Source organism: Callithrix jacchus, chromosome 22, assembly GCF_049354715.1.
Source record: "Callithrix jacchus isolate 240 chromosome 22, calJac240_pri, whole genome shotgun sequence".
NCBI lineage: Eukaryota > Metazoa > Chordata > Mammalia > Primates > Cebidae > Callithrix > Callithrix jacchus.
Window position 1 is genome coordinate 18,757,488 of NC_133523.1, and position 104,270 is coordinate 18,861,757.

Consider the following 104,270-nt stretch of genomic DNA (forward strand, 5'->3'; position numbering starts at 1 on the left):
TAACCATAAGAAAGTCCGGCCAGGCACGGTGGCTCACGCCTATAATCACAGCACTTTGGGAGGCCGAGGCGGGTGGATCACAAGGTCAAGAGATCGAGACCATCCTGGTCAACAAGGTGAAACCCCCGTCTCTACTAAAAATACAAAAATTAACTGGGCATGGTGGTGCACGCCTGTGGTCCCAGCGACTCGGGAGGCTGAGGCAGGAGAATTGCTTGAACCCAGAAGCGGAGGTTGCAGTGAGCCGAGATCGTGCCATTGCACTCCAGCCTGGGTAACAACAGCGAAACTCTATCTCAAAAAAAAAAAAAAAGAAAGAAAGAAAATTTATACTAGAGAGAAACTTGACTAACCTGAAGGATGTGACAATAATTTTGATAACACCTCACACTTACAACCGAAAAGTAATCATACTGGTGAGAAATTCTAGAAATGTGAAAAATGTGACAAAATTTTTAAATGGTTGTCACATTTGATTTTCGTTAAGATAAGTCATACTGAACCAAGCACCTATGTGTTCTGACTCTCATGCCTGGCCAAAGTCACAAGGGGCATTGTGACATATACCTGGGCCCAACACTTAGATGATGTGATTTTGTATCCTGAGCAGAGCCCACAGGGAATATTGTAACAGACACCTCAGCTCAGCATCTGTGTGAGGTGTATATATAACCTGAGCCAAGCCAACAAAAGACATTTTGAGAATATACCAGAGCTCAGCACCTAGATGATGTGTCTCTCTTACCTCGGACCTGCCTATAGAGGGGATTGTGACATACACATAGTTCAGTATAACTCTTCTGCCTGAGCCAAGGTCATAGGTGGGATTGTGATGTACAGTTAATTCCAGAAGCTAGGTGATGTAAATCTCCAACATAAGCCAAAGCAACAGGAGGGACTGTGACAGATACCAGGCCCAGTACCTAGGTGATGTGGTTTTCTTGCCTGAGACCTGCGGAACAGTGGATTGTAATATACTAGGTCCCAAACCTAGGTGATGTGACTCTTCTGCTGGGCCTCAACCATAGGAGACATTGTGACATACACATGGGCCAGCCTTCAGGTGATGTAGCTCTTCTGCCTGAGCCAAGACTACAGAAAAAATTATCAGATTTAAATGAACCCAGCGCACAGGCACAGTGATGACTCTCATACCCAATCTCAGTGAACAGGAGACATTCTGACTCTCACAGCTAGCCTTAAGGAAGTAGGTAAGGTAACGGATTTCATTCTTGTATAAAAGTCACAGAGAAGGCCGGGCGCGGTGGCTCAAGCCTATAATCCCAGCACTTTGGGAGGTGAAGGCAGGTGGATCACAAGGTCAAGAGATCAAGACCATCCTGGTCAACATGGTGAAACCCTGTCTCTACTAAAAATACAAAAATTAGCTGGGCATGGTGGCACGTGCCTGTAATCCCAGCTACTCAGGAGGCTGAGGCAGGAGAATTGCTTGAACCCAGGAGGTGGAGGTTGCAGTGAGCCTAGATTGTGCCATTGCAACTCAGCCTGGGTAACAAGAGCAAAACTCCGTCTCAAATAAAAAAAAAAAAAGAAACATTTTGACTCTTCTGTTGGACTAAGACCACAGGTAAGATCATGTGTCTATACCAGCATGAAGGTGTCAGGGAAGGTTTCAGCTCCCATGCATGGTGTATAAAACACTTGGTGGGTATATGGAGCATTATTAAACAACCCAGCACACAAGAAAAACTGCGGTTCTTGTATACACTCCAAGCCAAAAGTTAGAATCATCAACATCACACAGTGTCCGCACACTGACTTTTTATGAGTACAAAGCTGTGGGCAGGGTGGTTAGGGTGTGGCATTTGTGGTCGGTAGGGTCAAGTACATCACATGTCATATAGATAAGGGCCCAAGACTTTCTGGTAGCCGAGATGAGGTAAGGAGCATAATGCATCAGCGCTTTCCCATACTTGTCAAGAAAGAACAAAGACATTAAGATTTATATTACTTTTACTGATTATCTCTTCTAAGAAAAAAGGAACCAGGTGCAGAAACAGAACACAAGAGTGGACATGGAATGTGACCACTGAAGCAAAGCATCACATAGAGACAATTAAGACCCCAGATGTCTGCAGAACTACCTGACAGTTGTCAGCCTACCACAAGAGTTTGAGGGAACGAAGTTTTCTCCTAACTCCAGAAGGGAGGAGACACCTTAGCCATCTTGGATGTCTTCTTCCCTAACTGGCTAAACAGCAGGGGCTTTCCTAGCGCTGGTGCTGCCACAGATCCAAGGTGCCCTCCAGCAGCCCTTACACAGGCACGGGCCTGCATGAGAGAGGGCTTAAAGCATCTTGCCTTAGGGTTATTCCTTTAACTATGTCACCCCAGGTTTACACTTCAGAACCTGAAAGGCATTAGTAAAAGAACTAGAATCACCTATGAATAACTAAGATCACATTTGAATAACAAAGATAGGCTGAGGCTTCTGACTCGTGCCTTGGTCCTTATGGGGTCTTCCCCCCACAACTGCAGCTCTTGAGGTACAGCTAACCAGAGAAGTTTCTCCTCAAAAGCAGATGGTAACCTTGAGATAGACACCTTTTTTCACATGATCAAAAATGAAGACATCTCTGCTATCACGATACTCTCAGTTCACAGTTTTTGTTTTCGTTTTTTTGAGACGGAGTTTCGCTCTTGTTACCCAGGCTGGAGTGCAATGGCACGATCTCGGCTCCCTGCAACTTCTGCCTCCTGGGTTCAGGCAATTCTCCTGCCTCAGCCTCCCGAGTAGCTGGGATTACAGGCGCGCACAACCACGCCCAGCTAATTTTTGTATTTTTAGTAGAGACGGGGGTTTCACCTTGTTGACCAGGATGGTCTCGATCTCTTGACCTCGTGATCCACCTGCCTCAGCCTCCCAAAGTGCTGGGATTATAGGCTTGAACCACCGCGCCCGGTGGTCTACTGCTCTTAAAGCAATATTAAGTTAAAAAGAAACTTACTCACAATAGGTTACAGAGCATTGCCAGGAGGCCATTACTCTTCTGAGTGGCCATTATTTGTTAGGTCTGTTTTTTCAATGGCTTAGAGTGTTGTAATGGAGTGAGCATAGAAAGTCAGCACCGGCTGGGCACAGTGGCTCACGCCTATAATTCCAGCACTTTGGGAGGCCGAGGCGGGTGGATCACGAGGTCAAGAGATTGAGACCATCCTGGTTAACAAGGTGAAACCCCGTCTCTACTAAGAATACAAAAAAATTAGCTGGGCATGGTAGTGCGTGCCTGTAGTCCCAGCTACTTGGGAGGCTGAGGCAGGAGAATTGCTTGAACCCAGAAGGTGGAGGTTGAGGTGAGCCGAGATCGTGCCATTGCACTCCAGTCTGGGTAACAACAGTGAAACTCCGTCTCAAAAAAAAAAAAAAAGAAAAAAGAAAAAAAAAGAAAATCAACACCAAGACAGAAATATGCCAAATTGCAGGGTCTTTACTGCCTGCAGCCACAGAGGACTCCCGGCTCTCCAGCCCATGGCCCCCAAAGGAGGGTGTCAAGACCTTTTATACCTGTAAAACCACCTCGGGGTGAGGGTGAGGGGCAGGGGTAGGGGGTGAGGGATTTCAGACATTCTGAGGGCTAGTGGATTCTATAAATCACCTCCTACGCGGAGATGAGGGTGAGGGGCTCCGGACATTCCGAAGGCCAGGGGACTTTTGACATTCTGATTGTTACTTTTCTTTTTTTTTTTTTTTTTGAGACAGAGTTTCGCTCTTGTTACCCAGGCTGGAGTGCAATGGCGCGATCTCGGCTCATCGCAACCTCCGCCTCCTGGGTTCAGGCAATTCTCCTGCCTCAGCCTCCTGAGTAGCTGGGATTACAGGCACGTGCCACCATGCCCAGCTAATTTTATGTATCTTTAGTAGAGACGGGGTTTCACCATGTTGACCAGGATGGTCTCGATCTCTTGACCTCGTGATCCACCCACCTCGGCCTCCCAAAGTGCTGGAATTACAGGCTTGAGCCACCGCGCCCGGCCGTATATATACATTTTTTACAAAAACCCTAAGAGTAACTCTGTATTCTATCTTTCTAGCACATTGTAGTTCCGACCATTCTAGCTGCATTCCAGGAACGCAGGAGACACACATGGCCAACAGCTGCTACATTGAAGTGTAGCTCTGACGTGAAGCGGGTGGAGGGCCTGAACAGCCTGTTGCCCACCTTTCTTTCTTTTTCTTTTTTTTGAGACGGAGTTTCCCTGTTGTTACCCAGACTGGAGTGCAATGGCACAATCTCAGCTCACTGCAACCTCCGCCTTCTGGGTTCAAGCAATTCTCCTGCCCCAGTCTCCCGAGTAGCTGGGACTACAGGCGCGCACCATCATGCCCAGCTAATTTTTGTATTTTTAGCACAGACGGGGTTTCACCTTGTTGACCAGGATGGTCTCGATCTCTTGACCCCGTGATCCACCCGCCTCTGCCTCCCAAAGTGCTGGGATTATAGGCGTGAGCCACCGCGCCCGGCCCACCTTTCTTTCAGAGATCAGACAGCGAACAAATGATGTTGGGACCTCAGGAGAAGAAAACTGTTTTCATATCTGTTCAGCGATCTGTAATCCCAGCTACTCAAGAGGTTGAGGCAGAAGAATCGTTTGAAACGTGGCTCACATTTTATTTCAGAGGATTGCGTGCTCAAAGGAACAGAAACCATAAAGGTCACAAAATCTTAAATGTTAGAACAATTGTTGTTATTCTTTCTTCGTTGATAAATAGCTGTATAATATATTATGTTTGAATGTATATAACATGATACACAATGTTAAGGGCAAATATCCTCTGCGGTGAGCCTGGCTCAGCTCAGGGAGGAAGCCCTGTCTGAAAAGGCTGCAGCCTAGGCTGTCACTCTTTTCATTCAGCCCAGCCAGCATCTGAGCACATTTTCTGTCACTCAGGGCCTGAAAACACGGTGACTTAAATATTATCCAATCAGGAACGCTTGGCTGGGAACCGTCCAATCAAGCACGCAGCTGGAGCGGGGAAGGCGGTTTCCAGGAAGTGGCGGGTCCTTTGTCTGTAGCTGCCGCCGGAGTTCCAGGTCTTGTCCTCAGTTGTCTGTGTCTTTTGCTCCTAGAGGCCCAGCCTTGGCGGCCTGTGACCTGCAGGTATTCGGAGATCCACAGCGAAGACGCCGGGACCCCCTGCAAGCCTAGAAATGGTGAGAGTGCGTTGTCAACAACCCGAGAGGGGGAGGAGCTGATTGAAACCGGCGGGAAGCGGCTGTGGTGGGACTCAGGCCTCCCAGCAGGCAGCTCCGCACTCTGCACCCGGAGTTCTTGTTGCCCAGCTCGGCCTCAGTCCCCTTAACCCATAAGATGGCGGCTGTGCAGAAATCCGGGCCCAGGGCTCATGTCTCTTCCCTGCACAGTGACTGTGCCCTGGTCTGGAGCCCTCTCCGGGCAGCTCTGCACCGCAGTGCCCCGTCTCTCTCAGATTGTGCAGATATTTCGGGAAGGTAGTCAGGGGAGAATCCTGACTGGAGGTATGGATTAATGAATGGGAAGAGCTTCGGTCTTTGGGGTTCCCAGTTCCTCTTTGCCTGTGGGGTTTCCAGTTCCTTTTTTTTTTTTTTGTTGTTGTTGTTTTTTTAATTATAAACGTGTGGGGGCCACGCGCGGTGCCTCACGCCTGTAATCCCAGCACTTTGAGAGGCCGAGTTGGGTGGTTCATCTGAAGTCAGGTGTTTGAGACCATCCTGGCCAACGTGGTGAAACCCCATCTCTATTTAAAAAATACAAAAATTAGCCGAACGTGTGCCGCGCGCCTGTAATTTTAGCTATTCAGGAGGCTGAGGCAGGAAAATCGCTTGCACCAGGGAGGCGGAGGTTGCAGTGAGCCGAGATCGCACCACTGCTCTCCAGCGTGGGCAACAAAATTGAAAATGTCTCCAAAAAAAAAAAAAAAAAGTCACCGAATAGTATTAAAGCACTTAATCATAAAGTGGTTCAAGTACTGTAGAGCACTCAGCTATGGTTTGTAGTTTGTAGTCTATGGAAGGAGCTTGACTTTTATCAGGTGCATGAAGAAAATCAAATTTAGTAACTGGTTAGGTCAGTTACCTCGTCTCTTGATATATACGATCATGTTGGCAATTTTCTCCTTATATAATTGAAGTTTAATTGGCAGTTGGTTAAGTTGTTTAAGCCCAAATTTTGTTTTCTCTGATGTAGTATAATTTCAAAAAAAAAAAATACATATATATATATATATATATATAATGCTGTATTTTTTTTTTTTTTTGAGACGGAGTTTCGCTCTTGTTACCCAGGCTGGAGTGCAATGGCGCGATCTCGGCTCTCCGCAACCTCTGCCTCCTGGGTTCAGGCAATTCTCCTGCCTCAGCCTCCCGAGCAGCTGGGATTACAGGCATGCACCACCGTACCCAGCTAATTTTTTTTGTAATTTTAGTAGAGACGGGGTTTCACCATGTTGACCAGGATGGTCCCAATCCCTTGACCTCGTGATCCACCCGCCTTGGCCTCCCAAAGTGCTGGGATTACAGGCTTGAGCCACCGCGCCCGGCCTAGCATTTTATATATTTTTTTCAAACGGAGGACTGCAGGGACTAGAGCCACCTCAGTCTAATTAATTGTCTGCCACTGAATTATTTAATTTTTTCAATTGTTTTGAGACGGAGTTTCGCTGTTGTTACCCAGACTGCAGTGCAATGGCATGATCTCTGCTCACTGCCTTCTGGGTTCAAGCAATTCTCCTGCCTCAGCCTCCCGAGTAGCTGGGACTACAGGCGTGCACCACCATGCCGAGCTAATTTTTATATTTTTAGTAGAGACGGGGTTTCACCATGTTGACCAGGATGATCTGGATCTCTTGACCTCATGATCCACCCGCCTCGGCCTCCCAAAGTGTTGGGATTATAGGTGTGAGCCACCGCGCCCGGCCCACTGAATCATTTTCACGGTCTACAGGGACTTCTTTTTCCCTGCATTTTTCTTTTCTTTTCCTTTTTTTTTGAGACCCAGTTTCACTCTTGTTACCCAGGGTGGAGTGCAATGGCGCCATCTCGGCTCACCGCAACCTCCACCTCCTGGGTTCAGGCAATTCTCCTGCCTCAGCCTCCTGAGTAGCTGGGATTACAGGCACGTGCCACCATGCCCAGCTAATTTTTTGTATTTTTAGTAGAGATGGGGTTTCACCATGTTGACCAGGATGGTCTCAATCTCTTGACCTCGTGATCCACCTGCCTTGGCCTCCCAAAGTGCTGGGATTACAGGCGTGAGCCACCGCGCCCGGCTTCTTCTTTTTTTTTTAAATTTTATTTTTTTTGAGACAGAGTCTCACTATGTCGCCAGGCTCCAGGCTGGAGTGCAGTCGCACAATCTCGGCTTACTGCAACCTCCATCTCCTGGGTTCAAGCAATTCTCCTGCCTCAGCCTCTGAAGTAGCTGGGATTACAGGCACAGGCCAACACGCCCAGCTAATTTTTTTTGTATTTTTAGTAGAGACGGGGTTTCACCATGTTGGCCAGGATGGTCTCGATCTCTTGACCTCGTGATCCACCTGCCTTGGACTCCCAAAGTGCTGGGATTTCAGGCTTGAGCCACCGCGCCGGGCTTCCCTGCATTTTTCATACGTGTCCCCAAGCAGGGTCTCAAGTCTACCCCTTACTCCCTGTTCTTCCAGCTCAACTCTGATTTGCAATAAAATACTAAATTTCTAGTGGCTTTGACATTCCCAAATGCCAACTTTCCCTTTGTAGTACACATTATCAACTACTTATTTTATTGTCCATTTTATTAGATTCCAATTAATAATATTTTGACAAGCATTTGATGGCACTATTTTAAAAACTGTCTTCTGTTAGTGAATATTTCCTATGAGAATAAACCAAATAATAACTCGTGACACTGTATTACAAAAAAATCTCTGCCTCTTTTGCTTTTATCTTCCCTAGGCAGAGTTCTTATAGGAATATTGTTTAAAAATACATATATTGTTGGGTCAAGGTTTCCATTTGGTAACTTTATGGAGTGTTGGGTCATCAACCACTCTTCAGGTTTTTTTTCTGGTCCTGGGTTTCAGTACTGTCTGGGGAAAACCAAGATGCCCACCATGGTGGCTGTGTTGGCTAGAGTGTCTCATGAATATAGCTCTTGGCTCATTTTCTCTCATAGGACAACCTGAGGTATGATGTGTATCCTCCGAGGAAGCAGGTAGATACCCTGGGACTGAGTGCAATCTCCTGGTGTATTCTTTCTTTGAAAAGCTAGCTGCTTGAGACATTCAGATTGACTTCGCCTAACCCAGCTTCTGTTCCTTGGAGATGACACATTGCTGGTCAGCTGGTCAGATGTTGATATTGAAAGAAAAACAGAAATAATTTTTGCCCCCTGGATCCTCTAAGATTTGTGAAAGAAAAAATAGTATCCCACAAGACAGAAAAAAAGAAAGTCACCCCAGTGAGATGGTGCAAGAACTTGCAAAGTAAAATGAACTTGGGGCAGTTACCGGAGCATAATTGCAGTGTCTGTTGAGAGGTTGGACATTGAGAAGTTTAGTGAGCAGGATGGAGTGGGAGAATCTTTCAAGTGATTGAATGGCCTGACTTGACATATAGGTCAGACACATCTGTTTTCTAATCAGCACTGTCACTGTATGGGTTTGTCACCTTGTAAACATTTGTTCACTTATTTTGACTTTAGTTTCTTGTAACTGTAAATTGCATTTAATTAGTAACATTTAAAAGGCACAAAAATATTTGCAAAGGGCATAGAAGAAGAGGGTTTTAGAAAACAATTAAAATCTATTAATATATTCATTTCTTAAAAATTCTCATTTACCATTTTCTTTGTCAGAATGACTTGAAACATTTTTTCTCAGGTGTGTTTATGGCTGGGTGATTTTATTTTATTTTATTTTATTTATTTATTTTTTCCCGAGACGGAGTTTCGCTGTTGTTACCCAGGCTGGAGTGCAATGGTGCGATCTCGGCTCACCGAAACCTCCACCTCCTGGGTTCAAGCAATTCTCCTGCCTCAGCCTCCCGAGTAGCTGGGACTACAGGCGCGTGCCACCATGCCCAGCTAATTTTTGTAGTTTTAGTAGAGACGGGGTTTCACCTCGTTGACCACGATGGTCTCTATCTCTTGACCTCGTGATCCGCCCGCCTCGGCCTCCCAAAGTGCTGGGATTATAGGCGTGAGCCACCACACCTGGCCGAAGTTGTTATTGTTTTGAGACACTTTCTAGAGTTTATAAAATAAAAGTTAGACTTATGTAAAAAAATAATAATAATTGAATTCCAAAAAATATTGCAACAAGAATAAGTACCAACCATAAGATCTTTATGGCTTGTAAAGTATAGGCAGACAGAGACTCTTTCCTAGGGAGGAACAAACAAGATTAGAAAACAGGTGGGAGGGGAATGGCAAATGGAGGGTGATAAAATCAGATTTTAGACCAGAGAATGTTTTACAGTGAAGTCAGCACGTTCTTAGGAGGGTCATGAAATGGGGTTGTATGCTGGCTCACAGTGAGGGTAGCTCAACGTTCAGGATGCTGTGGGGAAAAAAAAATTAACTTCGGTAAACTTTGATTAAGTAACATTTTATGTAGAGCAGTGAAGACAAATTCTGCTGATTTTTAAAAATGAGAACAGGAAGAAAATGTGTAAAGTGTATATCTGCCTATGTGATATATAAGAAGAGAGAGCACCATTTAAGTTATAACAGAAAGGGTGTTTCTTGCCAGGTACGGTGGCTCATGCCTGTAATCCCAGCACTTTGAGAGGGCAAAATGGGTGGATCAAGAGTTCAGGAGTTCGAGACCAGCCTGGACAACATAGTGAAACCCCATCTCTACTAAAAATAGAAAAATTAGCCTGATGTGGTCGCATGTGCCTTTTTTCTCAGCTACTCAGGAGACTGAGACAGAAGAATTGCTTGAACTGTGAGGCAGAGGTTGCAGTGAGCCAAGATTGTGCCACTGCACTCCAGCCTGGGCTACAGGCTAAAACTCCATCTCAAAAAAAAAAAGGAAAAAACAAAGATGTTTCACACAAAGGATGAATATTATTAATCACAGCTATTTTCCAGTTTTTTTTTTTTTTAACAAGTAATATAAATTTAATTAAAGGATGTGGGAAAAGTCATACAGGCACACTAAAAATGAATTGGAATCCAGCATCTGACACTGATTAACATATTTAGCAGATTAGACGAGACCTACATTTCTGTAAACATCATTGAAAAGCAGAATTTAAAAAAAAAATTTTTTTTTTTATAAAGATGGGGTTTCCCTAAGTTGGTCAGGCTGGTCTTGAACTCCCGACCTCTGGTGATCCGCCCACCTTGGCCTCCCAATATTTTCCAGTGTTATCTATGGGTTTCATTTTTTGTCACCACTTTTCTTTGTTCTATACATTTCTTTCCTTTGACTATTTCTGGGTTGTATCTTTTATAATAAACTGGTAAACATAACTATGGTGTTTGCTCAGTTCTGTGAGTACCTTTATCAAATTATTGAACTAGAAGGAGGTTATAGAAATCCCTCAATTTTAAACAGTGGCTCAGAAGGTAGGTGAGCCTGTGGGGTTTGTGACTGCCATCTGCAGTGAGGACAATGTTGTGAGACTGAGCCCTGAATCAGGGTCTGTGCTGACCCTGGGTGGTGTCAGAATTTAAATGTTAGACTTTGAGTTGGTATTGGAGAATTTCTTCATGTTCAGCAAACTCTACAGGTTTGTTACCAGGAAAAAAAATCAGAGTCCTGGCCTGGAATGGAACTCTGGGTGTCTGGGAATGGGAGTCTCTGCTCTCTGTACACAGGCTGTCACACTGCCCATTGCCTGTGATTCCAGGTTTCTTCCCAGGGTGACTGCAGACTGAAAACTTAGAGGAAAGGACCTGTGATGACATATCCCTTTTCCCATAGTTGCCACCACAGGATTTCCACCCACTCACAAACACACACTAGGCATTGATATTTCCACACTGCTCCCAGGACTAGGCAACACCCTCAAGAACTTCACCAATAAAACAGCATTTTTTATTCTACTGTTTCTTGCCAAAAACCCACATTGTGTCTACAAGTCTCCTGGCATATCCCCATCCCCAGACACTGAATCTGCAGCAGGAACCTGCTTTTTCCACCACCCTAGGGTTCTAAACCAGCTGTTGATAACCTCTTCTGCCTGCATGGGCACAAAGAAATCAGAGTACAGCCCCACCAAGACCACTGTCTTTACCTCAAACCTGCAGCCCTTCCATGTACATTGCACACTACACCGCCCACTAAGTTTTTTTTTTTTAACTTTTATTTTTTGGTTCAGGGGTACAGGTACAGATTTGTTACATAGGTAAAATTGTGCCATGAGGGTTTGGTGTAGATTACATTGCTGCAAAGATACTAAGCCTCACACCAAGATAATATTTATTCTAATTCTCTCTGTCATCCCACCCTCCACTCTTACTAGGCCTCAGTGTCTCTTGTTTCTTTTTTGTATGTACATGTGTTCTTATTAAGCTCTTTTTTCTTTGTCTGTTTGTTTTTGTTTTTTGAGATAGAGTATCACTTTGTCACCCAGTCTGGGGTGCAGTGGTGTGATCTCGGCTCACTGTAACCTCTGCCTCCCAGGTTCGAGAGATTCTTCTGCCTCAGCCTCCCCAGTAGCTGGGAATATAGCTGTGGGCCACATTCTTGTCTAATTTCTGTATTATTAGTAGAGATGGGGTTTTACCATATTGGTGATGCTGGTCTCAAACTCCTAACCTTGTGATCCTCATGCCTCAGCCTCCCAAAGTGCTAGGATTACAGGTATGTGCCACTGCACATGGCCTATTTCTATTTCATTTACTTTGGTAAGTATATATATATATATATATTCTAGTAGACTTACCCTACAAAACCTTAAAATATTTCTGTAAATTGCTTATTAGTATATGTTATAAAATTGAGAGAGCAGTGGCTTATAAAGGTTAAAATTACACAAACTGAGATTTAAGTTTCTCCTTGGTAAGCTTAGAAAAAAGAACTGCATAGAGAATACCCCAGTCGCATAGAGAACAGAATTCTACATAGAGTCCTCTCCCTGTCTGAGTTCTGTTTAGATCTAATCTTTTTGGAGGCCTTATTTAGGTCTGGCCCCACACTGGTGTCTTGCCTCACACAATTTGTTAGAGGATATCAGAGTTTTGGGCCAGGCACGATGGCTTACGTCTGTAATCCCAGCACTTTGAGAGGTGAGGAGTTCAAGAGTACTTGCCAACATCGCAAAATTCCATCTACTAAAAAAAGTACAAAAATTACCAGGGTGTGGTGGTGTACACCTGTAATTCCAGCTACTCAGAAGGAGAATTGCAGGAGAATTGCTCAAACCTGGGAGGTGGAGGTTGCAGTGAGCTGAGATCATGTCATTGCAATCACTCCAGCCTGGGTTACGGAGGGAGACTCCATCTCAAAAGAAAAGAAAAGATCAGAATTTTGTCTGATGAATGTTGGTGCCTTTCTAGAGCTGGTGCTCACAATTTCCTAAAACCCCAAAGCAGATAAATGGTAAAAAGAAAATATGTATTTTGGCCGGGCGTGGTGGCTCACGCCTGTAATTGGAGGCCGAGGTGGGTGGATCACGAGGTCAAGAGATCGAGACCATCCTGGTAAACGAGGTGAAACCCCGTCTCTACTAAAAATGCAAAAATTAGCTGGGCATGGTGGTGCGTGCCTGTAGTCCCAGCTACTCCGGAGGCTGAGGCAGGAGAATTGCTTGAACCCAGGAGGCGGAGGTTGCGGTAAGCCGAGATTGTGCCATTGCACTCCAGTCTGGGTAACAACAGCGGAACTCTGTCTCTAAAAAAAAAAAAAAAGAAAAAGGAAATATGTATTTTAACATCTTAGTTTTAAATTTTTTTATTAAATCCAGTGCTTGGAGATTTAACAGCTTGTTTTCTATTTCTTCAAATTTGGTAGTTTGTCTACAAGTCACATAAAGTTAAACATAAACACGATGAAAACTTCCTTAAAGTACATTAAACTTTTTTCTGTATTTCTCTCATCTGTCTATATTTAGCTTTTATTCTATACAATTAAAAAAAAAATCAACGACAGAGTAACAGAAGAAATGGAAAGGCTGGGCCCTCTCTTTAAATCCTGAGAATTGTTAAACACCTAATACCAGCTTTCAGGGTGTTATGAGGATGAAATCACATAATGTGTTATTCCCAACGCAGTGCTCTAAAACATCCTCTTGAGCACATAGTTCCTGCTTAATAAACCTTGCATTAGTACCTGTGTACATGTTGCCAAATGCAGGCTAATTCCGATATTACTGCCTTCTGTTCCTCTGTAAACTTTAAGGAGAAAGCAAAGAATATGAAACTTCAGGATGGAGATGGGTGGTATGTATGTATGTATGCATGCATGCATACATGTATGTATTTGAGACAGTTTCACTCTTGTTGTCCAGGCTGGAGTGCAATGGCATGATCTCAGCTCATGCAACCTCTGTCTCTCGGGTTCAAGCAATTTTTCTGTCTCACTCTCCCAAGTAGCTGGGATTACAGGCATGCACCACCATTCCCGGCTAATTTTTTTTGTATTTTTAGCAGAGACAGGGTTTGTCCGTGTTGGTCAACTTGGTCTGAACTCCCAACCTCACATGATCTACCCACCTTAGCCTTTCAAAACCCTGAGATCACAGGCATGAGCCACTGAGCCGGGCAGAGATGAGTTGTCTTTATTTGAACCTGAAGCATTTGCGTTGTGACAAGGGTGCTGAGTGTTAGGGACTCTGTGCTGTGCCTGCTTTCTCTAACTAATGCTAATAATGAGTTCAGGGGGAGGAACAACAGGATTTACAGGGAACTTGTTTAAAACATTCATCCATGGACCCTTTCCAGATCTACAGAATCAGATGGCATAGAATGGAGCCAAAACTACCAAGTGATTTCTAATCTCATTAAAACTTGAGGCCAGGCTTGGTGGCTCACGCCTGTAATCCAAGCACTTTGGAGGCCAAGGTGGGAGGATCACCTGAGGCCGGGAGTTCAAGACCAGCCTGACCAACATGGGGAAACCCCGTCTTTATTAAAAAAACAAAAAACAAAAAAAAAAAAAACTTGAGAGGCAATGCTTAGCTAAGTGGTTATTAGCTCGGACTTCTCATTAAGATTCCATGGTTAATGTGCAGACATCTCTTTATTTGTGCCCTTTCCACAGATTCTGTTTATTGTTCTGGGTGGAGGCATCCATGCTGTTGTAATCAAGTGCCTCATGTGACTCTAAAGTGAGGTCAGAATTAAGTATGAGGTGTTCCAGGTACATTCGTTAGTTAAGCTCCACCTTTGTATTAAAAGGTGGCCACAGGACTGCTTCTGTTTAGGTTTGGTAGGAACAGGGCAATGTGACCCATATTTTCTTTTCTTTTTTCTCTTGCCAAGGCAGAATCTCACTCTGTTGACCAGGGTAACGTGCAATAATGCGATCTTGGCTCAATGCAACATCTGCCTGGGTTCAAGTGATTTACTGCCTCAAACTCCCAAGGATTTGGGACTGCAGGCACGTGCCATTTTACCGGGCTAATTTTTTTTTTTTTTTTGACTCGGAGTTCCGCTCTTGTTACCCAGGCTAGAGTGCAATGGCGCGATCTCTACTCACCGCGACCTCCGCCTCCTGGGTTCAGGCAATTCTCCTGCCTCGGCCTCCTGAGTAGCTGGGATTACAGGCACGCGCCACTATGCCCAGCTAATTTTTTGTATTTTTAGTGGAGGCGGGGTTTCACCATGTTGACCAGGATGGTCTGGATCTCTTGACCTCGTGATCCACCCTCCTCGGCCTCCCAAAGTGCTGGGATGACAGACGTGAGCCACCGCGCCCGGCTAATTTTTGTATTTTTAGTAGAGACAGGATTTCATCATGTTAGTCAAAATGGTCTCCATCTAATAACCTCTTGATCCACCAGCCTCGGCCTTCCAAAGTGCTGGGATTACAGGCAGGAGCCACCTTGCCCAGCTGCGGCCCATATTTTTATTACGGTAGCAGAAATTTGTGATGTTTGTAACAGGAAAGGGCCCCTGAGAAAAGGAAAGTGAAACATATTTAGATCTCCATGTGCTCAATTTTTCGTCTCTTTGTGCCACATTTTCAGCACATTGTTCGTGAGTCTTTTTTGCTTTAAAGGACAGAAATGAGTGAGCTTTTTCTGCAGGTCTTGGTCCTTCTGCCTGTGGGTCTGGTGGTAGCAGGCAAGCAGGTGGTGCTGACATCTTTTTTTTTTTTTTTTTGAGACGGAGTTTTACTCTTGTTACCCAGGCTGGAGTGCAATGGCGCGATCTCGGCTCACCGCAACCTCTGCCTCCTGGGTTCAAGCAATTCTCCTGCCTCAGCCTCCCGAGTAGCTGGGACTACAGGCGCGCACCACCATGCCCAGCTAATTTTTGTATTTTTAATAGAGACGGGGTTTCACCTCGTTTACCAGAATGGTCTCGATCTCTTGACCTCGTGATCCAGCCGCCTCGGCCTCCCAAAGTGCTGGGATTATAGGCGTGAGCCACCACACCCGGCCTTATTTTAACTACTTTTAAAAATTCTTATGATAATCAAGCTTCTATCAAAAATATTATTTTATATATACCAGAGCCTTTTCTACATTCTTTACACTGTGACTTCTTATACACCACACAGAATTTCTACCATGAATTTATAATCTGCAGTATTAAAAATGTTCCCTCTGTGGCTGTTGTACATGAAAGGTGTGGATACTTGAGATTCCTTTTGGGGAAAAGCTGGAGTAGTTTGTAAAGAAGGAAAACATGTAATGTTGAAGTTCCATCTGCGTTCTCCATTACCTCTGTGCAAAACAGGATTAAGCAAATGCTTAGTTAAATAAAATAAACTTTATTACGCAGAAAGTTTTTAAAAAATTATCAGGAGATACCTGCCCTCTAGGGCACTAAAGAGAGACCACTTAAAATTATTGTTACAAATTATAGAACAGAGAAGATATCTGTATCCTGAACTTTGCACGAAACTAATTTTTTGTGTTAAAATTCAGACTGTAATTCAGTTTTGGAGGGGCAATATCACAGTCATGATGCTGTGTGCATCAGCACATCATAAAACTTTGTCCTAGTGCAGTTGATGTTAATGATTCACTTGGTTAAAGAGCTCTCTGACAGATTTTGTCACTATAGAGTTAAGTATTTTTCTCTTCGTTGTTATCATAATGCAGCTAATGTGCATAAACCATCACAGTTAATCCAGCAGCTGCCTTTCTTAAATTAGGTTTTCTCTGCATATATCTGTCTTTGGAAAATGAAAGCTCTTATCTTTGTTTACAGGCCAGATACACTAGGAAAAACACAGGCTCTTCCCCTTACTGGATGTTTGATAAAATGTTCTTCTTGGCCAAAAAACATTGACATTCCTGTTGAGCTTGTTAGAAATTCAGACAATCAGACTTTATTCCAGATCATTTAAGAAAATAATCTTTATTAACAAGCTCTCCAGTTTATTGTTCACATTAAAATTTAAAAGGTACCTTCTAACTCAACATGTCTTTTCCATCTGAGGAATATGCACAACTCTTTCTATAGAATGCAAACATAGCACTCAAAAATATACCTTTTTATTCCCTGAATTTTATACTGTATCATCTAGAGAAGTATCATGTATACACTAATATTGTGAATCTTATGCCACTCTCTTAGAGTTAAAAAATACGTTAGGAAAGATTTCTGTATTAAATTACTTTATTTTATAATTTCAGTCACTCCTATTAAGTCAGAAACAATTCTCTTTACTCTCTCACTGCACCTTGACTCAAATTAAAAATGCTTTCTGTGACCACTTGGTAATTGTGTGTGTGTGTGTGTGTGTGTGTGTGTGTGTGTATTTTTCAGGGACCACTAACATTCAGTGACGTGGCCATAGAATTCTCCCTGGAGGAGTGGCAGTGCCTGGATGCTGCCCAGCAGAATTTATATAGAAACGTGATGTTAGAGAACTACAGAAACCTGGTCTTCCTGGGTGAGGAAAACTTCGATACGCAATTCTTAATATGTGCTAAAGATTTTATTTCTTTTCTTTCTGGAATGCTTTTTGGTAAAGTATGCTTTGCATAAATTAGTTTCAGATCCCTGTTTTGAAGAAATTCTTAGATGTTAATCCATGTAGAAGAGAATTACTCCACGATGTTTCATTTTGACCTTAACTGTCCACATTTCTGACCTGATCTAAATCCTTCAGTCTAGAGTAGTGGTAATTCCACAAATTTAGTGGCATAAAGTATTTTTGCCCACACTTTAAAATCTAATTGACAACACCAATTTTTGTTTCAATAGTCCTGGAGAGTAAAATTAAGAACCTACAAATCAAAAATGTTTCGTAGATATTTGGAAAAGTCTGTTATAAACTAGTATATTAGGTTTAATGCAGTAGCTGAGCACATTATTGAGTCGGTCATTGGAGAAGATGAGCAGGCTAAATGTTATTTATTTTTAATGAAACAGGTATTGCAGTCTGTAAGCCAGACCTGATCATTTCTTTGGAGCAAGAAAAAGAAGTCTGGAGTAGGAAGAGACAGGAGATCATGGTGGCCAAGCCCCCAGGTAGGTGAGAGTGAAAATGAATACAACAGACAACATAGATGAAGGTCAAAGAGAAAGTCTTTGACCTTCTCAAAAAAAAAAAACTGATTTGGGAAGCTCTGTTTCAAAGAAAATAGTTTCTGGGAAGCCTGAGTTTTTTTGTTTGTTTGTTTGCACTCACATTGCAGCATCTTCTGTCTTATGCTTTTATTTATTTATTTTTTGAGACGGAGTTTCACTCTTGTTACCCAGGCTGGAGTGCAATGGCACGATCTCGGCTCACCGCAACCTCCGCCTCCTGGGTTCAAGCAATTCTCCTGCCTCAGCCTCCCGAGTAACTGGGACTACAGGTGCACGCCACCATGCACAGTTAATTTTTGTATTTTTAGTAGAGATGGGGGTCTCACCTTTTTGACCAGGATGGTCTCGATATCTTGACCTCGTGATCCACCCGCCTCGGCCTCCCAAAGTGCTGGGATTACAGGCGTGAGCCACTGTGCCCGGCCCCAAATATATGTTTTATATATCAGAGGCTCTAACCATTTTCTTCTGTGTGTGTGTGTGTGTGTGTGTGTGTATGTGTATGTGTTTATATTTATCAATGTAAGGCTATTTGCTTCTAAAGTTGGATGGCAGCAGTTTCATTTTGTGTAAGAATAGCATATATTTAAAGAAAAATTTATCTCTGGTTTATTTTAAATGACTATAAAATATCACAATATTCTATTTATGCTTATACTGCATTTTCTCTGAAATGTTACTGCCGTATATTGACAGCCACTGCTTTCATGAGTACTCAGTCAAATGTTTTTATCTATACACATTCTTTCTTTCTTTCTTTTCTTTTTTGAGACAGAGTTTCGCTCTTGTTACCCAGGCTGGAGTGCAATGGCGCGATCTCGGCTCACCGCAACCTCCGCCTCCTGGGTTCAAGCAATTCTCCTGCCTGAGCCTCCTGAGTAGCTGGGATTACAGGCATGCACCCCCACGCCCAGCTAATTTTTTATATTTTTAGTAGAGACGGGGTTTCACCATGTTGACCAAGATGGTCTCAATCTCTTGACCTTGTGATTCACCCGCCTCGGCCTCCCAAAGTGCTGGGATTACAGGCGTGAGCCACCGCGCCCGGCCACTTAATTCATTTTTAAAATTTCCACAGATATATTTTACTCAGTAAGATTTGTAACATTTATATGTCTATGATGGATTTCAGGCCTGTGGAATTTTGCTATGTCATCAAACTCATGTAGTTTGCTTAATTGTATAGGTTATATTTGTAAAGTCTCTTTATCTAAGTCTCGCAAGTGTAATAATTTGTTATTTTTATTTGTTTCAGTTATGCATTCTCATTTTGCCCAAGACCTTTGGCCAGGGAAGAATATAAAAGCTTCTTTCCAAAAAGTGACACTGGAAAGATATGGAAAATGTAGACATGAGAATTTACCATTAACAAAAGGCTGTAGAAGTGTGTGTGAGTGTAAGGTGCACAAAGGAGGTTATAATGGACTCAACCAATGTTTGAGAACTACCCAGAGCAAAGTGTTTCAATGTGATAAATATGTGAAAGTCTTTCATAAGTTTTCAAATTCAAACAGACGTAAGAGAAGACATACTAAAAAGAAACCTTTCAAATGTAAAGAATGCAGCAAATCATTTTGCATGATTTCAGACCTAACTCGACATAGCAGAATTCATACTAGAGTAAATTTCTACAAATGTGAAGAATGTGGAAAAGCCTTTAACAGGCATTCAATTCTTACTTACCATAAGAGAATTCATACGGGAGAAAAACCCTATGAATGTGAAGAATGTGGCAAAGGTTTTAAATGGTCTTCCAACCTTTCTAAACATAAGAAAATTCATACTGAAGAGAAATTTTACAAATGTGAAGAATGTGGCAAAGGTTTTAAATGGTCCTCCAACCTTAATACCCATAAGAAAATTCATACTGGAGAGAAACCCTATGAATGTGAAGAATGTGGCAAAGCTTTTATCCATTCCATAAACCTTAGTAATCATAAGAAAATTCATACTGGAGAGAAACCTTACAAATGTGAAGATTGTGGCAAAGCCTTTAAGCAGTCCTCACACCTTATTAAACATAAGAAAATTCATACTCAAGAGAAAGCCCACAAATGTAAAGAATGTGGCAAATGTTTTAAATGGTCCTCCAGCCTTAATTCCCATAAGAAAATTCATACTGGAGAGAAGCCCTACAAATGTGAAGAATGTGGCAAAGGTTTTAAATGGTCCTCCAACTTTATTACTCATAAGAAAATTCATACTGGAGAGAAACCCTACGAATGTGAGGAATGTGGCAAAGCCTTTATCCGATCCTCAAAACTTACTGAACATAAGGAAATTCACACTGAAGGGAAATTTTACAAATGTGAAGAATGTGGCAAAGCCTTTACCCGGTCCTCAACACTTACTACTCATAAGAAAATTCATACTGGAGAGAAAGCTTACACATGTGAAGAATGTGGCAAAGCCTTTAACCAGTCCACACACCTTACTACTCATAAAAAAATTCATACTGGATTGAAAGCCTACAAATGTGAAGAATGTGGCAAAGCCTTTAATCAATCCTCAACACTTGCTACTCATAAGAAAATACATACCGGAAAGAAAGCCTACAAATGTGCAGAATGTGGCAAAGCCTTTACCCAGTCCTCAACACTTAGTACTCATAAGAAAATACATACTGCAGAGAAACCTTATAAATGTGAAGAATGTGGCACAGCCTATAAGCACTCCTCAACCCTTGCTACTCATAAGAAAATTCATATTGGAGAGAAAGCTTACAAATGTGAAGAATGTGGGAAAGCCTTTAACCTGTACGCAGGCCTTGCTTGTCATAAGAAAATTCACACTGGTGAGAAACCTTACAAATGTGAAGAATGTGGCAAGGCCTTTAACCGGTCCTCAACTCTTACTACTCATAAGAAAATTCATACTGGAGAGAGACCTTACAAATGTGAAGAATGTGGCAAAAGTTTTAAATGGTCCTCCAACCTTACTGCCCATAAGAAAATTCATACTGAAGAGAAACCTAACAAATAAGAACCAGTCTTCAAACCTTATTAAACATAAAAAAGTTCATAAAGGGGAGAAACCCTACGAACATGAGGAATGTGGCAAAATTTTGAACTGATCTTCAATGCTTACTAGCCATAAGATAATTCATACTTGAGAGAAACCCTACAAATGTAAAGAATGTGGCAAAGCTTTTAACCAATTCTCAAGTGTTACTGAACATAAGAAATTTCATACTGGAGAAAAACTATGAATGTGACAAAGCGTTTACCATTTGTCAAATCTTTCTAGACATAAGAAAAGTCATACTGAAGAGTAACCTTACAAATGTGAAGAATGTGGCAAAGCCTTTAACCAATTCGAAGATGTTACTAAATATAAGAATATTTAGGCCAGACGAGGTGGCTCACGCCTATAATCCCAGCACTTTGGGAGGCCGAGGAGGGTGGATCATGAGGTCAAGAGATCAAGACCATCCTGGTCAACATGGTGAAACCCCATCTCTACTAAAAATAGAAAAACATTAGCTGGACATGGGGGTGTGCGCCTGTAATCCCAGCTACTCAGGAGGCTGAGGCAGGAGAATTGCTTGAACCCAGGAGGTCTAGGTGGTGGTGAGCAGAGGTCGCACCATTGCACTCCAGCCTGGGTAACGAGCGAAACTCCGTCTCAAAAAAAAAAGAAAAGAAAATTTATACTGGAGAGCAACTAATAACCTGAAAGCTGTGGCAATAATTTTGACAACACCTCACACTTATAAGCATAAAAGTCATCATATTGGTGAGAAATTCTGGAAATGTGAAGAACGTGACCAAGTCTTTAAATAGCTGTCACACTTGACTATAGATAATTCATACTGGAACGAACTACAGGTATGAACAATGTGGCCAAACTTAATTTATGCTCATATCTCACTGCACAGAAAACCATGTATACTAAAGAAATACAAATATAAAGAATGTGGAAAAGCCATTAGTATCTGCTCACATCTTACTCAGCATTAGAAAGGTAGTACTTAAGAAAAGCATGATAAATGCAATTATTATCAAAAGAGCATTCAGAAAAAATAAGCCTTTAATCTGAAAAAGTAATCATTTTGAAGAAAAATATTACAAATGTAACAAGGTGCCGGGCGCGGTGGCTCACGCCCGTAATCCCAGCACTTTGGGAGGCCCAGGCGGGTGGATCATGAGGTCAAGAGATCAAGACCATCCTGGTCAACGAGGTGAAACCCCGTGTCTACTAAAAATACAAAAATTAGCTGGGCATGGTGGTGTGTGACTGTAGTCCCAGCTACTCGGGAGACTGAGGCAGGAGAATTGCTTGAACCCAGGAGGCAGAGGTTGCGGTGAGCCGAGATCGTGCCATTGCACTCCAGTCTGGGTAACAAGAGTGAAACCCCGTCTCAGAATAAATAAATAAATAAAATTTTAAAAAGCACACTATTTCTGTGTACCCTCCTGCCTGGGCAAAAGGGCTAGATTCCATCTCAATAGAAAAAAAGAAATAGAAAAAGACTAAGAACATTAAAATGGGCCAGGCGCGGTGGCTCACGCCTATAATCCCAGAACTTTGGGAGGCCATGGCAGGTGGATCACGAGGTCAAGAGATCGAGACTATCCTGGTCAACATGATGAAACCCCGTCTCTACTAAAAATACAAAAAAAAAAAATTAGTTGGGGCTGGTGGCCCGTACCTGTAATCCCAGCTACTCAGGAGGCTGAGGAAGGAGAATTCCCTGAACCCAGGAGGCGGAGGTTGCGGTGAGCCAAGATCGCGCCATTGCACTCCAGCCTGGGTAACGAGCTTAACTCCATCTCAAGAAACAAACAAAAAACATTAAAATGTGAGCTGTATGATGAAAATAGAAGTGGTGAGTCTCTTTGTGGTTAACATAGAATATTGGGTGATGTATCAGTTGTTCAGAGTAATATTCTGCATTATGGTAAAAAACATTCTTAATTTCAGTTACAATTGATTGAATTCATAATATATTGTTTTATGGAAGTAAAACCAGGTGCAGTGACTCACGTCTGTAATCCCAGCCATTTTGAGGGGCCCAGGCAGGCAGATCACCTGAGGTGAAGAGTCAAGACCAACCTGACGAACATGGAGAAATCCTGTCTACTAAAAATAGAAAAGTTTGCCAGGCATGGTGGTGCATGCCTGTAAGCCAAGCTACTCTGCAGGCTGAGGCAGGAGAATAGCTTGAAGCCTGGGAGTGGTGGTTGCAGTGATCCAAGATCATGCCATTGCACTCCAGCCTGAGTGAGGTGCAAGAGTGAGACTGTCTAAAAAAAGAAATATATATATATATACACAAACACACACACACACACACACATATAATTATACTAAGAATGTTTCTAGGCCGGGTGCGGTGGCTTATGCCTATAATCCCAGAACTTTGGGAGGCCAAGGTGGGTGGATCACAAGGTCAAGAGATCGAGACCATCCTGGTCAACAATGTGAAACCCCGTCTCTACTAAAAATACTTGGGAGGCTGAGGCAGGAGAATTGCTTGAACCAAGGAGGCGGAGGTTGCGGTGAGCCGAGATCGTGCCATTGCACTCCAGCCTGGGTAACAACAGCGAAACTCTGTCTCAAGAAAAAACATTTTGTGGGTTCATAGTATGTGTATATATTTATGCCATATATAGAGTATTTTGATACAGGCATACAATATGTAATAGTCACATCAGGGTAAGTGAAGTATCCATCACCTCCAGCATTTATCCTTTGCATGACAAATGTATACATTTAGTTATTTTGAAATGTGCAATTAAATTGTTACTGATTAATTCTTTACATTTCTGAATTTTCAACAAAGTTTAAAATTTATTCATATTTTTCCTTAAACATATGGTCTCTGCCTGTGAACACATACAGATTCTTTTTTTTTTGAGATGGAGTTTCACTCTTGTTACCCAGACTGGAGTGTAATGGCACAATCTTGGCTCACCGCAACCTCTGCCTCCTGGGTTCAAGCAATTCTCCTGCCTCAGCTTCCCGAGTAGCTGAGACTACAGTCTGCGCCACCATGCCTAGCTAATTTTTGTATTTTTAGTAGAGATGGGGTTTCACCTTGTTGACAGGATGGTCTCGATCTCTTGACCTGATGATCCACCCGCCTCGGCCTCCCAAAGTGCTGGGATTACAGGCGTGAGCCACCACGCCCGGCCAAGACATAATATGCTTTAAGTCAAGTACTACCATGAGACAAAGATTGGGATTATAGGTGTGAGCCACCGCACCCAGCCAGAAAAGACAATGTTTATACACTCTTGGTTTAAATACAAATTAACGTAGCCCCTGTAGAACACAGTTTGGGGATTTCCCAAATAACTAAAAATAGAATTGCCATTTGGTTCATCAATCCCATTAATGTGTATATACTCAAAGGAAAAGAAAGTATATTACCAAAAAGACACTGGCACTGAGATGTTTACTGCAGCACTGTTCACATACAAAGACAGGATTAAACTAGGTGAACTAGGTACTCATGTTAATTGTCTAATTGAATCCTCTGGCTCACTAACAGGGCATCTCTCTTGACTCAATGAAGTGATGAAAATGTTTTATTTATAACCTATAAATACCCTAAAACTCTCCAGTTAATGATTTTCACCACATTAAAAAATTCTTGCTGGGTGCAGTGGCTCATACTTGTAATCCCAGCACTTTGGGAGGCCGAGGTTGGCGGATCAGAAGTTCCAGAGATTGAGACCATCCTGGCCAACATGGTGAAACCTAGTCTCTTCTAAAAATACAAAAATTAGCTGGGCATGTGGCACATGCCTGTAGTTCCAGCTATTCAGGAGGCTGAGGCAGGAGAATTGTTTGAACCCAGGAGGCAGAGGTTTCAGTGAGCTGAGATTGCAGCACTGCACTCCAGCCTGGTGATAGAGCAAGAGTCCATCTCAAAAAAAATTTTTCAAACTTTCCATAGGGTTTTACAAAATACTGTGTAAAGTGACATAGGGTGGCTTGGGCAGTGAGAGCGCCGTAACCACAATACAGGCAAAGGGGTAGGACTGGGAAGCTTGTGCCGCTGTTGATGAACATAGAGACAGAAAGGAACTGGGAAACATCTAAAAATAAAAGCAGAATTCCTTTCTAAATTCAGAGAGAGTCAGCTATGCAGCCTGAGTTCAAGTGTTTTCTTCATATTAAGAATTGATGCTATTGTCTCACCCTGCATATTTTCTTTTTGAACACAGGGGACTTTATTGATTATAGATGACAAGGTGGGGCTTCCTAGGCCCCTCTCTCTTCAAGGGGTCTGCATGGAATCTATGAGGAGAGGCGATTCAGTGTGGTGGGGGACTCAGTGTGGCAGGGACTCTACAGCAGTGAGGGCCTCTCTTTCTCATGCTCTCATAGGGGTCTTACTCCTTGGAGGCCATGTGGGACATGAGGTCCACCACACTGTTGCTGTAGCCAAATTCATTGTCATGCCAGGAACTGAGCTTGAAAAGTGCTCATAGAGGGCAATGTCAGGGTGGGTGTTGCTGTTGAAGTCAGAGGAGACCACCTGGTGCTCAGTGTAGCCCAGGATGCCCTGGAGGGGGTCCTCTGACGCCTGCTTCACCACGATATCATATTTGGCAGGTTTTTCCAGACGGCAGGTCAGGTCTACCACTGACATGTTGGCAGTGGGGCACATTAGGCCATGCCAGTGAGCTTGTTCAGCTAAGGGATGACCTTGCCCATGGTCTTGGCAGCACCAGCAGAGGCAGGGATGATGTTCTGGAGAGCCCCACAGCCATCATACCACAGTTTTCCCAGAGGGGCCGTCCACAGTCTTCTAGGTGGCAGTGATGACGTGGACTGTGTCTTGAGTCCTTCCTCAATGCCAGAGTTGTCATGGATGATGTTTGCCAGGGGCGCTAAGCAGTTGGTGGTGCAGGAGGCATTGCTGACGATCTTGAGGCTGTTGTCCTACTTCTCATGTTCACGCCCATCACGAACTGAGGCCATCAGCAGAGGGAGCAGAGATGATGAACCTTTTGGCTCTCCCCTGCAAGTGAGCCCCAGCTTTCTCCATGGTGGTGAAGACACCAGTGGACTCCACCACGTACTCAGCGCCAGCATCGCCCCACTTGATTTGGGAGGGATCTCGCTCCTGGAAGATGGTGATGGGATTTCCATTGATGACAAGCTTCCCGTTCTCAGCCTTGACAGTGCCATGGAATTTGCCATGGGTGGAGTCATACTGGAACATGTAGACCATGTAGTTGAGGTCAATGAAGGGATGATTGAGGGTAACAGTATTCACTTTACCAGAGTTAAAAGCAGTCCTAGTGACCAGATGCCCAATACGACCAAATCCATTGACTCCGCCCTTCACCTTCCCCACGGTGTCTCAAGGACATGGCTGATGATATGAGACGTCGGACAGGAAGAGCAGACAGTCTCACCCTGAATATTTTCCATCTCCAACCTGGAGTCATACTCACTAAAACAGAAATGTTCATGAAGCTTCTATTATATTACAAGCACCAGCCTGTAATTGTTTATTTCTTTAACATGTTGAAACAACCTCATGATTTATGAAAGATTCACCTTGTTCATCTGAACGACTTGGTGCAATAAAGTCAATAAGCTGAATTATGTCAGTTATAGATAGGGAAAACAATAACAATCACTGAAGAGAAATAAGCTTATATAGGGTTCTCCAATTAAGGAGGAAAAGTGAAACGTACTTATTAAGCAAAATGTAAGTTTTTTGTTTTTTGTTTTTGAGACGGAGTTTCGCTCTTGTTACCCAGGCTGGAGTGCAATGGCGTGATCTCGGCTCACCGCAACCTCCCCTTCCTGGGTTCAGGCAATTCTGTCTCAGCCTCCCGAGTAGCTGGGACTACAGGCATGCGCCACCATGCCCAGCTAATTTTTTGTATTTTTAGTAGAGACAGGGTTTCACCATGTTGACCAGGATGGTCTTGATCTCTTGACCTTGTGATCCACCCGCCTCAGCCTCCCAAAGTGCTGGGATTACAGGCTTGAGCCACCGCGCCCGGCAAGCGAAATATAAGTTAATAACACTCCCTGTGAAGTTGTTCTTTTCAAATTTTTTGTGTGCACCGTTAAATTTCGTTAAAAAAATCAATCCTATAATCTCTCAGTAGGATACATTAAAATTCCTCATAAACTTTAAAATTAAACAATTATATGTGTTAGGTCCAGCAAGGGTAACAGGCATGTATAAAGAGGAGATTTGGGCCAGGCCCAGTGGCTCATGCCTATATCCCAGCACTTTGGAAGGCTAATGCTGGCGGATAACCTCAGGTCAGGAGTTCAAGACCAGTCTGATCAACATGAAGAAACCCTGTCCCTACTAAAAATACAAAAAATTAGCCAGGTGCAGTAGTGCACCTGTAATCCCAGCTGCACCAGAGGCTAAGGTAGGAGAATAACTTGAATTCAAAAGGCCAAAGTTGCAGGGAGCCATGATTGGGCCTTTGCACTCCAGCCTGGAAAACAAGAGTGAAACTGCATCTAAAAAAAAAAAAAAAAAAATGGCCAGGCACAGTGGCTCACATCTGTAATCCCAGCACTTTGGGAGGCCAAAGTGGGAGGATCACGAGGTCAAGAGTTCGAGACCATCCTGGCCAACATAGTGAAACCCTGTCTCTACTAAAATATAAAAAGTAGCTGGGCATGGTGACTTGTGTCTGTAGTCCAAGCTACTCGGGAAGCTGAGGCAGGAGAATTGCTTGAATCCGGGAGGCAGAGGTTGCAATGAGCCGAGACTGCACCACTGTACTCCAGCCTGGGGCCCGGTGACAGAACACAGAACAAGACTGTCTCAAAAAAAAAAAAAGCCTGGTGTCATGGCCAGTGCCTGTAATTTCAGCTACTCAGGAGGCTGAGGTAGGATAATTGCTAAAACCCTGGGGAAGGAGGTTGTAGTGAGCAAATATTGCAATCCAGCATGGGAGACAGAGTGAGACCCTTCTCAAAAAAAAAAGTCTGGATGTGGTGGCTCACACCTGTAATCCCAACACTTTGGGAGGCCAAGGCAGGCAGATCACCTGAGGTCGGGAGATCGAGACCAGCCTGACCAACATGGTGAAATCCCATCTCTACTAAAAATACAAAAATTAGTGGGCGTGGTGGCGTGCATGTGTAATCCCAAATACTCGGGAGGGTGAAGCAGAATCATCACTTGAACCTGGGAGGCAGAGGTTGCAGTGAGCTGAGATCATGCCACTGCACTTTAGCCTGAGTGACAGAGCCAGGTTCCATCTCAAAAAAGTAAATAGTTAAATGAATAAATAATAAAAAAGTTGTAAAACTGTTCAATAAGGTATTCCAGATATAACAGTATTGAGCAAAGCTAGCTAAATTTACTAGCCTCCTTTTGTAATACCAACTGACAATAGTCACATCCACTTAGACTGGAAAAAAATGTATTGACCTTATAAAATAGTCATTGGAGGCCGGGCGCGGTGGCTCACGCCTATAATCCCAGCACTTTGGGAGGCTGAGGCGGGTGGATCATGAGGTCAAGAGATCAAGACCATCTGGTCAACAAGGTGAAACCTCGTCTCTACTAAAAAATACAAAAATTAGCTGGGCATGGTGGTGCGTGCCTGTAGTCCCAGCTACTTGGGAGGCTGAGGCAGGAGAATTGCTTGAACCCAGAAGACGGAGGTTGCGGTGAGCCGAGAGAAAAAATTAATAAATAAATAAAATGGTCATTGGAAGGTCTATGCACCTAATAATAGGACCTCATGTATCATCTGCTACAGATGTCTAATATTACTAAATGTGACAAAGCTTTAATGCATTATGGCACACCATATGTTCACAAGGCAAAGAAGGCTTCTTTTTTTTTTTAATCATCTCATTCTGTCACCCAGGGTTTAGCTGTGTAATCTTGGCTAACTGCAACCTTTGCCTTCTAGGTTCAACAATCCTCAGGCCTCAGCCTTCTGAGTAGCTGGGAGGTGTGCACCACCACACTCTACAAATTTTTTTGTTTTTAGGCTAGACTGGTCTCATACTCCTGGTCTCAAGTGATCCACCTGCCTTGGCCTCCCAAAGTGCTGAGATTACAGGCATGAGCCACTGCATCCGGCCTGAAAAGCTTTCAATAGTCTACTGACTGGGAACAGGAAAATCTTTTATAGTCCTGAACAAAGAGATTGAATCTGCTTGTAATCTACACTGCAGCAAGACTTTGGGACTTTAAACCTTGGGTTCATAACCTTACAACTCAGTAAGGGTCTGCTAAAGTCTTGCAATCATATTGGAGATTTTTTTTTTTTTGAGACGAAGTTTCGCTCTTGTTACCCAGGCTGGAGGGCAATGGTGCGATCTCAGCTCCCTGCAACCTCCGCCTCCTGGGTTCAGGCAATTCTCTTGTCTCAGCCTCCTGAGTAGCTGGGATTACAGGCAAGCGCCACCATACCCAGCTAACTTTTTTGTATTTTTGATAGAGACAGGGTTTCACCATGTTGACCAGAATGGTCTCGATCTCTTGACCTCATGATCCACCTGCCTCGGCCTCCCAAAGTGCTGGGATTACAGGCTTGAGCCACCACACCTGACCCCATATTGGAAATCTTAATTGGAGATCTTGAGGTACAGCTAAGCAGAATTTTCTCATCAAAAGTAGACGGCAACCTTGATGTAGACAGCTTTTTCTACAGGATCAAAAATGAAAGACATCTCTGTTATCATAACACTCTTAGTTCACAGTTTGTTTTTTATGGCTCTACAAACAATGGAAATAAAAAAGGGATCTCTTGTGTGCACTCATGGGGTATACTTACGTATGTAAATAATATTGCAGCCAACCTTATATATGAACAGACTTATGTCTTGATAGACAAAAGATGAAGGGCCATTGTGGGTGAGAAATTTTAATGGGAAATTTGTTGCAGATGATATCAAAAACAGAATATATGTCACTTCTCTTGGAGCAATATTAAGTTAAAGAGAACTTATTCACAATAGGTTAAAGAGTGTTGCCAGGAGGCCATTACTCTTCTGAGTGGACATCATTTTTTAGGTCTGTTTTTTCTTTTTTCTTTATTTTTTTATTATTATTTTTAATTATTTATTTTTGTTGAGACGGAGTTTCGCTGTTGTTACCCAGACTGCAGTGCAATGGCACAATCTCGGCTCACCGCAACCTCCGCCTTCTGGGTTCAAGCAATTCTCCTGCCCCAGCCTCCCGAGTAGCTGGGACCACAGGCGTGCGCCACTATGCCCAGCTAATTTTTGTATTTTGAGTAGAGACAGGGTTTCACCATGTTGACCAGGATGGTCTCGATCTCTTGACCTTATGATCCACCCACTTTGGCCTCCCAAAGTGCTGGGATTATAGACGTGAGCCACCGCACCTGGCCTAATTTTTTAAATTTTCATTGCATTTTAGGTTTTGGGGTACCTGTGAAGAACATGCAAGATAGTTGCATAGGTACACACGTGGCAGTGTGATTTGCTGCCTTCTTCCCCTTCACCTATATCTGGCATTTCTCCCCATGATATCTCTCCCCAACTCCCCACCCCCCGCTGTCCCTCCCCTATTTCTCCCCAACAGACCCCAGTGTGTAGTGCTCCCCTCCCTGTGTCCATGTGTTCTCATTGTTCAACACCCGCCTATAAGTGAGAACATGCAGTGTTTGATTTTCTGTTCTTGTGTCAGTTTGCTGAGAATGATGGTTTCCAGGTTCATCGATGTCCCTACAAAGGACATGAACTCATTGTTTTTGATGGCTGCATAATATTCCATGGTGTATATGTGCCACATTTTCCTGTCCAGTCTATCATCGATGGGCATTTGGGTTGGTTCCAGGTCTTTGCTATTGTGAACAGTGCTGCAATGAACATTCATGTGCATGTGTCCTTATAGTGGAACGATTTATATAGTCCTTTGGATATATACCCAGTAATGGGATTGCTGGGTCAAATGGAATTTCTATTTCTAGGTCCTTGAGGAATCACCACACTGTCTTCCACAATGGTTGAACTAACTTACACTCCCACCAGCAGTGTAAAAGTGTTCCCATTTCTCCACATCCTCTACAGCATCTGTTGTCTCCAGATGTTTTTTTTTTTTTGAGATGGAGTTTCGCTGTTGTTACCCAGACTGGAGTGCAATGTCAGGATCTTGGCTCACCGCAATCTCCGCCTCCTGGGTTCAAGCAGTTCTCCTGCCTCAGCCTCTCAAGTAGCTGGGACTACAGGTGTGCACCACCCAGCTAATTTTTGTATTTTTAGTAGAGACGGGGTTTTACCTGGTTGACCAGGATGGTCTCGATCTCTTGACCTTGTGATCCACCTGCCTCAGCCTCCCAAAGTGCTGGGATTATAGGCGTGAGCCACCATGCTCGGCCTGTCTCCAGATTTTTTTTTTTTTGAGACGCAGTTTCACTCTTGTTACCCAGGCTGGAGTGCAATGGCACGATCTCGGCTCACTGCAACCTCCACCTCCTGGGTTCAGGCAATTCTGCCTCAGCCTCCTGAGTAGCTGGTATTACAGGCACATGCCACCATGCCCAGCTAATTTTTTGTATTTTTTTAGTAGAGGCAGGGTTTCACCATGTTGACCAGGATGGTTTCGATCTCTTGACCTCGTGATCCACCCGCCTCGGCCTCCCAAAGTGCTGGGATTACAGGCTTGAGCCACCGCACCTGGCCGTGTCTCCAGATTTTTTAATGATCGCCATTCTAACTGGCTTGAGATGGTATCTCAATGTAGTTTTGATTTGCATTTCTCTAATGACCAGTGATGATGAGCATTTTTTCATGTTTGTTGGCCTCATGTATGTCTTATTTTGTAAAGTGTCTATTCATATCCTTCGCCCACTTTTGAATGGGCTTGTTTGTTTTTTTCTTGTGAATCTGTTTTAGTTCTTTGTAAATTCTGGATATCAGCCCTTTGTCAGATGGACAGACTGCAAAAATTTTTTCCCATTCTGTTGGTCGCCAATTCACTCTAATGACTATTTCTTTTGCCGTGTAGAAGCTGTGGAGTTTGATTAGGTCCCATTTGTCTATTTTGGCTTTTGTTGCCAATGCTTTTGCTGTTTTGGTCATGAAGTCTTTGCCTATGCCTATGTCCTCAATGGTTTTGCCTAGATTTTCTTCTAGGGTTTTTTTTTTTTTTTTTGGAGATGGAGTTTCACTGTTGTTACCCAGACTGGAGTGCAATGGCACGATCTCGGCTCACTGCAACCTCTACCTTCTGGGTTCGAGCAATTCTCCTGCCTCAGTCTCCCAAGTAGCTGGGACTACAGGCATGCACCACCATGCCCAGCTAATTTTTGTATTTTTAGTAGAGATGGGGTTTCACCTTGTTGACCAGGATGATCTCGATGTCTTGATCTCATGATCCACCCGCCTTGGCCTCCCAAAGTGCTGGGATTTCTTCTAGGGTTTTGATGATGCTAGGTCTTATGTTTAAGTCTTTAATCCATCTTGAGTTAATTTTAGTGTAAGGTGTCAAGAAGGGGTCCAGTTTCTGCTTTCTGCACATGGCTATCCAGTTTTCCCAACACCATTTATTAAACAGGGAATCCTTTCCCCATTGCTTGTTTTTGTCAGGTTTGTCAAAGATCGGATGGTTGTAGATATTTTGTGTTGTCTCTGAGGCCTCTGTTCTGTTCCATTGGTCTATATCTCTGTTTTCATACCAGTACCATGCTGTTTTGATTATTGTGGCCTTGTAGTATAGTTTGAAGTCCAGTAGTGTGATGCCTCCCACTTTGTTCTTTTTGCTTATAATTGACTTGGCTATGTGGGCTCTCGTTGGTTCCATATGAAGTGTAAGGTGTTTTTTCCCAGTTCTGTGAAGAAGGTCATTGGTAGCTTGATGGGGATAGCATTGAATCTGTAAATTACTTTGGGCAGTATGGCCATTTTCACAATATCGATTCTTCCTAACCATGAACATGGAATGTTTCTCCATCTGTTTGTGTTCTCTCTTATTTCGTTGAGCAGTGGCTTGTAGTTCTCCTTGAAGAGGTCCCTTACGTTCCTTGTTAGTTGTATTCATAGGTATTTTATTCTCTTTGTAGCAGTTGTGAATGGTTCATTCTTGATTTGGCTCTCTTTAAGTCTGTTGTTGGTGTAAAGGAATGCTTGTGATTTCTGCACATTGATTTTGTATTCTGAGGCTTTGCTGAAGTTGCTTATCAGTTTCAGGAGATTTTGGGCTGAGGCGATGCGGTCTTCTAGATATACAATCATGTCGTCTGCAAATAGAGACAATTTGACTTCCTCCTTTCCTATTTGAATACCCTTTATTTCTTTTTCTTGCCTGGTTGCTCTGGCTTAGGTCTGCTTTTTTAATGGCTTAAAGTAAATGAGTCAATGATTAAAAATTCATTTTCCATAATAGGCTTTATAGCACATTCCATTGTAAAGTCTATGGTTACACAATAGACTTAATATATTTTGCTACAGTTGTGTTAAATATAAGAATTTATCTAATTTGCTCACTGAATAAACAGAGCAGTATCTGTGCAGGTGCTAGATATAACCATCCTGGTCAACGTGGTGAAACCCCGTCTCTACTAAAAATACAAAAAATTAGCTGGGCATGGTGGCGCGTGCCTGTAATCCCAGCTATTTAGGAGGCTGAGGCAGGAGAATTGCCTGAACCGGTGAGACGGAGGTTGCGGTGAGCCAAGTTCGCGCCATTGCACTCCAGCCTGGGTAACAAGAGCGAAACTTCGTCTCAAAAAAAAAAAAAATTATAGTATTTATAATTGCACATGGAGAAATACATCAAGTATTGCAGAGATTCAGTTGTAGGGAATTCATGAATAGGCTGCTTGGTTGAAATGAGTAGACTGTTGATTTGATCTGTTTTTTGTTTGTTTGTTTGTTTGAGACAGAGTTTCACTCTTGTTACCCAGGCTGGAGTGCAATGGCACGATCTCGGCTCACCACAACCTCCACCTCCTGGGTTCAGGCAATTCTCCTGCCTCAGCCTCCTGAGTAGCTGGTATTACAGGCGCGCACCACCATTCCCAGCTAATTTTTTTGTATTTTTAGTAGAGACGGGGTTTCACCATGTTGACCAGGATGGTCTCGATCTCTTGACCTTGTGATCCACCCGCCTCGGCCTCCCAAAGTGCTGGGATTACAGGCTTGAGCCACCGTGCCCGGCTGATTTGATCTTTTTAATCTTAGTTGGTTGGTTCATGGTTGAAATGAGTAGAGCATCTATCTGGTCTATTTAATCTTAGTTGGTTGGTTCATGGGAACCTTGGTTAAAAAGCATACTTTGGGCCAGGTGCAGTGGCTCATGCATGTAATCCCAGCACTTTGGGAGGCCAAGGCAGGTGGATCACCTGGGGTCAGAAGTTTGAGACCAGCCTGGCCAACATGGTGAAACCCATCTCTACTAAAAAAAAAAACCAAAAATTAGCCCAGTGCGGTGGCAAGAGCCTGTAATCCCGGATACCGTAGAGGCTGAGGCATGAGAGTCGCCCTGAGTTTTGGTTACACATTGACCTATGCAAAAACTTAATCAAAAGGAGGAAATTCTTTTTTTCTTTGAGACAGAGTCTCAATCTGTCACCCAGACTGTAGTGCCGTGGCACAATCTTGGCCCATTGAAACCTCCAACTCATGACTTCAAGCGATTCTCTTGCCTCAGCCTCCCCAGCTGCTGGGATTGCAGGCACATGCCACCATACCAGCTAATTGTTCTATTTTTAGTAGAAACAGGGTTTTGCCATGTTGGTCAGGCTGGTCTCGAAATCCTGACCTCTTTATCCTCCCACCTTGGCCTCCCAAAGTGCTGGAATTACAGGCGTGAACCACCTCACCAGCAAAAGGAGAAAAAATTTTAAAGAAAATTATTGGAGGCCATCATTCTGGACTGAGCTTGTTCACTAGGCCCACACACACCAAACCAAACCAAACCAAAATGGAGTCATGCATGGTAAATATAACATAGTCAAACCGAAAATGTAAAGAAATAGGAGATTCTGGCCGGATGCTGTGGCTCACGCCTGTAATCCTAGCACTTTGGGAGGCCGAGTTGGGTGGATCACCTGAGGTCAGGAGTTCAAGATCAGCCTGGCCATCATGGTGAAACCCCATCTTAAAAAAAATAAAATAAAATAAAATAAAAAATAAAGAAATAGGTAGATTCTAAAACTGTCAGGTCTTGTTTTCTTTTGTGAACGGCAGATTTCATTATAAGATCTTCTCTACTCTAATCCTTTTAAAACATAATAATCCGAAGTCCTTGTTTTCACTTCACAAACCCACAGTTCTGCTATTTTATAGTGACAAATTAATATCATTGTCTGTAGTGTTGATTTATTTCTCAAAGTTGAGAAGATAATAAAAAGGGAGTTATTGTTAAGTGAATTATAGCCTAAGTCTGACTCCTTTTATGTTTAATTTTGTTCAAAACGGGAAGGTGATCCGGGGAGAATCCTGACTGGAGTTGTAGATTCAGGAATGGGAAGAGCTTTGGTCTTTGGGTTTCCCAGTTTCTCTTGGTTTGTGGGGCTTCCAGTTCATTCATATATATATATATATATATATATATATATATATATATATATATATTTTTTTTTTTTTTTTTTTTTTTTTTAGACAGGGTTTCACTATGTTGGTCAGGCTGGTCTTGAACTCGCGACCTCAGGTGATCCACCCGCCATGGTCTCCAACGTGCTTGGATTATAGGCGTGAGCCACCACGCCTGGCCTCTTTTTTCTATTAAAAGCATATGAGGGCCAGGGGCAGTGGCTCACGCTTGTAATCCCAGCACTTCCGGAAGCCAAATCGGGCAGATCACCTTAGTTCAGGTGTTCAGGACCAGTCTGGCCAACATGGCGAAACCCCATGGCTATTAAACAAAAATACAAAAATTAGCCAGGAGTGGTGGCTTGTAATTCCAGCTACTTAGGAGGCTGAGGAATGAGAATCGCTTGAACCAGGGAGGCGGAGGTTATAGTGAGCTGGGATCGCGGGATCGCGCCACTGCACTCCAGCATGGGCAACAAGAGTGAAAGTCTACCTCAAAAAAAAAAAAAAGTATGGGAGTCACCGAATAATATTACAGCACTTAGTCATAAAGTGGTTCGAGTATTGTAGAGCACTCAGCTTTGGTTTGTAGTTTGTGGTCTATGGGACAAGCTTGAATGGAAGACTTTTATAAGATGCATGGTGAAAAAAATTAAATTTAGTATTTGGTTAGGTAAAGTTACCTAGTCTCTAATTTGTATGATCATGTTGGCAATTTTTTGGTTATGTAATCCGAGTTTAATTGGCAGTTTATACTTGGTTAAGCCCAACTTTTGTTTTCTCCAATGTAGTATAATTTACCAAAAAAATGCATTTTAGTTAGATTTTTTTCAAAAGGAGGGCTCCAGTTACTAGAGCCAGCTCAGTCTAATTGCCTGCCACTGAATTATTTTCAGAGTCCACAGGGGACTTCTTTTCCTCTGCATTTTTTATTTGTGTCCCATCAAGCTCTCAAGTCCACCCCTTCCTCCCTGGTCTTCGAGCTTAACTCTGATTTGCAGTAAGATACTAGATTTCCAGTGTCATTGACATTCCCAAATGCCAACTTCCCCTCCCTAATACACATTATCAACTATTTGTCCTTTATTGTACATTTGATTGTATTTCAATTAATAACTCTTCGACAAAGCATTGGATGGCACTATATTAATAACTGTCTTCTGTTTGTAAATATTTCCCATGAGAAGAAAGCAAATAATAATTCGTGACACTGTATCAGAAAAAAAAAATCTCTGTGCCTCTTTTCCTTTTATCTTCCTTAGGCACAGAGTTCTTATCAGAATATTGTTGGGTCAAGGTTTCCATTTGGTGAATTGATGGGGTGATGGGTCATCAGCCACTCTTCAGTTTTTTTCATGGTCCTGGGTTTCAGTACTGTCTGGGGATAGACCAAGATGCCCACCATGGTGGCTGTGTGAGCTGAGTGCTCTATGTGTGGGTGACTATCGGCTCCTGGCTCATTTTCTCTCATCGGACAACCTGAGGTTTGACGTGTATCCTCCGAGGAAGCAGGTAGATACCCTGGAACTGAGTGCAATCCCCTGGTGAACTCTTTCTTTGAAAAGCTAGCTGCTTGAGACATTAAGATTGACTTCGCCTAACCCAGCTTCTATTTCTTGGAGACACAGTGTGGGTCAGCAAAAAAGATGCTGGTATTGAAAGAAAAACATAGAAATATGTTTTGCCCCCAGATTCTCAAAGATTTTGTGAGTGGAAAAATATTATCTCATAAGATAGAAAAAAAAAAAAAAACTCACCTCAGTGAGATGGTGCAAGAACTTGCAAAGTAAAATGAGCTTGGGGCAGTTACTGGGGCATAATCGCAGTGTCTGTTGAGAGGTTGTCATTGAGAAGTTTAGTGAGCAGGATGGAGTGGAAGAATCTTTCAAGTGATTCTGGCCTGATTGACACATAGCTCAGACACATCTGATTTCTAATCAGCACTTTCAGTACGTGGGTTTGTCACCTTGAAACATTTGTTCATCTATTTTGACTTTAGCTTCTTTTAACTGTAAATTACATTTAATTAGTTAAATTAAAAAGGCAAAAAAAAAATTTGCACTGGGCATAAAAGAAGTGGGTTAAGCCAGGCGCGGTGGCTCATGCCTGTAAGTCCAGCACTTTGGGAGGCCGAGGCAGGTGGATCACGAGGTCAAGAGATGGAGAACATCCTGGTCAACAAGGTGAAACCTCTCTCTCTTAAAAATACAAAAATTAGCTGGGCATGGTGGTGCATACCTGTAGTCGCAGCTACTCGGGAGGCTGAGGGAGGAGAATATCCTGAACCCAGGAGGCGGAGGTTGCGGTGAGCCGAGATCGCGCGGTTGCCCTCCAGCATGGGTAAGGAGCGAAACTCCGTCTCAAAAAAAAAAAAAAAAAAAAAAAAAACAATTTAAATCACCAGGCACAGTGGCTCACACCTGTAATCCCAGCACTTTGGGAGGCTGAGGCAGAAAGATCACAAAGTCAGGAGTTTGAGATCAGCCTTACCAACATGGTGAAACCCCATCTCTACCAAAAATACAAAAATTAGCCAGCTGTGGTGGCAGATGCCTGTAATCCCAGTTAGTCAGGAGGCTGAGGCAGGAGAATCACTTGAACCTGGGAGGCAGAGGTTGCAATGAGTCGAGATCATGCCACTGCACTCCAGCCTGGGCAAGAGAGCGAGATCTAACTCAAAAAAGAAAAGAAAAGAAAAAAAAAAAAAGAAAACAATTAAAATTTTATTATATATATCATTCGTTAAGAATTCCCATTTACCGCTTCCTTTGTCAGAGTGACTTTAAACATTTCCTCATGTTTAAAGTGCTTATGGTGGGGAGATTTTATTTTATTTATTTGTTTATTTATTTTGAGACGGAGTTTCGCTCTTGTTACCCAGGCTGGAGTGCAATGGCGCAATCTCAGCTCGCCGCAACCTCCGCCTCCTGGGTTCAGGCAATTCTCCTGCCTCAGCCTCCTGAGTAGCTGGGATTACAGGCGTGAGCCACCACGCCCGGCCCTCGTGGAGAGATTTTAAACAGAATTTCACAGCTTAGCTTTTACAATGCTAACAAGGAAAAATTAGAAAAAAAAACACTCTTCCATTTTGGCTGTAGAAAATAGATACATTTCCAAGGAAAAATGTGGTAGATGATTGGTGAGTTATATAGATTCATCAAAATTCCAGTTTCTCTTTTTTCAGGGTAAAGTGGTGACTGTGAATATTTCTGTCCCATATTCTATGATCTTGAATTTTGAGTTTCTGCTAAGTATTATGAGATGAAACTGTACCTATTAGAAGTGTTTTCATATGACTAACTGTTAACTACATAATTTCTTTTTTTTTTTTTTTTGAGATGGAGTTTCACTGTTGTTACCCAGGCTGGAGTGCAATGGTGCGATCTCGGCTCACCGCAACCTCTGCCTCCTGGGTTCAAGCAATTCTCCTGCCTCAGCCTCCCGAGTAGCTGGGACTACAGGCGTGCACCATCATGCCCGGCTAATTTTTTGTATTGTTAGTAGAGACGGGGTTTCACCATGTTGACCAGGATGGTCTCGATCTTTTGACCTCGTGATCCAACTGCCTCGGCCTCCCAAAGTGTGGGGATTACAGGCGTGAGCCATCGCGCCCGGCTAACTACATAATTTCTTATAGAAATAATAAAATAGGGCCCGGTGCGGAGCCTGAAAAGCTGGGGACCCACAGGCTGGTGCAGTTTAGGTTAAGATGAATGGAAACTGGGAGCCTCTTACTGATGATGAAGTTGTTATTGTTTTGACGCACTTTCTAGACTTTATAAAATAAAAGTTAGATTTGTGTAAAAAAAAAAAAAAGAAGGGGGAATTCCAAAAAATATTGCAACAAGTACTAACCATAAGATCTTTATGGCTTGTGAAGTTTATGCAGACAGACTTTCTTTCCTAGGGAGGAGCAAACAAGATTAGAAAAAAGGTGGGAGGGGAACGGCAAACCTGACAAAATCAGATTTTAGACCAGAGAAGGTTTTACACTGCTCCCAGGACTGGGCACCACCCTCAGGAACTTCGCCACGGCATTTTTGATCCTAGTGTTTCTTGCCAAAAACCCACATGTGTGTCTACAAGTCTCCTGGCATATCCCCTCCTGCAGGCACTGAATCTGCTGCAGCAACCTGTGTTCTCCACCAACCTAAGGTTCTGGACCTCCTGATTATAATCCTGTTTATAATCTCATCTGCCTGTGTGCCCACAGAAATAAATCAGAGTACAGCCCCACCTGGGCCACATTCTGTAGCAAAAATGAATCCTTTCACCTACAGTTTACTCTCTTTCACTCCGGGATTTCATTTTGTTTATTTTTGTTTTGTTTTGTTTTTGGGGTGGATTTTATTTTTCTATTAGCTTTTATTATTGGTTTGAGGTACACATGTGGGTTTGTTTTACAGCTAAAATTATGTCATGGGGGTCTTGTGTGCAGATGATTTTGACACCGAGGTACTATCCATAGCACCAAACAGGTCTGTTTTCTGATTCTCTTAGTTTTCCCACCCTCCACTCTCAACTAGGCTTCAGTGTCTGTTGCTCTCCTTTTTGTGTTCATGTGTTTTTGTTATTTAGCTCTTTTTTTTTTTTTGAGACGGAGTTTCACTCTTGTTACCCAGGCTGGAGTGCAATGGCAGGATCTCGGGTCACCGCAACCTCTGCCTCCTGGGTTCAAGCAATTCTCCTGCCTCAGCCTCCTGAGTAGCTGGGACTACAGGCGCGCACCATCATGCCCAGCTAATTTTTTTTGTATTTTTAGTAGGGACAGGGTTTCACCTTTGTTGCATTGAACTTAGCACAGAAAGTCAACACCAGAACAAAAGAATGCCAAATTGCAGGGTTTATTGCCGGCGACCACGGAGGACTCACGTCTCTCCAACCCGTGGCAGAGAAAGAAGAGTGACAAGACCTTTTTATACCCACAAAACCACCTTGGGAGTGGGGGTGAGGAACGGAGATGGGAATGAAAGCTGTCAATCACCTCCTAGGCTGAGAGGAGGGTGAGGGGGCTCCAGATATTCCAAGGGCCAGGGGACTTTTGTCATTCCGATTGCCAACTAAGTGGTTTACAGAGGTCAAGATAAACATTAGTTTATACATTATTTGGACAGGTGTGGGGTCCACATAATTTTAGGTTACTTGGTGCCAGGATGGAATTATCTGGGGTTGCTTACTTTGGTAAACAAAGGCCAGCAATTCTGGCAGTTACAGATAAGGGAAAGTATGCAGCTTGTCCTCTCTTTGCATTTTGCAAGGTAATCTTAGTAGTTTACAGAAGCCATGGCTAGCAGTCATTGTGAGGAGAATGGAAACAGTTTTCCCATTTTAAAATGGCATTGTACTGGTTCTAATTCTAGGCCAGCTCTAACACACCTTGTTGACGAGGATGGTCTCGATCTCTTGACCTCGTGATCCACCCGCCTCGGCCTCTCAAAGTGCTGGGATTATAGGCGTGAGCCACCGTGCCTAGCCTATTATTTAGCTCTTATAAATAACGAGGCACATTTAGTTTTCTTTTTTGTTTTGAGACGGAGTTGTGCTCTTTTTGCCCAGGCTGGAGTGTAGTGGTGCAATATTGGCTCACTGCAACTGTAATAACCTAACTTGCACTAGTTTAACTGACTCCATCTTAGCTGCAAACCTGACAAGCTCTCTCGAGGCTCACCTTCCCTGCTGCAGCCCCTCAGGTGCATTATTGGGTCCCCTGCACTCAAAGCTTGAAACTGTTAAGAGTGGTTCACATCGTTCACAGTACCGGCCAGGCGCGGTGGCTCACGCCTGTAATCCCAGCACTTTGGGAGGCTGAGGCGGGTGGATCACGAGGTCAAGAGATCGAGACCATCCTGGTCAGCATGGTGAAACCCCGTCTCTACTAAAAATACAAAAAATTAGCTGGGCATGGTGGCGCGCACCTGTCCCAGCTACTCGGGAGGCTGAGGCAGGAGAATTGCTTGAACCCAGGAGGTGGAGATTGCGGTGACCCGACATCGCCATTGCACTCCAGCCTGGGTAACAAGAGTGAAACTCCGTCTCAAAGCAAAAAACAAAAAATATTGTTACCAGTACCTGTAACCATTGTAACCACATCCTGCTTGGGGAGTCTACCTGCTATTGTGAATCCCTTCCTTGGTGATTGATTGTATGGAAAGTTCCCCCTGCTACTCCCCTTCTTAGTGATTATATGGAAATACCCTTAGCAACCAACAATCCTGAGAACCTCCTGCCCCCTGGTTACCAGCTTCTCTAACTTGCTTGTTCAGCTTCCGTAAAATTCTGCTTCAGCTAGGCTCCCCCTCCCCTACCTAAATCAAAGTATAACAGGAAATCAAGCCCCTTCCTTGGGGCTGTGATATAGCTGGCCTAGAATTAGAACCAGTACAATGCCATTTTAAAATGGGAAAACTGTTTCCATTCTCCTCACAATGACTGCTAGCCATGGCTTCTGTAAACTACTAAGATTACCTTGCAAAATGCAAAGAGAGGACAAGCTGCATACTTTCCCTTATCTGTAACTGCCAGAATTGCTGGCCTTTGTTTACCAAAGTAAGCAACCCCAGATAATTCCATCCTGGCACCAAGTAACCTAAAATTATGTGGACCCCACACCTGTCCAAATAATGTATAAACTAATGTTTATCTTGACCTCTGTAAACCACTTAGTTGGCAATCGGAATGACAAAAGTCCCCTGGCCCTTGGAATATCTGGAGCCCCCTCACCCTCCTCTCAGCCTAGGAGGTGATTGACAGCTTTCATTCCCATCTCCGTTCCTCACCCCCACTCCCAAGGTGGTTTTGTGGGTATAAAAAGGTCTTGTCACTCTTCTTTCTCTGCCACGGGTTGGAGAGACGTGAGTCCTCCGTGGTCGCCGGCAATAAACCCTGCAATTTGGCATTCTTTTGTTCTGGTGTTGACTTTCTGTGCTAAGTTCAATGTAACAGGGCCAGGAGATTTTGAGCATGAGCTGACTCTCCGTAGCTGGCTAATAAAGGACTCTTAATTTGGAAAGCAGAGTGTGGGGCGTTCCTTCTGACTCACTTGGTTACAACATTTGGAGGTCCCAGCGAGATATTGTCACTATTGGGTGTGGACTGGACTCACTTCGAGTTCCCCCAGACGTAGTGGCAAACTATAGGTGAGGTGCCCCCCGAGACGTTCCAGGTCCCCAAAAGTCACCATCTTCCGGAGGAGATCGGATGGATCACTGGCTTGCCCACAAAATTATTCTTCTGAGTCCTCAGTCCTGTTCCGCAGAGAAGGTAAGTCAGGCCTGACCTGGTAATTCCTGGAAGTTAAGGAGTCATCCGATTACCGGGATGCTGGAAGTGACTGTGGTGACTCCTGGATTCTGATTTCCGCCTGGTTTCAGAAGTTGCTCCTGTATTCTCATTTTCGGACTCTGGGTTTTGATTCAGGGAGGGGCATTGGCCCTAATAAGGGCACCCCTCAGGGTCTTGCCAGCACTCCCAGATTCTGGAGTCCCAGTTCTCCTTGGCTCTTTGAGCTGTCACTGGTTTTCTAAGTGGCTCCAGTTTTGGTTTTGTCTGGATACTTATGTGCACACATGTGTGAGTGAGCTTCTCTGGGATCCTGGCTGCTTTACAAAAAGTGCAAAACCGTTATAACCTCTTGGTGCATGTGTGAGTCCATGGGGACCTTAGAGGCTTGTGTCTAAGGATCCAGTTTGTGGCTCCACGGTGAAAGCTACGGAGTCGAAGTTGGCCCTAACCTGCCAATCCATGGTTACGTCATATGGCTTAACAACAGCATCAGACTAGTTCTGATCTGAGTCTCAGGTTTATACCGACCCGCCTATGTCAAGAGGCACCTAAGTCCCTGTAAGGGGAGCGACCACGCCAGCATCTGAGTGATCCTGATATGGGACCCCCTTTCCCTTAGTTTGTCCTTGAAACTGCCATAGTCATTTATCTGCCTCAGTGCCTGATCTACCTCAGTGCCTGTTGTCCTGTTTTGTTGTCTTGTGTCTGTTGTCTTGTTTGTCTAGCGTTTGAATGTCCATGTCCTGTTGCCCTTATTGCCCTAGAGGATTGGGTGAAAACTTTTTCAAGGTCCTTGGTACAGACTTTCTATCTCAGGAAGTCAATCCCTCATTAGCCGTTTGTGCTGGCCATCTCAGTCCTGTCTTTTCTGTCAAACACAGGTCAGGGGTAGTTATGGGAAAGATGCTGCTAAGCATCCACCAGTCTGGAATTTCTGGCACCACAGAGGTTGGTGGCGCCTAGACTGTCACATCCGACACCCCAACAACTGGTCTGACCCCTCCTTGGCTGAGCCAGACTTCTCCTTTGCTCCGACCCTTAGCCTCCTGCTCCCCTGGGACTCCCCTGGTCTCCTCGTCCTCATCCCCTGTGGTCTCTCCGCCCATCACCTCCCAACTGCAGCCTTGGCCGGAGGAGAATGCCCCACTCCTTCCTTTAAGGGAGGCACCACCCCTGCCAGGTAGTAGGTAAGCTGTCCCATTTTTGGTTTATGTCCCTTTCTCTACTTCTGATCGGTACAACTGGAAGTCCCCCCCAAAAAAACCCACTTTTCTCTGAGAAACCTCAGGTCCTAACCTCACTGCTTGAGTCGATACTCCGGACTCACTGGCACACCTGGGATGATTGTCAGCGGCTTCTCCGGACCCTTTTTTTTACATCTGAAGGGACTGCATTCGAAGGGAGGCCAGAAAGTTTTTTCCTTAGTTCAGCCCGTATGCTGGAGGAGGGAGCCTGAGACCTCCTAGAGGAAGGTTTTCCTTCTACTTGTGCTGACTGGGACCCAAATACCTCTGTCTGGAGTAGAGGTTTGGACAGTTTCCACAGGTATCTCCTTGCAGGTATTGAAGGAGCTGCTCGAAAACCCATGAATCTATCTAAGACAACTGAAGTTGTCCAGTGGCCTGATGAGTCACGTGGAGTGTTTTTGGAAGGCCTCCAGGAGGATTTATACCCCATTTAATCCCGTGGCTCCCCAAAATAGCTGTGCTATAAATTTGGCATTTGTAGGCTCAAGCAGCTCCTGACATTTGAAAAATATTACAAAAACTTGAGGGATTTGCTGGGATAAATATCACTCAGCTCCTAGAAATAGCTCAGAAGGTTTTGATAATCGAGAACATGAGAAACAGAAATAGGCTGCACTGGCAGCTGAAAAGGCATCAGAAAGGCAGGTAGGGAGGGAGAGGCTCGAGAGAGCTTCTCAGGCTTGCAGCTAAGATGGAGTCAGTTAAGCTAGTGCAAGTTAGGTTATTATACAACCTCCGCTGCTTGGGTTCAAGCAATTTTCCTGCCTCAGCTTCTTGAGTAGCTGAAATGATCATTTCTAGCTAATTTGGTATTTTTAGTAGAGATGGGGTTTCTCCATGTTGGTCAGGCTGGTCTCAAACTCTCAACCTCAGATGATCCACCTGCCTCGACCTCCTAAAGTGCAGAGATTATAGGCATCAGACACCATGCCTGGCCTCTGCATTAGTTTTCTAAGAGTAATGGTGTCCAACTTCATCTATGTTATTGCAAAGGACATGATTCTTTTTTTAATGGCCACAGAGTGTTCCGTGACGTTTATGGACCATATGTTTTTACTAAATCTTTTATTTTGTTTTTGGAGACACTGTTTCACTTATTGCCCTGGCTAGAGTGTCATGGCATGATATTGGCTTACTTTAGCCTCAGCCTCCCAGGATCAAGGAATTCTCTCCTACTTCACCCTCCCAGGTAGCTGGGACTAAACATGTGTGTTACTACGCCTGGCCAATTTTTTTTTTTTTTTTTAATTTTGTAGAGGCAGTATTTTGTCATTTTGCCCAGGCTGGTCTCAATATTCTGAGCTCAAGCATCCCACCTACCTCAGCCTCCCAAAGTGCTGGGATTCCAGGCATGAGCCACCGCATTTGACCATGCCACGTTTTCTTTATGCAGTCTACCATTGATAGACATCTTGGTCCTATGTCTTTGCAATTCTGAATAGTGCTGCAATAAACATGCATGTGGATGTGTCTTTATTTCTTTGGGTACATAGCCAATTATGAGCTTCCTGGTCAAATAGTAATTCTGTTTTTAGTTCTGTGAGGAATCGCTACACTGTCTTTTTTTCATGAGATAGAGTTTTGCTCTTATTGCCCCAGATGGCATGCAATGGCACAATGTCAATTAACCGCAACCTCCGCCTCCTGGGTTCAAGCAATTCTCCTGCCTCAGCCTCCTGGGTAGCTGAAATGATGGCATGTGCCACCACTCCTGGCTAATTTTGTATTTTTAGTAAAGACGGAGTTTCTCCATATTGGTTGGGCTGGTCTTGAACTCCCGACCTCAGGAGATCTGCCCACCTCGGCCTCCCAAAGTGCTGTGATTACAAGCATGAGCCACAATACCTGGCATGCCACACTGCTTTTTAACAATTCTTGAACTAATTTAACTCCCAACAACAGAGTATAAGAATTCTTTTTTTTTTTTTTTTGAGATGGAGTTTCACTCTTGTTACCCAGGCTGGAGTGCAATGGCGCGATCTCGGCTCACGCAACCTCACCTCCTGGGTTCAAGCAATTCTCCTGCCTCAGCCTCCTGAGTAGCTGGGACTATGGGGCACGCCACCATACCCAGCTAATTTTTGTATTTTTAGTAGAGACGGGGTTTCACTGTGTTGACCAGGATGGTCTCGATCTCTTGACCTCGTGATCCACCTGCCTCGGCCTCCCAAAGTGCTGGGATTATAGGCGTGAGCCACCGCACCCGGACTGCCACCACCAATTTTTTATTGAGTAGTACCAGGTAGTAAAATTAAAAACCCACAAGCAGGGCTGGGCATGGTGGCTCAAGGCTGTAATCCCAGCATGACCAGGCAGGCAGATCACCTGAGGCAGGGACTTTGAGACAAGCCCGACCAACATGGTGTATCTTCATCTCTACCAAAAATACAAAATTAGCCAAGAATAGTGGAGCACACCTGTAATCACAGGTACTCTGGAAGCTGAGGCAGGGGAATTGCTTGAACCAGGGAGGCAGAGGTTATGGTGAGCCGAGATTGCACCATTGCACTCCAGCCTGGGCAACAAAAGCAAAACTTCGGCCAGGCGCGGTGGCTCACACCTGTAATCCCAGCACTTCGGGAGGCCAAGATGGATGGATCACCTGAGGTCAGGAGTTCGAGACCAGCCAGGTCAACATGGTGACACCCCATCTCTATGTTTAAAATTTTTTTTTTAAATTAAAAAATTAAAAAAAATGAAACTTTGTCACCCCCCAAAAAAAGACAACTACAAGTTGAAAGTATTTTCTAAGTATTTAGATATTTCTGTTATTGATTAGTATTAGTATTTTGGTATTAATTTACTAGAATATTTTATCACATCCTCTCTGAGCACATTACTAGCTTGTAAGTGGAGAATATGAGCCAGATTCATGTTATTTATTTTTAAGTAAAACAGGTATTGCTGTTTCTAAGCCAGACCTGATACCTGGCTGGAGCAGGGAAGAAAACCTTTGACTGTAAAGAGACATGAGATGATTGCCACAACCACAGGTAGGTGCCAGTGAAAATGAATACAACAAGACGACACTGTTTAGAGGTCCCAAGGTCAAAGAGAAGGCCAGCCCTTAAAATGTGAAATGGGAAGCTGTATGCCAAAGGAAACGCTTCTGGGCGGCTGATTTTTTTTTCAAATTTTGCTCTCGCAAAGGGACATTTTCTGTCTGGGCTTTTACATTCTCTAAAGATTCTACTTCTTTTGGTGGGCATCCTTCAAGGTTACAGTGAGAACCAAAGTCCTCTTCATGGTATATAAGTGACTGCATAATCTGCCTGCCTTTTTATTGTTCTGGGGACACACAAATATCTGCATGATTTTTAGAAACAAACTAGTTTTTAAGTCCTTATTTTGCATCAGGTCTGAAAAGTGTGAGAGCAGTAGTTTCTTTTTTTTTTTCAAGTCAGAGTTTCGCTGTTGTCACCCAGACTGGAATGCAATGGCACGATCTCGGCTCACCGCAACCTCCGCCTCCTGGGTTCAAGCAATTCTCCTTCCTCAGCCTCCCGAGTAGCTGGGACTACAGGCACGCACCACCATGCCCAGCTAATTTTTGTATTTTCAGTAGAGACGGGGTTTCACCTTGTTGACCAGGATGGTCTCGATCTCTTGACCTCGTGATCCACCCGCCTCGGCCTCCCAAAGTGCTGGGATTATAGGCGTGAGCCACCACGCCCGGCCTCGATTTGTTTTCTTTTTTAACTTCTAATTTTTCTTTATTTTATCAGACAGTTTTTTAAGTGTCTGAAAGCATACATATACTTGTATGTTAATTTTATATATTGCTAATTTACTGATTGTATTTATTGATTTAAACAGGTTTTAATATACTGTTTATTTTTTATATAAATTATATGATATAAAAACAGCAACTTTTTACTTATTTTTCTTCTGTTTCAATGTATCTTTTTATTTATTTAACTAATTCATCTGCCACATACCACCAATACTACATTAGAATAGAAACATTGACCCATGGGCACAATATAGTTTGTACTGGTGTCTGAATTTGATAACGCAAGCACCTCTTCATGTTTTTATAAACTGATTTTAGAAGGTAAAGGTCTTCTTTGGTTGGGCCCTTAGGGTGCTGAGATGCCCTCTGACTTTGCAGTGGAGAGGGGCTGTAGCTTGGTCACAAGGCTGCTGGGTCTGCACTAGGGTCCACCTTTAGTTGGCTTGTTACAGGAGCTTGCGTAGTTGTAATTTCCATTTTGTTTTTGGACAGACTGCATATCCTTCAGGACTTGGCTCCCTTGGGCAGACACTAGGGCATGTTTTGGCAGTTGGATTTGCATATGGTGGGCCTTGTATCAGGATGTGGATGAGCATGGTTTTCACTGAGTACCAGATAGCATTTCCTCAGGTAACTGTGTGGGTTTCTATATGGGCAGAACTGACCATAAACTGTGGCTCAGGTGACTGAAACTAAGTCATTGAACCACTTCAGGGACTACAGTAAAGGCCCTGGCCTGCAGGCCTGCCCCCATGGCTGTAGGTTGCTCTGTCACCCAGGCTGGATTCCAATGGCATGATTTTGGCTCACTGCAACCTCCACCTCCTGGGTTCAAGTGATTATTCTGACTTACTCTTCTGAGTAGCGGGGACTACAGGCGTTGGCCACCACACTCAGCTAATTTTGGGGGTTTTCTGGGTTTCACCATGTTGGTCAGGCTGATGTCTATCTTCTGATCTCAGGCAATCCACCCGCTTCAGCCTTCCAAAGCGCTGGGATTTAAAGGTGTGCGCCACCACGCCCGGACCCGTGTAGTCTTTTGTAGGACTGTGCTAGTGCTGATGAACACTCTCAACTTTTATTTTGGAAAGTCTTTATCTCTTTTTTGAAGTAAAATAATTTTGAATCAACTATTGCTGGTTAGAATTTTATGTTATTTTATTTTTTGTGTGTGTGGTGAGGTATGGTGGCTCAATCTGTAATCTCAGCACTTTGGGAGGCCAAAGCAGGTGGATCATCTGAGCTCAAGAGTTCAAGACCAACCTGAGCAACATAGAGCAACCCTGTCTCTACTAAAAATGCAAAATTGACAGACGTGGTGGCTCACGCCTATAATTCCAGCACTTTCGGGGGCTGAGGTGGGTGAATCACCTAAGATTAGGAGTTCAAGACCAGACTGAGCAACATGGTGAAACTCCTTCTCTACTAAAAATACCAAAGAGCCAGGTATGGTGGCAGTTGCCTGTGATCCCAGCTATTCAGCAGGCTGAGGCAAAAGAATCCCTTGAACCCTGGAGGAAGAATTTGCAGTGAGCTGAGATCACACCATTGCACTCAAGCCTGGGCGACAAGAGTGAAACTCTGTTTAAATAAATAAATAAACATATAAAAATACAAACTTAGCCAGGCGTGGTGGCCCATGCCTGTAATTCCAGCTACTCCAGAAGCTGAGGCAAGTTAATTCCTTGAACCAGGAGGTAAAGGTTGCAGTGAGCTGAGATCGTGCCACTGCACTCCACCCTGTGGGACAGAGTAAGACTCCATCTCAAAAAAAAAATAAACTTTTTTGTTACATTGTTTTGTTACATCAAAATTTGTGAAGTTCTTAGCTTTTTTTCATCTTCAAGTAACCTCTGCATTATTTTTTCCCTAAATTCTAAGATTTCTTTCATGAAAATATTGATTTACTTGATAGTATTCAGTAAGTTTTACATTCCATGTTTTAATTTTGTTTTGCAATTTTATATTTTTGGTTATGCCACATCACACCAGTTAACTGGGTTTTGATTTATTTATTCATTTATTTACTTTTATTTTTTTGATACAGAGTCCTGTTCTGTCCCCCAGTCTGTAGTGCGATGACGAAATCTCGCCTCACCGCAATCTCTGCCTTTAGGGTTCAAGCAATTCTCCTGCCTCAGCCTCCTGAGCAGCTGAGATTACAGGCATGTGCCACCATGCCCGGCTAATTTTTTGTATCTTTAGTAGAGATGGGGTTTTACCATTTTGGCCAGGCTGCTCTCGAACTCCTGACTCGTGATCCACCTGCCTTGGCCTCCCAAAGTGCTGGGATTACAGGTGTGAATCACTGCGCCTGGCTTTTTTTTTTTGAGATGGTGTTTTGCTCTTGTTTCCCAGGCTGGAGTGCAATGGCAGGATCTCAGCTCACCGAACCCTCCGCCTCCCAGGTTCAAGCAATTCCCCTGCCTCAGCCTCCTGAGTAGGTGGGATTAAAGGCACCTGCCACCATGCCCTGCTAATTTTGTAGTTTTAGTAGAGATGGAGTTTTTCCATGTTGGTCAGGGTGGTCTCGAACTCCCAACCTCATATGGTCCACCCGCCTCAGCCTCCCAAAGTGCTGAAGCGAAATTATAAATAAGCCATATATCTATTGTCAATATAATTATTTCTGTGTTTATTTGCCTGTACAAATTTCCCTATATTTTATGTCACTCGTGTATTTGTTCTGTAGGTTTGTTGTAACGGTTTTTATTTTTGAAATGGAGTTTCAAAACAACTAACTGTATTTTTGTGTCACTTGTATATTTGTTGCGTAAGTTTGTTTAAACAGTTTTTTTTTTTTTTTTTTTAGATGAAGTTTCACTAGGCTGGGAGCGGTGGCTCAGGCCTGTAATCCCAGCACTTTGGGAGGCCAAGGTGGGCAGATCACGAGGTCAAGAGATCAACACCATCCTGACCAACGTGGTGAAACCCCGTCTCTACTAAAATACAAAAATTAGCCGGGCGTAGTGGCATGCACCTCTGGTCCCAGCTACTCGATAGACTGAGGCAGAAGAATCGCTTGAATCCAAGAGGCAGAGATTGCAGTGATCCAAGATTCAGTCTCAAAAAAAAAAAAAAAGACGTTTCACTCTTGTTTACCAGGCTGGAGTACAATGGTGTGATCTCAGCTCACTGCAACTTCCGCCTCCCGGTCAAGTGATTTTCATGTCTCAGCCTTTTAAGAGGGGGTTTCACCATCTTGGTCAGGCTGGTCTCGAATTCCTGGCCTCAGGTGATCCGCCCGCCTCGGCCTCCCAAAGTGCTGGGATTACAGGCGTGAGCCACCGCGCCCGGCCTCTAACAGTTTTTTAGACCTGTCTTGGTGAGTAGTCATGAAAATTCTCCTAATTTCAACATCTATTTATTTGTGAACCTATATTATTTTTGTGTGAGAGAAAAACACTTTTGTATTTGAAGAGAATTTAAAATCTAAAATAATTCTGTATCACTCTTAGGTATTATTATTTTTACTTATGTGTTACGTGTCAAAAAAAACATAAAATGTGTTATGTGTCAAAACACAACAAAATTTATAATAAAATATTTCTATGCCAGGTACGGTGGCTCGCACGTGTAATCCTAACAGTTTGGGAGGTTGACTCGGGTGGATTATGAGCTCAGGAACTCAAGACCATATGGTGAAATGTAGGGTCTAGCCCTGATATATCTAAACAGTGTTCTCTACCGGTGCGGAGATGAGAGACTGTAGAAATAAAGACACAATACACTGAGAGCGAGGAAAAAAGTTGGGTCCAGGGGTCCACTGCCACCAGTTCTCGAGACCGGCAGTGGCCCCGAGTGCCTGGACACTCTGACTTTTATTGGATACAAAGTAGGAGGGCACCGTAAATAGGATGAGCCATCCACAGTTACTGATAGGGTCAAGCAAATCACGTGTCTAAGGATGAAGGGGCTCAGGGCTTTCAAGTAGCGGAAGCAGGGGGAGACAAAATGCGTCAGCACTTCGTGTTGCTGCTTTCAAGTAAGATCAAAGGCTTCAATAATTATGCTTCTCTTACTGATATCAACAAAAGCGGAACCAGGTACAGAGGCAGGGAGTGAAAGTAGACCCAGATTGTGACCGATATAGCACAGCATCACAAAGAGACAATTAATTCCCGGGGTAACTGCGGGTTGAGCTGACTGCTATCAGTCCTTCCACAAGAGCGTGGGGAATGGAGTGTTCTCCAGCTCACCCAAGGACAGGGGATGTTCCCTTCCATAGTCTGCTAAATAGCTGGCGCTTCTTCAAGCACTGGCGCCACCGCACAGATTTTAGACACCAGTGAGCAACCTCTACGCGGGTGTAATAGAGGGCTTGGATTCGGCATTCAGGTTGTTCGTGCTGATCGCCACTTGTCAATGTTCCACAGGTATTAATGCTCTTGCCTCGTGGCCACATCCCATGGTGTCCCTCATCAGTTTCTGATCACAGCCTGATCGTTCCTAGATAATTATGCATAAAGTACAAGAAATCTTTAATCAAGGCTAAATATTCAATAAGATCATGATACTTATTCTTCACTGTATTCTTCTTTCTATAGTCTATTTATGAAACAGGAAGTGACTGAGTCTTCAGCCTCCTGCTTCAACACTTATGAGACTTTCCACCCACGGTCAAACCGCGTCTCTACTAAAATACAAAAAATTAGCCGGGCGTGCTGGTGCTTGCATGTAGTCCCAGCTACTCACTAGACTGAGGCAGGGGAATCTCTCGAACCCGGGAGGTGGAGGTTGCAGTGAGCTGAGATTGTGCCACTGCACTCCAGTCTGGTACTCCACTCCAGCCTGGGTGACAAGAGGGAGACTCTATCACAAAACAAAAAACAAGCAAACATAAATATACATATATTTCTAAATATTCAGTTTGGGGCCGGGCACGGTGGGTCACGCCCGTAATCCCAGCACTTTGGGAAGCTGAGGCGGGTGGATCACTAGGTCAAGAGATCGAGACCATCCTGGTCAACATGGTGAAACCCCATCTCTACTAAAAATACAAAAAATTAGCTGGGCATGGTGGCGCGTGCCTGTAATCCCAGCTACTCAGGAGGCTGAGGCAGGAGAATTGCCTGAACCCAGGAGGTGGAAATTGCGGTGGGCCGAGATCGCGCCATTTCACTCCAGCCTGGGTAACAAGAGCGAAACTCCGTCTTTAAATAAATAAATAAATAAATATTCAGTTTGGTCATGTTAATTATATTCACATTGTTATGCAACATATCACTAGAATGGTTTTTCTTGAAAAGCTAAAGCTCAATACACGTTAAACAACTACCAATTCTTCCCATTTTTTGGCACTTTTCAAATGTCACTCTGTTTTCTGTTTCTAAGAGGATAACTGTTTTGTGTATCTCATACAATCTGTTTTTTTGTGGCTGACTCATTTGATTTTGCATGTCATCAATATTTATCTTAGTCATTAAAATATTGTTTGCTTTTTGAAATCTGAGTGATATTTCAGTATTTTTGTATCTACTGAATGATTCGGTGACAGAAATTTGCATTCTTTTTACCTGTTGGCTTTCAGTAACAATGCTGCAATAATTATGTGAAAGTTAGTATAATGTATGTAGTGGATTCTCTTTTATTAGTCTACTTTTTCATCTTTTTTTTTTTTTTGAGACGGAGTTTCACTGTTGTTACCCAGACTGGAATGCTATGGTACAATCTCGGCTCACCGCAACCTCCGCCTCCTGGGTTCAGGCAATTCTCCTGCCTCAGCCTCCTGAGTAGGTGGGATTACAGGCTCGCGCCACCATGCCCAGCTAATTTTTGTATTTTTAGTAGAGACGGGGTTTCACCTTGTTGACCAGGATGGTCTCGATCTCTTGACCTCGTAATCCACCTGCCTCTGCCTCCCAAAATGCTGGGATTATAGGCGTGAGCCACCGCGCCTGGCCTACTTTTTCATCTTTATACTCATACCAAATTGTTTTGATTCTGTAGGTTTTGGATGTGTTTTGAAATCAGAAATTGTAATGCCTCCAATATTGTTTCTTTTCTTGAAGATTGCTGCATACTTCATTGTCTCTTTAGATTCCACATACTTTTGGATTAGCTGTTTTTATTTCTTCAAAAATGCGATGAGAAATTTGAAAAACATTGCATGAAATCTGTAGATTAAATTGAGCAGTATAGACATCTTCACAATATTACTTCTATTTTGATTTTTTGTTTTTGAGATGGTGTTAAATTCACCCGCCTCGGCCTCACAAAGTCCTGGGATTACAGGCGTGAGTTGCCACACCCAGCCCAGTCATTTTAACAAGTGCATGCTCAAGAGCATAGTGTAGGGCCCGGCGCAATGGCTCAAGCCTGTAATCCCAGCACTTTGGGAGGCTGAGGAGGGTGGATCACGAGGTCAACAGATCGAGACCATCCTGGTCAATGTGGTGAAACCCCGTCTCTACTAAAAATACAAAAAATTAGCTGGGCATGGTGGTGCATGCCTGTAATCCCAGCTACTCGGGAGGCTGAGGCAGGAGAATTGCCTGAACCCAAGGGATGGAGGTTGCGGTGAGCCGAGATTCCGCCATTGCACTTCAGCCTGGGTAACAAGAGCGAAACTCCGTCTCAAAAAAAAAAAAAAAAAAAAGAGTGTATTGTATAATTTCTATATATTTGTAAATTTATTAATTATTTATATTAGTGTTTTATACTCTGTGGTTCAAGCGATTCTCCTACCTTAGCCTCCTGAGTAACTGGCATTACAGGTACATGCCACCACGCCCTTCTAATTTTTTGTATTTTTTTTTTTTTAGTAGAGACAGAGTTTCACCGTGTTGTACCGGATGGTCTCAATCTCAGGGCTTGTGAATCACCCACCTTCAGCCTCCCAAAGTGCTGGAATAACAGGTGTGAGCCACAGCGCCCGGCCAAAATTTCAGTTTTAAAAAGTGTGTTAAGACTTGTTTTTAGCCTAGCAGATGGTCTGTAAAGGAGAATGCTGTATGAGCTATTGAGAAGGCTGTGTATCCTGATGTTGTTGAGGAGTGTTCCCTATACCTTCATTAGGAATTGTTTTTCAATGCCTTCTAGTCCTCTGTTTCTTTATTAATATTCTGTCTTATTATTATTACAGATAGTGGGGTATTGAAATATCCTACGGTAATTATATTGTTCTCTCTGTGTTTATTCACTTTTGTTAGTATTTGCTGTATATATTTGAAATTCTAATTTGAGACACACATATAGGATACACATATGTATAAACAAATTTGTCATAGGTTCCCAGTGAATGAATCTATATATTGTTTAATGTCCTTTTTTGTCTTTTTGAAGTTTTAAGATACATTTTATAAAATGTGACAATTTTTTTTTTTTTTTTTTTTTGAGACGGAGTTTCGCTCTTGTTACCCAGGCTGGAGTGCAATGGCGCAATCTCGGCTCACCGCAACCTCCGCCTCTTGGGTTCAGGCACTTTCTCCTGCCTCAGCCTCCTGAGTAGCTGGGATTACAGGCATGCGCCTCCGTGCCCAGCTAATTTTTTGTATTTTTAGTAGAGACGGGGTTTCACCACATTGACCAGGATGGTCTCGATTTCTTGACCTCGTGATCCACCCACCTCAGCCTCCCATAGTGCTGGGATTACAGGCTTGAGCCACAGCGCCCAGCCAAAATGTGGCAATTTTAACTTAAGATGTACCTTGTGTAATATTATTTTGACCTCTTCTGCTCTCATGTTGTTAATATTTACATGAAATTTCTACTTCTGTCTTGCCACTTGCAGTCTTTTTTTATCATTAGATCTCAATTGACTCTTGTAGAAAGGCAAGCTGAATCTTGATTTTTAATATTTTTTAATAAACCTTTTTATTAAAATGTGTCTCTTGATTGGAAGGATAATTCTCTTTATATAAATAGTTTTCTGAAAGATAAAAACTTACCAATGTTATTTTATTGTTTTATCTGATTCTTTTATCTTCGTCTCTCATTTTCTCTTTCTTTTTTTGTGTGTGTGTTTTTAAAATTTTTTATATTGGTATTCTTTCAATTTTTTTCTTATTTTATTTTGTGTGTCTATACAGATTTTTTTTTAGTGGTACCTTAGGGGATTACATAAAACCTTTGGAAGGCTGGTTGCAGTGGCTCATACCTGTAATCCCAGCACTTTGGGAGGCCGAGGCGGGTGGATCACCTGAGTTCAGAAGTTTGAGACCTGCCTGGACAACATTGTGGGACCCTGTCTTCACAGAAAACACAAAAATTAGTTGGATGTGGTGGCAGGCACCTGTAATCCCATCTACTCAGGAGGCTGAGGCAGGAAAATCCCTGGAACCCAGCAGGCAGAATTTGCAGTGAGCCAGGATTGCGTCATTGCACTCCAGCCTGGACAACAGAAGACTTACTCTCAAAATAAATAAATAAATAAATAATAAAATAAATATTTGAAAGATCCAACAATATATTTGAATGTGGTAAAAAAAAATCAACTTCAGTTGCATACAAAAATTCTTTATCATTACATCTGCTCTCAACTTCATTGATTTTCCTAATTATATTTTTATGTTTTATATTCATTAAAAGATGTTTAGAATAATTTCTATACTTTTATCTTTTAAATTTTAAAGATAATTTAAAATGTTTTCTGCACCATTATAATAATGTTAAGAAATTCCATTTTTGTGAACATGCATATCTGTCCCAGAAACCTATATATTTTCATATAATTATGTGTTGTCTTCTTGCAATATGTTATTTTCAGTGGAATAAACTCATTCAACATCTTTTTGTTTTTTCTTTCTTTCTTTTTTTTTTTTTGAGACAGAATTTAGCTCGTGTCACCCAGGCTGAAGTGTAATGGTGAGTTCTCAGCTCACTGCAACGTTCACCTCCCTGGTTCAAGTGATTCTCCTGTCTCAGCCTCTAGAGTAGCTGAGATTACAAGCGCATGCCACCACACCAAGCTAATTTTGTATTTTTAGTAGAGACGGGGGTTTCTCCATGTTGGTCAGGCTGATCTCGAACTGCCGGCCTCAGGTGATCCACCTGACTAGCCCTCCCAAAGTGCTAGGATTACAAGCATGAGCCACTGTGCCCAGCCTCATTCAGCATCTTTGATATGCAGGGCATATGCAATGCCAATATACTTCCTCAGAATTTTGTTATTTTGGAAGGACTTCTTTTTATTTGGTAGTACCACTTTCCTGATGATGTTATTCTCACTTGACAGCTTTTTTGTTTTCTTGTAACTTTAACAATATCAGGCCGGGTGTGGTGACTCATGCCTATAATCCCAGCACTTTGGGAGGCCGAGGCGGGTGGATCACGAGGTCAAGAGATCGAGACCTTCCTGGTCAACAAGGTGAAACCCTGTCTCTACTAAAAATACAAAAATTAGCTGGGCATGGTGGTGTGCGCCTGTAGTCCCCGCTACTTAGGAGGCTGGAGCAGGAGAATTGCTTGAACCCAGGAGGCAGAGGTTGCGGTGAGCCAAGATCGCACCATTGCACTCCAGCCTGGGTAACAACAGCGAAACTCTGTCTCAAAAAAAAAAAAAAGAAAAATCAAACTGTTTTCCTCTGTAGGGAACCAGCCCCCACATCACCTGTGGGTACCCCACGTTTAGTAGCGACACAGGAATAAGAAAAAGACAGATTAAGGGTACAGAGAGTGGGACCAGGGGGCCATCACTTTTTACTGGAGACAGTGAAGGCCCTGAACTCTGATCTCTCACACTATTTGAGCACGATATTTATGGTAACAGAGCCTAGGTTACCCTGCACTGGAACATGAGGCATGGAGAAGTTTGCCTCCCTAGAGGCCTCCCACAGTTCCCAGTTTATATGTTACTCATAATCAATTTATGTAGGCACTCTGTAATTCCTTTCTCCTTTGCTGCTTCCCCCAATACCTTCTGTCCTGCGAAATTTTTTTTTCACAAATTCACTGGTTATCTCATGAGGATATGCTTATATATGACACACCATTTTTTTTTTTTTTTTTGAGACGGAGTTTCGCTCTTTTTACCCAGGCTGGAGTGCAATGGCTCCATCTCGGCTCACGGTAACCTCCGCCGTCTGGGGTCAGGCAATTCTCCTGCCTCAGTCTCCTGAGTAGCTGGGATTACAGGCACGCGCCACCATGCCCAGCTAATTTTTGTATTTTTAGTAGAGACGGGGTTTCACCATCTTGACCAGGTTGGTCTCGATCTCTTGATCTCGTGATCCACCCGCCTCGGCCTCCCAAAGTGTTGGGATTACAGGCGTGAGCCACCGCGCCCGGCCCCATGACACATCACTTTTATCTTGCAGCTCCCCAAATTCTCTTGTGATTTTTGAAATGTTACTTGCGTGTGTATCACAAATATCATTGGGTGTATCCTAGTTTCTTTGTTCAGCTTCTTCATGTTTACATCATTTTTTCTTTTAAGAAACTTTTCGGTTATTTTTTGCATCTACAATTTTGTTTTCTGCTATTTTAATATTTTTTGTTGTTATCCTCATTTTTCTGATCTCCAGTAGTTGTCTGTTTCTACTTCACTCACTGAATATTATTCAATTTAATTAATTAATTTGTTTGTTTTTCTGAGAAGGAGTCTCTCTGTTACCCAGGCTGGGATGCAGTGGCGCGATCTTGGTTTACTGCAACCTCCACGTCTCGGGTTCAAATGATTCTCCTGCCTCAGCCTCCCGAGTAGCTGGAATTACAGGTGCCTGCCATCATGCCCGGCTAAGTTTTAGTATTTTTAGTAGAGACGGGGTTTCACCATGTTGGCCAGGCTGATATTGAACTTCAGAACTCAAGTGATCCACCCACTTCAGCCTCCCAAAATGCTGCGATTACAGGTGTGAGCCACCGTACCTGGCCTATTTCGTTTTATTTTTGAGACAGTCTTGCTCTGTTGCCCAGGCTGGAGTGCAGTGGTATAATAACCACTTACTGCAACCTTCCACTTCTGCGTTCAAGCTATTCTCCTGTGTCAGACTCCCAAGTAGCTGGGATTACAGGCATATGCCACCACGCCCTGGAAGCTCTGCCTGAAAGGCTGCAGTTTAGGCTATTTCACTCCTGCCAGCATCTGATCCCATCTTCTGGTCCCTCAGGGTCTTGGGGGCGGGGCCTTAAGCATTATCCAATCAGGGACGTTGGGTTGGAAGCTGTTCAATCAGGCACGTAGCTGCCGCAAAGAGGGCGGTTTCTGGGTTTGGCGGGCGTTTTTCTCCTGCTGCAGTGAAAGCTCCACGTCTCATCTTCGCTGCTGTGTCCTCAGTTCCTAGAGGCCTATCCTCTGTGGCCCTGTGACCTTCAGGCATTGGGAGATGCACAGCTAAAAGGCAGGAACCCCCTGGAGGCTTAGAAATGGTGAGAGTCCCTTTCCGATATCCAGAGAGAGGGGAGGGACAGGTTGAAACTGGTGGGGAGCGGCTGTGGTGAGACTCAGGCATCGCCGCAGTCAGCTCCCCAATCTGTGCGGGAGTTCTCCTTGCCCAGCTCGGCCTCTGTCCGCTTCAGCCCTAAGATGGCGGCTGCGCTAACAGGCGGGCCCCAGGCATCCTGTGTCTTCTGACTCCCCTGACCTGGAGCCCTCTCTCGGCAGCTCTGCACCGTCAGCGCCGCTTTTCTCCCACGTTGTGCAGGGACCACAGAAGGGTGATCAGGGCAGAATTCTGACTGGAGGTGGGAGTTCCTGAATGGGAAGGGCTTTGGCCCTTGGGGTTCACAGTTTCACTTTTCTCCTATTAAAAATTTATGGGGCCTTGCATGGTGGCTCACGCCTGTAATCCCAGCATTTTGGATGGCCGGGGCCAGCAGATCAGTTGAGGTCAGTGTTAAAACCCGCGCGCTGAATGAAGAGATCCCCAAACAGGCTTTGTGTGAGCAACAAGGCTATTTATTCACCTGGGTACTGGCGGGCTGAGGCCGAAAATGGAGTCAGGGTAGGAGTTGTTTTTTTGTTTTTTTTTTGAGACGGAGTTTCGATCTTGTTACCCAGGCTGGAGTGCAATGGCGCGATCTCGGCTCACCGCAACCTCCGCCTCCTGGGTTCAGGCAATTCTCCTGCCTCAGCCTCCTGAGTAGCTGGGATTACAGGCGTGCGCCACCATGCCCAGCTAATTTTTTTGTATTTTTAGTAGAGACGTGGTTTCACCATGTTGACCAGGATGGTCTCGATCTCTTTACCTCGTGATCCACCCGCCTTGACCTCCCAAAGTGCTGGGATTACAGGCTTGAGCCACCGCGCCCGGCGATCGTAGTGTTTCATAATAAGAACCCACAAGTATCTGCAAGTCTCCTCGCATATCCCCACCTTCAGACACTGAATCTGCAGCAGCAAGCGGTTTTTCCCATCCACCTGAGGTTCTGGACCTCCTGTTCATCATCTCATCTGCCTGCAGGCAAACAAATCAATCAGAGAACAGCCCCACCTGGCCCACTATCTGTGGCAAAAATCAGTCCTTTCACCTACATTCACCTTCACCCAGAATTTCTTTTTTTCTTGTAGGTTTTATTTTTGGTTCGGGGTACACATGTGGGTTTTTTATTCAGCTAAAATCATGTCATGGGGTTTGGTGTGCAGAGTATCTTGTCACTGAGGTACCACTCATAGCACCAAACAGGTATGTTTTCTGATCCTCTTAGTCCTCACAGCCTCCGCCCTCAACTAGGCCTCAGTGTCTGTTGTTCTTCTCTTTGTGTGTTCATGTGTTTTTATTATTTAGCTCTGATAAATAATAACATCCATTTAGTTGTCTGCTTCTGCATTAGTTTTCTTAGTTTTGTTTTGAGATGGAGTTGTGCTCTTTTTGCCCAAGGCTGGAGTGCAATCCTGGAATGTCTGCTCACTGCAACCTCCACCTTCTGGGTTCAAGAAATTCTCCTGCCTTGGAATCTTGGGTAGCTGGAATTACCACACTTGGTTAATTTTGGATTTTTATTTATTTATTTGTTTGGGTTTATTTATTTATTTATTTATTTATTTTTGAGGTGGAGTTTCATTCTTGTTGCCCAGGCTGGAGTTCAGTGGCGCAATCTTGGCTCACAGCAACCTCTGCTTTTAAGGTTCATGTGATTCTCCTGCCTCAGCCTCCCAAGTAGCTGGGATTACAGACATGCAACACCATACCCAACTATTTCTTTTTATTTTTAGTAGAGATGGGGTTACTCCATGTTGGTCAGGTTGGTATCAAACTTCTGACCTTGGGTGATCCACCCAGCTTGGACTCCCAAAATGTTGGGATTACAGGCATGAGCTACTGCACCCAGTCTTATTTTGTTTTTTTTTGTTTTTTTTTTTGAGACAGAGTTTTGCTCTTGTTACCCAGGCTGGAGTGCAATGGCATGATCTGGGCTCACTGCAACCTCCGCCTCCTGGGTTCAGGCAATTCTCCTGCCTCAGCCTCCTGAGTGGCTGGGATTACAGGTGTGTGCCACCATGCCCAGCTAATTTTTTGTATTTTTAGTAGAGACGGGGTTTCACCATGTTGACCAGGATGGTCTCGATCTCTTGACCTTGTGATCCACCCGCCTCGGCCTCCCAAAGTGCTGGGATTACAGGCTTGAGCCACCGCGCCCGGCCCCTTATTTTGTATTTTTACTAGAGGTGGGGTTTCTCCTTGTTGGTCTGGTTGGTCTCAAACTCCCGATCTCTGGTGGTCCACACGCCTCGGCATCCCACATTTCTGGGATTACATGCATGGACACCGCGCCTGTGCTCTGCATTAGTTTTCTTTTTCTTTATTTCTTTTTTTTTTGAGACGGAGTTTCACTTTTGTTACTCAGGCTGGAGTGCAATGCCGAGATCTCGGCTCACTGCAACCTCTGCCTCCTGGGTTCAGGCAGTTCTGCCTCAGCCTTCTGAATAGCTGGGAGTACAGGCACGCGCCACCGTGCCCAGCTAATTTTTTGTATTTTTAGTAGAGATGGGGTTTCACCATGTTGACCAGGATGATCTTGATCTCTTGACCCTGTGATCTACCCGCCTCGCCCTCCCAAAGTGCTGGGATTACAGGCTTGAGCCACCGCACCCGGCCTCTGCATTAGTTTTCTAATAATGGTCGCCAGCTTCATTGATTTTATTGCAAAAGACATTATTATTATTATTTTTTTAATGGCCACAGAGTATTCCATGATGTTTATGGACCATATTTTTTTCTTTACTAAATCTTTCAATTTATTTTTGGAGACAGTGTCTCACTTACTGTCCAGGCTAGGGTACCTGGCATGATATTGGTTTCTTTAGACTCAGCCTTTCCAGCTCAAGCAATTCTCTCCTACATCATTATCCCAGTAACTGGGTCTACATGTGTGCGTTACTATGCCCGGCCAGTTTTTTGTTTTGTTTTGGTTTTTGTATTTTTTGTGGAGACCAGATTTTCTCATGTTGCCTAGGCTGGTCTCAAAATTCTAAGCACAGGCAATTCACCTGCCTCAGCCTCCCAAACTGCTGGGATTCCAGGCATGAGCCACCACATCTGACCATACCATATTTTCTTCATCCAGTCTACAATTGATAGACATTTAGGGCCTGTCCAGGTCTTTGCTACTGTGAATAGTGCTTTAATGAAAATGCATGTGGACATGTCTTTATACTAATGAAATAATGTATATTTCTTTGGGTATATACAAAACTATGAGCTTCCTATGTCAAATGATATTTCTCTTTTTAGTTCTATGAGGAATCACTACACTGCTTTTTTTGTTTTGTTTTTGTTTGTGTGTGTGTGTCTGTGTGTGTGTTTGAGACTGAGTTTTGCTCTTGTTGCCCAGGCTGGAGTGCAATGGCACAATATCAGCTCACCGAAACCTCCGCCTCAGAGGTTCAAGAAATTCTCCTACCTCAGCCTCCAGATTAGATGGGATGACAGGCACATGCTACCACCCCCCAGCTAATTTTGTGTTCAGTAGAGTTGGGGTCTCTCCATATTGGTCAGGCTGGTCTTGAGCTCCCAACCTCTGCCTCAGCCTTCAAAAGTGCTGAAATTACAGGCGTGAGTCACAATACCCGACACACCACACTGCTTTTTGCAATTCTTCAACTAATTTAGACGCCCAGCAACAGAGTATAAGTATTCTTTTTTCTCTACAACCTTGTCAGCATCTGTTATTTTTTGACTTTTTTTTTTTAAAGACAGGGTTTCACCATGTTGGTCAGGCTGTTCTTGAACTCCTGACCACGGGTGATCTGCCTGCCTTGGCCTCCAAATTGCTTGGATTATAGGCGTGAGCAACCACATCCGGCCATTTTTTGACTTTTTAAAAATAACCGTTCTGGCATGGTGACTTACGCCTGTAATCTAAGCACTTTGGAGGCCAAGGCGGGCGGAACACCTGAGGTCGTGAGTTCAAGACCAGCCTGACCAACATGGTGAAACCCCGTCTTAAAAAAAAAAAAAAAAAAAAGAATAGCTGTTCTGACTTGGTGAGGTGGTATCTTATTGTGTTTTTTTCTTTTTAAATTCCTTTAATGATGAGCGATGATCATTTTTTTTTCATATGCTGTTAGCCACATCCACGTCTTCTATTGAAAAGCATCTATTCATATTATTGCCTTATGTAAAATTTAAAATTCCTTTCATGACCACTTGGTAAAAATATGTGTGTGTGTGTTTTTCAGGAACCATTGGGGTTTAGGGATGTGGCCATAGAATTCTCTCTGGAGGAGTGGCATTGCCTGGACACTGCACAGCGAAATCTATATTGGGATGTAATGTTGGAAAACTACAGAAACCTGGTCTTCCTTGGTAAGGATAACTTGAATACACAAGGCCGGGCGCGGTGGCTCAAGCCTGTAATCCCAGCACTTTGGGAGGCCGAGGCAGGTGGATCATGAGGTCAAGAGTTCGAGACCACCCTGGTCAACATGGTGAAACCCTGTCTCTACTAAAAATACAAAAAATTAGCTGGGCACGGTGGCACGTGCCTGTAGTCCCAGCTACTCAGGAGGCTGAGGCAGCAGAATTTCCCGAACCCAGGAGGCGGAGGTTTTGGTGAGTGGAGATCGCGTCATTGCACTCCAGCCTGGGTAACAAGAGCGAAACTCCGTCTCAAAAAAAAAACCAAAAACCAAAACAAACAAACAAAAAACCTTAAATACACAATTCATAATACACCCTAAAGGTTTTATTTCTTTTTTTTTTTTTTTGTAGGATTGTTCTTAGTAATTTATTCTGGTGTAAAAGAGTTTCTGAAACCCTTTTTCCAGAATATCTTCAGAATTTATGCACTTAGAAAAGAATTTCTTTAAGATGTGTCATGTTAATCCAAACTTTCCAAATTCTTGAGTTGAGCTGTATTCTTCACTCTAAATTAGTGGTAATTCCAGCAATTTAGTGGCATAAAATACCGTTGCCCTCACCTGAAAATGTAATTGCCACCACCAATATTTGATGCAGTAGTACCAGGTAGTAAAATTTAAAAACCCACAAGCAGCGCTGGGCACGGTGGCTCACGCCTGTAATCCCAGCACTTTTGGAGGCTGAGGCAGGCAGAACACCTGAGGTGCCTGGAGTTTGAGACCATCCTGACCAACATGGTGAATCCACATCTCTACCAAAAGTACAGAATTAGCCAGGCATGGTGGTGCACGCCTTTAACGCCAGGTACACTGGAGGCTGAGGCAGAAGAATTGCCTGAAGCCAGAGGCAGAGTTTGTGGTGAGCCGTCATTGCGCCATTGTATTGCAGCCTTGGCAACAAGAGCGAAACTTCCTCTGAAAAGAAAAGACAACTATGAGTTCAGAGTATTTTCTAAATATTTAGAAATTTCTGTTATTAATTAGTATTTTGGTATTCAATAGAATATTTTATTATATCCTCTCTGAGCACCTTACTAGCTTGTAAGTGGAGAATATGAGCCAGATTCATATTTTTTATTTTTAACTAATACAGGTATTTTTGTCTCTAACCAAGACCTGATGAACTGTGTTGAGCAAGAAAAAAAATCTTTGACTGTGAAGAGTCATGAGATGATTGCCACATCCCCTGGTAGGTGCCAGTGAAAATGAATACAATGGAAGACACAGATAAGAGGTCCAAGGTCGAAGAGAAAGCCAGCCCTTAAAATGTGATGTGGGAAGCTGTGTTCCAAAGAAAATAGTTCTGGACAGCTGTTTTTAATTTTACTCTCACAAAGAGACATTTTCTGTCTTAGCTTTTATATTCTCTAAGGATTCTGCTTTTCTTTTGGTGAGCTTCCTTCAAGGTGTGCCTTCTCCATATTGGTCAGGCTGGTCTCAAGCTCCCAACCTCAGGGGATCCGCCTGCCTCAGCCTTCAAAAGTGCTGAAATTACAAGCGTGAGCCACAATACCCAGCACTCCACACTGCTTTTTGCAATTGTTGAACTAATTTAGACTCAATGAGAGCCAATGTACTCCTTATGACATATAAGAGACTGCACAGTCTGGCTGCTTTTCAATTTGTTTTGGGACACACAAATACTTGCATAATATTTAGAAACTAAAACTATTTTTTGATTTGTTTTATTTTATTTTTTTGCATTAGATCTGAAATGTTTGAGAGCAGTAGTTTCTGTAGCATTTTTTGTTCATTGTCCTACACAGTCCATTCTGTTTTTATTACAATATCATCTTGAAAAATAGTTTGAAATTATAAGTATGATATCCTTCAGCTTTGTTCTTTTTCCTCAAGATTGCGTTGGCTATTTAAAGTTTAGTTTCATGTAAGTTTTAAAATTATATTTTTTATTTCCTATGAAAATCCACGTTTATTGAATATATAGATAACTTTTAATAATATGACATTTTAACAATATGTATTCTTTGAATCCATAGACATAAACTATTTTAAAATTGATTTGGATCTTCTCTAATTTTTTCATTGATTATTTATAGTGTAAAGGATTTTTACCTCCTTGGTTAATTTTGTTCTCAGAAATTTATTATTTATTACTCTAGTAAATAAGATATTTTCTTCCTTTTTTTGTTTCTATTTTTTTCTTTATCAGATAGTTTAAGTGTATGAAACCATACATATACTTGTATGTTAATTTCATATATGGCTAATTTACTGATTGTATTTATTGGTTTAAACAGGTTTTAATATACTGTTTATGTATTTTTAGATAAGATTGTGTGATCTAAAAACAGCAACTTTTTTTTTTTTTTTCGCGAGGGAGTTTTGCTCTTGTTACCCAGGCTGGAGTGCAATGGCGTGATCTTGGCTCACCACAACCTCTGCCTCCCGGGTTCAGGCAATTCTCCTGCCTTAGCCTAATGAGTAGCTGGGATTACAGGCACACGCCACCATGCCCAGCTAATTTTTTGTATTTTCAGTAGAGACCGGGTTTCACCATATTGACCAGGATGCTCTCGATCTCTTGACCTCGTGATCCACCCACCTCAGTGTCCCAAAGTGCTAGGATTACAGGCGTGAGCCACCGCGCCCGGCCCAAAACAGCAACTTTTAACTTACTTTTTCTCAATTTCAATAGACCTTTTTAGTTCTTTGACTAATTCTTCTGCCACATACCTCCAGTGCTCCATTAGAATAGAAGCATTGACCATGGGCACAATATAGTTTGTACTGGTGTCTGAATTTGATGTAGAAAGCACCTCTTCAAGTTTTCATAAACTGATTGTAGAAGGTAAAAAGATCTTCTTTGGTTGGGCCCTTAGGGTGCTAAGATGCCCTCTGACCTTGTAGTGGAGACGGGTTGTAGCTTGGTCACAAGGCTGCTGGGTCTGCCCTAGGGTCCACCTTTAGTTGGTTTGTTAAGGGGCTTGGGTCGTTGTAATTCCCATTTTAATTTTGAAGACACTACATATTCTTCAGGACTTTGCTCCCATTGGGCAGACACTTGGGCATGTTTTGGCAGTAGGGTCAGCATATAGTGGGCCTTATATCAGGATGTGGATAAGTATTGTTATCACTGAGTACCAGAAAGCATTTTCACAGGTAACTGTGGGATTTTATATAGGCAGCACTGACCATAAACTGGCTCGGGCACCAAAACTGAGTCATTAAACCTCTTCACCCATTAGAGTAAAGGCCAAGGTCTGCAGGCCAGCCTACATGGCTGTAAATGGTGTCTTACTTTTGGTCTCTGGAATGGCAGAACCTCTCCCAGCCTGTGGCTGGACAAGTTTGGGATGGTTACAGAATTCTCAATGGGACTAAGTTGGGTGAACTCTATCCTGGTCTGTAACCAAGAACAGGGGTCCTGTAGTTTTCAACCCAAATGAGGGCCTGCCTTCTGAATAGAATACTTTTCAATCATAAGCTTTCACAGCATTTCACACCTTTCTCCCTGAATGTCAAATCTCTGTTAGAGGCACTTACTCTGAAGATGGCATCTTGCCACATAAACCAGCTTGGTCTGAAATCCAGGAATGAAGCAGTTCTCCAACCTTAATGTACCAAATAGCTGTCATTACAGGTTTGAGCCATAATGCCTATTTTTGTCAAAAAGGCATTGTTTTTCAAGGATGGGTGACATTTTGTTTTTGCTATATGGATATGAAAGTAAGGCACTTTCAATGTTTTTGTCTTACTGAAGTCACTCTCCTTATACTTACTTTGTATTTTCCATTTCAATTTTTTTTCCGATGGACTTTCGCTCTTGTTTGCCAGGCTGGAGTGTAGTGGAACGATGTCTGCTCACTGCAACCTCCGCCTCCTGGTTTGAAGCAATTCTCCCGTCTCAGCCTCTTGAATAGCTAGAAATACAGGCACACGCCGCCACGCCTGGCTAATTTTTGTATTTTTAACAGAGATGCAGTTTCACTATGTTGGCCAGGCTGGTGTTGAACTCCTGACCTCGTGATCTGACCAACTCGGTCTTCCAAAGTGCTGGGATTACAGGCTTGAGCCACTGTGCCCAGCTACATGATTACTTATTAAAAGTTTCTCATTAGAATCTCATATTTGTTATTAAACTGCAGATTCTCTAAAATTTTACTTTACCGTGCATGGAAATGATTCAAAATACCTGTATCTGATGAGTACACAGTAACAGTTAAATATTGCAGTTACCTACATAATTTTTGGGTTTTTTTGTTTTGTTTTGTTTTTTTTAAGATGCAGTTACCCTCTGTCACCCAGGCTGGAGTGCAGTGGTGCAATCTTGGCTCACTGCAACCTCTACCTCTTCCTGAATTCAAGAAATTTTCATGCCTTAGCCTCCCAAGTAGCTGAGATTATAGGCATGTGCAATCATTCCTGGCTAATTTTTGTATTTTTAAAGAGACTGGGTTTTGCCATGTTGTCCAGGCTTGTCTTGAACTCCTGACCTCAGGTAATTTGCCCTCCTCAGCCTCCCAAAGTGTTGGGATTACAGGTGTGAACCAGCGCACCTGGCCTGAGTGTCGGTTTCCTAGCCTCAGTTTATTGCGTCTGTTGGTTTTACTTAAGAATTCTATTTTTAGACAATTTGCAATTCTGTTTGTACACTTTAAGTCAATTTGAGGTTTAATTAAGAGATAAATTATGCATGTCTATCACAATCAGATTACATATGTTTGTGTGTTTATCTTCAAATATGACTCCAATTTTGGATATGGCTTAATTTATATTCTTTCTTAGCTGATTTTCAATTGATGGTAGTTTTATCTTGTCTAAGTGAGTAGTCATGGCGATAGTCCGATTTTCACCATGTGTGTAACTATGAATATATATATATATATATATAATTTATTGAGAGAAATGCTTGTGTGATTTGAGGGTAATTTCCAGGTTGAGCACAGTGGCTCACGCCTGTAATCCCAGCACTTTCAGAGGCCGACTCAGATGGGTCACCGGAGGTCGGTTATTTGCGACCAGTCTGACCAACATGGAGAAACCCCATCTCTACAAAAAATACAAAAATTAGTTGGGCGTGGTGGTGCATGGCTGTAATCCCAGCTACTTGGGAGTCTGAGGCAGGAGATTCACTTGAATTCGGGAGGGGGAGGTTGCAGTCTGCCATGACATTGCACTCCAGCCTGGGCAGCAAGAGCAAAATTCGATCTCCAAAACAAAACAAAACAAAAAGGTAATTTTCAAATGGATGTATAATTCTGTTTTTTTTTTCTTTAAAAACATTGTTTATAAACACGTAACATAAAATGTACCATTTTAAGTCTATTGAAGTGTACATTTGAGGGTGAGGCATAATTATGGCTTTCATCTGTAATCCCAAAATTTTTCATGCCCAAACAGGAGAATTCCTGGAGCCCAAAGGTTTGAGACCACCCTGGGCAACATATGGAGACTCCTCTCTATAAAAAAAATGTAATCAATAGCAAAGCATGGTGGTGTGCCGCTGTGGTCCCAGCTACTTGGGAGATTAATGGGGATTCAAAATTGTGCCACTATACTTAAGCTTTGGTGAGAGAGAGAGAGACCCTGTTTCAAAAAGAAAAAGAAAAACTTCATTTCAGGCATGTTAAGTATATTCAAATTGTTATGCAGAAGACTTCTAGAAACTTTGCATCTTGTAAAACTAAAACTTAACACCCATTAAGTAACAACTGTTCATTTTACCCTCTCTCCAGCCCTTGACAGACAAACTTTCCACTTTCTGTTTTTATAATTTTGACTACTTAAGATATCTTACATAAGTGGAGTCATACAGTATTCATAATTTTGTTACTGGATTAATTCACATGACATAGTATTCTCAAGGTTCATCTTAAAATATGACAAGATTTTCCTTTTTAAAGTAAAATAATATTCCATTGTACATATATGTGACATCTTTTGAAATCTTTACAGATCAAGGGACATATGGGTTGCTTCAGCCTTTTAGCTTTTGTGAATGCTGCTAAAATAAACATGAATTTTCAAATATGTCTTCCACATCCTGTGTTGCTTTTTTTTTTTTTCCTTGAGTTGGAGTCTTGCTCTTGCACCCAGGCTGGAATGCATTGGTGGCACTGATGTTTTTTTTAAAATGTATACTGGCCATTCATTCCCCCCACCCACCCAGGTAGCGCATCTCACTGTGTTGCCCAGGCTGGAATGCAGTGATGCAATGTTGGCTCACTGCAACCTCTGCCTCCTGGGTTTCAGTGATTCTCCTCCCTCAGCCTCCCAAGTAGTCAGGATTACAGGCACTGATTTTTTGTATTTTTAGTAGAGACAGGTTTCACCATGATGGTGAAATCTCCTGACCTCATGGTCTGCCTGCCTTGGCCTCCCAACATGCTGGAATTACAGACCTGAGCCACAGCGCCTGGGTATAGTGGCATTCTAATGGGTGTGAGTGATTTTGTCTGTCCTTGTGTTTTTTGAAATTATTTCTCCACAAATTTGTGACTGTGTGTTTCTTCAAATCCTTTTTTCAGTTTGTGTAATTTATTTATTTTTTTGAGATGGAGTTTTGCTCTTGTTACCCAGGCTGGAGTGCAATGGCGCGATCTCCGCTCACCGCAATCTCTGCCTCCTGGGTTCAGGCAGTTCTGCATCAGCCTCCCGAGTAGCTGGGACTACAGCCATGTACCACCACGCCAAGCAGATTTTTATTTTTTAGTAACGACGACATTTCACCATACTGGCCTCGCCGATCTTTAACTCCTGACCGCAGGTGATCTGCCCGCCTCGGCCTCCCAAAGTCCTGGGATTACATGCAGGAGTCGCCACGCCTGGCACATTTTACAAATTCTGTTCCTTTCAGCCTATTTGACTCAATGCTAAAATGAGCCTCTTATAGGCGGCATACTATATGCTTTTTAAAAAGCACTCAGATATTCTATATCTTTTTCTTTATATAATTTTATTTATTTATTTAGACACAGAGTTTTGCACTTGTCCAAGGCTGGAGTACAATGGCATGATCCCAGCTGACTGCAGCCTCCATCTGCCATGTTCAAGTGATTCTCCTGCCTCAACCTCCCAAATAACTGGGATTACTGGTGCCCCCCATCTTCCCCAGCTGATTTCTTATATTTTTAGTAGAGATGGGGTTTCACCATCATGGCCAGACTGGTCTTGAACTCTTGACCTCAGGTGACCTGCCTGCTTCCTCCTCCTGAAGTGTTGAGATTATAGCTGTGAGTTTTTATTACCAGTTACATTGTTATTGTTTTATGTTTTTCCAGTAGTTATATTTTTATCATTTCTTGTTTTACTTTTTAATTTTTATTTATTTATTTATTTATTTTGAGGCGGAGTTTCACCCTTGTTACCCAGGCTGGAGTGCAATGGCACGATCTCGGCTCACCGCAACTTCCCCCTCCTGGGTTCAGGCAATTCTCCTGCCTCAGCCTCCTGAGTAGCTGGGATTAAAGGCACGTGCCACCATGCCCACCTAATTTTTCGTATTTTTAGTAGAGATGGAGTTTCACCATGTTGACCAGGATGTCTCGATCTCTTGACCTCGTGATCCACTCGCCTAGGCCTCCCAAAGTGCTGGGATTACAGGCATGAGCCACCGTGCCTGGCCTTTTTAATTTTTATTTAATTTTGTACTAGCATGCTTTATTTTTTAACTTCTTTTGCATATTTTCTATAAATAATACCATTGTAATGATCTTGAAAACTGAAGATTACATACCCTTTTTTTTTTTTGAGACGGAGTTTCGCTCTTGTTACCCAGGCTGGATTGCAATGGTATGATCTTGGCTCACCGCAACCTCCACCTCCTGAGTTCAAGCAATTCTCCTGCCTCAGCCTCCTGAGTAGCTGGGACTACATGCGCACCACCATGCCCAGCTAATTTTTGTATTTTTAGTAGAGATGGGGTTTCACCTTGTTGACCAGGATTGTCTCGATCTCTTAACCTTATGATCCACCCGCCTCGGCCTCCCAAAGTGCTGGGATTATAGGCTACATACATCTTAATGTTAAAACAATATATTTTAATGTCATAACTTCATTTGAGTACAAAAAGTATGCCTCTCTATTTTCCAGATTATTGATATTAGAATTATTTTATATGTTGTATATGTTAATAAGAGATTCATGAAAATGTACATAGTGTTTTTTATGTTGCATTAAAAAAGTTTAAAGGTTTTATGTACTATCATTTTGTTTCGTTTTGTTTTTGAGACTAAGTCTCGCTCTGTTGCTCAGGATGGAGTGCAGTGGTATGAAGTTGGCTCACTGCAGTGTCCGTCTTTTGGGTTCAAACAGTTCTCCTGCCTAGGCCTCCCAATTAGCTGGGATTACAGGTTCCTGCCACCATGCCCAGCTGGTTTTTTGTATTTGTACTATACCTGGTGTTTCACCATGTTGGCCAGGATGATGCCAAACTCCTGACCTCAGGTGATCTGCCCACCTTGGCCTCTCAAAGTGCTGGGATTACAGGTGGAAGCCACCATGCCCAGCCTGTATTATCATTTGATAGTAAAAAACTCTGTATGTGTTCATACATTGACATTTAGTGGAGCGCTTATATTTACATGTGCTCTTATGTTGCTGTTCAGCATTATTTTAAGTTTCAACATAATGGACACATTTTAAGATTTCTCATTTTTATATGGAGCGTCTCATTATGTTGCTCAGACTGATCTTGAACTTGTGGACTCAAATGATGTGACTGCTTTGGCCTCCTAAAGCTATAGGATTATAGACATGAACCACGGTGCCTGAGCTCCATGTAGTGTATGTGTGTGTATATATATATATATTTGATAAGAAGTCTCCCTCTGTCACCCATGCTTGAGTGCAGTGGCAAGATCTTGCCGCACTGCAACCTCTACCTCTCAGGTGCAAGCGATTCTCCTGCCTCAGCTTCCCTCCCAAGTAGCTGAGGTTACAGGTGCACATGCCCAGCTAATTGTTTCTGTAATTTTAGTGGAGATAGGGTTTTACCATATTGGCCAGGCTTATCTTGAACTCCTGATCCTAGGTGATCCACTTGTCGTGGCCCCCTTAAAGTGCTGGGATTATAGTCTTGAGCCACCGGCCTATATATATTTTGTTTTGGTGGAGTCTTGCTTTCACCAAGACTGAAGTCCAGTGGCATAATTTTGACTCACTACAACCTCTGCCTTCTAGGTTCAAGTGATTCTTCTTTCTCAGCCTCTTGAGTAACTCAGACTACAGTTGTGCACTACCATGCTAAGCTAATTTTTGCATTTTTAGTACAGAAGGGGTTTCACCAGGTATTCAGGCTGGTCTCAAACTCCTAACCTCAGACAATCCATCTGCTTCTTCAGCTTCCCAAGGTGCTGGGATTACAGGCATGAGCCAGTGTGGCCTGGCTTGTGCAGTATATTTTGTAGGGCTGTATTAGTGGTGATGAACATTCTCAGCTTTTATTTTGGAAAGTCTTTATTTTTATTTATTTTATTTTATTTTATTTCACCTGGGTGCAGGCAGGCTGAGGCCAAAAAGGGCATAAGCCAGAAAGTCATTATTTTTATCTCCTTTTTGAGGTAAAATAATTTTGAATTGAGTAATATTGGGAAGTTCTGAGCTTTTTTTTTTTTTTGGGACGGAGTTTCGCTGTTGTTACCCAGACTGGAGTGCAATGTCACGATTTCGGCTCATCGAAACCTCTGCCTTCTGGGTTGAAGCAATTCTCCTGCCTCAGCCTCCCGAGTAGCTGTGACTACAGATGCACACCACCATACCCAGATAATTTTTGTATTTTTAGTAGAGACAGTGTTTAACCTCCTTGACTAGGATGGTTTCGATCTCTTGACATCGTGATCCGCCCACCTCTTCCTCCCAAAGTGCTGGGATTATAGGCGTGAGTCACCACGCCCGCCCTGAGATGGCGTTTTGTTCTTGTTGCACCAGCTGTGGTGCAATGACATGATCTCAGCTCACTGCACCCTTCGTCTCCTGGATTCACATGATACTCCTGCCTCGACCTTCGAAGTAACTGGTATTATAGGCGTGCACCACCATGCCCAGCTAATTTTGGTATTTTTAGTACAGACAGGATTTCAACATTCCTTTTTTTTGAGACGGAGTTTCGCTCTTGTTACCCAGGCTGGAGTGCAATGGCGCGATCTCAGCTCACCGCAACCTCCACCTCCTGGGTTCAGGCAATTCTCTTGCCTCAGCCTCCTATGTAGCTGGGATTACAGTCACACGCTACCACGCCCAGCTAATTTTTTGTATTTTTAATAGAGATGGGGTTTCACCATGTTGACCAGGATGGTCTTGATCACTTAACCTCGTGATCCACCCACCTAGGCCTTCCAAAGTGCTGGGATTACAGGCTTGAGCGACCGCGTCCGGCCACTCCATTTTTTTTTTAAGATGGAGTTTTGCTCTTGTGCAGAGTGGAGTGCAATGGCTCAATATTGACTCATTGCAACCTCCACCTTTCAGGTTCAAATGATTATCTTGCCTCAGCCTCCAAAGTAGCTGGGATTACAGATGCCTGGCACTATACCCACGTAATTTTTGTATTTTTATTTCTTTTTCTTAAATTTTTTAGTATAAAGATGGGGTTTCACCATGTTGGTCAGGCTGGTCTTGAATCCCCAACCTCAGGTGATCCACCTGCCTTGGCCTCCAAAGTGCTTGGATTACAGGCATGAGCCACCATGCCCAGCCTGTATTTTTAGTAGACAGGGATTTTCACTATGTTGACCAGGCTGATTTTGAACTTACCACCTCAAGTGATCCACCCACCTCGGCCTCCCACAGTGCTGGGATTACAGGTGTGGGCCATTGTACTCTACCTACATTTCATGTTTTAATTTTGTTTTCCAATTTTATATTTTAGTGTTACATATTTTTTGGTATGCCACATCACACCAGTTAATTGTGTTTTCATTTTTTAGTTTACATTATAAATGTATATGACAATATTTAACTGTACAGTTTAAGACATGAGCAAAATTAAATATGAAAAAGACATGTCTCATGTCTATTGAAAATATATTTTTGTGTTTGTTTGCCTATATAAATATTATATCTGTATTTTTGTGTCACTTGCCTATATATTATATAGGTTTGTTGTAACAGGTTTTTTGTTTATTTTGGGGGGGGTCTTTTTGCCCAGTTTGGAGTACAATGGCAAGATCTGAGCTCAATGTAACCTCTGCCTTCTGGGTTCAATCAGTTCTCCTGCCTCAATCTCCCGAGTATTGGGGATTACAGGCATGTGCCACCATGCCCAGCTAATTTTGTATTTTTAGTAGAGACAGGGTTTACCATGTTGGCCAGGGTAGTCTTGAACTCCTGACCTCATGATCTGCTTGCCTTGGTCTCCAAAGTTCTAGGAATGCAGGCGAAAGCCACAGCGCCAACCCAGGTATTTTCTTAGTAATACCTGGGGATTACATAAAACTTCTAAAAGATCCAAGAATATATTTGAATGTGGTAAATTTAACTTCATTTTCATACAAAAGTTCTTCATCATTATATCTGCCTTCAAGTTTGTTGATTTTGCTAATTATATTTTTATGTTGTATATTCCTTAACAGATGTTTATAATAATATCTATAGTCTCCGCTTTTAAATTTTAGAGAATAATTAAAATTATATTCTGCACTATTATAATAATGTTAAGTAGGAAATTGTATTTTTTGTGTATGTGCATTATCTTTTCCAGAAAGTTGTATATTTTCATATGATTTTGTGTTGTTTTCTTGCTATACTATTTTCAGTGAAAGAAACTCCTTTCAGCATCTTTGATATATAGAGCATATGCAGTGCCAATATACTTCCTCAGGATGTGGTTATTTTGAAGGATTTCTTATTATTTGGTAGCAAAATTTTGCTGATGATATTTTTCCCACCTGAGAACTTTTAAAAAAAATTATAACTTTAACAACATCACACAGTTTCCTTCTGACCTGCAAACAATTTTTTGATAAATGCACTGGTTACCTCATGAGACTATGCTTATAAATGAAAGATCATGTTCATTTTGCACCTCCCCAAATTTGCTTATCTATCATTTTTGAAATTTCACTACTACATGTGTTTGATGTAAATATCTGTGTATCGAATGCAATAGCATGATCTCAGCTTGCCACAACCTTCCCCTCCCATGTTCAAACGATTCTAATGCCTCACCCTCCCAAGTAGCTGGAACTACAGGCGGGTGCCCCCACACCTGGCGATTTTTTTTTTTTTTTGAGACAGAGTTTCGCTCTTGTTACCCAGGCTGGAGTGCAATGGCACGATCTCGGCTCACCGCAACCTCCGCCTCCTGGGTTCAGGCAATTCTTCTGCCTCAGCCTCCTGAGTAGCTGGGTATATAGGCATGTGCCACCATGCCCAATTAGTTTTTGTATTTTTAATAGAGACGGTGTTTCACCTTGTTGACCAGGATTGTCTCGATCTCTTGACCTCGTGATCCACCCGCCTTGACCTCCCAAAGTGCTGGGATTACAGGCTTGAGCCACCGCGCCCGGCCTAATTTTTTGTATCTGTATTTTTAGTCAAACCAGTTTTCACTGTGTTGGCCAGGATGGTCTCTGTCTCTTAACCTCATGATCTGCCCACCTCGGCCTCCAAAAGAGCTCGGATTAGAAGTGTGAGCCACTGTGCCCAGCCCGTTTTTTTTCTTAAGAAGTTTTTCAATTATTTTTTGTATTTTGTATATCCACTGTTTTTGTTTTTTGCTATTTTAATATTTCTTGTTGTTATCCTCCTTTTTCTGATGTTTGGTAGTTGTCCCTGTTTTTATTTCACTTCGTCAATATTATTCAATTTTATTTATTTATTAGTTTTTCTGAATTGGAGACTTTCTGTCACCCGGGCTGGAGTTCAGTGGTGTGATCTAGGCTCACTGCAATTTCCTCCTCTCAGGTTCAAGGCATTGTTTAATCTCAGCCTCCCAACTAGCTGGGAAAAGGTGCCCGCAACTAGCCTGGCTAATTTTACTTATTTTTAGTAAGAGACGAGTTTCACCACATTGACCAGGCTGATTTTGAAATCTAGAGCTCAAATGATCTACCCACCTCTGCCTCTCAAAGTGCTGGGATTACAAGCGTGAACCACCGTGCCCAGCCTATTTTATGTTATATTTGAGATAGTCTTGCTCTGTTTCCCAGGTTGCAGTGCAGTGGTATAATCTCTACTCACTGCAACCTTTCCCTACCGGGTTTAAGGAATTCTCTTGTGTCAGTCTCCCACGTAGCTGGGATTATAGCCACATGCCACCACACCCTGCTAATATTTGTATTTTTAGTAGACACAGGGTTTCACCATGTTGGCTAGGCTGGTCTCTCTCTCTTTTTTTTTTTATTGAGATGCAGTTTCACTCTTGTTGCTCAGGCTGGAGTGCAGTGGTGTGATCTTCGCTCACTGCAACTCTGCCTCCTAGAAGTGATTCTCCTGCCTCAGCCTCCTGAGAAGCTGTGATTAAAGGCATCAACCAGTATGCCCAGCTAAATTTTGCATTTTTAGTAGAGACGGGGTATTTCTATGTTGATCAGTCTGGTCTCAAAGTCCTGACCTCAGGTCATCCGCCTGCCTCAGCCTAAAATGCTGAGATTACACATGTGAGACACTGCACCCAGCCTCAGGCTGGTCTCAAACTCCTGCCTTCACGTTATTTTCCCACCTTGGCCTCCCAGTGTGTTGGGATTCCAGGAATAAGCCAACAAGCCTTGGCTGTTCAATTTCTTTGGAATTTTTTAAATTACTGGTCCAGGCACAGTGGCTCACACCTGTATTCCTAGCACTTTGGGAGGCTGAGGTGAGTGGATCATGAAGTCAGGAGTTCAATACCAGCCTGGTCAAGACAGTGAATCCTCGTCTCTACCAAAAACTACAAAAAAAAATTAGCCGGGGGTGGTGATATACACTTGTAATCTCAGGTACTTGGGAGGTTGAGACAGGAAAATCACTTGAACCTGGGAGGTAGAGGTTTCAGTGAGCTGGGATCACACCACTGTACACCAGCTTGGGCAACAGAGGAAGACTGTCTCAAAAGAAAAAAAGTACTTTATATGCTTTTTATGGTTGCTTTTGAAAAATTTATACTTTTTTTGATGGGCCATTTTGCATACATTGTAGTGTTTGATTGAGATTTCGACATTAACAAAAACTACCTCTTCCGATCTTTATAATACAGTATTGTCTTGGTGTAGTCTGAAAACAATTGTCCTGGCTAGACATTCTAGGAAATTATTTAACATGCTTTTAGGATGTGTCTTATCCAAAATGTTGTGTTTTGTTTTTAGTTAAATTGGCTTATTCATACTTAATAATCAGTCATTACTTGCTACACCCATTTCCTGTTCGGGGGACTGCATTTTCTCTGCTTCTGTATCATTTATTTTTAGACTCAGTGAACTCAAACTGTCATTTCAATGTATATCATGATTTCTTTCAGCATTTTATGTCATGGGAGACATTAACCAAAGTCTACAGAGGCCCCTAGAAGTGAGAAATAAAGATGTATGTGCCAATATATTTCTTTTTTTTTTTAAAAAGAAACCAGTAGTTGGCAATCTAAATTTTTGTGTGTGTGTGTGTGAGTGACACAGTCTCACTCTGTTACCTAAACTGAAGTCCAGTGAAATGATGTTGGCTCACTACAGTCTCTGCCTCCACAGTTCAAGCAATTCTCCTGCCTCAGCCCAAATAGTTAGCATTACAGATACCTGTTACCACACCTGGCTAATTTTTTGTAGTTTCATTAGATATGGGATTCCACCCAGATGGTCAGGCTAGTCTCAAACTGCTGACTTCAGGTAATCGACATGTCTTGTTTATCCGACGTGCTGAGATTACAGGCATAAGACATCATTCCTTTCTGGCAATTTACTTTACTGGTTTTTGATTTGTTTGTTTGTTTGTTTGTTTTTTAACGTGAAGTCTTACTGTGCCACCCAGGCTGCATGTGGCATGATCTGAGCTCACCGAAACCTCTGCCTCCCAGGCTCCAGCAATTCTCTGCCTCAGCCTCCTGAGTAGCCAGGATTACAGGTGCCACAAGCATGCCCAGCTAATGTTTTGTATTTTTAGTACAGATGGGGTTTCACCATCTTCAACAGGTTGATCATCAACTTCTCACCTCGTGATCCACCCCGTCACCCTCCCAAAGTGCTGGGATTATAGGCATGAGCCCCCGTACCCAGCTGGCAATTTACTTTTAAAGGCACAATGTTATACTGAAGAGGAGGAGCACCTGTGTTGGGTGTAAGAAATAGACTTTTCTGTTTCTTCTATGTGGCTCTTTGCACTGGGCTCACCTGGGGTCCTTCCCACACTTAACACACTTATAAATATTTTACAAATGGATTTTGGTCAGTATGTTTTTGTTACATTTATACGTCCAGGAAGAAATTACAGCCTGTAGTATTTTACTATGACATCTCGCTTCTGTAGTTTGTATAATTTTATATGTTAGATTTGTAAAGTGTACTTATCTGAGCCTAGCAATTGAAGTAATGTGTTTTTATTGTTTCTTTTAGTTATGCATTCTCATTTTGCCCAAGACCTTTGGCCAGAGCAGGGGATTAAAGATTCTTTCCAAAAAATGATACTGAGAAAATATGAAAAATGTGAACATGACAATTTACAGTTAAATAACAGCTGTGAATGTGTGAATGAGTGTCATATGCAGCAAGCGGTTTATAATGGACTTAACCAAAATTTGACAAGTACCCAGAGAACAGTATTTCAATGTGATAAATATGTGAAAATCTTTAATAAGTTTTCAAATTCCAACAGACATAAGATAAGACATATTGGAAAAAAATTTTTCACATATATAGAATGTGGCAAAGCTATTATCCGGTCCTTAACCCTTACTACCCATAAGAAAATTCATACTGAAGAGAAACCGTACAGATTTGAAGAACGTGGCAAAGTCTTTAAGCAGTCCTCAAACCTTTCTCAACATAAGATAATTCATACTGCAGAGAAACCCTATAAATGGGAAGAATGTGAAAAAGCCTTTAAGAAGTCTTTTTACGTTACTACACATAAGAGTATTCATACTGGAGAGAAACTCTATAGATGTGAGCAATGTGGCCAAGCTTTTAAGCAATCGGAAACCCTTAGTGCACATAAGAGAATTCACACTGAAGTAAAACCCTACAAATGTGAAGAATGTGGCAAAGAGTTTATGCACTCCTCAAACCTTTCTGCACATAAGAGAATTCATATTGGAGAGAAACCCTACAGATGTGAAGAATCTGGCAAACCTTCTACCCAATTTGTAAACCTTAGTACACATAAGAAAGTTCTTACTGGAGAGAAACCCTACAGATGTGAAGAATGTGGGAAAGCCTTTATGAAATCCTCTAACCTTAGTACACATAAGAAAATTCATACTGGAGAGAAACCCTACAGATGTGAAGATTGTGGAAAAGCTTTCAAGCAGGCTGCACACGTTATTGCACATAAGAAAATTCATACTGGAGAGAAACCCTACAGATGTGAAGAATGTGCAAAAGCCTTTACAACTTCCTCTATCCTGAAGAAACATAAGAAAATTCATACTGGAGAGAAACCCTATAGATGTGAAGAATGTGCGAAAGCCTTTACAACTTCCTCTATCCTTACGAAACATAAGAAAACTCATACTGAAGAGAAACCCTACAAATGTGAAGACTGTGGAAAAGCTTTCAAGCACACTGCATACATTATTGCACATAAGAAAATTCATACTGGAGAGAAACCCTACAGATGTGAAGAATGTGGGAAAGCCTTTACGAATTCCTCTAACCTTATTAGACATAAGAAAATTCATACTGGAGAGAAACCCTACAGATGTGACGATTGTGGGAAAGCTTTCAAGCGGGCTGCACATGTCATTGCACATAAGAAAATTCATACTAGAGAGAAACCCTACAGATGTGAAGAATGTGGCAAAGTCTTTAAGAAGTCCTCGAACCTTATTGCACATAAGAAAATTCATACTGCAGAGAAACCCTACAGATATGAAGAATGTGGCAAAGCTTTTACCAAATCTGTAAGCCTTAGTACACTTAACGTTTATACGGGAGAGAAACCCTACAGATGTGAAGAATGTGGGAAAGCCTTTATGAAATCCTCTAGGCTTATTAGACATAAGACAATTCATACTGGAGAGAAATCCTACAGATGTGAAGAATGTGGGAAAGCCTTTACGAAATCCTCTAGGCTTATTAGACATAAGACAATTCATACTGGAGAGAAACCATACAGATGTGAAGATTGTGGAAAAGCTTTCAAGCAGGCCAAAAACATTATTGCACATAAGAAACTTCATACTGGAGAGAAACCCTACAGATGTGAAGAATGTGGGAAAGCCTTTTCACGTTCCTCTAACCTTATTAGACATAAGAAAATTCATACTGGAGAGAAACCCTACAGATGTGAAGAATGTGGGAAAGCCTTTTCAGTTTCCTCTAACCTTATTAGACATAAGAAAATTCACGCTGGAGAGAAACCCTACTGATGTGAAGATTGTGGAAAAAGCTGTCAAGCAGGCTGCACACGTTATTGCACATAAGAAAATTCATACTGGAGAGAAACCCTACAGATGTGAAGATTGTGGAAAAAGCTGTCAAGCAGGCTGCACACGTTAATTGCAGATAAGAAAATTAATACTGGAGAGAAACCCTACAGATGTGAAGATTGTGGAAAAGCTTTGAAGCGGACTGCACATGTTATTGCACATAAGAGGATTCATAGTGAAGATAAACCTTAGGTGTAAGAAATGAAGTGTGTGTGTGAATTGGAGTTTGTACATATTTTAAGAAACACAATTATTGGAACAAAACACGTTATTTTAATTAGGTGACTAATAGAAAACTAAACACCTTGCAAATGCTGAAACAATCTATTCTTTCTACTTTTTATTGAATTTATTAATGTAAAATTTAATGAAATATATTTCGGATGCTCCCCAGCACCTGCCTCTTAAAGCACAGGCAACATTATCTACAGAAATAACACTCTGAAGTACAACAATAAAAGGCCTCTTCAAACAAAGAAAATTATTTTTAACACGTATTTTAATAATTTAAGCAAAATTGAATTATTGGATATATTTTTAATGTTCTATGTGTGTGTGAATGTATAAAATTGTACATAAGGAAAAGATAAGGGAAAGTTAATATTTGTAATGAATAAAATGGAAAGTAGTTATTGTTTGCAGATTATATCTTTGTTTATGTAGATAACAACAGTAGCAGAGTCTATATTAAAAGTTTGTTCTGGTGGGTTGGCAACATTCTATGATAATACTCTGGATTCCCTGTCTGTTGCACACCTGCTGTCTAATGCTTTCCTCTTGAGTGTAAGAAAATATACCGACGGGGTGCAGTAGCTGAAGCCTGTAATACCAGCACTTTGGGAAGCCGAGGTGGGTGGATCACAAGGTCAAGAGATCGAGACCATCCTGGTCAACATGGTGAAACCCCGTCTCTACTAAAAATACAAAAAAATTAGCTGGGTATGGTCGTGTGTGCCTGTAATCCCAGCTACTCAGGAGGCTGAGGCAGGAGAATTGCCTGAACCCAGGAGGTGGAGGTTGTGGTGAGCCGAGATCGTGCCATTGCACTCCAGCCTGGGTAACAAGAGCGAAACTCCGTCTCTAAAAAAAGAAAAGAAAAGAAAATGTGTGACTGTGCTGGGAAATCACTCATGAAATTATGTTACTTGCTGGGCTTGGTGGCTCACGCCTGTAATCCACACATTTTGGGAGGCTGAGGCAGGTGGATCATGAGGTCAAGTGTTCGAAGTCAGCCTGACCAACATGGTGAAACCCTGTCTCTACTAAAAACAAAAGAAAAATAGTTGGGTGTGGTGGCATGCAACTAGAATCCCAGCTACTCAGCAGGCTGAGGCAGAAGAATTGCTGGAACCCGGGAGACAGAGGTTTCAGTGAGCTGAGGTCATGCCTCTTCACACCAGCTTGGGCAACAGAGTAAGATTCCATCTCAAAAAAATTCAATAAACTTTCTATCAAAAGTGCTGTGGTATTTATTTGACAGTAATGTAAAAAAAAATCTAAAATTTACATGAAACTAAAATAAATTTTGATTCAGCAAAGCAATCTTGAGGAAAAAGACAAAGCAGAAGGCTACCATACTTACGATGTCAAACTATATTTCAAGACTACATAGTAATGAAACAGAACAGACTGCAAGAAATAAACAGAAAAATGCAACAGGAAGTACTACTCTCACATTTCATAACTGATGCAAAACGAGAACTTAAAAAATAGTTTTAGTTTCTCCAAATCATGCAGATATTTGTGTGTCCCCAAAACAATGGAAAAACAGCCAGATTGTGCAGTCTGAATGTCATGAAGAGGACTTTGGAGTTCACCGTGGACTTGAAGGAATCCCACTGAAAGAAAAGTAGAATTTTTAGAGAACTTAAAAACATAAGATAGGAGATGCCTCTTTGTGAGAACAAAATTAAAAATAGACAAAAATCCCATCTGCCCAGGAAAGAATCCTTTCGAACAGAGCTTCCCAAATCTCATTTTAGGGATTGGCTTTCTCTTTGATCTTGGGACCTTTTATCTTTGTTATCTGGCATCTTTCTTTTACTTGCACCACCTGAAGACTTGGCAATCATCTCATGTCTCTTTATAGTCTAAGGTTTTTTTCCTTGCTCCAGACAGGTGATTAGTCTGGCTGAAAGACAACAATACCTGTTATTGTTTTGTTTTTTTTTTGAGATGGAGTTTTGCTCTTGTTGCCCAGGCTGGAGTGCAACCGTGCTACCTTGGCTCAATGCTCCTACTGGCTCCCAAGTTCAAGTGATTCTCGTGCCACAGCCTCCTGAATAGCAGGGATTACAGGCATGCACCACCATCTCCAGCTAATTTTGTATTTTTAATAGAGACAGGATTTCTCCACATTGGTCAGGCTAGTCTCAAACTCCCTACCTCAGGTTATCTACCTTGTTTGGACTTTCAATGTGCTGGGATTACAGGTGAGAGCCACCACTCCTGTCCAAAATACTTGTGGTTTTTTGTTTTTTGTTTTTTTTTGAGATGGAGTTTCACTCTTGTTACCTATGCTGGAGTGCAATGGCGCAATCTCGGCTCACTCCAACCTTCGCCTCCTGGGTTCAGGCAATTCTCCTGCCTCAGCCTCCCGAGTAGCTGGGATTACAGGCATGTGCCACCATGCCCAGCTAATTTTTTTTTTGTATTTTTAGTAGAGACGGGGTTTCACCATGTTGACCAGGATGGTCTCGATCTCTTGACTTCATGATCCACCTGCCTCAGCCTCCCAAAGTGCTGGGATTACAGGCTTGAGCCACTGCGCCCAGGTATCGTAGCATTTTTTAACCAATGATGTCCTTTGGTATTTGTTAGAGTCACTCCTGTGTGGTTTGCTTTGATATTTAAATATTGCTTCAGAATTGGTGTTAGAACTTTAACTGCCATTTTTTCCCTTTTGTGTGGTGTTTGGGCCAAGGGCTTGAAACAGTTAGAGTGACTTGCCCCATCTTGGCTGCTGGACCTATCTGCACTCCCCCATCTTGAGGGCTGTCGAGCTGAGACAAAGGCCACGGGCTGAGTCACTGAGGCAAAAACAGAATGCAAATCAAAGGTCTGCAGTTTATGAGGACATTGTGCTGTCTGCTTTCATGTCCCCATCAGTCTCTGTGTAAGCAATAAAACTTGCTGCAATTGAGATGCTTCAGAGGTGCAGAGACCCCTGCCCATGTTTTCCCTGGAGCTAAGCCTTTGATCTAACTCCTGATGGAAAACAAGTTTAACAAGCCACCTTGAAGGCGCCATTGTTTGTTTGCACTGGGTATCTTTGAAAAACAAACTGCTTTGTAGACTATTATCGAAAGCCCCCTTGAACTACTTTGTGAGCAGTTACCACAGGCCCCTGATAACTATTTTTGTGGAGTTTTTATTTCCTTTCTGTTTACCCCTTTTTCTGCTGCGATTAAGTAAATGTAAATGTAACAAGAAAAAACGTACGGAAGCTGTAATGCACAAAAATAAATTTGCTGCGTTTTGACCATAAGTCACGCAGACCTCCAGACTCCACTTAACTATTTTCTTTCACTTCCACGCACTTTCTCACTTAGGTTGAATGAGACATGTACGTTGGCGGTCTCGGGGACTCCCACAGGTCTGTAGCCCCCCAGCAGATGTGCCGGACCCCAACACCCTTTCTGACACATACAGCATGAGAAGCTTTGTTAAATCAGGTGACCCCAAGGCTGGGGCTGACAAAAGTTGTGCCTTTAGTTTCTGATAGGCCTGCCACTGTTGGAATCCCCATTCAAAGGCTCTCTTGTCTCTCCCCACCTTGCCACTTTGTATAGGGGTTTGGCCGATACTACGAAGTTTGGAATCCGAAATTTACAGAAACCCACAGCTTCCAGGAGCTCTCTCATCTGCCTTTTAATTTTGGGTTCTGGCAGGTTGAAAATGATTTGTTTCCTCCCTGCTCCTAGACTTCCGTTTCCCTGCTGGATCGTGAACCCCAGATACTGCACTTGTTGGCAAATCCAGGCTTTCTATTTAGATACTTATTCCCACAGTCCTCCAGGTGCCAAAGTAAGGCATCTGTTTATTTAGTGCACCTGATTGACCTGGGGGTGTCCCAATAAAAGGTCACCAGCTTGTTGGACCAGCATGCAGCCTAAGTCCTTAGCAAGAACCATTTGGAGGTCACAGGACTAGTGCATTCGCAAAGATGTTGGGAGAGTTCTTGAACCCCTGGAGAAGCCGGGTCCAGTTGTACTGGGTGGTCACACCTGTTTCTGGATTCTCCCATTGAAACGCAGATAGTTTCTGATCCTCTGAGGCCAGTCCAACGCTAAAGAAAGCATTTTTTAAGTCCAAGCAAGTGAACCAACTATCCTCTGCTGGCAATAATCCCAACCGTGTGTATGGGCTGGGTTCAAGTGGGCACAAAGTCACTGTAGTCTGATTAACCATATGCATTTTCCTGCACTGGCCTGCGGTCTTCACTCACTGGTTTAGGAACAGACTAGCAGTGGGGAGTGAGGTGGGGGTTCCATGGAGACTGGTAAGGAAGTGTAATTCCATAGTTGTTTTTTTTTCTTTTTTGAGACGGAGTTTCACTGTTGTTACCCAGACTGGAGTGCAATGGCACAATCTCGGCTCACCGCAACCTCCGCCTCCTGGGTTCAGGCAATTTTCCTGCCTCTGCCTCCTGAGTAGCTGGGACTACAGGCACGTGCCACCATGCCCAGCTAATTTTTGTATTTTTAGTAGAGATGGGGTTTCACCTTGTTGACCAGGATGGTCTTGATCTCTTGACCTCATGATCCACACACTCTTGACCTCGTGATCCAGCCTCCCAAACTGCTGAGATTATAGGCGTGAGCCACCACACCCTGCCTTCCATAGTCTTTTAAGCATTTTAGGTGGACCTGAATGCTTTTTAGGGCCTCTTAGGTAACTGGATATTGCTTTTGCCTACCTGGCTGAACCACAGGCTTGATTTTTAATGAGTACAGGGGCTTGGTTGATTGCCGGTCCTGGTGGATTGTCCTCTGTGTGTACCTGTGGCTATTGCGTGGGTAGAGCAAGGGGTTAATTTTTGTCCTGGTTCAGTTAGGAAGAGTCTCCACCCCTCCTCCCAAGGGACTGTGAGAGCCATGATAATCCATGCTTGAGGCAGTTTTAGCTGCAGGGAGTTGTATCAGTGAAGGTGATAGTAGTAGCTCTCACTTTGCATAGCAGGACTTTCTCAAGGCGGGCAGGGGACAATCCATCTTGTTCGAGAAATGATATATAACCTCATGGCTTCCCACTGTGCAGGTCCAAGGAGAACAGAAAGACTGTTGCTCTGACACCCCAGTAGCTCCAACGATATTAGTTGTTTCCTTCGATAGGGGCATTACAGGACTGTCATCCAGACCATGGACTCTTTGGGGGCAAAGGAGCCCAGCCCCCTTCAGTCCAGTGGCCCTTCTATTAGATTGAACAGAGCTCCTTCACCTTGGTCTGAAGCCTCCTGCTTAAGATCACCTTGTTTTTCTGTCAACTGGGGGCACTTGTCCTTCCAGTGTCCCACTTCCTTATAGTAAGCACATTGGACATGCTGCAGATGCAGATGATTACACTGTATACCTTTCCAGGAGTCCCCCTTTCCTTGCCCTTTTGGGGGTAATCCTGTAATAGTGGTAGCTATCAAGTCAGTGTTTCATCAAGCCTAATGCTCATTTTCTCTATGCATTTCTTTACGGCTTAGCACGTCTCTGTTCACAAACCCCTGGTTAGTTATTTCTCATAACTGTGAGGTACTCATGCTTGAAAATCCTGCCCGTTTCTGCACTTTTCTCCCAATGTCTTCTGAACACTGACTGACTAATGCCATATTTCCCATGCCTTGGTTTTTGGAGCTCTCAGGATAGAAAGAAGGATACATGTGATAAACATCAAGCAGCCTCTTATAGAACTGTGCTGGGCTTTTCTTTTTTTTCCTTGAGTAACCTCAGAGACTTTATTGATGTTTGTAGCCTTCTGGGCTCCCCCCTCCTTTTCTTTTCCAAATCAATAGGTCTTTTTTTGCATCATTTAAATATCACAAGTAGGTCTTAGGAATCATCTGGCATCTTGTTTCTGTAGATGGACAACTCTTAGATTGTATTCATCAGCCGGCTGAGCAGTTCCTTTTACAAAGATGTAGATACCAACCAAAAATTTCTGGTCATCCTTGTTTTTAACTGCTGTGCCTTGCTGAATCAAAGCCACTGAATTTCAAACAAGCTCAATGTAATTTTCTTCAGGGATTAATTCATCTTTCTGGGCTTGAGATACTGAACAAGCAGCACCTGGTCTCATTAGAGCCCTGCAGATGGCCAGGCGCAGTGGCTCATGTCTGTAATCCCAGCACTTTGGGAGGCCAAGGTTGGTGGATCACCTGCAGTTGCGAGTTCAAGACCAGCCTGACCAACAGGGAGAAACCCCATCTCTATTAAAAATACAAAATTAGCTGGGTGTGGTGGTGTGTGCCTTTAATCTCTGCTACTTGGAAGACTGAGGCAAGAGAATCACTTGAACCCAGGGGATGAAGATTGAGGTGAGCTGAGATAGTGCCATTGCACTCCAGTCTGGGCAATAAGATTGAAACTCTGTCTCAAAAAAAAAAAAAAAAAAAAAGAAGAATACTGCAGATGTATTTTTCACCCAAGAAATTTCAGATTTTGGGCTGAGCATGGTGACTCACGCCTGTAATCCCAACACTTTGGGAGGCCGAGGTGGGTGGATTACGAGGTCAAGAGATCGAGACCATCCTGGTCAACAAGGTGAAACCCCGTCTCTAATAAAAACACAAAAAATTAGCTGGGCATGGTGGTGCGTGCCTGTAGTCCCAGCTACTTGGGTGGTCGAGGCAGGAGAAGTGCTTGAACCCAGGAGGTGGAGGTTGCGGTGAGCCGAGATCGTGCCATTGCACTCCAGTCTGAATAAGAACAGCGAAACTCCATCTCAAAAAAAAAACTATTTCAACAGGAGGAAGTACCAATTAGCTGTAAGATCTTTATGGCTTGCAAAAATGAAGGCAGAAAAGGGCTTTCTTCCCTAGGGAGTAGCAAACAAGATTAGGATTAGGAAGGAGGTGGGAGGGGAATAGCAAATGGAGGGTGAAAAAGTCAGATTTTAAATCAGAGGATGTCTTTCCCTGAAGTCACCAGGTTCTTAGGAGGGAGGTAAAATGGGGCTGCATGTTGACCCAGACTAAGGGTAGCTCAAAGTTCAGGAACTGAGGGAGGGAGATAAACTTAAGTTTGCTTTTATTAAGAAATATTTTATTTTAAGCACGGTGCTGTGGCTGATAGATGTAATCTCAGCACTTGAGAAAACCAAGGCATGCAGATCACCTGAGGTCATGAGTTGGAGACCAGCCTGGCCAAGATGGTAAAACGCTGTGTCTACTAAAATTACAAAAACTAGCCGGACGTCGATGCAGGTGCTTATAATTTCAGCTACTCGTGAGGCTGAGGTAGGAGAATTGTTTGAACACAAGAGGCAGAGGTTGCAGTGAGCCAAGATCAGGCCACTGCACTCCAGCCTGGGCAACTGAGCGAGACTGTGTCTCAAAATAAACAAACAAATAAATAAATATTTTGTTTTTACCACTGGAGACAAACTTAGCTAAATTTCTTAAGGAGCAAAAGGGAAACATATACACAGTGTGTCTGGGCGTGTGACAGGTAAGAAAAGAGAGCTCCATCTAAGTCATAATAGGAAGGGTGTTTCTTTCCATAAACTGTTCCTGGAGCATACAAAGGATGGAAAATTTTATTAATCACACATATTTTCCAGGATTATCCATGTGTTTCATCTTTCCGCGTCTCGTTTCTTTGTTCTGCGCATTTCTTCCATTTGGCTTTACATTGTAAGTATAATATATACTATAAGTCTGATATCAATTCTGCTTTGTTCTTTCACCTCAAGATTGCTATGGCTATTCAAATTTTATTTTAGTTTCATGTAAATTTTAGAATTGTATATTCCATTACTATGAAAAAGTGCCACTGCAATTTTGACATAAAGTTTGTTAAATCTATAGATCACTTTGGATAATATGGTACTTTAATAGTATTTACTCTTTCAATGAATAGACAAACTTTAAAAATTAATTTGGATCTTCTTTAATTTTTTTCATGGATTTTTTTTTATTGTAAAAATGTTTTACCTACTTGATTACATGATCTACAAACAGCAAGTTTTTACTCATTTTTCTTCGATTTTTTTTTTTTCTTTTGAGACAGTTTCGCTCTTGTTACCCAGGCTGGAGTGCAATGGCGCAATCTCGGCTCATGCAACCTCCACCTCAGCCTCCTGAGTAGCTGGGATTACAGGCACGCGCCACCATGCCCAGCTAATTTTTTGTATTTTTAGTAGAGACGGGGTTTCACCATGTTGACCAGAATGGTCTCGATCTCTTGACCTCGTGATCCACCCGCCTCAGCCTCCCAAAGTGCTGGGATTACAGGCGTGAGCCACTGCACCCGGGCTTTTCTTCAATTTTGATAGATTTTTTTATTTCTTTGACTAATTCCGTCACATATTTCCAGTGCTACGTTAAAATATAAGCATTCACAGGGGGCACAATGTAGTTTTGTATTAGTGTCTGAATTTAAGGGAGCAAATGCCGATTCAAGTTTTCATAAACTTGTTTTAGAAGGTAAAGATCTTCTTTTATTGGGCCCTTAGGGTGCTGAGATGCCCTCTGACTTTGTAGTGGAGACGGGTTGTAGCTTGGTCACAAGGCTGCTGGGTCTGCACTAGGGTCCACCTTTAGTTGGCTTGTTACAGGGGCTTGGATGATTGTAATTCCCATTTTATTTTTGGACACACTGCATAGTCTTCAAGATTTTTCTCTGTAGGGCAGACACTGGGGCATGCTTTTGAAGTTGGGTCTGCACATGGTGGACCTTGTGTCAGGATGTGGATGAGTATGGCTTTCACTGAGTACCAGATAGTATTTCCTCAGGTAACTGCGTAGGTTTGTATATGGGCAGAACTGACCACAAACTGTGGCTCAGGTAACTGAAACTGAGTCATTGAACCGCTTCAGGGACTACAGTAAAGGCCCCGGTCCGCAGGCCTGCCCTCATGTCTGCAAATGCATATCTTCTTCGAGGTCCCTGGAATGGCAGAACCTCTCCCAAACTGTTGCTGAGAGAAGTTTGGGATGGTTACAGAATAAGTTGAGAATTCTCACTGAGATCAAGTTGGGTGAACCCTATCCTGGTCTGTAGTTTCCCCCCTGAATGAGGGCCTGCCTTCTCAATAGAACACTTCTCAATCTTAAGCTTTAACAGCATTTCACAACTCCCTCCCTGGATCTCAAATCTCTCTTAGAGGTACTTATTTTGGGGATGACATCTTGTTACATTACCCGGGCTGGTCTTCAAATCCTGGCCTGCAGCATTTCTCCAACCTTCATGTATCATGTAGCTGTCATTAGAGTTTTGAGCCCTAATGCCTGGTTCTGTCAGAAAGGCATTTTTTGTCATGGATGGCTGACATTTTCTTTTTGCTGTAAGGGGATATGAAAACAGGACACTTTTAATCTTTTCATCTTACTGATGTCACTCTCTCTAAATGTTTTGACTTTCTATTTCAAATTTGTCTGTAATTTTAGATTCAGGTAAGTAGGACAGTATGCTGGAATTTGCATGGTATGCCTGAAGCAAATGAGATAATTAGTACGCACTCCATATTAACTAAGATTGTTACTTATGAACTTAGGTTTGCTGTAGGCAAAAAGGAATTATATCATTTTCATCTACTTTCTTCATCCTATATATTAATAATAACAGTTTATTTTCTGATATTTATTTTACATATCAGAGGGTCTAATCCTATTCTGCAATATATATATATATTTTTCTTTCTTTCTTTAACAATGTAAGGCTATTATTTGCTTCTCAAGTTGGCTTACAGCACTTTCATTTTGTGAAAGAATAGCATATATTTAAAACATAAAAAGTAACTATTTATTGCTTTATTTATTTTGAGATGGAGTCCTACTCTGTCACCAGGCAGGAGTGTAGTGGCGTGATCTCAGCTCACTGCAATGTCCACCTCCCAGGTTGAAGTGATTCTGCTGCCTCAGGTTCCTAGGTACCTTGGATTACAGTTGTGTGCCACCATGCCGGGCTAATTTTTGTATTTTCAGTAAGGATGGAGTTTCACCGTATTGGCCAGGATGGTCTCCATCTTTTGACTTCATGATCTACCAGCCTTGAGCTACCAAGGTGTTACAATTACAGGCATGAGCCACGGTGCCTGACCTCTAGTGTCTTTTTTCTTTTCTTTTTTTGAGATGGAGTTTCACTCTTGTTACCCAGGCTGGAGTGCAATGGCACAATCTCAGCTCACAGCAATCTCTGCCTCCTGGGTTCAAACAATTCTCCTGCCTCAGCTTCCTGAGTAGCTGAAACTACAGGCGCACGCCACCATTCTCAGCTAATTTTTGTATTTTCAGTAGAGATGGAGTTTCACCATGCTGACCAGGATGGTCTGATCTCTTGACCTCATGATCCACCCGCCTCGGCCTCCCAAAGTGCTGGGATTACAGGCGTGAGCTAGCATGCCCGCCCACCTCTAGTTTCTTTTAAATGCTTATTTATTAAAAGTTTCTCTTTAGAATCTTCTAATTATACCTCATATTATCTGAAATTTTACTCTCACATAAGGCATGCCAATGATTTAAAATTCCTGCATTTTCACATACATACATTGTCGCAGAAGGTAGTATAAAAATAAAAAATAAAATAAAATTCCTGCATTTGATAGGTATATACTTTCTTTTTTTTTTTGAGATGAAGTACTCACCCAGGCTGGAGTACAGTGGTGCTATTCTGGCTTACTGCAACCTCCACCTCCTGGTCTCAAGCAATTCTTGTGCCTCAGCCACTCAAGTAGCCGAGATTACAGGCCCGTGCCACCATGGCCAGATAATTATTGTATTTTTAGTAGAGACAGGGTTTCACAGCATTGGCCAGGCTGGTCTTGAACTCCTGACCTCAGATGATATGGCCGCCTTGGCCTTGCAAAGTGCTGAGATTACAGGTGTGAGCCACCACACTGGCTGACAGATTTTTTTTTAACAATACATCAGTATTGCAAACAAAAGTTTATGAGTAAGCATTTTTCTTATTACTGTCTTGCAGGTCCATATTAGTGTGTCTTTTCTTTCTTTTTTTTTTTTTTTAGAAGGAAAGGAAAAAAAGGAGTGAAGAGGAAGAAAGAAGAAGAAAAAGAGGGAGAGAGAACGGAAATGTTGCTTTATTCTAAAAAATGTGTATTAATAATGGCCAGTCAATATTTCATTTAAACCTATGAGTAGGTGTGATGTGGTATTGACAAGAATGTATATTTTGTGTATTTAAAGTGGAGAGCTCTATCAATATTTATTAAGTTTACTTGTTCCGGATCTGAGTTCGAGTCCTGGATATCCTTATTAATTTTCTGTCTCATTGAGTCTAAGTCTCTATGTATCTGGGTGTTAGGGTCGTTAGCTTTATTGTTGCATTGATCCTTTTACCACTATATCTTTGTTGCTTAAAATCTATTTTATCAGATGCGAGAATTGCAACTCCTGCTTTTTATTTATTTATTTATTGTTGCTCTCCATTTGGTTGGTAAATCTTTCTCCATCTCTTTGTTTTGAGTCTTTGTGTATCCTTGCATGTGAAACGGGTCTGGATGTAGCATACTGTTGGGTTTTGGCTGTATCTTTTGATTGGGGGATTTAGTCGATTTAAATTTAGCGTTACTGCCTTTTGATGTTAACTGGCTGTTTGATCCATTTGTTAATGTAAATTCTTCTTTATGTTGATACTCTTTACTTTTTGGTATATTTTTAGAAAGGCTAATACTGGTTGTTCCTTTCTATGTGTAATGCTTCTTTCAGAAGCTCTTGTAAAGCAGGCCTGGTGGTAATAAAATCTCTGAGTTCTTGCTTGTTCATAAAAGATTTTATTTTTCCTTCAGTTGTGAAGCTTAGTTTGGCTGGATATGAAATTCTGGGCTGAAAGTTCTGTTCTTTAAGGATGTTGAATATTGGCCCCCACTCTCTTCTGGCTTGTAGAGTTTCTGCTGAGAGATCTGCTGTAAGTCTGATAGGCTTGCCTTTGTGGGTAACCTGACCTCTCTCTCTGGCTGCCCTTAGTATTTTCTCCTTCGTTTCAACCCTGGTGAATCTAACGATTATGTGCCTTGGGGTTGCTCTTCTTGAGGAATATCTTTGTGGTGTTCTCTGTATTACCTGGGGTTGAATATTGTCCTGCTTTCCTAGGTTAGGAAAATTTTCCTGAATAATATCCTGAAGAGTATTTTCCAGCTTGGATTCATTCTCTCCATCGCATTCAGGTATACCTATCAAATGTAAATTAGGTCTTTTCACATAGTCCCACATTTCTTGGAGAGTTTGCTCATTCCTTTTTATCCTTTTTTCTCTAATCTTTTCTTCGCGTTTTATTTCATTAAGTTGGACTTTGACCTCTGATAGCCTTTCTTCTGCTTGATCAATTCGAGTGTTTAAACCTGTGCATACTTCTTGGCGTTCCCATATTGTATTCTTCAGTTCCATTAATTCACTTATATTCCTCTCTAAATTGTCTATTCTCATTAGGATTTCGTCAAACCTTTTTTCAAAGTTCTTAGTTCCTTTGCATTGGGCTATAACATGTTCTTTTAACTCACAGAAGTTTCTTATTATCCATCTTCTGAAACCTGATTCTGTTAATGGGATGCACTCGTTCTCCATCAAGCCTTGTTCCCTTGTTGATGAGGAACTGTGATCCTCTTTAGAGGGAGAGGCATTCTGATTTTGAGTATTCTCAGCCTTTTTACGCTGGTTTCTTCCCATCATTGTAAATTTATCCACCTGTCGTCTTTGTAATGACCAACTTTTCAAATTAGGTCTCTGAGTGGACGTCCAAGTTGTTAATTCCCAGGGCCAAAATAAGAGCAACACACTGCGCCGGCCAAAACAGTGGCATTAAGACTGATGCTGCTTTTCTGTCTGGGAATCTCCAGTCTGGCTTCCTTCTTGAGTCCATAATAGGCGATTCTGCCTTCCCGGAGCTCCAAACGTCGGTCAGAAGGGGAACCAGTCCTGTTTACTCTGCACCAAGAGCTGCCGCACCGAGGTGCCGGCAAAACCGCTGCTACTGCCACAAGAGTTGCGCTGGTGACCCGTGGGGCTCCTCCACTGAAAATCTTCTGCTCCATGAGCGACAAAAATTTGTCTGAAACTGTAGTGTCCTCTTGTTCTCTACGCTTTCACTGGGAGCTGCAATCCTGAGATGTTAGCAATCAGCCATCTTGGATGGTTCTCTCTAGTGTGTCTTTTCAGTGTAGGTTACTGTTTTTTTTTTTTTTAAGTTGGAGAGTTGCTCTGTTATTCAGACTGGAGTGCAGTGGTGCAATCTGGCTTATTGCAACCTTTCCCTTTTAAGTTGAACTGATTTTTCTGCCACAGCCTCACAAGTAGCTGGGATTACAGCTGTCCACCACTATGACTGGCTAATTTTTTTTTTTTTTGAGACGGAGTTTCCCTCTTGTTACCCAGGCCAGAGTGCAATGGTGCGATCTCAGCTCACCACAGCCTCCACCTCCTGGGTTCAAGCAATTCTCCTCCCTCAGCCTCCCCAGTAGCTGGGACTACAGCCAAACGCCACCACACCCAGCTAATTTTTGCATTTTTAGTAGAGACGGGGTTTCACCATGTTGACCAGGATGGTCTCCATCTCTTGACCTAGTGATCCACCCACCTCGGCCTCCCAAAGTGCTGGGATTATAGGGGTGAGCCATCCCGCCCGGCAATTGTTGTATTTTTAATAGAGATGGGGTGTCACCACGTTGGCCAGGCTGCTCTTGAACTCTGGACCTCATGATCCATCCAGCCACCTTGGCATCTCAAAGTGTTGGGATTACAGGTGTTAGCCACCACGTTGGGCTAGTATAGGTTTCTCAACTTCAGTTTAAGGCTTTACTTCTGTATTCTAAGTTTAGACAACTTGCAATTCTATTTGTACACGTTAAGTTAATTTGAGGTTTAATTAAGACATAAATTGTGCACATCTATCACAATCAGATTATATATGTATGTGTGTTTACCTATAAATATGACCCCAATTTTAGTTATGGCTTATTTTATATTCTTTCTTAGCTGAATTTTTTTTTTTAATATGGAGTTTTGCTGTGTTACCCAGGATGGAGTGCAGTGCATTTTGGCTCAGTGCAACCTCTACCTCCTGGGTTCAAGTGATTCTCCTACCTCAGCCTCCCAAGTAACTGGGATTACAGGTGCATGCCACATATCCCAACTAATTTTGGTATTTTTAGTGGAAATGGTGTTTCACCATGTTTTCCAGGCTGGTCTCGAACTCCTGACCTTAGGTGATCTGCCCATCTCAGCCCCTTGAAGTGCTAAAATTACAGGCTTGAGCCACTGCACCTGGCCTGTGTTAAATATTTTGGATATAGATTTATAAATGAGGAATATTATAACATTTAAAAATAATGGCTGCATGTTTGTCTTCCACCAACAATTAACATGAATTTCATTTTTATTGCACCATCAACAGACTTGGTGTTTTCTTACAAAGTTATAGTGGACATTCTAATGTGTGTGAGGTGATTTTGTCATTGTGTCTGTGTGTTTTTTTTTTTCATTTCTCTACAAATTAGTAATTTTGCGTGTTCTTTCAAATGCTTTTTCCTATTTGTGTATTGTTTTGATGAAAATTTTGTCCATTTCTAAATCATTATTCGACTTTATTGTTTAGTTTTAAGAGTTGTAGGGCCGGGCGCGGTGGCTCAAGCCTGTAATCCCAGCACTTTGGGAGGCCGATGCGGGTGGATCACAAGATCAAGAGTTTGAGACCATCCTGGTCAACATGGTGAAACCCCGTCTCTACTAAAAATACAAAAAATTAGCTGGGCATGGTGGTGCGTGCCTGTAATCCCAGCTACTCAGGAGGCTGAGGCAGGAGAATTGCCTGAACTCAGGGGTGGAGGTTGCGGTGAGCCGAGATCTCGCCATTGCACTCTAGACTGTAGCCTGGGTAACAAGAGCGAAACTCCGTCTCAAAAAAGAAAAAAAAAAAGAGTTGTTTATGTATTTTGAATTGAGAACTTCTTTCACATGTAATTTGCAAATGTTTTCACCCATTTTCTAAGCAATGTCACGCTTGAATTTTTTTTTGAATGTGCAGAAATTCTAAGGTATAGTGTAGTTAAACTTTTCTGTTCTTTTATTTCTTGCTCATGCATTTAATATAGTATCTATGAAAATGGAGCCAAGACCACTGTCCTGCCTTTTTAATGTAGTTTTTCTTTTTTCTTTTTTTTGAGACGGAGTTTTGCTCTTGTTACCCAGGCTGGAGTGCAATGACGCGATCTCGGCTCACCGCAACCTCCACCTCCTGGGTTCAGGCAATTCTCCTGCCTCAGCCTCCTGAATAGCTGGGATTACAGGCACGTGCCACAATACCCAGCTAATTTTTTGTATTTTTAGTAGAGACGGGGTTTCACCATGTTGACCAGGATGGTCTCGATCTCGACCTCATGATCCACCGGCCTCCGTCTCCCAAAGTGCTGGGATTACAGGTGTTAGCCACCACGCCCGGTTTTTTTTTTTTTTTGTAGAGACCGGGTCTCCCTGTGTTGCCCAGGCTGGAGTACAGTGGCTGCTCACAGGCGCGATTTCACTACTGACCAGCACGGGAATTTTGACCTGCTTTGTTACCAACCTGTACCAGTTCACCCCTCATTAGGCAACCTGGTGGTCCCCCGCTCCTGGGAGGTCACCATATGGATGCCCAACTTAGTGTGGACACCCGATTGGCATAGCGCCCTACAGCCCAGGTGCACTACAGCCCAGAACTCCTGGGCTCAAGGGATCCTCCCACCTCAGCCTTCCAAGTAGCTGGGACTACAGGCGCGCGCCACGGCGCCCGGCTAATGTAGTTTTTTCTAAAAGATTTGTTCGTTTTTTATGTCTAAGTATTTTATTTAAAATACATTTTTGTATCTTTTTTTACTTTTTTTTTTTTTTGAGACGGAGTTTCGCTCTTGTTACCCAGGCTGGAGTGCAATGGTGCAATCTCGGCTCACCGCAACCTCCGCCTCCTGGGTTCAGGCAATTCTCCTGCCTCAGCCTCCTGAGTAGCTGGGATTATAGGCACGCGCCACCATGCCCAGCTAATTTTTTGTATCTTTAGTAGAGACGGTGTTTCACCATGTTGACCAGGATGGTCTTGATCTCTTGACCTCGTGATCCACCCACCTCGGCCTCCCAAAGTGCTGGGATTACAGGCGTGAGCCACTGCGGCCGGCCTATTTTTGTATCATTCAAGTAAATAATTCAATTTTACTTGGTCAATGTTGATATTCAGTTTTCAACGTCATTGAAGAGATTTGTCTCTAGTTTCTACTCATGGCAACTTTGTGGAAGATCATTTGATCATATACAGAAGGGTTGATTTCTGACCTGTATATTCTTTTTATTCATCTGTTTATCTTTGTGTCAATATCAGATTGTTTATGTTACTGTAGCTTTTAACTGTAGGTTGGATTGATGTCTTTGAAAAATTAAATTTTTTGACGCCTGAGAAAGAATCTGTTGAAGAGTGTATTTTATATTCACTTTATTTATTTATTTATTTATTGAGTTTTGAGATGGAGTCTTGCCCTGTCACCCAGGCTAGAGTGTAGTAGCATGATCCTGGCTCACTGCAACCTCTGCCTACTGGGTCCAAATTATTCTCCTGCCTCAGCCTCCTGAGTAGCTGGAATTACAGGTGCCTGTTGCCACGCCTGGCTAATTTTTTTTTTTTTAATTTTTAGTAGAGATGAGGTTTCATCACGGTGGCCAGGCTAGTCTTGAACTTGTGACCTCTTGGTCTACTCATATACCCAAAGTGCTGGAATTAGAGGCATCAGCTACTGCGCTCCGCCTATATTCACATATTACTGAATTTTTCACTTTGACTTTTGCCTTTAATTGCTAGTTTCATTCAGTTTTTGTTATAAGAAACACAGTGTATAATTTTAGTCTTCTAAAATTGATTTGTTGTTGTTGTTTTGGGATAAGACCTTACCGACACCTGTGCTGGAGTGCAACGGCATAATTTTGGCTCACTGTAACCTCAGCCTCCTGGGCTCTAGTGATCCTTTCACCTCAGGTTTCTGAGTAGCTAGAACTACAGACATATGTACCATGTCTGGCACATTGCTTGTTTGAAGTGTTAGGATTTCACAATGTTGCCCATGTCTCAAACTTTTGGCCCCAATGCATCCTCTTACCTTGGTTTCCTAATGTGTTAGAATTACAGGAAGGAGCCACTGCACTCAGTCAGTATTTTTCAATTTAGTAAAACTTTGTATGTGTCCTAACAGAATACAATAGTTGGAAATAAAAATATTGGGTATTATCTTGGTTTTAACTAGAAAGTTATTAGCTGGGCATGGTGGCGCGTGCCTGTAATCCCAGCTACTCGGGAGGCTGAGGCAGGAGAATTGCCTGAACGCAGGAGAATTGCCTGAACCCAGGAGGTGGAGGTTGCGGTGAGCCAAGATCGCGCCATTGCACTCCAGCCTGGGTAACAAGAGCGAAACTCCGTCTCAAAAAAAAAAGAAAGTTTTGTATGTGTCTGTTAAAACTACTTGGTCCAGGCCGGGTGCAGTGGCTCAAGCCTGTAAACCCAGCACTTTGGGAGGTTTAGGCGGGTGGATCATGAGGTCAAGAGATCAAGACCATCCTGGTCAACATGATAAAACCCCATGTCTACTAAAAATACAAAAAATTAGGTGGGCATGGTGGCGCATGCCTGTAATCTCAGCTACTCAGGAGGCTGAGGCAGGAGAATTGCCTGAACCCAGGAGGCAGAGGTTGTGGTGAGCCAATATCATACCATTGCACTCCAGCCTGGGTAACAAGAACAAAACTCTGTCTCAAAAAAAAAAAAACTACTTGGTCCATAACACAGTTTGGATGTCCATGTTGTCCATACCTCATGCTGCAATATAAATCCTCATTGTTGGATGTAGAACGTGGCGGTGTGCTATAGCTGGCCTAGAGTTAGAAACTAAGCAATGCCATTTTATACAAGATAAAGCTGTTTTTCCAAAAGTAAGTTGTAACTGCTGCCCCGTTCTCCTTGCAATAGCTGCTGACCTTGGCTTCTGTAAATAAAAACAGCCAGCTTGCTCTGAAAAATGCTGATTGAAGAAAAAGGAAAAGAAAATTCTGTTGTAATGTTTAACTTGAAGGCCACTATGTAAAGCTGCTTGCCTTTGCTTATCAGAAACTGCCAGAAATAGCTTCTGTAAAGTTGCTTGCCCTGCATCCCCTCACCCTCTTGGTCTTAAAAGCAGGATGTGGTTTTTCAGCGTAAAACCTGGCTCCCCCTAAGCTCGGGGCTAGGGGTTGGAGAGATGTGAGTCCTTCCTGGCTACCAGCAATAAAGACCATGCAGTTTGGCATACTTTTGTCTTGTTGTTAATATTTTTTTCTTTTTTTTTTAAAGACGGGGTTTCACCATGTTGGTCAAGCTGGTCTTGAACTCCCAACCTCGGGCAATCCACCCGCCCTGGCCTCCAAAGTGCTTGGATTACAGGCGTGAGCCACCACGCCCGGCCCTTGGAGTTAATTTTCTATACTCGCTCTGATATAACAGTGGGACATGTTTGGGTCATGGGGGCAAATTTCTCATGAATGGCTTGGTACATCCTCTTGGTAACCAAAATGTTTACACTCTATTAGTTCAAATGAGGGCTGGTTTATTAAAAGAACCTGGCTCCTTCACCTCACACTTGCTCTGTGTCTTCCCATATTATATGTCTAGTTACTCTGTACCTTCCACCATGACTTGTTTTTTTTTTTTTTAAGCCAGAGTTTCCCTCTTGTTACCCAGGCTGGAGTGCAATGGTGCGATCTCGGCTCACCGCAACCTCCGCCTCCTGGGTTCAGGCAATTCTCCTGCCTCAGCCTCCCGAGTAGCTGGGATTACAGGCACGCACCACCACGCCCAGCTAATTTTTTGTATTTTTATTACAGACGGGGTTTCACCATGTTGAGCAGGATGGTCTTGATCTCTTGACCTCCTGATCCACCTGCCTCGGCCTCCGAAAGTTCTGGGATTACAAGCTTGAGCCATCGCGCCCGGCCTCCACCATGATTTTAAGCTTCCTGAAATCCTCACCAAAAGCAGCACTGGCACACACTTGTTATACACTCTGCCAACCTGTGAGCCAAATAAACCTCTTTTGTTTTTAAATTATGCACTCTCCATTAATCCTCTATATGCAAAATAATTTTTTTTTTTTGAGACAGAGTTTTGCTCTTGTTACCCAGGCAGGAGTGCAACGGTGTGATCTCGGTTCACTGCAACCTCCACCTCCTGGGTTCAGGCAATTCTCCTGCCTCAGCCTCCCGAGTAGCTGGGACTACAGGTACACACCACCATGCCCAGCTAATTTTTGTATTTTTAGTAGAGACGGGGTTTCACCATGTTGACCAGGATGGTCTCAATCTCTTAACCTTGTGATCCACCCACCTCGGCCTCCCAAAGTGCTGGGATTATAGGCATGAGCCACTGCGCCCGGCCTATGCAAAATAATTAATGTTGCCTAAGTTTTCTGTTTATTTTATATCTGAATGTTTTATTTATTATTGTGATTGGGATTTGAATGCCTACAATTATTATGTGTGTATGCCTGTTATCCTTCACTTTTGTCAGTATTTGTTTTATATCTTTTGGAGCCCTGATATTTTATATATATATATATATATATGTATATATATATAAAACATCTGTGTGTGTATATATATATAAAACATCTGTATATATAACATATATAAAACATCTGTATATATATAACATATATATAACATACCCATATATATAACATATATATGTATATATATATACATGTATATATATATACACATTCCTGGTGAATCAACTCACTTTAACATAATATAATATCAATCTTGGTCTCATGGTAATACTTGACTTAAAGCATATTATATCTTGACTGGGCATTGTGGCTCACGCCGGTTATCCCAGCACTTTGAGGCTGAGGCGGGTGGATCACGAGGTCAAGAGATCAAGACCTTCCTGGTCAACATGGTGAAACCCTGTCTCTACTAAAAATACAAAAATTAGCTGGGCATGGTGGTGTGCACCGGTAGTCCCAGCTACTCGGGAGGCTGAGGCAAGAGAATTGCTTGAACCCAGAAGGCGGAGGTTGTGGTGAGCCGAGATTGTGCCATTGCACTCCAGCCTGAGTAACAAGAGCGAAACTCCATTTAAAAAAAAAAAAAAAGCATATTACGTCTAATATAATTATGACTACCTCCCTCAGTTACAATTTTCATAAAATACACTTTTTTTCACTGTTTCTTTCACTCTATTTGACTCAATGCTAAAATGAGTCTCTTGTAGACAGACTACTCTACGCTTTAAAAAAAAAAACAGGCATATTATATCATTTTCTTCATATAATGATATTTATTTATGTATTCATTTATGTATTTATTTATTAATTTTTGAGACACAGTTCTGCTCTGTTGTGCAGGCTGGAGTGCATTGGCGCAGTCTCAGCTCACTGAAACCTCTGCCTCCCAGGTTTAAGTGCTTCTCCTGCCTCAGCCTCCCAAGTATCTGGGACTACAGGTGCACGCAACCATGCCCAGCTAATTTTTTGCATTTTTAGTGGAGACGGGTTTCACCAGTTTAGTCACGATGGTCTCCATCTCCTGACCTTGTGATTTGCCCATCTCTGCCTTCCAAAGTGCTAGGATTACATAAGCCACCTCACCCCGCCTATTTACTTATTTTTTGGGACAAAGTTTTGTTCTTGTTGCCCAGGCCTGAGTGCAATGACACAATCTCAGCTCACTGCAACCTTTGCCTTCCAGTTCAAGCGATTCTACTGTTTCAGCCTCCCCAGCATCTGAGATTACAGGCACCCGCCACCATGTCCAGCTAATTTTTGTTTTTGTTTTGAGATGGAGTTTCACTCTTGTTGCCCAGTTGGAGTGCAGTGTGCAGTGGGGCGATCTCAACTCACTGCAACCTTCGCCTCTTGGGTTCAAGCGATTCTTCTGCTTCAGCCTTCTTAGTAGCTGGGATTATAAGGATGTGTACTTTTAGTAGAAACGGGGTTTCTCTATGTTGGTCAGGCTGGTCTGGACTCCCGACCTCAGGTGATCCACCTGCTTTGGCCTTCCAAAGTACTGGGGTTACAGGCATGAGTACCCGCGCCTGGCCAACTTTTTTTGTTTTTCTAGCAGAGACGCAGTTTCAGCGTGATGGCAGGCTGGTTTAAATCGCACTAATTTAGATTCTCAATTCTCACAAAAGCCAGTTTGCTTAGACCATTCAATTGCCAAGTGGGGGAACTGGGGAAGTTTCCATCCCAGAATATGGGAAGTCCTCGATCCTCCAATGCTATCCTTCTGTCCAAAAGGTAGCACACTTTTGTTTTCAAATTTTGTGTGTGACCCCAAAAATGTTCTGTAGAAGAAATCCGTGAAGGGAGAAGAAAAGACATACACACAATACCTTTAAGGGTAAACCAGCTTTATCCCACCTAAAAGACAATGCAAATATAATAAGCAAATGATATAATAAGTAAATATAATAAGGAGATTGATGTAAGAAGAAAATGGCAATGAGAAGATAAGGGAAAAGATATACATATATATATACATATATACACATATACATACATATATACAGACATATATATACATACACATATATATACATATATACATACATATATATACATATATACACATATATACATATATATACACATATATACACATATATACACATATATATACATATATATACACATATATACACATATATACATATATATACACATATATACACATATATATACATATATATACACATATATATATTTATACTCACTAGACTATGGAGGATTGACCACCAAACTGGGAAGCAACAGCCTTGGCTTCAGAGTCAGCCACCTGCCCATGCACAGATGAGGAGAGGTCTCATGAAGTGTTGGTGCAGTTTGAAACCCTAGATCTTTTTTTTTTTTTTTAAAGTTGGGGTTTCACCGTATTGGTCAGGGTGGTCTCGAACTCCTGACCTCAGGTGATCCACTCACCTCAGCCTTCCAAAGTGCTGGGATTACAGGCATGAGCCACCACGCCCAGCAGGACCCTAGATCTTTTTGTTTGGCATGAGGCTCAGTCACCAGGGCCCTTCCCAGAACTGTGCTCAAGGAATACAAAAAAGATCAACTTCTTTTTTTGCGATTGTTTATTGTTTTGAAATAACTAACCTATAGGAGTAAATTGAAATAGAGATTTCTTCCAAACAGAGCTGGATGAACGCCTCAAAGGACTCACATGTATTGTTCCACCACTTGGTGACCATTGTTTGTGCTCAAATTTAATATTTAACATTTCCTTTAGAAACTCCCCTGTTTTGGGGGCTGGGTGCAGTGGCTAATGCCTATAATCCCAGCACTTTGGGAGGCTGAGGTGGGTGGATCATGAGGTCAAGAGATCAAGACCACCCTGGTCAACAAGGTGAAACCCCGTCTCTACTAAAAATACAAAAATTAGCTGGGCATGGTGGTGTCCGCCTGTAGTCCCAGCTACTTGGGAGGCTGAGGCAGGAGAATTGCTTGAACCCAGGAGGCAGAGGTTGCGGTGAGCCAAAATCGTGCCATTGCCCTCCTGTTTTGATGAATTGGCTCTGTCTAGAAAAAGGGAAAGGTGAACCCCTTGGTGATTACACAAACTTCACCTCTTGGGTTCAAGTGATTTTCCTGCCTCAGCCTCCGCAGTAACTGGGACTACAGGTGTGCACCACCATGCCTGGCTAAATTTTTTGTATTTTTAGTAGAAATGGGGTTTCATTATGTTGGCCAGGCTGGTCTTGAACTCCTGACCCCAACTGATCCGCCTACCTTGGCCTCCCAAAATGCTGAAATTACAGGTGTGAGCCATTGTGTCTGGCCCTAAATGATTTCTATGTCCTATAACTGTTTGAAATTAGCTTAAGGTTGTTTCAAATTGAAAAAATAAAATGAATGTAGATTAAAATATAAAAAATTAAAAAATTACAAGAGATTACAAAATATATATCTAAATCTTGAGAGGTCCAAAATGAGAAATTTATTTATAAGGTTTTTTTAAAAAGAAATTTTTTTGTTTCCTCACCCCTTTTTTCTTAATTTTTATTTTTCTGAGTATACCAAGTAGTATTTATAAGGTTTTATTAAAATTACCTTTAGTATTGATAATACACAATTACCAAAGTAAAAGTTGATTTTCTCTTGAACAAAATTTTATGTATTATTAATATGAAAAAAGAGGACTTTCTGTTCACCTTTTGAATACATTAAAATAGAAAGTAAAAAAGATACAGGTAGGGCTCGGTGGCTCACCTGTGGAATCCCAGCACTTCCCAGGCCGAGGCAGGAGGATCACCTGAGATTGGAAGTTTGAGACCAGCCTGACCAACATGGAGAAACCCTGTCTACAAAAGTTCAAAATTCGCCTAGCATGGTGGCACATGCCTATAATGCCAGCTAATGGGGAGGCTGAGGCAGGAGAATCACTTGAACCCGAAAGGCGGACGTTGCAGTTAGCCTAGATTGCGGCACTGCACTCAAGCCTCAAAAAAAAAAAAAAAA

At 42.6% G+C, this 104,270-nt stretch overlaps 2 protein-coding genes and 1 pseudogene across 7 annotated transcripts; 2 read left to right on the forward strand and 1 right to left on the reverse strand.

Moving 5' to 3' along the window:
- The first annotated feature begins 902 nt into the window (after positions 1-902).
- LOC100393422 (uncharacterized) lies at positions 903-22,454 on the forward strand. The gene is made up of 5 exons (XM_035285524.3): positions 903-1,211; positions 5,091-5,174; positions 16,867-16,993; positions 17,476-17,574; positions 18,890-22,454. Exons 2-5 carry the CDS (start codon positions 5,172-5,174, stop codon positions 20,614-20,616), a joined length of 1,956 nt encoding a protein of 651 aa, XP_035141415.2. The 5' UTR covers positions 903-1,211; positions 5,091-5,171; the 3' UTR covers positions 20,617-22,454.
- A 2,523-nt stretch (positions 22,455-24,977) lies between these two features.
- On the reverse strand, positions 24,978-25,866 carry LOC100895006 (glyceraldehyde-3-phosphate dehydrogenase pseudogene; annotated as a pseudogene).
- A 25,633-nt stretch (positions 25,867-51,499) lies between these two features.
- LOC100896588 (uncharacterized) lies at positions 51,500-81,245 on the forward strand. Of its 6 annotated transcripts, none has more exons than XM_078361970.1 (4): positions 51,500-51,731; positions 62,915-63,041; positions 64,188-64,283; positions 78,574-81,245. In XM_078361970.1, the coding sequence occupies exons 2-4, from the start codon at positions 63,008-63,010 to the stop codon at positions 80,544-80,546; spliced, it is 2,103 nt and encodes a 700-aa protein (XP_078218096.1). In that variant the 5' UTR covers positions 51,500-51,731; positions 62,915-63,007; the 3' UTR covers positions 80,547-81,245. The 6 variants fall into 6 exon arrangements, with proteins under 6 accessions (XP_078218096.1, XP_078218093.1, XP_078218094.1 ...); XM_078361967.1 differs by lacking the exon at positions 51,500-51,731 and adding an exon at positions 58,501-58,662; XM_078361968.1 differs by lacking the exon at positions 51,500-51,731 and adding an exon at positions 58,501-58,662 and having other exon boundaries at positions 64,209-64,283.
- The last annotated feature ends 23,025 nt before the right edge of the window (positions 81,246-104,270 follow it).

Coding starts and splice junctions, on each gene's coding strand:
- LOC100393422 (XM_035285524.3), top strand. Junction 16,994..17,475: donor CAGAAACCTGGTCTTCCTGG/GTGAGGAAAACT, acceptor TTAATGAAACAG/GTATTGCAGTCTGTAAGCCA. Junction 17,575..18,889: donor CATGGTGGCCAAGCCCCCAG/GTAGGTGAGAGT, acceptor TATTTGTTTCAG/TTATGCATTCTCATTTTGCC.
- LOC100896588 (XM_078361967.1), top strand. Junction 63,042..64,187: donor CAGAAACCTGGTCTTCCTTG/GTAAGGATAACT, acceptor TAACTAATACAG/GTATTTTTGTCTCTAACCAA. Junction 64,284..78,573: donor GATGATTGCCACATCCCCTG/GTAGGTGCCAGT, acceptor TGTTTCTTTTAG/TTATGCATTCTCATTTTGCC.